Raw genomic sequence first — 121,896 nt, forward strand, 5'->3', positions numbered from 1 at the left:
CAGCAGAAGAACAGTACAAGACTTAACAACAGTAAATTAATTAGGAGTGAATTTTAAGCCTTTCTTTGCAAACATAAGAGCTAGACACTTGTTCTTCCTAATGAATGGGAGCTGATGATGCAGTCAGGTAAGTGCCAGAGCAGTGGCCTTGGGCAAAAGCCTGGAGTGGCTTTTTTCTATCCCAGCCCTGAGCAGAGCACTTTTTTAACAGTCTGTAGAAGGACACTGTTAATGCTGAGGAGAGAGGCCTGGCAAGAACTCAGCACAAAATCTCTGCAGCAAAAATATATAATTGTTATAAAGACTAGTAAGGAGTAATGTATAATCTGGTAGAAAATAGACACAACACTGGATAATTTCAAGCCATGTCTTAAAGGACCAAAAATATTTCTTTGGGTTAAATTCAGTTAGTGAAAGCAGCAGAATTTTTCAAGTCAAAGATGAATGAGGCCTTTACATAGCTTGAAATGCAAATGACTTGGTGATGATGGACATATAAATATGAATTCTTACCTAGACTTAAAAAAATATTCTCCTCAAGTTTTAAAAAAGTTTTAAAAAAAAGTCGGGGAAGAAATACTCCTCTGTAGAAATAATTTTGTGGAATCCTTTTCCTTAGAAAATGATCATTCCTAGCAAAAGAAGACATTTGTGGAAGCAGAAGAGCATCAAGAGAAATGTCTCCAAATTCAGGATTTTGAAGAGAAATCCTTTAAAGATGGCTCATTTTATGAACTCCTAGATGTGTGTTTGTCCCTATCTTCCTCACCTTCCTTCCCTGCCAGTAAATTCTTCCTATACTGGGAAAGTCTCTGAACTACTGTTGATAATTTCAGTGCTTTAGCAAAGAAGCAGAGAATTTATTACTAAGATAAAAGTCCCAAACATCCATTTCAGTATGTGCTAGATGTCCTGGTAGTAAGTCCTTTACACAACAAATATCTCCCTACAGAGCCAAGAAGACTGAAACTTCAGTGGAGTCACTCACATGATGACCAAGGAGGTGTGACAGAGGCTTGGACTGATTTCCCTGAGGATTACGGAGCCAATTAATGAGAATATCAAAAGTACAAGTCATTCACATCCCTTGCCCTTGCCATGCTTCTTTATTTATTAAACATTTTATAATAATTATAAATAGATATATTTAAGGAGTGTGCCTCTATTTGACATAGTTTTTCCTTGGAAGTAATGGCACCAGATTTTCCAAGGACTAAGAGTCCTATGAGTAGAATTCCATTTGCCTGGAGCATTCCCAATGCTGTCTGTCTGAGCTGTTCTGCCAAATTTGCAGTCATAGAGACTCTACTGTACTTTTTGTTAATCTTAATTTCATCTGAAATGTGAGAAAATAAGGGTAAGTGTCTTAAAGGCAGAACTGGATACAAAGGAGGTTTTCCAACTTGAAAAAATACTGTTTGATCTTCCCTTCATATTGTCAGGTATTCTTTACATTTCAGACCAACAGTGTCTAGTGTTTGGGTCCCAGTTTGAACCATCTCAGGCCAGTCTGTACTGGCTTTTGTAAAAGATGAGCAAACTCTATTATAGTTCCAGGTAGGAAAGGGTTTTTTACTGTGATCACACTATAATAAATTTCCTGGTGTCTGTTCTAGCAGAGTTTTTGTAACCTTAAAAAATTGGGAAAAAAAATCCCAAAAAAACCACCAAAAAAACTCCAAAAAAAACCACAAAAAAAACCCCACAAAAAAAATATAAAATCCCAACTCCAAGATCTAGAAACAATTTCTTTAAAAGAGAGGTCTGTCTCAGATTATAAGAAAGTCCCACTGTGGTTTTCCACAAACTGCTACAGAAAGGCTTAAAATAGTGGATTGGGCAGTAGACAACAGGGACACCCTGGATCAGACCTAATGCACATCCATGCAAGACATTTTTTAACATGTAAGCCAGCATCAGATGCTTCAGAGAAAATTCATGCAGCTGTGGGATAATCTGCCTGCCAGGACAATTTCATCCTAAATCTTTATACTGAAACACTTAAACCCTGAAGAATGAGGTCTGATAGTATTTCCAAGCCTCTAGTTTTGTTAGCTTTGGAGTTACAGTTCACGCTGCACTTGCTATCAATATAAAATGTCCAATTCCTACTTGAACCTTGCTAAATCCTTAGCTTCAAAGAGGCTCAGTTTCAACAGTCTACCTAGACTTAGTCAAAAAGGTAAGGAGAAAGGAAAAACTTTGCAAGTGCCTTAGGTATCAGAACCAGCTCCAAGAGAATATAACATTGAGGAAGATAAAGAAGTATAACTTCAAAAGGTCAGAGAGCAAACATCTGAAACAGCTGAATAAAAACCATCTCTCACTCCAGGTTTAAGATAACTGGCAGAAGAAGAAAATAATTTTGAAGGATACCTGCTTCCCCCATGCAAAACAAGGTTTTCACTGGTAAATATGCTAACCTGAAGCTGTTTAATATCACTTTTTCAACAGATGTTGGCTACATTTGCAAATAGTAACTCCAGGAAATGGTTGAGGTGGATGCAAAGGTACTTGGAAATACTTTATAAAGCACTGTAGCTTTCCTGCAGGCAGTGGAACTCTGCCAGTTGCACAAGATGAAGATCTGGCCTACTCATTAAAGGTTTCAGATCTTCAAGGAAAGAGGCAGGCATGTGTTCAGAGTTGAGCTCCCTGACCTAAAAACCCAAGGACAGAGTAGCAGAATGGAGCAGCACGTCTGAAAATCCCCTGGATAACTGTAGGTCATAGCTCAGAGAGACACTGACAATCACACCTGGTTCTTTCAAAGAAGAAATTGCTCATATTTCTAGAGGATGTACTCGAAAAGGGATCTTAATTTTGCATGTCTTTTTGGGAGGCAGAGAAGGGCACTGCTAATGAGATATGGGAGCCCTGCTTCTGCTGAAGTGGGTCCTGAATGTGTAAAGCAGAGGCTGATGTAAGGTAGTGAAAATCAGGGCATTAACTTTAGATTAATATAGATACAGAGATATATAATCATGTATTTCTCATTGTAAACAGATATTTCTGGGGAAAACTGCAGAATAACACTACAGGAGAGCACCTCAAGTGAGGGCAATGCCCCACCTAGTCCTGTCTGCCTGAGAAAAAGCATGAATACGTAGGTCAAGTATTCCATGATATACCCCCCCAAAAGTGCAGTCATCCAGGGATTTACTGAGCTGGAAGAACACTGTATTTAATAACTGTTGGACTCTTCCTCCTTGAAAATGCCTTTTTGAACTCATTTATAATTTTGGCCTCCACATCATCCCTAGCAATGATTTTCACAATTCCACTGGGTGAAAAATTAGACCTTTGGTAGAACTTATTTTTAAACCTGATAATTTGACTGGGTGCCCTTGACTTTTTGGGTTGTATTTACCTTTTCCACACTGCTGAGGATTTCACGTGTCTTCATTGCCTTCAGCCACCTCACTTCCAAGCTGAAGGCTCACAGCCTGTTGGAAAGTTGTTCCATTCTTCTCTGTCCTTTTTGCTTTTATTTGTCCAGTTCTGCTATGTCTTTCTGAACACGAGGATGACTAGGATTACACTTTATATCCAAAACAGAAAAGGACCCATTAGTGTGTATTTATTCTCTCTTTTCCCCAGAAAAGTGCATTTTAAAAAAGATAATACAAGATTTTCCAAGATCTCTGAAAACCTCATTGATTTTACTGTTTCTTCTCACAGTAAACCAGTTTTGCAGGAATATTTCCTTAGATCCTATAGACTTGGCTCTTTTTCCAATAAACTTCAAAGCTAAGTTCTCGCTTACTTTAGCAGGCCCTTTGCTTGAGCACTTGAGTTGCATAATTGTTAATCCAAAACATCCTGCCTCAGTGATGCCAAGCACTTTAAAATTAAAATACACCAAAACTTGGAAAGTTATACGAGTCACCCCAAAAATAGCCATGCTGCCATTTTCCAGCAGATACAATTTAGTGTTACAGTGACTGCTTGGTGTGTTCTGGATAATCCCTTGCTCTGGGAGGTGTGAACACTCTCATCTTGGGTTCTGCAGCAGGCGCCAGAGCTGAGTGCAACGCGAGCTCCAGCTCCCAGGAAGCCAGCTTTCCAGAGTCATTGCTGGGGCAGGGTTAGCCAGGAAAGTTACTGCACAGAGGCACAGATTTCACAACATTTCTTCACTCACCACAGCTGGAAATCACTTTTACTGATACAGTTTATTCACAGCCCACCCTGCTTCACCTTGTTTGGTTTCTTTTAGTTTCAGGGTGTGAAGTGTCTCTGTGATTGTGACCCATGACCTTGCTACCCTTGTGCTGATCTGCTTGCCCTTCCTCCCTACCTGCATCCTTCTGGGAGTCACATGGCTTGCTCTGGGCAGAATAATTTGTTGTTTTGGGAGGCACTGAGGAAGGACCAGCCTCCCCAGGAGATGTTCTAAAAATTGTGGGCACAGCAATGTCCTTTGCCAAAGACCTTACAGCAGGTGTAGGGTCGTGAAAATGATTCACACAACAAAAGGTTTGAGGTACCAACAGTTTTCACATGGCAGAAAGGATGGATTACATTTGTCCTGGTTCTTTTTATGTGCCCAGTCTGAGAGACCATGGGGTGAATCCTGGGAGATATTTAGAAGACCCTCACTATTCAGAATAATAATTAAGAATGAATGACTGGATCTTTACCACCAGCAAGCAGAGTTGCCATGTCCAACACACTTGGCAAAAGGCAACCTTCAATTCCTGCAGGATCAGACCTGTTTAATCCATTAATCTTCACAACATGTTGAAGCAGCTGGGTTTTATCGTCCTTATTTTGCAGAAGAGAAGAGCTCAGGCAACAAAGTAGGGTGACTTGTCTTTTGCCAGAGGGGTTTTCTCCTTTTGTTCCTCTTAGTGGTGCTAAAGATCCCACCTTTCTAGAATAAAGGACTTAACTGGAAGTCAGTTGAAAGAAGGGTTGCCTTTGGGTCAGTCCAGGTTCAGAAAAGAAGGATTTGAACTACAGGTTGCCCTGGAATGACTCTTGTTGCACCTCTCACATGACAGTCTGTTCTCACGCTCACACCCTTATTTCATGTCTTTCAGGCAGATTCAGCTCTCTCCAAATAATTCCTGGATTAAAAGTGCAGGCTCATGCTCATCCAGTGCTCAACACCTCCGGTTTCTTCTGCAGGAGGAATGAAGCTCAATAAACTGCATAACATGTTGAACTCAATAAGCTGAGTAACAACTCAGCATTACCCAAAAATAGGCCAGGTGTGAAGAGAACCAGAATTCCCTCAAGCTAAACTGCATCATGTTCATGCGATGGAACACCTTTCTTTATCATATCCAGTGCTGCAGGGGCTTTTTTTTTTTTTTTCCTTTTTTTTTAAAGAGAACTTTTGTTTTCAGAAAATGATAGATCAAATCAATAACAGCATTAAACATGGATCATGGTAACAAGGAACTGGTGGAAGTTTATGGCCACTCAATCCACTTAACTCTGCCAAAGCAATAAACCACCACCAGGGTTATAAATTGTTGAGCTGAGTCTGCAGTTTTAAAATGTTATCCAAAATCAATTGCCTCCCCCCCATTAGACCATTAGTTGTCAACAACTTCGTTAAAGAATAAGTCAGTGGTTCACATCTGCTTGGGAGCAGAGTCAGGCTTGAGCTGTTTCCCTGGCTACTCAAGCTGAATCCACGTCTGTTATCATTAGCGTGAATGTGGGTAGGAAAGCAAAGAACTATGCTGGAAATGAAATCGAGCTCTCCTCCCACTGCCCGGAGCACATAAATCTTCTAAGTTAATGGTGCCACAGAATAGGTCTGATTGACTGCAGCAGGGGTCAGGGATGCACCAGGAATGTGGGGTCAAGCCCCGTGTACCACTGACCTTTCAGAGGAGGTGTGTGTGTCGCTGCAGCCCCCCCAGATCTGCTGCTCAGCACCCATCCAAAGTCATTAGTATCTATCTCCACACAGTGCTGACGGCCCCTGCAGACCCTCTGCTTTGCTCCGTTGCTATGTGAGTAGCTGTGGGAGGGGCTGGGCTCTTCAGAAGGCCCAGAAGTATGGGAAACTCAGCTGGGGTCAGTGGTCACAGGTCACCAGTGTGGAGATGGCTCCTATCTGAGGTCAGCTCCACCTTTTCTCTCCATGGGACAGAGACACTGCAAGGAAGGGGGAAGATGAACCTGTGAAATATGGCCCGGGAGAAGAGGGAGAGAATAGCTGGGGTACAGCAGCCCTGGGCCAGGGGGTCACTACAAAGGGTGGCTCACACCAGACACTGCCTGGTGTCCTGGGCACGTCCCTGGTGTTCCAATGTGCTGCCTTGTCTGGCTACAGCTCGGGACTGCACTTGGCAGCGTAGTGGTGGTGGGGTGTTGTGTCCTGCAGTGAGGGGGGACATTGCAACAAGCAGCCTGATGTCAACCCACTTCACCTTGTTTCTTCCAGTGGGATCACCAGGAGTCAGGACCTTAGCACAGACCACACTTTAAACATCAAAACTAGCAAACAAATACAACCAGCAAGGCTGACAGAACTTGTTTCCTTCTCACAGCAGTTTTATGCTGCTGACTCTCCAGGGATAACAGAAACATTATCTCCTGGATCTGGAACAGCAACTGCAACTACATCAAGAATTTTGCACTCACTGTTTCATCATTTGACAGCACTGTTGCTCCAGACAAGAGGCTGCTGATTTGCACTCCTGTAGCTGAGCAAAAGGCGGTAGATGATGGAAACAGGTTGCTGTTTGCAGAAGCACCAAGAGCCCGAGTATGTGATTCACACAGCAGTGGTACTCCTGGGCAGCAAGAAATTAGGCTGGAAACAGAAAAAATAACTTATTTAAAGTTGTTCTCAACAATACTCTTCCTAAATTAGTTTCTTTTGGCTCTGGTAGCTTTTTCACAGGTGTCCAAGCAGATGACCCTGGCATTCTGGATTCACCTTTTCTGTCAAGGGTATAGTGAAAGCAGCTAATCCATAAAGAAACTTAGGAAGAGCTGAATTTGATGACTAGAACACAGCGTCACGCGAGTATTTTTACCTGGTTTTTAGCACTATTCTCTACATTTTCAAGACGGGACGAAGTACATTAGTGCCACATCAGAGCCACCTTACTCAGAGATGGGAAAGCAGGGACCAGCAGACCTCACACAGAGATGGGAAAGTACAGACCAGGAGATCTCCAGACAGTTTTTTTCCTTCCTCTCACCACCATGTTACTCATGTAAAATACAGGCATACAGGTGGGCATAAAACTTTCACATTAACACCATTCAAAGCCCAGCTCTACCATCACACTGCTCTTTCTTCTGGAGCACATCCCATCCTCCTGTGTGCAGTAATTTATATTTCTTCATGCTGTCCTTTCCAGCAGGCTGTTCTACTTAACACCCCCCCAGCAGAGCATTCCCAGCAGGACCTCTCTGCAGCAACACTGCTTTTAACCTGCCATCATAATGACCATAATTTACTGCCATTGTATTTCTACCCCCCTCAATGTTAAACATTAACCTTGGGTCCACTATTGACTGCAGATGGCATCTGCTGCAATCATATGGGAAATACTGGGCATTATTTGGCTTTTCAGGACATGGAGGCATACAGAGGTCCATGCTGTGTTGTTTAGGGGAAGAGCAAAAAATGTCTGTGCATAGCCAGTTTTAAAATCAGCCTTTAAATTGAACTTTCATAACTTCTGCTTCCAAAGGTTGGTTCAGTAAATCACTAAATCTTTTCCACAGCCGTAGGATTCAGAAAGCACAGAAATTTCCTTGATGATCAACCTTGTTAGCTTGAAGGACCTATTCTTTCAGAGTCCTCATTGTGTGGCAAGAAGAAAGCAAAAATGAGATCTTGGAAGTAAAAACCCTCCTTCTGTTCAGGTTTGAATAAAGAAAGGGTCACTGCCCCTGAAGGCTTGCCTCTCTCTTTTCCTTTTCTTAGACCACATAAATAGAAGAGTAACACCAGCCCATAAGCTGAATACATCAGGTTCTGATCATACACCAAAGCTTTTGCAACACATGAAACTCATATTTGCTGTCACACGCACCAGGTGTCATGTACACGTTAATGCTACAGGGGATTGAATGGGACAATTCTTGTTGTTCTGTGGTGTGTATCTCCTGTTGCATAATCCCTGAACAACACTATGCCTTTGGAAGGAAAATCTGAGAATGTTTTGAACTTCTTTTAACCTGCAAATTGAAGGCTGGTGGTAGAATTAGTAGGTACTGATGGAAGAAGTACTAGCAAGTGGGAATCCTGACAAATAGCTCCTTTTCCTTTGTCTTCAAAAACCAAGACAAGCCTGTCCCTGCTTTTATCTCACCCAAACTTAACAGCAAAATCCCTCCCACCAAGTCATCCATGATTTCCAGCCTTCTTTTATTTTTTTGGTGTTTAGAAACACCTACCATGCATAGAATCAAGGTAAATCTAATTGGCTCATCCTCCTCTCCTCCCCTGTACAGATCACAGTGGCAGACTGGAGGCATCCCACAACATTCTTCACATGGGTGCATCCAGCAACTTGTGTGTGGGGACTCCATTCCTCTTAATTGCACTTGGGGGCATTTAAATATCCCGTGATGGTCGTGTTTGCAAACCCAAACAGGTTATGGTCAGAGCAGAAAAATCTCATTGCTCTCCCATGTAATATGGGATTCCACTTTTTTTGGGATGGAAGGGACATTAAGCATTATCCAGTTCCAACCTCTCTGCCATGGGCAGGAACACCTTTCACTGCACCATGTTGTTCAAAGCCCCACCCAACCTGGCCCTGAACACCTCCACAGATAGAGCATCCAAAACATCTCTGGGCAGCCTGTCCCTGTTCCTCACCACATTCACAGTAAAGAATTCCTTCCCAACAGCTGAACTGTAAAGCTAAATCTGTACCTACCATCTTTCAATTTAAAGCCATTGTCCCTCATTCTATCAACACACACCCTTATAAAGTCCCTCTTCAGTTCTCTTGCAGCTCTTTAGGTACTGGCAGGCTGCCCTAAGGTCTCCCTGAAGCCTTCTCTTCTTTTCTTTTCTCCCTCTCCCTCATTCAGCCTATTCTCACTGGAGAGGTGTTACAGCCCTCTGAGCATTCTCGTGGCCTCTTCTGAAGTCACTTTCAGCAGGTCCATGTCCTTCTTATGCTGGGGATCCCAGAGCTGGATGCAGCTCTGCAGTTGGGGTTTCACCAGAGAAGAGGAGCAGAATCCCCACCCTCATCAGGACTTTCTTTTGTACCCTCTGGTAAATATATTCACTTTAATCACAATGTCCCTTGTCTGCTCTTTTTCTCTTTTGTCTCATGTCTTGCCAGCTTTATATCACTGTGAAGTGTTTGGGTTTTCTTTGTTGGAGAAAAGTGAAGCAAAAGGCATTAAATCTGTTTGCCTTCTCTAGGTCATCTGTACCACTCCTGTTCCTCATTAGGTAATGGGCTTGTGCCTGCTGCTGTCTTTCTCTTACTTTACTGTATTTATAGCACCTTTCTCCTTGTATCCTAACACTCCACACTGGTTGTAATTCATTTAGCATGGAAACCTTTGTGCCCTACATGCTTATTTTATTCCTTGATCTCATCCTCAGTAATGTGACCTCATTCTCCTTTTTAAAATTATTCTTCTGGGACTCTCCTATCCTTACCCTACCCTCTGGCTATCCACAGTGGGTAGAGGTGGATCTTCTATCTTGAGCAATGTCCTCTAGTTCAGATGCTTGCTGCCCATGAGGGCAGCCCCTTGCCCCTGGCCCTGAAGAGAAAATCTAGTTGAGATGTGGGATCTCACTCAAACAGCATGGCTTTATCCAGCACACAGCACTTAAGTTGTTCCAAATCCTTCCAGCACCCACAGGAAGGGGATGTGCCCCATACAGAGGATGAGGGCAATGATTGTCCCCTGCACTCAGTACTGGCGGGGTCACACCTTGAATCCTGAATTCAGTTTTGAGCCCCTAACAACAAAAAGGTTTTGAGGTGCTGGAGTAAGTCCAGAGAAGAGAAATGGAGCTGGGGAATGGTCTGGAGCACAAATTTTACAAGAAGGGGCTGAGGGAACTGGAGGTGTTCAGCCTGGAGAGAAGGAGGATTTTCACCCTCTACAGCTCCCTGAAAGGCGGTTGTAGTGAGGTGGGGCTCGGGCTCTTCTCCCATGCAACAAGTGACAGGACAAAAGCAAATGTCCTCAGGTTACACCAGGGGAAGTTTAGATTGAATATTAGGGAAAATTTCTTCACTGCGAGGGTGGTCAGGTACTGGAATAGGCTGCCTAGGGCAACAGTGAAATCACCCTCCCTGGAAGTGTTCAAATGTGTGTGGATGTGGCAGATGGGGACATGCTGAACATGGTGGTGTTGGGTTAACAGCTGGACTTGATGAACTTATGTTCTTTTCCAGCCTTAATGTTTCTATGATTCTATATACCAGGGATATGCCAGAGGAGGTCCTCTGTATGTTGCTGTTGCTGATATGTTGTGACAGCCAAGGATGGGAAATGGTGGGCCTCAATCCCACCAGCAAAGGACAAGGGAGCATCCAGAGAGAGGTGATCAGGGCATTACAGAGAAGTCTCTGCCCCCAGTCAGTGAGGAAAAGCCACATTTGCCCTCCAGTTTTCATGTCTGATGGATACCTTAATGTCAGCTAGATACTTGGTTTTCTTCTGCAGCAGAGATGAGCATTTGCCTGTGCAGATCCTCTGCAGCAAAGCTAAAAGGATGCAGGTCTGCCTTGCTCCACTCCTCCTCCCCACTCACACAGGAACCAACACTTCCCAAAGCCACATCTGTAATGTCTGCAGGGAGTTAACACAACACTGGCAGACGTGAGGATTTAAAAAATACGTTTAAAACTTTAAAATAGATATCTCCTCTGGCAAAATCATCTGACATAGAAAGCCCCATGGTATGGATAACTCGAACAGTACCAGGAGCTTTGTGTATGTTCAGCCAGTGCATGCTGCAGAAGGAGGCTGCTGGAGCAAGTTTCTCACCCATATTTGACTTGCTGAAGACATGAGAGGGTTGTAGCCCTACCTGTTCCCTCCTCAGGGCTCAGCAGCTCCCACGCTGAAGTCCCTGCAGTGTTATGTTGTACCCAGCAGCAGCTGAAATGCTTTAGGCCACTTTCATGTAACCTCAGAGGGGGTGGCCCTTGAAAACACTGGTAAAGGAGTAATTAAAAAATTAAAAAGAAGCAGGTAAAGAACTGATCAAAGCCCCAGTGCAAGCAGAACACAAAAAATTAGATTATTGCAGCCCTCTAGGTAGGACACCAAAGGCTTTCTCTGTCCAGTTTGGGTTTGGTGAAAACTACAGTGATTCTAAGACTTGACTTGGTCTCTCCAGGTAGCTTTCCTCTGCAATACAAGGTGTCAAATAATTTGCAAAATGCTTGTGATTGCGTTGATACATGGTGGCTTTACTGTGCATGCGTGTTCTTTGGGAAGTACCTCAATCCACATGCCTCCTCAAAACTTTTCCTCCCTGAGATTACAAGGACTCAAGACTCAGAAGCTGAGGGAAGAGAAAGCTGTTGTGATGAGGCAAGTAACTCCAGAGCCCTGTCTCTGTCATTAGAGACCACAGTTAATTCAGGGCTGAGAACAGAAATCAACAACACTCATGGACCTCTCTTCCAGCCTTCCTAGATGAAAACATATTCTAACATATTTTAAAGATGAGTTTTTATAACACTTACTTATCACATAAATGTCTGAGTACCGTGGTGTGTTGAAGCATCAGTTTTAATATCACAGCACCACTGCCCTGCTGACATGTCCCTAAATGATCTCAAACCTCTCCTTATCCAGAAAAGGTTGGGGTTTTATGCCTTAATTCCTTAAATTTAGATAAACTCCAAGGAGTTTCCCAAAGTCAGACTTGAGCCTGGGGGAGATCAACAGGGCTGGTTATTTTTCAGCCCACAGCTGATCCAGGCCCTGGTTGCTGCTTGTTTCACCCAGTGAGACCTTGGTTGAACCAGCTACCATATCAGGTTGTGTGAATGCAATCTAAATTCAGCAAGCAGCCCTAATTAATGTTCCTTATGTTTATTTGACTCACTGAAGATATGCATCAACCTAAGTAGTAAATCTCATCGTTGCATAGGAACTACAGGGATCGGTTCCTTTCCAAATGTGTCCTGGATAGAGCCCAAGATATCTAATACTGTGGGGAAAACACATATTGAGTGTCAAATAAAAGCAACAGCGGCTCTGCAACAAATGGCAACTTCCTCTTGGAAGAGTCAAAGATGGCTGTGACTGCTGATGGTTTTAAATGTACTTTCAGATTATTAATAGACAATTTAAAATAGTTCCTCTCACTCCAATTCCTGCTTTAACTCATACTCAGCTGCTAAACATACTGTGGCTGCTCCTGCTAATACACACTCTAACAAATCACAACCATGCATAGGTTTCCTTTCAGTATTTCCAATTTACTCTTTAATGGGAGACAAATGTGTCTTATTTGCTGACTGCTTAATGAGTCTGAAAGAATTTCCAGGCATACAGTGGGATGGTGCTTGTAATAGCTGCTTGCAAATTGTTTTACTTGCTTAAATCTGTGGCCATAGGATATTCACTGACACCTAGATGCTGCACTGGCTGGTGCAACAGTAACACATAAATCAGTACATTATGTAAAAGAAATAGAAATTTTGGTAGGACTGTCCCCATTTACACTTGACAAGAGTCAGAAACCAACATATTGGTCTGAGAAGATATACATGTAAATGGTTGCTTTCCTCATGTAGTTGTAGGATACTAATCATTGTCTGGCTTCCTATTGTAAAAATTCACTGAGTAGCTGATCCTGGCAACTTCAGGTCTGTTGAATTTCATGCTCCTGAAGTTTACTATTGATTATTTAGAGGGACTCTTTGTTTTGGTGGCCATGCAAAGGAAATATGCCTTTTTGTGGATTTGTACATGTATTTTGGGATTGTATTTTTTTTCCTAAAATAATTTTTTCTGAGTGTGACAACTCCACCAGGAAACATTTCTAAGCACGGACTGCCTGACATAAATATTTACATTATCACCTGCCTTTCCACCTGCTCCCTGCCACTGGGTCAGATGTAGGAAGCATGGATTAAGGGCTGGGGACAAGGGGAAATGCAGCAGGGAGAGAAGCTGAGCAGGCTGAGCCTGACGCAAGTGTTCTTGGGGTGTGAAAACAGCTGGAGGAGTTGAGAGAGGGCAATACATAGAGCCATGGGCAGGGGATTTGTAAAAATACAACATAAAAAATTTAATTTGGGGTAGGATGGAAGCAGGCTTTCATTGGCAAATCTCTCAGTATCCATCGCTCCTCCTTCACAAAGGAAGGGTTTGTGGGTGCTGGGTTTTGTGCGGGCTGTGGGTCCCTTGTGTGGCTGCAGACATTGCAAAGCGACAAAGAGCCAGATGCAGCGAGTTTGATCAGAGTCAGATGGGGTTGGGGGGAATAAAGCACCCCAAAATAGGTGGTCATTGGAATAGAAACAAAAAGAGAAATTGTACATTGACCCTGAATGCATGTGACCAAAAAAAAAGGAATAAATCCCTCATTTTTCCAGCATGAAAACCTACACAGTTTTTAGAGACTAAAAGGCCTTAGATCTTATTGCTTTGTCTTTCTTACTGCTAGTAGGGCATTCAGGCTTAAGAAAACCATTAAGGATATGCTTTCTCAGGGTATCCAAAGCTTTTTGGTGTTCAACAACAGGGGGAAAAATGAATTAATATTATTCTGTTGGTTTCACAAACTGAGAGAGGGGACTTTGAGGTTTTCCTCTCTTAGAAAAGTTTTACTTTTCAGCTCTCAACCATACAAAAATTACCTACATTTACTGCAGAATAGCCCTGTCAGTGTGTAGCATGTATTTGAAATACAGAGGCATGCCAGATGAAAACCAGCAGTGTGAAATCAGCGCACCAAGATAAAAAGGCAAGGATCTGATCAGACCCTCTGGGCTGGCTGCTGGCAAGGCTGCAGCGTGTGTGTGCTCTCCCCTCTACTCCCAGTGCCCTTGATTTCTCAGGCTGCTTTGAAAGACAAAAAGAAAGTTGGTAATCATACACCGACAGATGGTTCCTTGGTTAGTTACTCTTTATTTAGATGGAAACAACTGCGATTCATCAGCTTTTTCTTTTTATTTTTTTTTTTTTTTATAGCTACATCATGGTGAACTTTCAACTCCTAATCTATTTGTAAGAAGTATTGTGTGGCAAGCGCCTATTAATAACAAACCTTGGGCTGACTGGAAATTTCCTTTTCTGTATTCATATTCCAGTTTTTGAGATTATTTCACCCAATTTTGTTTCACTTTTCAGTGACAGAACTATCCAGAAAGTTTTCCAGTGAATGTCATATTAATATTAAAGATATTGCTTCCATGCCTACAAATAGAACTTCTATATTTCTTTCTTATTCTTGGACTTGCGTTCTTTATCTTAATTGTGAATTGATAGCTAATGAACTGCTTGTTTCTTATTTTGATCATGAACAATTTTTATTGATTATTTGGGGGAAATATGCTTGTATCACCTTCCCAAGCATATCAGAGCTAAGTTGTATCTGTGAATTGTCCTTTTGAATAGTATTTTAGAGAACTTTATATGCATTTAAAGGTGAGAATGTCCAAAAATAACATTTCTAGATGAAAGCCTGAAATAAAGATTTGGAATGATTGACTTGAATTTGAAGAGTGTCTGTCTGCAATAAATGGAAAAAACTTGTATTACATTCCTGCTTATGCCTAGAGGTTCATTTTCCTTTCGGCCCTTTTGGGTTGATATAGGATTTCACTGCACGTCTTACACCCAAGTGAATAGTGATTTCTCCAAGATTCACTAATTAAAGGAAAATCCTGTTTAAAAAAAATCCAAACAACAAGACATTCAGATTCTTTGGGGGCTTTTGTTTCACGTTTCCTACCATCCATCATTACAGGCCTGCACCAGAATTACTGAGTGCAAACAAAGCTGCAGATGAAGTAGTGTCCAAATTTTCTTTTAGAGACACAGGGGAGACTTTCACTGATACATTTTTTCCAGCAGCACAAACTCAAAATATCATCATTACTCGCTTTTTCAGGTATTAAAATGGGTTGAATAAAAAAAAAGATTGCTACCTTGATCTTTCAAAAATACATTAAAATATTTTAGATTTGGAAAACAGAAGGGGACCATCTCTGTGCTTAGGTACCATAAAGTACTTAATGCATCTGTGTCTATTAATTTTTTAAGGAATTCATTCTGAATTTTTTGAGGGGAAAATCTCAGGGAACTCAAATGGTCCATTTAATGTCTTTAATTCTAAAAGAATGTTATCCAAGTCTGCTCTAAATTATTTTATATTTGGGCCTGATCCACCCTGAAACCAGTCCATAGCTGACCATTTTTAGGTCGCTCAGTACTATGCAAGTTCAACTTTGAAATTCTTCTCTTTTTCACATGCTATTAACACAATCAAATTTTTCCTCAAGATTTGTTCTTTAACAGGCAAAGTGAAAGGAAGAGTCCCTTTTTCACAGGATATACCACACTGCTGGCCTTGTAGACAAAAGCTGTGTACACTGATATCCCATGAGGAATGGCATGCTGTTAGGAGATGGGATCATTGGCATGAACAGCTCCCTTCCTTGCAAACTGCTGTCTTCTTCATCTCCCTTTGGCAAAAAGCTCTCATTGATAAACCTCAGCAGGCAACTGGGCACTCCCTCTGTTGTTTTATCCTCAGTTCACCTGTCTTGGCTTGAGCTGGCCCAAGAGCTGCTGAAAGCCATTGGGATGATGCCATGTTTTTGCAAGGATAAAGAAGATGCCGTGAGAAGATTCAATGGGAGGTCCCTTAGATAAACCTGTCCAAAGGCCTGGACCACTATTTCAAGGATTCATTTTGTACACGTCCTCCTGCAGGAGGGCTCGAGGTAGCCAGGACTGTTGACCTTCTCCAACTCCTCGTGGTGAGAAAGGGTCACATCCCCAGCACTCAGCTTGGAGACTTGCCCTGCAGGGACCTCCCTTCCCCTGACTCCACAGATCCTCCAGCTGCCCTCCTTCTCCTCCTCTTCCCCTCTTTGGCACTGATATGAAACCCCCATGGGTCACACGGTGGGCAATGAGATTAAGACTGGGATTTGTAAAGATGATGCCTTTTTAGAGAGCTTAATAGACCAGATGCTCAGCTGAGGATCAGGCCATCTGTCATTCAGGCCCTACCTGTACAGCAGGTTATTACTAAGAGAGAGAGGGTGACAATTTGGGACAGCAACCCCAAAACCCAGGGTTTTGCATCCTCCTGGCAAAAAAACTTGGAAGTCAAAATGGCAGATGATGTTCCTGGCTGACACAGGCACTAGTAAGAGGGACACAAGCCCAACTGCATGCATGGCAAAGGACTTCTTTGCTCTTCCAGCAGATATTAAGGAGCCCAAGAGTCAGCAAAACCCATAATTATGCTCACTTTAAAATCCTTTGCTCTACCAGAGTAGAGTGAAGTGAGCCCCCCCAGAAATGAGAGTCAGGCCCAGTCTCCAAAGCCAGCTGCTGCTTTAGTGCAGTGATCTGTCTCCACACTCCCTGATAAGCAGTCTATGCCCCGTGACTTATAATAAAAGAGAACGATGGTCCCTGCACAAACCCAGAGAAGAGGTATTGATTTGCAAATAGTTTAAAAGAATATTCAAGGGTCATGAGCTGACCCTTTTTCAGCTCTGACATTTTATATCAGGGGGGATCCCATTGAGATGGGAATTCATATCCTAGACATTGTTTTGTCCTGTTTCATAAATAAGTTGAATAGCTTAATTGATTGACACCCACTGCACTTTCCCAGCTTCCTCAGGCTCAAAAGTACACTGCTGTTTTCTGCCATAAATAATATGAACTTTCAATCAGCCGCCAGGCACAAAAAGGAACTGAAAATTCTTCATACAATAGCTGCAATCTGGCATACGAGGCACTGCAGGTCTAAAGGGAGAGCAGTATTTGATGTCATCAGGTATTCATTTTTTTCCTGTGGCACCAATAGCGTTTTCCTGCCCAAACAACCTAAATCCTAAAGAAGAAGCACCCAGGGGCCCCTGAAAGGAGGAAGACTGGTTTATCCTGGAGTTTATGTGTGGGTTAAAAACCTGGTTTGCAATACTGTGAACACCACATGGAACCACATACTGACCCATCGAGTCCAGTCCTTGGAAATGCTGGTACAGTATCCTTTCGTCTCTCTTAAATTCTGATCCAACTTCATCTCAACCTGAGTGACATTATTCTCCCCCAGGCTCCCCATTTGTCCCCAGACCTCACTCCTCTGATTATTACAAATCTTCTTCTAATTTTCAATACATGCTTATTTGTGTTTAACTGAGATAAATCTGTTCTCATGGCAAATTTATTCTTTTACTTAAATAGGTCTTTCCCTCCCTGGATATTCAGTCCCAACTGCATTTTGTTTTCATTGCTTCTCCTCAGTCTTGGTTGCACTAAGGGAAATGAGCTACACACTTTACATCTCTTATTTTTAATACAATTTAACGGCCTTTCCAATTCTGGTGACTTTTGGAGAACTCTTGGCTGAGATATAGCCCACACTTTCAAAACACAGATGCAAAAAGAGTGTGAAAGTGTTGAGGACTTCCTCTTGAGGAAGGAAGGTGTGGATGTAAGTGCTTACCTTCAGCTGCCCAAGTTGGAAAATGTTAGCTTCTGACCTCCCTGTGCTTTAATTTCCTCATCTGTAAAACAGAAAGAACAACACAGACCTCAAAGGGGAGTAATTAAGTTTTCCAAAGTGCTCCAAGATCTTCAAGTGAAAAATTCAGTTCTAAATGTGAAGCCCTTTTGTCTGTTGTTCTTTACTTGTTACTTCTTAAGCGGTGCAAACCCTGGAGTGAGGGCACTGAGCCAGACTAAAGCCAAGGCAAGTTCCTCCATTGATGGAGGTTATGCAAAAGGTTTCATAAGGGGTGACAGGCATCTATTGCTAAAACAGAGCAATAAACACTGGGAGAGAAAGAATACTGGCTGAAACCATTGATAGGCTAAGTGAGAAGACCGGTAGTTTTTCTTTAGAAATAGTAGCAAACAGTTACATCTATTTTTCTTGTTTTGCTTCAGCAGAAATTTCTCCAAGGATGATCACCATACGCACCCTCATCTGTAATTAATAAATGTTTGGAAGGACACTTTCCCACTCAACATATGAAATTATAGATGATCCCTTAATTCCCCAGACATTTGCAAGCCTGGTCTTGTCAGAATTGAATTTACTACAGCTGATTACCCTGAGAATGCATTGACCTTCTTAGCTCCTGCTGTGGTCTTTATTTTTTCCATGGCGGATAATATGGGGACCAGAAACCGGGGACTTGGTGGTAGGGATTATGTGATACTAATGAGACAAAGCTTATTGTTGATGTTAACTGTTATTACCACTAAAAAAAGTGCACAACTCCAGACAGATGGACTTCACTTTGTTACACCAGGAGGGAGCGAATGCATTTTGACAGTAGCAGCATCTATTTAAAATCTGGACCACATCTGGTGCCTCTCTGAGGCAGACCATATCTGATCAATCAGAATTATGACTCTTCAGTCTCCAGACGAGTTAGAAGAAATTCATTATCTGTTTTGAAGCCTGCTTCTCTTTCATCTATTAAAAAAAAAAAAAAAGAATTGTCACCAGATCCATTTAGCTACTGAAAGAAAAAAAAAAAAAGGACAGTAATTAAACTAACTAGCAAGCTCCACATCTGAAGATATGATTAATTCTTTGAAACACAGTGCATGTAGGTACTTGGCTCACACTAGGCTTCAGTCAACAGTTTCTTAGCTGATGAAATAGATAGCCTAGGACTTATCTCCATTTCTGGTTAATTCATAAACTCTTGGAAATACATGAATTTCTCCAAACTCTGTCAGAAGTCAATATTTGCCTTTCAGTAACATTCAGCCCCTTGGCATGGGGCTTGGGAATCACCACCTTGAGGACAGCAGTGTCTCCATGGGGCCTCCTGCTCCCGAGGATGTCACCCTTCTCCTGTGTATCCCCTGCTGGACCAGCAGTTTCAAATGCTGAAAATTGACACTAAATGCTGTGAATACTTCCATGTGTGGTCTGCTGAACCCAAAAAGGTGGTGACAGCCTGGCCTCACAAGTAAGCAAAAGCAGAATGCAAAAGGATCCTGCTCTGGATCACTTTAATTTCTTCCATTTTTTCTGATTATAGAGCTTCTTCTTGCCTTTACTGATGAGCACAATCATCACACCAACTAGAACTCAGCCTCTGAAGTTCTTATCACTGCTTTTCCATCCTTACCATGTTTTAAGAGCACAGTTCAGAAAGAAGTCTTGTGAAAGCTTATCTCCTTATATCTCACTCATTCACAACTTTTCAAACAAAACTTTTATTAAAAGATAAAGCATTTTATAGGTGTTATAACGAAAGTTAGTGAGAGAGTGGGGAAACAGGTTTTATGTGCAAAAGTATAACCTTGGAAGAACAATTTAAAATGCTCATCAACATTTGTGAAATATTTCTTAAAATTCTTTGTCAAACTGTTATTTTTAACTCCTGCTAATAAAACCCAGTAAAATTATCTACTTTTTTGAGTGAGGTGGAAGCAGTGACTGTAACCTTCCAGAGGAGTATCAGGTGTGCAAAAGAGACCAAGGCTGGCATTAATTTCTTCTGTAGCAGTGATAGCTCAGGAGCAAATGATTTTGACTGCTTGTTGATCACGTCCAGATGGGTAAAGCACAAAATGAGGTTATAATAACTGCCTGCCTCAATGCTAAACCACCCTCAGAATTAGGTGGGGTGGCTCCAAAGCCATTTATCTACCATGGGTGCAGGACTGTCATGGGAAAATTGACTCAGGATGATATATATCAAAATCTCCTGCTGGCAGTAGTAACTCCTCTGGAATTTCTACAAATCATGGATGACAATTTTCTAACCAATAAATAAAAGTTAACGGTAACTAAGGTGGAAATGATTATGTTGGATCCCTGTCTGAGTCAGTTAAAAGCACATGGTATTTCAACACAACCAGGTTCACAAAGCTGAAACAAGTACAAGCCAGTTGGAAGGAAGGACCGAAGACTAAATGTGATGCATGCAATGAATAGATTAAAATTATTTAGCTAGATGTAAAAAGAACCAAATAACAACAACAAAATCAGACTAAAACTGTAAGTAAGGAAGAAAGCATGGTTCCAAAATCTAAAATAGAAAAGGGTGCAAAATAAGCAATAGTAATGGATGGATGTTTAGAAGACAGATGTTACAAACACTGAAAATACATCCTGGAGCTATACAAAATTAATAAGGAAGCAAAGGGATGCAAGGAAGTATATATGGACAAAAAAACCCCAAACATTAGGGAGCAGATGTTTGAGTCCATTGGGACCAAGAGTAACCCTTCTAATACTAAAAGCCCATGAACAGTAAGAGCACTGAAAATCAGAAGTGTTTAATACTGTCCCTACCCTTCCCAGGAGTAAACCAGGATATGTTCATATCATAAGGAAAGAATGAATATTTTTGACTCAGGCTATAATCAAAAATGGAAGGAAAACAGTCACTACTAAAGTAACTTTTAACAAGGAGATACGTGGCACCAGGACTACTAAAAGTGCAGGTTAGGAAGTTCCTCTGGATGCTGCTTTTAGTAACTCAGGCCCAGCAGTGGCAGAAACATGAGAGAAAGCAAATACTATTGCAATGTTTGGACAGGGTGAAGGAAATGATCAAATAAGTATAAATCTGTCATCCTGGCACTCACTAAGGGTTACAATAACAGAACATTTTTACAAGACTTAACTACTAAAGTTTTCAAGGAGGTACTCTAAATATTTTGCAATTTATGGAAAACAGAACTTCTAAAAGTTGCTGTTATAATCACTGCCAAAGACAGAGACAGATAAAACCTGTTGATTTCACTTGTTCTCATCTCCAGAAATGAAAGATGAGATGGGATATATTCCATTTATTCACCAAGTAAGAAAAACTTGAGGATCAGAAAAATGTGACACAAAATACATTTTCTTTCAAAAATATTTGTTATCAATCTTAGATGGATGAAGGAGGTCCCTAATTAGTGCTTGTACAATTTGACCTAATTTTTAATTTAAAATTACCAGCTGTAATCTGTAAAGTTTTTATTTAGTTGTGTTGATGAATATTTTTTTGTCAGTATTCTATTTTAAGAATGGTTTAAGGCTTTAAGGAAGTGCCATCCAAAACACCTGTAGACAGCCACAGCTGATAAAAAATACTCTTCTCTGGCTTCAGTAATTAACCTCTGATATAAAGAAATAAAGAATTTGTGAAGGAATGGAAGAGAAATAGTCAATTCCATCTAATTTCCACCCAAGTCAGAAACAGTCATGAAGCATGGTCTCCAAAAATAACTGAAATGCTTCCTCTTTTTTTTTTTTCTTTTAAATCTGTCATTTCTTTGCTGAAGTAAGGCATATCAATTCCTTGAGGTGAAGAGATAAATTCCCTTTTTGTCCTGAATTTTCTGAAATAATCCCCACTCCCAGATGGAGTGTGCAATGGCAGGTTACTGAGTTCAGGGAATGACTGTGGCTCGTGCTGCTGATCGCTTTGTGCCGTGGTTTCTACATTTCCCAACAGCCCTTTTACCATATGGAGATGAAACTCACTTTCAATCTCTGAACTATCACACCTGCTTTAAAACCATCAGTGACTTGAGGGGTGGGATTGAGATCCAAGATTAGGACATGGGAGCACAACAACGTGCCCAAATTTTGGGCATTTCACAAATTTCCATTGTGGTCAGTGGAAATGGAATCAACACAGTCTGAGAGGTCTGGAGAGTTATTTTCCTGTAGAAGGCACTCACTCTTATCAGCAGGTTAAATTCCACACAAGTCCCTTTAACATCTAATTTTTTCAGAGAAATTGATCCAATGCTTTTCAGCAGGAAAACAGAGCCCTCTTTACCAAGGCAATATTTCAACCTATGTTTCTCTCGAATAATGGGGCCATAGAGAAAGCATTGCTCACTACTTTAAAGGAAATGTTCTTTTAAATACCCCATAGCTCCTTGGCTTTTATAAACTCTTCTGCTTCACAGCTCTGTACCCTCAAATCTTGATGTCTCATGGGTGCAGCTACACCAAGAATTCTGCAAGCTCCATTCAATAATTAGTAAAACCAAAGCTTTGCATTGATATCAGTCTGCTTTTGGCTCTCTATGAGAATTTATTCCTCCTTACTTCTAGATGTGCCTGTTGACTCTCTTGAAGGAAGGAAAAGGACAGCCTTTGTGTGTGCCATTCCACCTCCAGCTGGGAAATAACAGCATTGGAGCCAGGCTTGCAGGGGTTGCAACTCCCTGGCACCAAGACTGTCCTCCTCAGACAGACAAAGCACAGCCACCCCTGTCCTGCAGCAGACAGCTTGGAAATGACAGCAGTTTTTGCTCAGGTCACCCTGAGCCATAACCTTTGGTGTGAACTCCCCCACTTTCAGGAACAGGGTGGGAGGTGCAGGGCATGAGAACGCCTGAGGGAAGGAGGCACATTTGCACCACATCTCTGATCATCAAGATATGCTGCCAGGAGACTGTTTATGGGCTCTCAGTTATCGCATTATGATTTGCAATATTCCAAAATACAGTATAAAAAAAGACCCCAAACTGAGACAATGCCCCGCAGCACCAACTCTGATGGTAGAAACAGATTTTCCACACCTGCTGACTTCACACCCAAACCCACATCTCTTTAATAAACAGTAGCAGGAATAAAAAATATCAGCTCTGGAGTTTCATCAACAATTAGAGTAAACTTGTTGTTGTGCCAACAATCAGCTATTTCTGCTTGATGACTGTCACGCACATTCACATGAGAATGTTTCCGAGTTGTTCTTATCTGGGACAAGGGAATGATACAGGTGTAATTTTAAAAACACTCAGATAACCTGACATGGATTGCTTTAGAGGGACTCCCATGGTGGAACTCAGACACAAAGTTATCTTGCTCATACATGTGGTATCAGCACATTTTCATCCCTGATTGAGTTTGAATTTTAAAGTTAATTACATTAAGTTAGACAAGATGAGGAGATTTTTAAGTGTGCTGACAGCCTTTTTGTTTTTCAAGCCATGCCAAATACCAGTGATTAGCACCTTAGGATCTCCTGATCTTCATCCCTAACATTTTTCTTCAAAGTCTTGTATTTCAGATTCTTTAGGTATTCTAGAGAGCCCTACCTAATCTTCCCTTTTTAATGTTGTTCACTCACCTTCCACACATGCCAAGCATTACAATGCTTGTTGACTTACTTAGCAATGCAGCCTTGCAAGACCCCAACACACTTGTCACAATGAGGTTTATAATGAGAAGAAAAAAGAAAACACTTCTTTTTCTTTTTTCTTTCATTTTGCTGAAATACTGCATTTTGATTTGTTTATTAAAAAAAACCATAAAACACAAAATGTTCACAGTTTTTTTGGCTCTCACAAGAACAACCATATTAAAACAAGGCACTGAGCAGGACCAAGAGTGCAACAAAGAATTGTAATCCCAATTCCTAAAACCAAGTAAAAATTCAAAATCGTGGCAGGAGTCAAGGTTCCTCCAGCTGATTATTACAGATTTAAGTAATCTGAGAACTTTAATGAACCTAGCCCAAACCCTTCAGCTGTTAAATCAGGCTACAAAAGAGAACCCCTTTGCTGGGGTCCCCACTGAAGCACCGTCTGCCATCAGCTGTGGACGTGTCCTGCTGGGTCCCAGCACTGCCAGGACGTGCTCCCCTTTCAAAGGCAGCCAAATCCATTTGTGTCACACACTCTGCCTGCCCAGGACCATCCCCTTTCTGCCCCTGTGCCCATTTGGCAGGGCCCCCAGCCCTTCCTCCAGCCCATGCTCCTGTCACACACAGATTGCAGCCTGAGCACTGTTTTGGCACCTCAAACTCACAACACCTGTTTTGAAGGTTAACAGATAGTGACAAGTATAATCACAGCTTCTGCTGAAGTTTTAGCCTGCCAGACAGCCAATTATGCTATTATTTTCAATAGTTTTTTCTCCCCACACACATAACCTATCACTTTTGCAAGGCAGTGCCACAGGCAGCTGCAACATGCTCTGTTTTGGAAAGGTGGCCACCTTTCCTTAGACTCCTTCCTGATGGCCAGCTGCTCTCATTGTCATTTCCCACCATGCCATGGCATTTTTTTGTGATGTTGCTCCTCAAAGGTCATGAGGTATGAGGATGCTCCAGCAGCTTTTCCCATTTTTATGTCCATCAGGTGAGGTCATGCCTAGAGCTCTGTCCTCACATTTCACCTTTTGGGGCCCTGGGGTCTGTGGCCAAGAGCAGTCACGAGCTGCCCCAGTTGTGGTCATGCTGCAGGACTGGGATTGGAGCCGGGGTCACTGCCAGGGCAAGGGGAGGCTCGTATATCCTTGTCTAAAGGTTCCCACAACCAGAAAGTTCCTCATAATCTCAGCACAGGGGGCTTTCATTTGTCAGTGAGGGTGCTTTGACAGAGGTCTTCTCTCTGGGCAGGCAGCTGGTCTTGTTTCTAGTGCAGGGAGGAAGAGAGGGAAAAGAGAGTTAAAAAATGGGAGTATAGTAACACCCTCAGCTCCCCTCAGCTCCTACAATGCACAGTTTACTGGCATTCAGTCCTGCAGTCTCAGTGAGGACACAATTCCTGGCCATTACAGTGTGAAAAACACTGTCCTAAACCTTCAGCATTAGGCTTCCAAAAACTTCAGACCAGAAGCAATTACTCATTTTCCAGTGCACCATTTTGATTTCATCTTGGCACAGAAAGGAGAGATCAAAAGTTCTCCTTCCTTTCCTGGAAGAAGGTCTAAAGATACCTGCAACACATCCAAGGTCCATTTCAAGGTTCATCTCTATTGCAAGCCCTGCTGACCTAAGCTGAGCAGCACAGACACCAGTGAAGGTTCTTTCTTCAGGGTGCTTAACACACTCTGTAATTGGATCCCTGGTGCAGAAAACAAACATTGGGCATAGTGGATATAACCTGGAAGGGCAGGGAATAAAAACCAGGTTGTTACTTCACAAAAGGGGCTCACAACTTTTTTAAAATGTCTTTATTTTTCCAATCAAACTGAAAAAGAAAGGAAGCTTTAAATATTCATTTCAGGGGTCATTAATTCTGTCACCAAAAATAAAACAAGTATAGCAGCATGGAAAACCATGCTGAGATGACTGTCTGCAGTGCTCCAGTGAAATCCATTGCTTGTTTCCACTGGAGCTGATGTGCTTTCTGTAGGACGACACAAAATAGATGGCCCTGTCCCCATCCCATGAGTGGGGACAACAGCCATGTTTAGCAGGTTTGCAGGTGGTGACAGGGACAGCACTGGCACTTCTGTTGTGGAAAATCAGAGGCTCAGGATATAGCTAGAAAAAAAATTACATTACTGGTGCTTATAATATGCCAGCATAGGAAAACTCAGAGAACTATATCTTTTGGTGTGGGAAGGATGGATAAGGAATAAGGTTTTTCTCTTTGCTTGCTTCCCTGCTACCTGGAATGCAGAGCATGGCGTTCCCCTAGTTTTGAGGAAGGTAATGTTTCCCTTGTAACTTTCTGGCAAAAATACTGGTTTGGGGGAATCCACAACTTCCCTGCAGACAGGAGGCTGATGGCAGCACAGCTTCCAGTGGCCTCCCTTACTTGCTCTGAGTTAAGAAAGTTCACAGGCCTGCACAGAGGGGGTAGTCGTGGGGGACCTGGAGTCATCAGATGCCAAAATCTTGTGCCAACTTTTCCTGACCTAAGGTTGCACTGGGGATACTTGGAGGCATCATATCCCAGAAGACAAACAGAGGGGCTTGGCATGGGAAGTGGAGCTGAGGAGATAAACAGCTGTCAACAGGCCCAGATCCCACCTACCCTGTGCAGTGAGAGGGCTGGGAGAGAGCAAGGAGAGCAGGAAGGTGGGATCAGCTCCTGTGCATTCCAGAGTGGCCTCATGGTGCAATTGGCTTCAAGAGATGGGAGATCGGCCAGTCTTACCTGGTGCATCTCCTACCTGGACCACAGGGTGGGAGGGGAGTCATGGAACATACCCAAAATTACAGATGGTGGCTGCCTGACAGGGAGGTTCACATCAGTTCATGATCCACCTGCTTCTGGTGTGGGACTTACACCCCTCCACATGCTAAAACGTTGGCCACTATTGTGGATGCTAAAAAATAGAACAGCTCAGCAAAACAGTCTTCAGAAGGGAAGAGGTTATTTAAAGGGTGTTTGCCCAGGCTCTGCACCAGCAATGCTGTGTTTGGAGGCTGTCAGCCCTACTGGGGGGAGCAGTACGAGGTGGGGAGTTAAGTGCCAAGTTCTCATCAGCCTTTTCCAACCACAACACTGCAGCTAAATTTAAACAAAATCTGTTCCCGTCCGTTCTGCCTGCCGTGCTCTTCCCTGTCACACACAAGGCGACCTGAATTTGATACACCCCCTCAAGGCATTTATTTATTTATTTTCAACCTGTTCACCTGGTGACCACCCATCCCTCCAGAACACCCTATGACCTCTAGAGCAGACAGTGTGCCAGGGGCACCCAACCACCATTTCATGGGAAAGGACAGAAAAAATGCAATAAATTTGCTGATTTGGTGCATTCACATTCTCCAGGAATTGTTAAGGACCTGCTCTCAGGTAGCTTGGGCAACCATGGGGTACCTTCACCACTAAAAGTAAGACTTATACTTAAACCAAAGCTGTTCCCAAAGAGAGGATAACTTCACAAACATTATTTTTTTCTGAGTGCAGATTTCCTTGGCTTTTCCCTTTTCTGAGTGAGACAGAGGAAATGTCTGCTCAGACCTCCTGTGTCCTCAGCTGCAGGACAGGTCAGTGAAGAGCAATGAAACACCCCATCAGCTGAGCCTGTGCTATTAAATTCAAACCAGCGATGCCACACGAGTTTTCCCCGTATCATATAATCAAATAAAATCAAACTTCCATTCCTTTTCCATCCTGTACTAATGCAGGAATGACGTGTAGAATAACACCAGGGAAGTTACTGCTGCAAAGAAGGTAAGGATTTAGTTTGCACACTGCATGGGCTGGGGGTTATCACCCATTTAATACATTTCTTTTGTCATGTATCAGAGACAGAGCTTTTGAGAAAAATTCTGTTTACATACTGCCTATAACCAACACTGCCAGTTAAAATATTGTATGGTATATTGTTAATAGGATACCAGAAAAGCCCAAAACAGGAAGAACACCATTAAAAAAAACACAAGGCATGTCCTCAGCAGAAGGAAGAGACAAAACAGACCTATATTCCACAATGGCATCCAAAATTTTCCCGTTTGGCAAAGACAAAATACTATCCTGACCACGGCACTTTTGCATGAAATCCAAGATGGATGGGTGGAAAAATGCCAGACCCTTTCTTTTATTTTTTCTTAAAAAAAAACTGAAAGGAAATAATAATTTATGAAACCTTTCTTACTGGTAAAAAAATATAAGAAAAGGAAAAAAGGGGGCAAAAAAAAGGAAGGCAAGGCAAGGCAAGGAAAGAGATCCTAGCTATTTATGATCCTGCCAAAACAGTTTTTGTAATTACTAACCAGGAGAGACCTAGGCTATGAGTTGGGTTTCCCAGTGTTTAATTAATTAAAGTAATATAGAACAACATTAAAGAACTTGTTTGCTTTGCCACAGTTGATTATGACCTGACTTGGAACCTGTGACCAAGCTACCAAGACTTTCTTGTGTCTGGTCCTGTCGTGCTGGGATTTGACTTCTTTTAAGTAATTCTGCACAGTCTGCACCTGCTCTCTGAACAAAACCAAGGCTGTGAGCACACAGTACCACTGAGCACAATCCCCCTGATGTGCCCAACAGCTCCCAAACACACACCTGGCCCAATCCCTTCCCCAAAGATGACATGAGGACTCATTTGTTTTAGTTGGTTACCTTTAAAAATAAAGAGGATATTTGCTTTTCCTTAACTTTCCTTTAGAGTATATGTAGTGTCATAAACAACAATGGTGGGTTCTGTGAGGATTTAAAAAAATCTCCTCCTGCTTTGAAAATCAGAAGAGAGACTCTTTGGCACTACACAGGCACTACTGTGACAGCTGGACCCAACCTCTTCTGCATTTCTGCTTAACTGAAACTCATCAACTAAATAATTACTGATTAATGCTGGTTAATGCTGAACCACTCTGTGTCAACCTACAAATGATCTACAGGAGCTGCACAGGACATGTGACCAAAGCCTTCACCCAGGATAATCTGGAAGAAGGCTCATCTTTCTCATTCAATATCTGTTCTTGCCACAGAGGATAAATGATTTCTGCAATGCAGACTTGGAGAGAGCTCTGCTGATGATAACTTGTCAACAGGGTAGCAGAAAGGCAAGGGCATCAGCCTTTCAGTCCCTGTGTATGGAAATATGGATGGATTTCTGGGCTGCTGCTCAAGCCCAGATACCAGTTCTGCACCGTGTTTGGAGCACCAGATAAATAAAGCCACCTACATCACTTATGAATAACCAAAAAGGTTGGACAACAGGGAGCACCTCCTCAGGCCTTCAGGCAAGGGCCATAGCTGAGCTCAGAGCAGAGACTGCTCCCTGACACATGGTTTAGAACACTCCCACACCACTGAGTGATTTCCTATCACCAGGGAGGTGGAATCCATCCCTGGTGGCTTCTCAGGACGAGGTGACTCCAGCATGGGAGGCGGTAGAGGGAGAGCATCCACTTTCCTGACTCATCCCTGCACAGCACTTTGCACCACAGAGCAACAGTGCGGAAGACACCAGCTTTGTTCTGAAGTGGAGCATCTTCCCAGTCCCCAGCCATGACTCTGCAGTGCCAGGCCTGCCTACAGCCACTCACCACAAGGACACCTCATATGCATTCATTTTAAATATAGAGAGGTGATCCACTCCCCCGCCACTCTGCAGCTCAGTGATGCTTAGCCAATTAGATTGATCCGAGTGTCCTAAGTGGGATATAGTCAGCATTTAAGTAGATCATTGACAAAAATAGAAAATCAGAAGGACCTAGGAGCTATTTTGGTCTAGCCTTTGACTGTAAATGGTGCGGTTGATAGCTGAGACGACTGGCTCCATTACAAGTAAAAGCCCCATCTAGAGTAAACAGATGAACTGACTCAAATAGACTAGCTTCTGTTTTTACATTTTTAAAAGCCTTTTCCTATGAGAAGTACTCTTAACAAGGTCTGCAATGCCTTATCCCAAGGTCCCTTACAAATGAAACAATTAACCCCTACTCTCACCAAATACCTTCTCTTTTTCAAGTGTATCCAGTTATTGATGTACACAACCATTTTTAGATGATGTCTTTTCATTCAGAACAGCAGTATCCATATATGAAAATACAGTTCATATTTTCTAGTGCTATCAGAGAATTTAGTTTCCAGTAGATAAGATTGCTGCACTAAACCATGTTTGTAAATGCAATATGCAGCCTCTGATCTTTGACTGCTTTAATATTGGCTTCCCACTGTAGCATTTGAGAAATGTTAATGATCTCTTTTTTTGAACAGCCAACACCTGTGAGAGGGAGGGAAGTGCTATTATCTCTGTTTTACAGAGGATTGCTGTTAGCAGAAACAAGCAAAGGTCAAGGTTATCTGCAGTATCTACAGCCCAGCCAGAAATAGTTATTCTGGGTTCTATGGAGGGTATTAAAAAGGTAAGAAAGTTGGTCAAAATATTTATGGGAAATCAAACTTACCCTGGCAGTAGAAGAATGCTTAATCCAGAAAAAAACAAAACAAAAATCAGCAGGCCAAAACCAACCACCAACACAAATGCCAGAGGGTGGAAGCTCAATTAAAACTGAAACACTGAGTATTTTTCCCAGCTGTGAGGATAACCTTACCATGATCTCCTAAAAATGGGGTCCTTCAGTCCTTCACTTAAGAGTTTTAATACAAGCTCATTTGGGAGATCTGAGCTTGATACAAAATGATGTTGTATGGTTGAATCATGGGGGAGGTCAGACTGAAAGAACATCACAGTCCCTTCCAGCCTGAAAGTCTGGGACAGATCAATGTCTTTCATATGGATAGTTCTTGCTCCAAGCAGATGTTGAATTATTTCAGCATTTAAGTATTTTGCTGCTGGCTCTGATAGGATTCTGTGCTCCTACTGTGCTGCTTTCCAGCTCTTTATCTTCAGGAGACTGCCCTGCTGGTAAGGGCTGACATGAGCTTTGTCTTCCAGACACCATGTTATTATAAAAAGTACCAGATCCAGAAATGGACTGACAATCCAAGATAAGAGAGTGGCAAAATATCAATTTATAGCCTCTTGCTCAAGACAGGCACATCCCAGGAACACTAACAGAACACATGGACGAACTGCTTGTTCACATTGCTCCAACATGCCAAGGATTCTCAAGTCTATTTGGAAAATTTCCGACAGTACCTGGGATGCCAGAATTGTGCTTAGTAGATGACACCTCCTAATATGTCACCTTGGACTGATGTCTCTCGTGGAGGAACCTATTAGAATTCAGTCTAATTGCAAAATCCTGGAATAATTCAGGATGGAAGCCACCTCTGGAGACCCCGATGCCAACCCTTGCTTGAAATAGGGTCACCTTCAGAGTTGTCTGTTCCACTTTTAATTATCTTCAAGGATGGAGAATCCCCAAACTGAAACTGCTGAAAGAAGAGCCATAAGTAATGGAAACAAACTCTTCTTGCCAGTGGTAGAGGGTAGAGCAAGAGGCAGCAATAAAGGGGAGCAGAGGAGGTTCCCAGTTTCAGCTCAGAGGGCTCAGATGGGCAGCTTTGGGACCTGTAACTGGAGATGGGGTATAAACTCCATCCTTGGAGGTTTTCCAGAGCAGGTGACACAAAGGCTGTGCTGGCCTCACCTCTTATGGCCTGTATTGAATAAAGGTTGGATTAGAGATCAGCAGAGGACCCTCCCAACCAGCATGTCTGTAATTCTGTCAATAGATTGTTCAATGGATCAATGAATCAGTGGAAGCAAACATAGGTTTTGCAAAGTTGTACCTCAAATTCTATCAGATATTTTGGAAGGATTGCCAGCCAGGAGGGACAGAGCAGCTGGGTTGATTCACTGCACCTGGATTTTGAAAAACACTGATAATTGATAAAATCTCCAAATAATTTATTGTCACGGAATATCATAAACTCATACCGGATTAAAACATAGGAAGTTAAAAGAAGAATAAAGGATTGAATGAAGACATACAGATATGGGTCCATATTTTGGCATGTATTTGTACATTCTGGCATATGTAACAGAATAAGAGGTTCTGGAAAGTCCCCCAACACCTTGTAACGTGCTGGAATTTCAGGTGTCTAGTGCAATCATAATCATCTGGAAAGAGAATGAGTGATGGGTGAAATGACCAATGATCAAGTATTAAATGTTATCCAAGATTTTCTGATCTAACACTGAATGTGAGTAATTGTGGAAAGATGACAATGAGTAGCCAGGCAATTAAGCCACAGTTAAAAGTCAGTATCAATAAACACAGATTAATTTATGTGGGAGAAATCATCCTAGCCATGCGCAGAAAAATAACTGACATAATTGTGAACAATTGTCTGAAAATTCCAGACCAGAGGCCTTGAAAGAGAGAGCGATAGGGTTTATGAGAAGAGGACAGAGAGCAAAATTAAAAGTCCATTGCACACCCTCAAATTTTGTGGAGAGAAATGCTGATCAGAGACCTGGAGTGGCATTTGCATGCATGAACTCTGCAGTTCATTGCATGACTGTGTGAACTCTGTAGCTTGCAAAGAGCTGACACTGGGGTGTGTCCCCACATGCAGTGACCCCAGCAATTGGCTGCTCCATCTGTAGGCTGACTTTCCCCTGACCCTGGTGTAGGTTCCTTGGAAAAAGCATAATTATGCACAATTCATACCTGTGCACCCAGGTGCCACCTGTAATGTTTGCAGAAGACAGAAAAATTAGCAGCCTGACACCATTTAAATATTTCATTTTGCATGGCCAAATTTCACATATGTGACAAGGTCCACCAGAAATCCCCCGTTTCAGCCTGCAGAGGGAGAGTGAGAGAAGGGAAGAAAGCAAGAGACAGACCTCTGACTCACAGGTGCTCAAGCGTGATAAGAATAAAAGAGAAATGGCTCAACATGAGATGCATCTTTCACACTCACAGGCTCCATGACTGGACTGTGACAACCATAGTCTTCAAGTGGAATCAGAAACATTAGGGATTCCAGTTAAGGTCCACTACTGTTAACTTATAAATAGTATTGGTGGGTGGAAACTCTTATTTCCAGTTTTGTAAGAGAACTAATTGCTCTAGAAATCTCTGCTTTCTGCAGAAAAATCAGTGCCAGGGGCTGTGGCAGGTTCAACAGCCTGGAGGACAAGGTCTGGGCACCAAGAGAAGTGGACAGGATACTATACTCCCTGAGAAGGAGATCTTCCACTGTAAGATTTACAACATAGGTTATTAAGAGCTAGGATGTAAAAATAGCCAGGCTTAGAGCTCCCACCCATCCTCAAACCCAGTTTTCCAGACACTACGTACAGAGCCTTGAGCTCTTGGTATGATAACCATCATCCAGACGGATTTGGGTCTCTTCTCCTACTATAACCAATGTGTAAGTCATGGATGCAGTAGTATTTTTGGCAGTAGTATTTTGACTTACTTCTTACAGAATGTTGTTCTGCTTCTTGGAGAATGTTGTTACGGAGCCCTGCAAAACCAAGCAATGCCACTTTTGCATTTTAGTTGTGCCTGACAGGTTTCAGAAACCAAAACTCAACCCCACAAAGTTTTGCAAGCAGAGAGTGTGACAGGAAAATTGGCCAGCACCCAAGCCCATCCTGACAGGGGAAACTGGCTCAGCTGTTTCTGAAAACACCTACTCAGTTCACCCATGCACCAAGCAGTTTTACAAGTAAGTCATTAACCACCTCACCCCCACTGAGCCACACACAGTATAACAACCTCATGATGTAGCTCTCTGCAACAAGTGCCTTGCAGATGTGTAATGGATCCAAATCCTCACACACTCCTTTGGAGTCTTGGGCAGGATGAAAAGAAGGGGTCTTGGAAGGAAACTCCCATCATGGTTTCAATGGGACTCCAGCTGACAAAGGGGAGTCAGGACTCTCTGTGGGTGCAGAGCCAAGTGCTGAAGGTGAGTTACAGAAAGTCAGCTGAAGTGTTACAGAACCTTGGAACAGCTGCTGGAAGCTGCATTGTGTGACACTGCTTGCTGGCAGGAGCTTACCTCGACCGTGGGAAAAGAGCTCTTCTTCCACCTGGAAAAGACTCAAAGAGCCATGGTGCTTGGAAGATGTCTCAAACACAGGGCATCAGGGCATGTACCCTCACAGGAAAGAGTCATGGGAATAGAGGGGGCCAGGTGGAGAGAAATGAGACCTGGTAATTCAGGCATGCAGCAGAGCCCTCACTCCCACTTCCTGTTCTATACCATCCTTATCACTATACCATGCTTCCAGCCTCCAGGACAAATTCTCAGAATTTTCTCATGCATTTGTGTTTTCAGAGGTCAATTAAGTCTGGGAGGGCTGGAATGGATCACACAGAAGAGGATCAGCCCTTTTTGGTCAATTTTGAAGAGATCTTCTTTGAAAGAGCTGCTTCCTGCCATGGTTCTTTGTCCCCTCAGAGCAGGACAAGCCTCATTAGCACAGGGGAAGATTTCCTGACCACCTTCGGGTACTCTGGGAGACTACAGTGAAAGGCCAGAGAGAACATTTCACAAACAAAAGGCTTCCCTCCCCTTCATATCAGCAACATTACAGAAGGAATCAAAACAAAAAATGACAGTGGGATGAGATAATGCCCTGTGCCCATGTACCCCAAAACCCCATTGCAAACAGTGGCTGTGGGGGTACTGACTGTCCTCTTCTAAGTGTGTCACTGCAGCCAGGGTGTGGGCTGGCAGGGGGCATGTCCCCAGCTGGAAATGGGGTCCAGCCACAGCCATGCAGTGAGCTGAGCCCCTCAGGCCTCTCTGCTCTCCTCAGGCCTCACTGAGCCCCACACGCTCCGATGGAAGGAGTTCCGCTTCCATCTGGCAGCTCACGGAGCAACAAATCAAGCGACGCCTTGTTAGTTTTAAGACAAAAGGGAGGGGAAGAACAAAAGGTCAGAGTGAGAATGATTTCCATCTTGTCGGCCTCCCTGCGATCTTTCCTGTTTATTGGAAAGTTTGCTGAGGGCGACGGATGAGCCTCCAGTGCAACCTCTGCTCCAGAGAGCCTCGAGCACTTGGGAGAAGGAAGTGACTCCGAATTTGGCAGCACGAGGACCCTCTTTGCTGGAGTGCCCTGCCACTCTCTGGGGAGCAGAAAGCCAAACGCCTCAGAGGAGCCTTTCAGAGCACAGCTTTTTGCCACAGGCCTCCAAGCAAAGGCAAACACCCACTGAAACTGTGGCTCTTAAAAGGATGCAGACAACCCCTGTGTCCAGCAGAGTCACGCCTGTCAAGGAGCTAATAGCACATCTAGAAATGAGACCCTTCTGCCATGGGATCACACAGGGCTTCTCATGAAAGTGACTCAAAGGGAATGAAGATCTCACCCCTCGAGGCTGCTGAGTTTGCTTGTCATGCTCATCTGTGAACATTTTTAGCCTACAAACCTCAGGCATGTGGCCAAGTAGTTATGGCAAGACCTTGCCCTGTCCAGATTGCATTGGCAAGGAGGCAGCACTTGCTGTGGCACTTGCAGAGCCCTTGTTCCTGCAGTAATGCCTGCAAGGCTCTGGTTTAAGGTGGTTTTTTTTAAATAGGAGCCAAACCTCAGTTTGCAAACACAAGAGCCACTTTTCCCTTGAAACAGGCAAATGTGGTGGTGAGGCCTAGCTTGCAAGCACAAAAATCCTATAGATCCTACACAGCTAAGAGAAAGAATCAGAGGAGATCCTGCAGGGTGCAAGTGCAGTGTGCCCAAAGCATCCTGTAAAGGTGGGAGCTCATCCTTGCTGGTCTCACTGGTACATAGAGCTGCCTCTCAAAATGGGACAGAGTTACAGTTGCACTGCATGAAAGATGTCCTTACCCTAATCAGCTTTTCAGGCTGATTAATTCCTACTGTAATTTAACCTCTTCCCCAGTCCTGGGCATTCAGGTGCTGTTGCCTAGCTCTTCCCTCCCACAGCCTCTCCATGGTCAAGTCCTTGTCTGGCCAGAGGAGCTGTGAGCTGGGGACCTCATGGGCAGCGAGGCTCCCCTGGCACAGCCCAGCTCGTGCCACCCAGCCTCAGGGAGGTGACACTCAGCCACAGAAGGGCACTTGTCCCCAAGGCAAACCTCAGAAGTGTCCCTGTGAGGGCAGGTCAGTGCCAAGGGACACTCTTGAGCTGGGGCATTACATCCCACATGGGCAGTGGCCTCCACCCCTGCCAATGTGCTACAGGTGGCCGCAGCAACTGCAAGCTGTCCTGAAACTGGAGCCTTTACAACTAGTTAAATAACAGATATGGTCCATTAGTTTGGCAGGCCGACAGGCCTCTGTGCCAAAAAGCCCATCTCTACTCAAAAGGGACACTGTTAACAGTAACTCAAGAGGATGCAACAGAAGAAAATAAACAACAGTTGAGGCAGTTGGTGTAATTGGCCAGCAGACGAAAATAAATTTATGCCAGCTTGTGAATACAGCTGCTGAGCATGATTCAGTGAGTAAATCGTGTGGCACAGAGCACAGGGCAGGCAGGAATAAAATTAAGTAAGAGACAAAAGCCAGGCTGCCTCTTGGAGAATATCACCCCTCCAACCACCCAGCTTTTCCCATTTCTGCCCATTTCAGTCTCATGTGTCCCCTCATGTTATCAATGTATGGGTTTCCCAGCCAGCCATAATGTTTTTCAGGAGGGACATATGCTTGAACCACTGCTAAAACAAATACCCAAACCCCACAAAACCCAAGCAGAATTTTAAAAAAAGAAAATGTTCAGCAGAAAATCCCAACCATTTCAAGTGCTCTTTGAGCACCATACATGAATAACAAAGAGTGAGCCTGCCATTTATTCCTTTGCGGATCACTTTTAAGATCAGCTTTTGTTCTGTGCTTTTTAGAGCAGCTCAAGTCCAATGGACAAAAATTCCATTCCCAGGAGCACACAAGAAAGAACTGTGAGCCCTGGGCTGCACATTTCACCTTTACTTTTTCACTCTATACTATAAATGTTCAGCACGGTCTTAACAAACTGAGCCAGCATCTTCCTTTATGCAGAGGGGCTGACAGCTTGGAAACTGGAATTCTGCAAGCAGGATAGGAGGATGGAGGCTGTAGATGATGTGAATCACCTGGAAAAAAAAGAGACCCTAGCCAGAGTGGATGGGACCCTACCAAACATTAACATAACTTCTACTTTTCAGATGTTGCTTCCTGGTTTTACAGCCAGCAGAGAAAAGAGCTCTCCTTTTCTCATCCTGGCCTGGATACTTAGAAGTCATTTTAAGACGCCTGTTTATCTCCTGGTTGAGCTGCAAACCACTTGCTCTTATCACCTTTCTCTGTGAAACACCAGTCTGCCTTTTTTTTTTGCAGAGAAGCTCCAGTTCTTGCTGGCACAAAGATGGCTTCAAAGGCAGCAGAACTCCAATGCACATGCTGTCTTCCACCTTCAAAGTGACACCCCAGCTTGTTGCCAGTTCAAGCCCATCCTTTGCAGAGAGCTGGGAGTTCTCCTTCCTACAGAAACAAGCTCCTAGCAAGAGATTGTTTTCTTACCTTTTTCCTCAAACTGATGGGATGCTTCTTTCCCCCTGGTTTATTCACTATCTTTTTCAAAACACTCAAACAAATCACCAGGCAAAGCAATGAGGTCACTATAAACTAACTCCACAGAAGATGTTATCACTGCTATCCTATGATTCCCTCAGTCTTTGCTTTGACTGCCTTGTTTTCCTGACCCACATGGGAGGACAGTGCCTCTCAGCAAAATATAGACGTGAGAAGTCTCAAGGGCTCTGCCTCAGATAACAAAGACACCAACATTTCCTTGACAATTATAATTCTAACAAATAGAATTTTTCCTCTTTTTAGTTATAGAAGAAATATTTGGGCCAGATTTTCAAAGTGTGTTTCAAGTCCCAGGTAGGCACGGCAAATAAACGGCCTGGATTTTTCCCTAGATCCGAGAGGCTCTTTGAAAAAACAGGTCATAAAATTGAGAGCGGGAGATGCTGAAGGCAGACACCCTCTACCAAACCTTGCCCTAAACATCTTCCTGTTCCAACAGTCACTTCACTTTTCAGCCTCCCATGGAGCTTGGGAAATAATCTCACACTGGCAGCAACAGACAGCTGTAGGAGGTAGGGACCACTGAAGTTAGTATTGTTAGGTACAGGTGACACTTTTAAGCAGATATATTTTCATGCTCTGATAGGATGAAACCAAGACCAGGAAGACCCACAGTGGGTGTCTAGCCTGGATTCATATGCCCAGTACAAAATCCATTTCCTTTGAATATGACAACATATCTGTAGGGTGGCCACTGAGTCTCCAGGCACAAGGCGCTGTAGGGTGATGTTAACTGATCAGCAATGGACCGTGTTTCATGCACGTTTGAAACCACAGAGCTCCTTTGGGAAAGCTGTTGGTGAGCACATGTGTGCACAGACACGTGGAGGCACTGGTTGCTGCTTCTCAGTGAGGAAGCTCTAAAGCCTGTCTTTGTACCTGCAAAGTCACTCATCCAAAGTTCTCCAACTGCCTTGCAAACATTGATTGTCGACTCCTGTGGTGGGGATGCAGGTAAATATCAACTGCCTTGTTTTACAGACAGGTTAACCATTGCATAATCTCAGCTGATGTCATTCAGAAACTAAAACCAAAAGGTCATTTTCTGTTTTAAGGATTATATCCCTTTCACTGCATTGTGCAATATTTCTTCATGTTATATAACTATTTTTTTCCTGGTATTTTACATGTGTGTCTATCCTAAATTCTGCTGCCTTCCATGATTGTCTGTTCTGCAGCCACAGATAAGTGTCCTGCTTATTTGTTGGAGATATCCCTTATCTGCAGGCTTTCACCACGTGTTGGAGTCCCCAGAGCAGCACCAAGCCCCATGTGCGGGTACTCAGGGGAACTGTTTGGACCCAGTTTGGACTCAAACTTTGAGCAGATACCATTTGCTTTGAGGCAGCCTGTGAACCAGACACTCAATTTATCTAATGACTGTCCAGACACATTTGGAAATCTGAAATCCTGCATCAAGCCTGGGTGGGAGTCACATCTGCCCAAGTAACAACTGGCAAATTTAAGCTGTCTCTGGAGGCTAATTTTCAAGGTTTGGCACACAAATTCCCCCTTTATTTGGAGAAATGCCAGTGTGATCAGAGGATTTTCAACTCCCCAGACCTCCATAGGGGGGTGGGTGTGTTAAACCACACCTCAAAAAGGGAAGAGTTGTGATCTCAGGACAGACAGCTACTGCAGAGTGACACAACCACAGGGACGTGTATCTCAGCTGTGGGGCAATTTCTGCAGGTATTAGTGGGACCTTACACTGCTGCTTCATTATTGAAGTGTGCAATGACAGCCAGCTTCAGAATAACCTTGTTTGCAGCAGGTGCAGCTCCAGATTTCGTATCTCCAAGTTCATCTTTTGTTTGCTTTTCTCTTGTTGGCCAAACTTCTGGTAGAGCTCTGCTCATGGTAACAGCACCAAGTTACAAAAGCTGGGTAGATAAGGAGCAGGAAATGAGTTTCTCTAATGGATATAAAATTCAGCATCCAGATATCAAGGTCAAGCAGAAAATGAGATTTTTTTTCCCCCTCCATTTTTTTTTTTTAAACAGGGTGAAACAAGAGTGATATTCTTGTCACAACTGCAATGTAGCTGGTGACAGGAGTCGTGAGAGGCTGCACTTGACTCTCCAGTGTCCTATGGAAGATGTCCACAGGGAAAGACCTACCTTAGGAAAGGCTGTGACAAAATATGCAACCCAGGATGATCACCATGGGAGCAGCAAGAAGACTGATTTCCCAAGGAAAGCCATGGTCTGACATAACTCACCCACCCACCTCTTTCATTATCTTGTTCCCCTTGGACCTGTGGCAAGCAGGCCTCACATTTCCTCTGCCCCCACACTGCACAAGGGGGCATCCTTCAAATTAACTAGGCAAGACACCATGCAGCCTTTGCACCTTCTAGTATTCATTGTGGAAGTTCCATTTTCATCCCACCACAGTGGCGGACCACACATTTGGACCCATATCTACCAATCCAATAGCTATGATGGTGCTTGAGGCTAAGCCATCATCTTCTGGGCAGGTTTAACTTCAGCTTTAAACTGATTCCTCTCCCTTAAGGACAACATGATGTTTTTGTTCCTGATGACAATGACCCAGAAATGACCACAGTTCAGCACAAGTTAGAAAGATGAAGAGTTGGTACCACTTAGGAAAGGTGTCCTCCCTGCCCAGCAGCAGTTAAAGTTATACAACACCTTCTAGGTTTCCCAAGGGACCATTTTACTCTTAGACAGGTCCTTAATTTTTTTTCTTTTTCTTTTATGCTGCACAGAAGGGAAAACACTAGCCTTGCTAATTGAAGACTGTGTTTCAAGCAGTAAAAGCTGGCAATACTGAGAAGAAACATAAGCTCGAGAAGGAACTCTGCTCCAAAGAGTGCCCTGTTGTGAGATAAGTTTTTCTTTTAGTGATGAATCAACATAATAATCCATCTGTAACACTAGATGCGTCTGCCTGTACTACAGCAAAGGGCCATCTGCCCATCTGCATAGATGTTCAAAATGCTGCTGGGACAACCATGATGGTCTCTTAATGAAAGGCACTTGGCAATTAGTACTTCAGTGAAATCGTGCCTGGGTGGCTCTGAACTCCCATTTGTCCTTCCCACTCCAATGCAACAAGTGTCTGTAACTTTTTCTTTTTGTTTTTATTCCAGCATTTTCTCTTTAAAGCCTGGTGGGGAGGGGTGGACATGTTCTGATGCCTGCAACAGCAGGAGCCGAGGCAAGTTGTAATCAACATATGTCCTGTGTGAGCTGTGCGGCCGCGAATTAGCGGGACAAACCGCTCCTCATTTCCAAAATACCCACCTGCTCGGGGGGCCAGGCTGCAGCAAAGCCATCCACTACGTGGCTCCATCTGTCTGACAAACAGGCTGCACATTTGCTGAAAGCTGAATCATTTTGCCTCTATTTACTTCCTTTCTTTTCCCCCCTCTTCTCCCCCGCTCTTCTAATTGGGGCTGGTTTGAAAGGTGCAGACACCCACAAAAACAATGCAGCACAATGAGGCCACGGCTGACGTTCGTTAAACTGCTCCAACTGAAATCCACTGAGGCTGAGCGGGCAGAAAGGAGACAGACCTTGTCAGCCTCCAGTCAGAGCGGGAAAATTAAAAAAAAGCAATAGTCAGGCTACAAAACGGTGCAGAAAATCCACTAGGGAAGCCTTGCGTAACAGTTAGAGGAAGTAGCTGCAACCAGGATGCCAAGCGTGCTGTAGCACATGGGTCCTGCTGGGAAAAGCAGGGGAGAGAAAATGTCAGATGTTAAAAGGCCTGAGGACCAGCTCTCCAGCACCACTCGGCAAAGGGGCAGCACAGGGGAGACCCAAGCACCCTTGAGTCTGCCCCCAGCTCTGCTGCAGGCTCTGTCAGCAGTTTTAAGGTATAGCCCCAACAATGAGATCAAGCACAGGCCTTGAGCACAGTCCCCAGAGTGCACAAAAAAATATTGAAAATCGTGTGCATTGGCATTGCAGTGTCTAAGCAGGCACAACCAAGAAAGCACAGCCTCTTGGAGAAAGCTTTCCCTTGGTGTCCACAGCCAAGAATCATCCTGACAGTCCTGTGGTCAGAAAAATAAGCATATTTCTTATGCTGAAAAAAAACAAATGATGGCCAGGAGGCTGGATTGCTCCCAGTGTGGAAAGCACAGACTGCTGCATGGAACTTTTAGGCCAGAACATACTGTGGTCATGAATTTCCTTCATCTAATCACTTAACCTCATTAGGGAAATGACAGATTTCTCCACAAATCATGCCTTCCATTTCACTTACAAAGGAGAGACTAAAAAAGGGAATTAATTGTGATTCTGAATGACATTTTACTAAAAACTTTCAACAATCTATCAGGCAGTAAAGAAACATTATTTTTCCAGTAGTCTGGACTATCTCCATAGTAATATGTTGTGTTTTCAGATGGACTACTCACAAAATGCACTAAAATTAGACTGTAAAAGCTATTTGCAAGGATCATCATTGGTAGAAGCACCAACTTTCTGGTGGGAAAGTGAGACATGGAGAATGAGTCAGGTTTCAAATGAGGTTTTGACAAGTCAAAAAGGGTGTTTCTGGGGAAAGCACCTACTCTTCACAGATGATGGTGAAATTCTTCTTCATTCTTTACCAACACTTCACTGGATTTCTCCCTAGCACAGCATAGCGAGGATCTGAAAGATGCATGGTGTTAATATTTAGGATAGGAAGACTGTGGGAGAGCAAGGTTCACCACATATCTGAAAGTGTTGATAACGCAGCCAATATTGCTTCCAAGTCCAGTAAATTTCTCTGTGGGTTGCACTGCTCAAACCTGGGTCAATGTCTAGAGATGGAACTCTTCCATTCTTTCTGTCTATGATTCACCCTTTTCCTTTGGCTTTGGAAACCCATATACTGACCTGCCCATCCAAGGCAACCTTCTTTCCTCACAGACATCTCACCATGATGAGCAGCTTTGCCCCAGCTCCCACTGCCTGTCTGTCCCTCCTGATTCCCCCTCTCCAAGCAATGCAATTTATCATTCAAGAGCCCAACAATTTACATGCCAAACTGCAGTTCAAACTTTGCAGAAGTGGATTTCAACACCTGAAATGGTGCTTGGCCTTCTGCCAGATGAATTGCTGATCCAAATTTCCGAGCCTTTCTCCCACCTCTGCCCAAAAGGAGGGTGCTGAATTCCCTGCACCCATGTGCCTGGTGCCCTTGCTGCACTGAGGGCAGAGCATCCCTACCCTTGCCATCCATTGGACTGTGATGGGGGTTTTGATGTCAGTGTGGACACATGGAGGGCTTTCCAGGAACAATTCTACAGGAGTGTGTGCTGTGCAACCACTCACATGTTGTGCACCCACTCCCAGGCACTGATGTGTGTTTGCCAAGGGACAAGAAACACAGTGACTGACAGGGAACCACAAGGTAGGAGGAGAGAAGGGGCCCAGCCCTTTGTAAAAGGTCTGTGAGGCATCCCAACCCCGTTCCAGCCCAGGCCAAGGCCACCAGCCCCTGTCCCAAAGATGCTGTAGGGTGCCAGACCACAGCTCCTCACCACGGACACTGCAAAGCCGGGACAATCATGCAGGCTGATGTCCTGTCCCATCCAGTCCTGTGCCTGGGCTGCCCCGCTCCCTGGCTGGGGTCACCCAGCCCTTGCTCCCCAGCATTGATCTGCAGGCCTGGGACCCCATTTCATAGCCTGGCAGAGGGATGCAGCTGCCCCATGCTGGAACTCCCTGTGGGAGCTGAGCTCAGATTGCCCAACCCACCCAGCTGTCTCCCAAACCTGGAGCTTTCCACCTCACTGCAGAACAAATCTGGCCCCAGGGCAATGAGGAGAGGTGAGCACACCACCCCAGGAACCCCAGCACATGGTCAGAGGGATTAAAACAGGGGTAACAACACGGGAAGAGCCAGCTTGCTGTGGCAGAGCCTGGATGTTTGCTGAAACATCACAATTTTCCACACTCCTGTGCCTAATTTCAGACAAAACTTTTCTCATTGCATGGTAGAGATGAGGGTGGGAGGGACGAGCAGGACCACAGGCAGGTGAATCACCCAGCCTGCTTTACTAAACCAGTGCACCAACCTTGGGAATCCAGATTTCCTCCCCTAAACAACTGGAATTTTGGGGCATGCCATGGGGCCGAAGGCAAACTCTCAGCAGGCAAATGGCAAAGCTGGTCCCAGGGCACGGCGGGCACACACAAGGGGCTGGCTAAGGAGCAGGCTCACCATACAAAGCCCAGCTTCCAGCCTCAGCCGTGGTCCAGCTGCCTTCCTGTGCCCCCTCCATTTGCATAACTATCCACGGGAGGAGCGGGGCAGCCCCGCAGCCGAACAGCTGGCCACTGGCAAAATGGATTATATCACCCTTTTGTCCCCATGTCTGGCTCGCTCCGTTTGCATATTCAAGCTTTTCCCCCCACCCGCGCATCTCCTGCGCCGGGAACTGGAGGTACTCCCTGCTCAGCCCCTTGCCAGCAATTCAGTTTGTTCATATACAAATATCCCGGTGAGGAGAAAGGAAACAGATCCACTGGGACAGAGCCCTCGCTGTGAGGGAAGTTGGGAGCATGGAAATGAGGTTGGATGTTACCACTTGAAAGTGGATTTAGGAACAGGTGTAACTCTGAATACTGGAATCTGTGAAAATGCAGCACTACACAAATTAGGAAAAAAAAGATACATTTTGAAGTTGCTCTTTTCCTGCCCGAGAGTCACTGATACCATTCTGAATAGCTCTTGCTGTGCAAGTTACATGTGTCTTCAGGAGTTCAAGGCCTAAACAGTTTTGTGTATGCACAAATAAGATGAACAGTCCCAGTGCTTTCCCGCCTATGGACTTTCCTCAAGGGCAATAGTTTTAGGAAACTTCTCTTGGCAAGAACTCAAAGAGATTGGTGCCTAAAGACTATCCCAGCCATTCCCACTAGCCCTGAGTAAGGCTGACTTAAAGAAATTCCTTCCTTAAGAATGAATGTGTGTTTCAGACCAAAAATATGCTGAGTAGAACAACTTTCATTTGCTACAGTTCAAACATTGCGCCACAACCCTTTTGGTTTAAATTATGATTGCCTATATTGGATTTTTGTCCTATTCAAATTTTGCTATTTCTGTTGAATTCTGTGTGTTTTCCCTCTTTGTTTCTGTCACCATTTTCTCATCAGCCTAGACAGACTCCAATATATTGACACTTGAAAGCAGAACATCCACATCAAACAGGCAAGTCAGGCACACTCACCCTGCCCTACATGATGGAGAGGAGGTCCCAAATCAACATTTTTATTACAAGATCTTGATTTTAGACTTGTTTCCAGTGACTTAAAGGTGTTCAGGCCAAAGCTCTTCCATTACAGGTATTTCCTTTGGATTAATTCCTTCCATTTGTTGAAAAAAAGCTTAAGTGGTTCAACACCAAAACAAACCACCAACCTTCTAGGTAAGAAGCCTTAGCACCTATAGGGACTCACATTCCTGTGATCCTCACAACACTCATGTCACAAATCAGCATTTGGGATTGCTATAAAGTTTCATCCAATTTTGACCTTTCCTTTAAGACAGAGAAGCACAGCAGTTTAACTCTTATTTGAGACCAGAAATTGCAGCATTTCAGCTCTCTAAACATTTCACACAGGATGGGCACACATCTGCTGTCCCAGCTCTCTCTCACTGCCCAGGTAGCCAACACACCACCCAAATCCATCCAACAAACCAGCTCTGGACATAATTTTCCAAACTGAGAGAGGATAATGGATGTAACTGAGCAGTAGGGAGGACAGAACAGAAAAATGGGGATGGGGAGACATTAGGGATGCTTATGAGTCAGAGGGGAAAACCAGAACTAGATCATCTTATAATAGCCAGACTAAATTCCAGAGTAAATCCTGTGCTCCCTAGGCATGGACATTGCTTTCTTGGCAAGTAAAAAGCTATGAAGACATCTGCAAAACATGTATCTAATTTCCTCTCCGGTGGATCCATTTGATCAGAAAACAAACACAGTAATCTTAGGCTGTATGTTTGCATAGAGACTGACTCTGATGTGGGCCACACATTTGGGTTGGAGAAAACCTCCAAGGTCATTGAGTCCTACCTTCTGACCAACCACCACCTTGTCAACTGGACCACAGCACTGACTGCCACGTTCAGTCATGGACACCTCCAGTGACTCCACAACATCCCTGGGCAGTCTGTTCCAAGGGTTAACAACTCTTTTAATGAAGAAATTTTTCCTGATGCCCAAATTGAACCTCCCCTGGTGCAGCTTGAGGCTCTGTCCTCTCATCCTCTCACTGGTTGTCTTGGAGAAGAGGGTGGTCCCCACCTGGCTCCGACCTCCTTACAGGGAGTTGTAAAGTGACAAGATCTTTCTTCAGCCTCTTTTTCTCCAAGCTTTTTCTCTCCAGCTCTCTCAGCTGCTCCTCATAGGACTTTTAAAGGTCATGACAATTCTGATGACCAAATCTGAAAAATCAACATATTTTCCTATCTTGTTTCAGCGAAGGATTTATACCACCTAAATGTTTTCAATACTGTGCTAGAGGCAGATGAACATTGAAAAGTCCCTCAGAATAAGCAAACAGCAGAGTCAAGGCTGCCTACAGACTCACAGTTTGCCCTCATGCAACTTTCTGCATTATGCAAGATTGTGCATTCATGTAACAACATGTTCCATTTTCCATGGGAACACATCTCAGTGCATGGAAAGAGCTTTGGGAGAATGAAGTAGAGTCATGCAGCACTGACCTTTCCCTTGCTGTACCCACCTAAAAAAAAAAAAAAAGGAAAAAAGGGACCTGGGGCAGCTGACCAATATCCCAGCCCCTACCTGAGTGCTCTGGGAGTACCTGCTCACTCCATCCTGCTGCAGGGAGGAGTTCAGCCAAGTCTGTTTGGGAAAGTGGGGCACAAGTTTTGAGTACTCCAGCCTTCACTTCCAATTCACATCACCATTCACATCACACAGGCTTACCTGAATGAGGAGGCCACAGCTCTTCGTCCAAACTGAGGCATCATGAAACATTTAAGCTTATGGTTTGGGTTTTAAAGAGTTCAAGAAATGAAATGCCGCTCTAAGGAAGCTTTAAACTTGTTTCCATGGAGGTCATGTCATACTTCCCTGCCTCAAAGCACTTACAGCATAGATCTCAAAGGCATTTTACCGCAGCAAAAATCCATAAAAGCAGTACTGCTGATGGGTCCTAGAAGCTGCAGATAGTGAAAGCAGCCTCATTTTCTTCTAGTAAATACCCAGCATTTCAGCATGCCTGTGACTATTGTGATGACCAGATGGTGGTGGGAGCCGTAAGTTGGATGATGTTAACTATACACAAACTCCAAAACAACTGATGTTCAAACTCACTTGGAAAACACACCAGAATGGGCTGCTCAGCATATGGCAGCAACACTCCACTGAAACTGCATTTTGTGTCTTTTAAACAACGAACAAGCTCCACCAAGGGGCCCAAGGACGAGCAGCCACAGCAAGCAGGGCCCCAGATCCCAACTATTTGATGCTTGTCCCTTTACAATGGTGATGAAAAGGTGCAGAGCTGTGGTGGAAGTGTCAGCCTGCAGCTCCTGGACCACGTCCAGGTAAGGTGTAACACATGCAAGCAGTGCAGCTGTGTCACCTCTTCTAATGACAGGACCTTGAAGGAAACATCCCAGGTGATCTGCTGAGCAGCACTGGATGATTCCTAATGAAAGGATAAGCCCCACTGTGAGAGCCCACTGTGCAAGCACACAGCTATAGACTCAGGTACTTTTAAAAACAAACAATGTGTTGTTTGCAAAATAAACACAGTGAGCAGATTGAGAAAAATTATTCTGGCATCTGCCAACCTCCACTGAGGGCTTTCCAACAAACCTGTGGGTTTTCAGAGGAGCTGCAGAGGCCATCTTTACACCAACAGGTAAGCAGCAACTTCACATGTGATTTGAAAGCAAAGGTAAATTCACTAGGCACCACCCCTCAGAATGGACCTGCATACAGAAAAATATATATATATGTTTTTCTGACAGATGATTTAGCCCAACATATAGAGGCCTATATTCTAACAAAGTCAGCTCCGAGCAGGATCCATAGATCTCAGTTGAACCATGCATGGGAGCTCCTTCCTTTCTGCTCCAGAGTGCTCTCTTTGCCCCCTTATTTTCAGCTTTTTCTCCAGTAATTATTTACCTTGAAACATCAAGGTTTGCTTAGAGATGCAAGCTGCACAGATCCAGAGGAAAATGGGACAGCATCCAGAGGAAAAGGACTGTGGAAAGTCAGCCAGCCATGTCCCCTGCCCCAAAGCAAGCTGTAACACAGCCATTGCTGCTGACAGATGCTTGCTCTTAACAGGTCTGCATTTGTGGAACAGCTACTACTGGCTCCCCACACATCTGTTCAGTGACTGCCTACCTTTTTTTTTGTTTTAATATTTGGCATTAGAAATAACTACCACTCATCCTAGCTACAATTTAAGCCCCATCTACCATATGATTTCAAGCTCAGTCCTTCCACTGCATCCTCATAAGTGTCTTTTCCCACATTTTCAAAGTATCATTCATGCCACTCTCCGCTGCACTTTCCTGTCTATGTACAGTGTCTCAAGTTGCACCTCTAAAGTACAGGATTATCTTGAATCTCACCAAATACACTACTATTTGTGAACTCCAGCCTGAAGCTTTTCTACCACCACCAGGACCAGCTTTATCTGAAACTGCTTACAACTCTGAATTTGTGCAGTTGTTTCACCCTACCTATATTTAGTGCCTTGCTAAAAAGGATCTTGTCTTTCCCCATCTCCTCCCTGCTGCAACCATTTCTACAAGTTGCCAAGATTATTTTGAATTCTAAAAGCTATCTTATCTTTCACATCTGTCCAGCTTCCTGTTGACTGTAGATTTAACGTGCGTACTATTTTGTTATCCAGGTTGCAATAAAAATGAAAGATAAGTGACCTAGAGCAACTCCCTCAGCCCCACGCAACACGGCCTTCCGTTCTGACACTGGGTGCAAGATGGAAGGAAACCACTCCCAGAGCAGAGCTGCTTACAGCCCACTCAGCTGCTTCCAAGCACAATTCAGTCTCTGAAACCACACTTTCCCTTTTTGCAAACCATCCTGTTTGCCACAACAGCCACTACACCATCCTATAAGCACGTGCAAAAGTGCCATGCTCATCATCTGTGATTTTGTTTTAGAGCAGGACTTCAGATCCCATGGGGCAGATGGAAAGTCCAAGCCCGCCCCATCTGAAGGAAGTTTCAACCAACAACTCCTTTTTGCTGTTGGTTCTCATGGGGGATTGCACTGGAATCTACAAAGTGCACAGATTCCTTCCAGCCAATTTCTTAATTTGCCAGTGTCACTGCACAGCTGTTCAACTGCTCATTTTCCTGTCACCGACTAACACGAGTCTAAACTAGATAATTACTACTTCCTACTGTCATGAAATTCATTCTTCAGTATCCAAACCCACTCCTTTCTGTTTGTTTCCATGAAAGGCCTATTTAGAGTTTTAACAGCTGGCTTAGCAGGAGACTGAGTCCTGTGTTACCATGAGCAAATGTATCTGTAACTTCCCTTGGGAAACCCCTTCCTACTCTAAGGATTGGGGTAGGAATGTGGCTTTGTGTGGACTGAAAACAGCACACCTACAAAAGCAATTCATAACACCACAGGCAGGCTGTATTTCCAAGCTAGAACAAATATTATCTAGTTGTCTATCCTTGCCTTTGCTTTATCAACATCTTATTGACAGCTTCAGCTCTTGTTATTTTTTCATTGACAATGCACACCTTAACCTCCTTCTATCTGTGTCCTCTGAGGCATTTTCTTCTTTTACTTCTTCCAAAAGCTTGTCTTCCTTGGGGAAGGAAGAGCTAAATGGATTGCCACATTAGCTTTCTCATTCCATGCCATTACACTTTTAACTAGTGCTTTCAAATAGGTAAATGAGCTTTTAAGTGATCCCAGTTGTACCATTGGCCTTTGCTATAATCCTGCCTTAAAGCTGCTTCACTTTTACTTACCTCTATTGCTCAATTAATACACAGGGAGGAAAAGCAGTTCTGCAGCCAGCAACTGCAGTCCAGGAGTGAGCTGGGTTGTTCCATTACCACAGAGTCTCGTCACCACACTGCAGCACTTTTCCCAAATACCCATGAGGGGAATGAGCTGTACCTCATTCACTGTTTCTGGAGGAAGCACCAGGAATAGTGATCCTTCATCACATCCAATGGTTCCAAAAGGCTGTGTGTGCCAGCACCTGTCTGCTCTGTGCTGCCCCACAGCAAGCATCTTCAGGGTGAGACATTCCCAACAGGAGCTTCTGAAGGAACTCAAATCTTTGCTCCAACAGCAACTCCTTAATTTAATCATCTAGGAAAAGGAGGATGAGCAGCTTCACTGCTCCCACACAATATGCAGTAACACACCAAGAACCTGGCAAGTCTCTGCAGTCTTCCTGCACCTTACTATGCACACATGCCAGTATGAATAGCACAGATCATTGCCAGTTGCAGTGGGAGCCATAAAAGAAAAAAGTTTAGAGCACCTCACTGAATACCCTTTTAAAAATTTGTTTAGGTTCTGAATTATGGGCACTTGTTCAGTGATTAAGGGCCAATCCCTGTATGATCAAAGGCTGGCCCTAAGCACATGGCTGGATCCTGTATCATACCTTGCCACAGCCATCAGCACATCCCTCAAGATATTTTTTCATATTTTAATCATATTCCATTAGCTGACTGGTTGCTGTATTTTGGTTTTATGGCACAAGTTCCAGCAGGAGTTGGATCATTTAAGCACACTAACTCAAATACCATGATGAGTGATGGACTCAAATGCCATTATCTAAGTTTCCTTTGCCTCTCCCTTTTAACACCATTTTGAGATCAATTTCCTCCTTGTTGAGGAAGTTCCTTATTGCAACTGAACTAAAAAAATAAGTATGTGTTGCAAGAGTCTGCAATAAGTGCAGGATGACATTTGAGATTACTCCAGTAAATGTAATATATTGAGACACCTTTGGGATCCAGCATGAGTTTTTCCACAGCTCTCCAGACAAACCTGATGTCACTTGTGTTTCAATTGACCAGGAATCTGCCCCTCCCCTCCACCAAATTCCACATGTAAGTACCACATTACAGAATCTATCACATTTTTCACAAGTAAAATCCATGAACAGACACAAGTGCAAAGCAAAATGTCATTTTATTTAATTCAAGGACTATTTTCCTTCTAGTATTGCTGAAGGGATCACCTCCTGGGGAATTGATCATTACAAAGTCCCTGTCTAAAAGTTCAAGTGCTCTTGTTGTACATTCTTTTGAAACACAGAAAACATAATGACCGAGTAGGTGGGCAGCTACTTGCAGTTTTAGCCCACCTAAATTAGCATTGCTTCAGGCTAGAAAACAATTCAAGTAGTAAAATAATGAAAAATGTTAACCTTTAAGGTCACTACCATATTTTGATCAAAAAGTCCTGAATGTATGAAAAGAACATTTGTACATGTTATGAAGTTGTTTTTTAACCAGACACTGTCAAAGATGGCAGTTAAGTATTTTGGACCAGTTGTCAACCAGATATTTAAGAGTTTTATCTGAAGGTTTATTACCAATTTCATTATGCAATTCACTTTTCACATTAAGCTCTTTAACAAAAGCAACATAGACCCGCACCAGAATCACTGTAGACAGATTTAGTTTTATAGAATGCCCTTCTGAAAATTCATTTCAAAATAGAGATGCTTTTTCTCCAGAACTGTAAAAGCCATAAAAATGCAAAATATTTGTTAGGAAATTTTTAATCAAAATTATTCCTTAATGTTCAAAATAACATTTAACCTCCTACTTTTTTGTTGTTGTTGTTGTCATCCACATATTGACCAATAGACTAAACAGGTAACAATGGTTCACGTTTTTCCCCCACCTGAAACATTTCTTCTAACACAGGCCCAAAGATAGGCAATACAGAGATTCAGGGACATGGATTATGCATGGCAAAGGTAATCCTCTATCACTTTAATTTAGAACAATTCTGATTCTAGCACACAACTTGGAGTCTCTCAGTTGTTTTCAATCTGCTCTAGGTCCAAGTCCCCACAGTCTAGAGGGAAGATTCCTTCTTCAGTGCTCTCACAATCACTCGTGTCCTCGTCGCTTTCGCACACTGCGTCGGCTTTCTTATAATCCCTTGTTTTGAAGCTACGTTGGCATGACCCGTGGTGCCTCCCTTCATCCAGCTGCTCTTTCATCGGGCTGGAGCCAGGGGTGATGATGTTCATAAGATCATTTGAGTCACATGGCGATGACACAATTGTCTTCATTTGTGTGTCATCATCATCATCTTCATAGTCAAGGGAGCAAAGACTTTTGGAATTTTTTAAAGTCTGCAATAAAAAAAAAAGAGAAACCATGACTATATTAACCATGACTGGGCAGGAGGAACAGAATAAATTCCTGAAATTCTTGAATGGTTTGAGTGTATGTACTCAAGAGTGCCACGTGTTTGAAGTAATCCTGGAAATGAGAGGCACGAAGATAGAGGAAGAATGGTATTTACTTACTACAGAGTCAGGCTTCGTACAGATATTTTGCCTAGATGCCCATTTGTGAGAAAAACAGTCCCCTTCTTTTGCAGGAAGGTCTAAAACCCTACTCTTGGTCAACTACATGAGGAAAGACAGACACTCACCCAAGTCTGCTGCATTGGGCTTCTGGCAAACCCAGAGCAGAGCATTTGGTGACAGCAGCATTTAGGTCAGACAGCTGCGCTGCAGCCCGGTCAACAATTAATTTCCCCTGCAGAGAATGAGCCCTCAGGCGTTGCCTCGGTGAGGCTGCCAGGACAACTGGCACATTTGGGTAATCTCAAACAGAAGAAACCCAAGGCTCTACTGGGAGCATCTTGCTCCAGAGTCAGGTTACTTAGTTTGTCTTTCAGTTGGGTACTGTCTGAACAAGAGCTCAGGAGCAATTCTGTTTTAAGTTCAAAGGATATTAAAACTAGAGGGGCACTGAACTTTATTTGTACAATGGCAAAAGAAAAGAAACACTCAGTAAATGTGCTGTACCAGAGACAAAGGAAAAATGCCTAAGCTCCTCATGGAGCTCTAAGGGATCCTTGTCTAGAATCCAGAGAGAGCATTTAAAAAAACCACAAATATATAGAGAACAAGACTTAAAATTTAACAAGAGAGAAACTTCCAAATTGTGCCTCATGCAAGCACCCAGTGAGAGGAAGGTGACATAACCAGGGCTCCTCTGAGAGGTGGTGCAAGACAGAATAATGTCACACTCATTTTCAGTCTCTCACTGGTTAAGCGACTCCAGTCTCATACATGGCAATCATTGTATTACAAGGAGATCCACAGGGAACAAGACCAACTTTCACACCCATTTCCAGCTTCCTCCCCCAGTTTGTCATTTCTTAAGTATTTTATATTTGTTTATTTGAAATGGGAACATTGCAACATTCCTAGTATGCTGTATTCCAGATGCTCTTCCAGAGAACAGTGTAATGATTCCTGCTTCACCAAGCCATATCAGCACCCACATATGGGTCTTTCCAGTATCTTTGGGTGTTTTTTAAACAAAACTTCACAAATTCAGAAGGAATTTGAATTAGACTTGTCTATAAAAGCTGGTTAAAAGAGGAAAGCTCAATAGGGGGAGGGGATTAGCCTGATCCCTTAGGTTATGATGTTACATATGGAACACCTTGCAGACAATCCCACTGCCACACTGCAAGGACATACAGTCCCTTGGACATTCCTACATCAAATCTACACGGCAAGTTCACAGGAGGGAAAGCTCAGGTAAAGGTAAAAAACAGAGCACTCAAGTGTGGAGCTCAGTCCCAGGCAGGCTAAGGGTGATCAGCAGCACTGGGATGGGATGGTGGCCCCATCACTGGTACCCCTCCACAGGGAGGGCACTGCAGCAGCATTCCCTGAGCCTGCAGCACATTTAACACACCCATACAACACATTACTGATCACAGGCTTGTTTTGCTCCTCCCCTGCTCAAACAGCTTTCATACCTCACAACACACATTCGGTGATTAGTTAAGTCACACATTTATACATTTCCAGCTAGGAAGATCTATAAGGGATAATCTGGTTTGTTTGAACAGACAAACAAGATCTCATCTAGGAGTTGATTTGTCTAACTCCAAGGCCTGCATCCAAAGATGAAAAAACATTACTGCTGGTCATAGTTCTGTTAGGAGAAACTCAAAGTCTTTGTCAGCTGTGGTTAAAGCCCATATCCAATTTTGCATGTGACTAACACTGCATGTGACTAACACAAACAAGATAAATAACCTTGCATGATCATAAAGATGTCTATTTTCAAATTTCACTCCCCTGTGAAAACAGCTTTGGTATAATATACGTCCCAGTTTTCAAAATGCTTCTGTATAGCTCACAGCTTATTCAAGTAGAAACATTTGAGAACATCTGAGTTTCTTTCTATGACTAACAGGTAAAAATTTCTCTCATATTTACTTAAAAGCAAACCAGTATATTTTTAAAATAAAAAATGTTAAAGTATATTTTAATCCTAAGTCTCTCTCATTGCTTTGAAAAACACAAGATGTGTTCTATCTCCATATATGGGACAATATTTTCAGTTCTTTAAACCTATAGTAAGTACTGGGAGGGAAAGGAACCAAATAAAGAAAAGCTTTGAAAGTTCTGCTTTCAGTGCTTTAGAAAGGAATTCCTGAGTCCCCCTTCAAAATATCTTTTATTCAATTTACTGCTAGAAATTAATCCAACCACACAGCTGTCTTTCTAGAAGGTTTGTGTACATAAATGGAAAATTGCCTGTTAGCTGTACTGTGCTGAAACCACTTGAATGGGAACTTTTAGTCGGTTTCAACACAACAGCAAGTGCATTCAACTGGTTCTTTGTTCACCCACTTGTCACAACCTCACCATACTAAAAATAGGTGGATTTATTATCTCGCAGCACAATCCAGCTCCTTTCACAAAGCAAAAGGTAGAAATTGCAATGCATTCAGGCCCCCTGAACTGCAGCTTTCCATGTTACACTGGTACAGTACCACACCTTTCAAGAACAATTGTGCTCAGTGGGGAGCCTGCGAGTACTTGCTCAATGGTCCTCATTTTATAAAGGATGCTGGACTAGCAAGACAAAAGAGTCCACAGTTGGCAATGGATAGAACTCAATCAGCTAGAAGTATTCTTTTGTGTGATGGAAAAAAAAGGAAAAAAAAAAAGAACCTCAGTTTTAAAAGAAGTGAGGCGATAAAATGTCTGAATATTAAGAAAAAAACCCCAACTTTGTACCAAAAACAATGGTCGGGGAAGGAAATAAAAGAAATCTCTCTAGACCCTTGCCATACAAAGCAAATAAGAAAGGCCCAGGGCAGCTTGAAAGGAAGCTAATGTCTGTACTCTTTATTAAACCTTCAGTTCAGAAACCTGTAATACATCACTTTCCAAATATAAGCAGCAATAAAAAGGTTGTTTTTGTTTTACTAACAAAACTAGAGCATTTGCTACAGTAGTCAAGGGAAAAAAATAAGACATTTATGTGCATGAAAACCTGGTGTATAATGGGAGCTGCACTTCTCATGCTTCTCCCCCCGAGCCCCCATCACCCTCCAAGTCCATCCCTCGGCTCTGAGTGGGGTGAAGATCCAGCTGCTCTGAAGAGGTGCAGCTGCAGCAGCTGGCACACACTGAGCAGCAGAGGAAGCCTCAAACCACCACGAGCCCTCAGCCCATCCTATTGCTTTGTCAGCACCAGTTATCACCACAGGATGGGCTGCTCCCTGAAGTCACAGACTTAGGAAGAGAGGGAATTCATCAGTGTAATCAGACTGGTTGTTTGGCTTGCTTCCTGTCCCATCCTGAGACTCGTCCCTATGATGGCACAAGAGATGCTGCTTTAAGGCTGGCCCATGGGATTTCTTGACTGTTAAGGTCTCCTTACCAGTAATAAGAAATACATGGATGGTGCAGTGGTCTCATAATGAGGAAAGTCTGGAATTTCCTGGAGTATCAGCATCTAACCCAAGAGCAAAACACTGAAGTAGCAGAACCCAAGCATGGAGCAATACGTGGCTTTTTTGTTCCTTCCGTGTTTCTAGCCAGTTGAGGGAGATGGGGCAAGTTAGAGAGGCTGCACTTCTCCCTTTGGGAGCTTCATGGGTCCTTACTTCACTTTCTTGATTTATGTTTCCTGTAGATTAGTGAGACTGGCTCAAAAAATGCCTCTACTGATGGTAACTCAAACTTCAGATCAGAAGCACCACAAACAGCACAATGCATTCACTGGTGTCTCAGACACCAACCTGTCCCCAAAGAGGTCACAGCTGAGTCTCAGTAACAACAAAACCCAACCATAGTACAAATTTGTTGTTTTAAGAGATTCCATTCAGTGAAGCTGAGAAGGAGGCTTAAGGACTTTATAAGAACTGACACAAAAGCCTGGTGCTGAGCAGCTCTCAATCATACTGAGAACAAACCATCACTTGGCTGACATCACATCCAACCACACACAGATGTGAAGGGTGCCCCTCCCTGTAAACTGAATTTTCACGTCATGCACCTAATTACTTACATTAACACCTTCACCTGTAATGATTCAGAGCTATGTTGGAGATACGTACACTGTCTACTGTAAACAATTAAAAATGTCAACTGGTTGTATAGACTAAAAAACATCCCACCACAGTCCGAATCCCTGCATCTTCTACTATGCGTGAAGTGAAAAATAGTACGAAAAAATGCTGTGTTTATGTAAGAAACTATTAATCTTTCTGTAGAGTAAATCTCTTGACATTTGACTCTTTTCTGTCTTGAATTGCACTGAGCATTTTGTGAACACTCCACTGTCTGCAGATAACCTTTGCTTTCAAGAAACTTGCAGCTGAGTAGAAATACTGCTTCACTGGTACAAAGTGGCACTGACAGGAGGAAAACAGTATAGTATTCTCCATGGTGTTATGTGCTTGAGGCTTGCTAATGCACTAGAAGTTAAAACCCAAAGTTAAGTGTGAAAGAATCTCTGTTCAAACAAGAAATTAAAAGTGTATTTCTACACATTAGATTTTATAATTCAAGTGTCTAGGTATACACTTCAGGTCCAAAACCACTGCAGAATTTTAAGTTATGCATTTGAAGTAAATCACAAGAGCCATAATTATTTTTCTTGCACCAGCTTAAAAAAAAAGTAGTGAACAAAAACATTTCCATTTATGTATTATGTGGAAGCCATCAAATCATAAGAAAATTCCTGATACCGTCAAGGGCAAAATCAAATCTCCCTTCAATTTGATTTGAGAACCAAAGATGCTGTTCTCTTTTTTAAGCTCTGTAGTTATCCCTTCGTTTTCCTGGAAATTTGGCATGCACTTTTATATATTAAAAAGGCAATGTTTATGTCATCATCTACAGCTAGTAATCAGAAAAGAACTGGAATACTGGATATGAATGAGAAAGAGCAAACAGCCTCTAACATTCTGCCATGTAATTAGACACTGAACTATAATAACCATTCCTTCCAGCAGAGAAATTACTGCTGTAATTCTTGTAGTCAAATAAGGTAAAACTCTATTTGCAACGCCAAAGATCCAGTTAAAAATCAATATAAGCTGACAGCAATACACAGCAGTATGGCTACAGCTTGAAATGACAATTGTTCAGTGCTTTGTCTCCACTGTATCTTCAAAGATTATTTTAATTTTTTAGATGTAGGTGTCCAGGAAGGGAAGGAAACTGCCATCAACTCATTTCACATCAGATGCTAAACAGCATCATGATGTAACAGGCTTTCATCTCCCTCTAGCCAGACTGTTCTAGATTTAAGTGTGCAGCTTTCTGGTGTAGTCTACCATGAAAGTTGATCTATTTATTGGCCTAGATATTTATGCTCATACTCTAAATTGTGCCACAGTGTCCTTTTAAGTTTTGTTTATAAGCTGCAAGAACCTATTATTTAATTTGGCTTTCTATTTAGTGCTATTAGTTGAAAAAAAAATAATGACTTTAAAAAATCACTGAAATACTGAATTTATCTAATTATGCTCAGATATGCCAGAATACAAGGCTGCTTATTGTGTGAAGTAACTGAGAGAAACCACTGGAATAGTTTAAGTATCCAAGTGAGAAAAATAAAATGCACAAATACTGGGGGACAGGAGGGGAAATCGGGGTCAGTTCCTGACTGAACATCACTGCACCCACACAGGGTCCCCTGCACTGGTGAGGGGATTTCAGGCACTGCAGCCTACTCACCTAGTTAGGAAACTTGTAGGACCCAATTAACATCACTGCTCTCACACCACAATCCAAACAGTCAAGCTGGAGGCATAGCAGATCCCAAATACATCAGGGATTACAAATACCATGGATTGAGTTCAACACAAATACCTACTACTCCCCCTTGCCCCAAACTCAGACTTAAAAATCATCCATCATGGGCACTGCATATATGATAAATTCCACACTCAAACTAAATATCCTCTCAAACAAATTTTTCCTTTTAGTGGTTTGCAAAGATGATCTGAACAACTGAGAGCATCCCCAGCCCCCCTGAGAGTTATCAGCTCACCCCTCTCATGCTTACAGAGTTCATGCACTCATTGAAGTTCCAACATTAAGTAATGTAAGAAACTAAAGAATTTAATTAGATTAAATGAAAGTTTGTCTGCCTAAAAGTGTTCAAACTGAATTTAAGCAGCCAAACCAATACTGTCATTTTGTAGTCGTTCCTTTAAAAATTAAATTTTGGTTGGATTGGGCAATTCAGCACAGGAAACTCAGTGCTGGGGTTTAGCAGCTTCTACAAGGTCAGGACTATTCGTCTCAGGAGTTAACTGCTGTTTGCTTTTAAAGATAAATTGAAACCTAAGCAAGTTTATGCAGTACTTAATGTAATACAGTCAAGAATATGATTCAACGCTAGTGCTAACATGGAGAGGGTGAATATACACAGGAATTTTCCCCTTTATAAAGCCCAGACCAACATTAAACCACATTTTTAAAAGTTTACAGTATGGAATTTTAATCAAGATGTTAGCCTCTTAGATTTTCTAATTCAGTGGATTTGTGAACTGCAACCTTTTACCTTCTCAGTCTAAGTATAAATCATGCAAGCGTTTATTGTAAGAATGTGGAATTACTCTCTACAAACATCAGGCCTACCTATTTCACCTGCATGTAATTAAGAAGAGAGTTTCAGCTATTCTTAGGACCAGGCACCTACAGATGCTATGAATTATGCCATTAGCTACAACAGAGGGGGCTCACACAGAGGATTTAACTCTTCTGAAGTGACTAATAATCAATACAGTGCCAAAGTGGAACACAGTGACATTGCTCTGTTTAGCTGAATAATACTGAATAAAAGGCTTGGGCCAGGGAGAAGGTTTAAGCCAAATAGGACAGTTCCCAGATACAGCAGCAGTGTTCATCTGAAATGCACCCATGCATTAAGACAGAGATTTCTTCAAAGACAAATAACCACCACAGAAAAAAAATTATTCCAAAGGGTGCTGAAAGAGCAAGGAAAGGGCCTGGATGATGGATTCTTGCTGTGGTCTTGCTTCAGCAACAGCTGCAGTCAGGGGTCTCTGCAGTGCCACAGAAATTCTTCTGCCTTAAGGTAAACCATTGTCTTTGCACACCTTCAACCAGATTTTCCTACTGGCTGCTTGACCCTAAGCACATCTCTATCATGGACAGTGAATTTATTCCTCTTTCAGATAGACTGAGGAGCTGGACAATATGGAACTGGGCCTCTACTGTGCTTGAGCTGCACAAAACTCGAGAGGCTTTGGTCTGGCAAATCCAATCAGCCAACAGCACTAATGAGCAATGGTGTGATGAACAAACAGCTGCATCACTTGTGTGCATACAGGGATGATAAACACATCTGGTTTTGTAGTAGAAGGACACAGAGGGAAACAATGTAAGCACATGCTCTCTCCCAGCAGAAGCGATTCATGCTTTGCCAGAGTCATTCCCTCTTTTCCTGTTCAAGAACTATTACCTTTCCTTTCAGAAAGAAAACAGGCTGTGGAAGCAAGAAACAGCTTAAACTGTGTATTACCATCTTCCTTAGTTATATGACAAAATAGTTGTATGAAGACTTAGTTTAAATCAAATCTAACTAATGCATATGAAAGATGCCTCTATTTTTCCACATTTTACACTGGGAAATAAAAAAGCGCACACACATCATTAACATGAGCTACACACACCCCTGAACAGAAACACAGGCACAAAAGGAGCAGCACAAGAAAACTGCTTAACAAGACTATGATTGCTTGCAGTACCATCTATCTCTCAGTGTTCAGCATTCAGGATCCAAAAGCAAAGACCACCCTGGGTAGTCAAAGCCTTCTGATGTATTATTCCTCTGACAGAGGAATTAACAGACTACAATCAGCTCTGAAACAACATAAACAAAAAAGTTACCTCCAACCCCAGGAGTTTTAATAACTTTTTCAGTCTCTAACTAGATACATTTAGATGAGAAAAAGCTGTACCTGTGCTTCCACAAAACTCTAAATAAAAAGTGACATTCCAAAGTTTGCTTTGCCATGCCAAACTCTGCTCTCAAGTAACAAGGTTTACGTTGACTGATTATGCACTGGAGTAACACAGGACAGGATTTGACCCTTGTAGCTTCAAAACATGACCATACTGGCTTCATTTCCTGCTATTTACATGTCATCTATTTTTACAGAGAAGTTCTATTCCTGAGAAGTTTAGCCAAGGTCTTATTCCTTCATGGCTTTGCTATGAGCTGCAAACAATTACTGTAACAACTGAAATCACATATGCACCAACTGCTGCAGTGTACATCCATGTACCAACTTCTCTTAAAAATTCCTTCATGTTCTCTTCCCATTTTATTTTTATCCTCAGGTCAACTGTTAAGTTGATATGATAGGTCAAACTTAGGAGAAATTAGAGAAGAAAACTCCAAATCCTGATTCCAATGCTGCCCTCATTAGCTACTGACAGATGTCAGACTCACCTATATTATTGGGTTATGCTGGAACTCCATCATAACTAGCATTTTAAGGGATTCTATAATTGGGCCATAAAGTTCACTTCTGCCAGAGGAGGGGGATGGGGAAAAAAAGGAAAACTACCCCATCAGCTTGAGAACAGTTCCCCCTTCTTCAAGTCAACTTTCAACTAGAGGAATATTTGTCCAAAACAAAGCCCTAAGATCTTGCTATGCAAGTGCACAGAGGGACACATGGGCACAGACACACACAAAGCACAAGTGTGTGTTAACAGTAAATTCTTCCAGGAGCATTAATTTAAACTGTAGGTGGACCTTTACCACTAATTACTTCCAGGGACAAGTTACACTGAAGACAATGTGTTTAAGAAGAACAGAATTAGTACCAGAGATTAAAGGTGAATAGTGCAAGGACTGCATTTTCCTAGCTCAGTATCCAATTTTGTACTATTTGAACATTTTTGAAATAATGTGGTTCAGGAAGTGTTCCTGACATTAATTGACAATACTGCTATATATTTTTAATACTAAGTCAATCTGTACTAAAATTTCTGTTTGAGAAACAGAATTCAGACACGTTTGTTTATTGGTTCAAATACCAAAGCTGACAACATGTCAGCAGTTGATGATCAGTATGTTTTTTTAAAAAGTCAGGAAACCATATATGTGGTCCTTTATCCTTCAGTGCAACACGTTTTAAAATACATCATACCAAGTCAGACAAGAAGCAAAGTATACACAACTTGTGTAAGGCAGAGACAATGCTCATATTCCTAAAACTTTGAGGTAACACTAAAACTGGGCTCAATCTCTCGCTATACAGCCTCAGTTTTCTTCTATTGTGCAGTAAATCCAGAATTTGCATGAAAAAGCAGCAACATTCAAAAAACCTGTTCATTTAATTATCATATGTGCTTGGTTTTAAAGATGAGGATCTGTTTATGCTACCCCAGCTTGCAAACTTCCTTGCATACCATGAAGGCCTTGAGTTTTAGTAACATGGTTATTAACATAATGAAAACTGAAATCAGGAAACTCCTCAGAAGACTCATTTACTTAAAATTCCTTTTCTGCTAATATTTAAGTTTTATTGCAAAGCACATATCATCAGAATAAAAATAAATGAGTACTTTCATATATAGAAACAGATGATCTATTTGATTATCTGCAGCTCACCTTAGCATTAAACCATCACCTCCCAGATCACCTGTGCAGAAAACATCTCCTTATCAACTCTATTCCATTAGAAGTTGTATGTAACAGCAACTTAAGAACAGAACAAACTTCTCTTCAATTCGTATGTACTTGAAAAAACACATAAGCAAGCTATTATTTCCCATCCTAATGGAAAAATTGACATCACTAAGTGATGTAGAGAAATTACAATCAGTTCATTTCCACAGGCTTGAGATATCTGTTCTGCTTTTATCACCCCTATGCACCAGCGCACACACGCAGCAGGAATTGATCAATGCAATGCAAGACTAACAAAAGATCAAGTGACAGTTAAATTTAAGACTTCTCCAAGTGATTTTAATAAACCTCTCTGCAGAGAAACGCCTCAGATGAATCAACTTGGTTTAACGTCTCTTTTAGATGATGATGCATCAAGTCAGAAAGTGACTGTCAAAAAGCAAGGGAAGTTCCACAACAGGTAATAGTATGGAAGAACAAAGTCTAGTTTCAGAGTTAAGTCCTTGCATTCAGGTACAACAAAAACCTACTAATCTATTAATTTGATTAACATGTTACAAAAAATACTGAATATTTAAAGAACCCTCTCCCTGAATTACCCAGAGTTAAATTCAAAGATGTACAACTTTTCCAATAAATTTCAGAAGATTACACTGGGATTTTATTTTTTGCCAAAAAATTCTGGAAAAAAGTTCCCGTATCAATGATAAGACACTACGCAACACTTCTGCTAGCCATCACCTCTTGCAATTGAGAGCAGAGGAAAAAAACAACTTAATCCCCTGCCACCTGCCAAAACCCAGATGGTAAAACCTGAGAAAAGAGCTCTCACCTCTCTTTAAACCCTTAGGCACATTAACTATAAGTTTAACACTGAACCATAGCTCTTAACTCAGTATCGTTTTCCAAACAACATCACCAATAATTTTAGCATTATCCAATTTTCTGGTGGGATAAGTAATAATTAAAAAAGAAATACCCACAGCTGGCTGAAACCTGGCATGTGAGTCAATAGATGGCTCCTTTCTTTTCTCATAATGTCAAATGCAGCTGGTCTGGTACTCATTAGCTCTTTCAGCAATGAATACTTATTGTACATACAGGAACTTGCAAGAAAGGAAAAGCAACTCTGCAGCAGATATTTCACTGCCTCCTCTTCTCCTCAGCACGTTGCTCACAGGAAAGTACCGTAAACACACAGGCAGTGCTGATTGCAGGTATGGCAAAGCAACACAGCGATGAGCAGCTCTGGCTATCTGCAAGACATTTGTTACAGAATCCATTCACAAAAGAGGGGGAAAACCTCCATCCTTAATGATATTTCCTTTTCTTCACTCTCCTCAGGGCTTATACTCCCTCACTGTCAGAGCACAGGGAACCTCCAGCACAAGGACTCACTTCATTAAATGCCATTTTGGGCCTAATTTCACATTGTGACCCACTCTGCTGAGGCAAAGAAAGCAAAACGCCAGATGCTCTCTGTGCCTGCTACCTCAGCAGCGTTTCATTCTCTGCTCCAAAAAACTTCCAGGCATCCATTCAAAACCAAGTACCCCCAGCATGGTCTGTCCTGTCACAGGACAAAGTGCTGGCTTGTCTTCAGCTCACTTTTGATGCTTGCCTATCATCTCCCAGCCCAGCCTACTCCTATCTCCTTTCCTTCTTCCCAAGCCTGCTGGAATTTGAACTTTAAATGGACGCCCTCCATGGCAACAATAGATAAAAAAGGAGCCTTTGATTGTTCATGCGTTGCAGAAAAGAAAGGAAGAGATTCATCCTGGCTGCAACCTAGCAGAAACTCATCAAGCACGGCTCCCCTTCCATTGCAATGGGATGCCTGAGCCTGTAGCTACTCATTCAAGCTCCCTGCGTCTGTTTCCATTCAAAGAGGATGAATTCTTCAGGTTTCCCCTGTTAAGGAATTAAATGTTGATCCTGTGAATGAAGGGCAACACCAAGCTTGGAAAACTGCCAAAAGGTTCTGTAACACTCAGCAGTTTGGAGTTAATTCAATACTTATTGATACCTAGCAGGATTTATAGCTGCATTATTTATAAGGGGTGGGGGGAATCACAGAGCCATATTTAGACCTCAGTAATAGACTATTTTTAGCACCATCTGTTTTTCTAGTTTGTTCCCTTGCTTAGGCAAGAACATACTTTTACCCAGCTCCCTCTTCCTTGCCCATTTAAAAGAATCCACAGAGTCTAAACCAAAGCACAAGTTAGGATCACTTGAAATGTTTATTGTGCAGCAATGCTCCTAATCATGTTCTGGAAATCAAACCTGCTGACTAAGGACAGTCTTGGGCTGATGTAACACTATATGTTGTCTTCACAGAACTGAGCAGATTTTTTTAATGTACAGGGCAATGTGTTTCACACAAAGGAGGTTACTATCTGGAAAGAAACAACTGATCATTAACTGCATTAAGCCATCTGAAAAGTGGTTCACAACTCCTGGCAGTGCTTTTCTGGGACATAGTTGCCAAGTTTCACCCTCATTAAACACATAGATTTTATTTTTTTTTTTTTGTCACAAGTACTTTCTGCCAGGGCAGGCTGCTGTTAGAGGGGAAACAAATCATAAGCAGCTGCTGCAAGCACCTTGTTTCAGAGATGAGTTTCAAGCTGCAGCTGTTACCCACTCAAAAGCTCCCCCAAACCTCAAATTACCTCTTTGAGTTTACACTGATATTCTGCTTTTAGTATGTGACACAACACCAGTGGCTGCAGCATGACAAGGGACAGAATGAAGGGATTGCTGGTTCCTTGAACTCAGAGAAGCAAGGCTTTGGGTACTTCATGCTAATTAAGTTCTGAGAAATGTACTTGATAGCAACAATATATTCATCTTACCCTCCTGGCTCACAAATGTTTTGTTTTTACCTGAACAGTAGCACAAATATTTAAAAGTTTTACTGTTAACTGTGTCAGATTAAGAAATTTTAGTGTAGAGCAAGGCAGAAAACTCACGTAAAATATGAGTTCACAGAATTCTTACTTGTTACAAAGGGCAGCAGCAATAAGGGTTGCAAACTGGTTTCCTAGCCTTGCAGCACACGTCAAGCATTCCTAGGAAACAGACTGCATGCAGCAGAAAACCAAAATAACTCCCAGCATGTAGTACATAGGTCAAAATTAAATTCTACAAACGCACAACAGACACATACAGAGACTATAATGGGCTCCAATAAAGTCTTGAGGGCTTTGAAACTTTCAAGCAATCAATATGATTAATAGAATATTCATTTGGCAATGGCATTACGCAACAATAATTTCAGTGTGAAGGAAATATAACAGTGCTGCCCACCCAGCAGCCCCTGGGATGTTTCCTTCCACTTCACTGGTTTTTGGTTTTTTTGGGGGGGTTTTTTTAAATGGAGGAAACAGGACGCAGCACTTACAACAACCTGCCAGGTACATGGAAAGGTTCCTTGGCAGCACAACACACAGACAGGCCATTCCCAGGATCACAGCCAGGATGGTGAAGTCTGTTCCTGGTGAGAAGCAGCTCCACAAGCCCCAGCAGCAACCACAGTGTCCCATCTGCCAAAGCTCCCCACTGATGTGACAAGTAGTCTGTCCCTCTCTAGGGGAAAAAGCTCCAAATCTATGCTGCTTGGAGAGGACGCCTCTCAAAGGACAGTCTGCCTCAACTGAGAGAGCTCAATAAAAGCTGTTCAAAGGACAGAATCTGTCTGCAGTACTTTGAGTGGCCACACAAAGCACATGGACAAAAGCCAGCACATACAGTAACTGTCGCAATAAATTTAAGATTTATTGCCAACTATGTTTAAGAGTAAGACTAAGATTACAACTTGTAGTTCAATTCCCTAAGGCTGTTGCATAACCTGCAAATATATTACAACATAAGAGCAAACTAATACTGGTGATTAACCAGGAATATAATCAGAGGATCTGGAACTCTTCAAAAATGCAGCTTGTTGCAAACCTTATAGCAAAGCATCCAACTTTTATGGGGGCAAGGATGCTCACTTGTTTGCACATAAACATACACTTTTGTGAAGATCTGGAAAGTGTAACCTACCTGATTCCTTTTACAAAGCTAACACCTTACTAGCTAGTACATATATATCTAGCATGATTCTGCATTCAGACAGGACTATAGGGATAGATGAATCACAGTCTCAGAAAGCAACTGCAGAAAATAATGGCAGAAAGATTCAGGATCAGGCTCACTAGGATCTGCCCATCCAGCCTTCTCTTACACACCAGATGGCTCTGGAAGGACAACAATCATCTGTCCTTCAGTGTCCATCAGTGATCACAAAGAAAGGGCTTTGTGATTAACTCTCCAGTCCATACCCATTTGAGGGGTGGCTGGGTGCCAGTGAAAGGAACTGTAGCAAGTCAGAAGAATCTGTACAAACTCCATTTATACCCTAGTCCATTCTAGGATCTCTCCCCTCTACCCCAATAACTAAGGGACCTGGGATCCACATGCCAACACTTTCACAAGCCTATGTGAAATTGATCTACAGCTGGTTCTAACTGTATCAAATTATATATTGGCAAAAAACCATGAACCATTAAGAGATTGGTATCTTATCCTACTTAAGTAGCTAATAATCTGTAAGTGAAGTCTGATCTTTACTATCTTGAACTTCCAAATTTAAAAATAATGCTCCAAAAGCACTGAGGTAGTTTGAACAAAATGTGACTTTTTAAAAAATTCATACAATAAATATATTTTTTAAACCTCAGTAAGTTTCTTACCACTTAGCATTTTGAACAGTATTACTTCAGTCCTCATGATAATCATTACTCAGCAACATGTTTCCATGTCAAGGTCTCCAATGGCAGAGCACAGTGAAAAAAGTACAGAAAGGCCTTTTAAGATATAAATGAGTTGTGTATGTGCTCTGTAAGCAGACACAAACAAATCTTTATCTCCTGACACTAGTCAGAATAAAAGTATCAATACTAGCCTACAAGGTCACTAACATTAACTAATTCAGTGATAATAATTCCTCATTTGGAGTGGTATCACCCTTGTTCCTCCTAGTAGAAACATTTTATCATGACATGTATACAAAATTCCCTGACAATATCCAACAGTTCACCATTTTCTACAATTGCTGTTTTTACACAAGCACATGCTGGCTTATGTCCACCACAAATGTCTGGAGGCCATCTGAATGAGCTTGTGTTACACTTGACTCAAGATAAAGGTGGGAATCTGACTCTTTAGTTGTTAAGATTTAAGAAGAGGATACATACTTCAGGCATTGCAAGTATGCTTTACAAAGGGTTCCTCCTACCCCCATCAAACAGAATAATGTATTTACCAGATTAACCACACCCTAAAGTTTAATCTAATTATTTTTGAATCAAACTGTATCACTACAAGATGCAACAAAAACACTACACTTGACATGCAGGGGGCTCCATTGACCTGAGGACCCGTTTCCCTTAAAACAGAATTCTTTCTGCTGCCCATTCTTGCAGGGAGAGGACACCTCCTGCAGAGCTCAACCACCACAGAAGAGAGGTAAAATAACCTGAGTTTAAACCAGGGTTTTGTCAAAAGGAGATTAAAACAACCAGACAGTTTAGATCTCAAAGATTTTATTGGTGCCTCAAAAGATGGCAATCAATTAAATTCTTTCCAGAACTGAAGCCATTCAAGATTATTAATTACTACCTAACTATTCAAGGTCCATGCTTTCTGCTGTTAAAGGACCTTAGGCTCAGTAACAGAAAAGAGAAAATTCTCATTTCTTCTTATGGTTATTCAAACTCTCCATGAGGTGTCCTCTCCCTAGGAGAGCAGAAAGAATTCAGTTCTTTTAGAATATGGATACCAGAGAACAGTATTTTTCAACACGGAGCATATATATACTTAATTGTAAGTCTGGAAGTGAAACACTCCACTGCAAAGTGCTTTTGTTCATATTAAATTCCATTATTACTTTCCTACTCACCTGACAAAGTACTTCTATTTAACAAGCTTAAGGGCCATTTACCAACCCAAATGCACACTTGCATGCCCTGAAAACACACCTTACTGTGCCAACTATGTCAGCTTTGCAAAATTGGAAAATGCAAGTTTATTGCTCTGGGACATGCAATTTTAACAAGCCTTGGAAATTCAACTTAAAAAAATTTTTGGTTCTATAGTAACACAGGCTCAAGTTACAAGAGTTACACAACCAAAATAATATTAAATGCTCAACAAAATGGCCTGTGCACTGAGCCCTTCAGGACAGTACATTCACTCTGAATCCGTGAAACCTTCAAGTACGTATTTTGATTCAGGAAAGTAGCCTCAAAACAAGTATGATGAATAACATTCTAAAACAAAAACAAAACCAAAAACCAAACCTGCTAGGCAAGCAGTTATGCAAAAGTAAACTAATTAAATGCTAAAAGGAGAGAAGCTAAAAAAAACCCCCACATTAAGTTTATATTTGAGGGGTTTGGAGCACATCAAGAGACTCAGCCTCTGGATCAATTTTGGTTTTGTGGACTAATGAAGAATTTCAGTGAGGCTCCATGTGGACTGTGCTTCAAGCACATCTGATTTCTGCCACTCTCAGCACACACTACAGCAGTTACAAGTAACCTTGAAGCCCTACAAAATAGGACATGACAGTTAAGCCACAAGCACCTGTCATATGTGTTTTACGATCTTTCATACTATTTTACATCATAACACTACTTCATATCACTTATTTTAACCAACCACTTCAAACTTAAATACCCTTCTGCAACACACATTTTAAAAGGGACAAACTTCAACATGGGCTGAAATGCAGTTACCCAGGATTAGCTGAAGTTCAGAAAACTTTCAGTCCTGCTAAGCAATTTATACCACAGTATTCTTGTTCCAATACTGCCAAGACCACAAAGTTCTCCTGCTCTTTACTGGTAATGTGAATTAGTCTAGAAGACTGGCAAAGCACATGCTGATCAACGTAAAACAGAACTGAAAGATGAAATAGTTAAAATATAACTAGGAAAGGAAAAAAGTATCAAAAGCCACACCTGAAGAACACTGGGAATATGCAAAACACTTCCCCAGAAGTACAGTATCTCTGCGGAGTTTAAATTACTCAACCTCTGGTCTTAAAGGCTCTTTTAAACTCCACATTTGTAAAACCTCTACAGGCCCAAGCAATCACAATTTTTGAGTTGTGCCAAACTAATCTACCTCTTGCACGAGAAAAAGGACCACATAGGCTACATGCCTTCTGGTTTTACTATTCAGGTTTGGCTGAGGGAAGGCAGTTTCTTCAGTAGGGAGCTAGAAATGTTAGTGTGGTATTGCAGCCTTCCTGGGTATGGTGGAAGGAAGGCAGATTCTCGACCCACAGCAGGCACCAGTGACCCCAAAAGTGACACTGAGCCAGGCCTTGGTTCTAATGCATCTACCCAAGAGTGAGATCTACCACTTCTCCTTCCCTTTCCACAAGATGTTGTTCTCCTATTGCACTAGCACATCTTGTGCTTTTCAAAATGAAATAGTTACATACAAAAAAATCTGCAAGTACAATTGCAACACTTAAATATTTCTAATCAAGGCAGACTATGCAATGCAATGATACCTGGAACACTGGGGTACTACAAATAGTGAATATTAAAAATTTTCAATAGGCCTTCAAAATATAATTAGATATTTTACCCAACTGAAACACATCATGAAAACATTTTTGAGCTGGAGATGCTTCATGTTCAAAATAAGTTTGTTGAAATTGTTTTAGGTGACATCAGTTTACCAGCTTCTATATCTGAGTATTTGAGTACTTAGTCACTTGGCTGAAGTTTACGAGGTTGCCACATCAATAACTGAGTTATCAGTACACTGTTGGCTGCTCAGCAGTACTGGAAGCAAGCAGAAACAGTTTCATTTAAGAACTGAGGATGCATTTGCTATTTTCTCAAAAGCATAGGAAGACAGTTAAAATGGAAATGCTGTTAAGCAAACATCCAGATCGATGGAACAGTCATTTCACAAAGCACTGAATGAACCAAGTTATTTTTTAACTACTGCAAGTTCAAGATTCTTAAAAAAGGCTGTTGGGCGGATGAAGTGTGTCACACCAGTACTGCAACAAGAACAACTAATGGAAAACTACCCAGGCTTCTGTTTCACACAGGGTGCTGCAGCTTGCACTCCAAAAGGTTTGGGCTAAGCAAGCTCTTCACATTCCTGCCATTTTAGTGTTGAAGTCAGAGCACTTTAGCCACTACAGGTTTATCAAAAACACCCTGTCAGCAAAATACTTTTTTGATGTAGCAAAATTAAGCCTAACACAAAGGGATCTATCTACTACTTATCCAGTTGATGACTTGCACTAGAAATTTTATTTAATTCCTGATTATCTCGTACTGCACTTCAGTTAAGAACTCCTATTCAGGAGCTGCATTTTGTTCTCTATCATTTCATTATTACAACAGACCTAATCTCCAAGGTGCCACTTTATTTCCCAGCTAATGCAAATATTTACTTGAACTATTTAACTGCATTTTTAAACCAGACAGGTGATGTCTGATGAAAGTATTTTCCTGAAAGTCAGATACACAACACAGCAGATGTGCTCACGTGGCAAAGCAACCTCAAAATCTCTGGTGGGATCTCCAACACTGGGAACAGTGCAGAGAAACTATAACCATGACAACAGCAAATCACCTACAAAAAAAGGCCGCAACACCTTTGATATTAAAACAACATGAGTCCTAACTCCATCCTGTGTTGCCCAAATACAAGCAGTTTTTCACTCCAAACTGCCACTTTCAATCTTAATAATGTCAAGAGCAAATGTGAAACCAGCTCCTTCTACTACACATAAATGAATAATTTATATAAAGTTAATAACTTTTTGAGAATTATTCAAAAACTAAGAAAACCAAAGCCCGCAGGACCTAAAGAAAAGCATGTTAAAATAATTCATTTTTCAATCTCTGCTTGCATAGAAAGTTGGACAATTCAAAACATCTGGATATGAAGAAACTAGAAAGATTTCAAAGATATTTAGTCTCATATAATCTTGATTTTCTTTAGACTCACCAGAAAGTTACTGTACTAACTTCTGCCATAAATAATTTTTTCATTTAACAAAAACTCTTTAATCCTTTTCTTCAAAATGCACAGTAAAAACCTCATACACCTGACCACTTGAATCCTGGTAAATCCCCACAGAGATTCCAGAAACACTCAAAATCCACACCAAAGAACTGCCTACCAGCACTGAGTGACCTTCCTGTTGCTCTCTCCCTTCAGCCATATGAAAAAAGTCCCCAGATTTTAGAGACTTCTTGACACTGTCTATTCCTGGGTAATTCTTCAAAAACAGACAAGATTCTTCTTGCTTTTTGCGAACTTAAACCATTCTCATTTCAAAATGGAAATTCTCCCTACGCAAGTGCTCACCCTTGTAATTTTTGCAACAAAAGCTCATTTCACATCAGGATTGCAGCTGCATTTGTTGTAAGCCAATTTTCTTCCTTCACTGAAAATCCCCAGCAGTCATTACACTCAAGGAGTCTTACAGATACAAGTTTGAAGCAAGTTATTTTCCCTAACATGTTTATACACCACAGTGAATTTAAGAAGTCTTTTTGAACATCAAAAACCCCACAGAAGATGAGTCTTCTCCACTAATCCAGTTTAAACCTAGTACTTTCTTATCTTCTTGTGTGCACTGATCTCACAGGAAGTTTCTTGGGTGGAGACTTGAGAAAGTTTTCAAAAGCCTCTGAACTGTAGCTGAGTTACTAGTTTGGTTTTATTGCACAAACCCACTTTCTACCATCCAAACAGACCTTAAACCAGAACACAGTTCCAGAGAAAAAACTCTGCCCTGGAATATCTTCATGCCCTCAGAGCTGAGGAGATCACACACCCTATTCAGCAATTAATGCCATATTCTACTTATCCTTACAAACATAATCAAAGCAGGTTAAAAAAGTTTTCCACAAGTAAGACAGGCAAGGGAGCTGAGTGACCAGACTTCAGTCCAAGGGAGCCCAGAACAGCAGCATGACACAACTAGCCTTGGAAGTTACACCTCGTCCCAAAAGGAAAAGGGTGCGTTATTCAAAACCATGCTATGACACAGCACTTGGAATAAAAAGTCAAGTTACAGTCTGTACTAAAGGCCCTAACAGCAACAAAGTTGCACTGCCTAAAAAAAAAAAAAAAATTAAGAATACACAGAAAGACAAGTCCAGAAGAGAATAATTAGAGAATAATTGTTTCTTCATCATGATCAGATAGTTTTCTAAGAACTTAAGAACTGCATCTCTTCTAGTTTCATGTACTTCAGAGCAGGGGTATGTTTTTCTCAGGTGTGGCACACAAACCTGCTCCCAACCCTAATGCTGTCCTCCATGACCAGCTAAATCATCACTGCTGAGTTCTGCAAGACACAGGGCAGCAATACTGATATAGAGCAGAAATCCAACCAACACACAAAACAACTGCTCAAAGAAGGAGGTGGCAATACATCTTTGTGACAATGCATCTGAAGACTGCTTAAAAATGGGAAAAATATGCCCCAAAGAGTTATATTAACATACTTCATGAGTTAAAGCCGAGTGACATCAGCCACATAAGAGAAGGCTGGAATATTCATGAACTTGATTGAAATGATATCATGGGCACATTTATAGAAAAGCACAAGGTCACACCATCCAACTGCATCACAAGGAATTAATCAGTTCGAAGGGTCAGAGCAGGACAAGAAAAACAAGTGACTGCAGTCACCAACACAAAACAGCCGTAAAAGGAGAGAGAATAAAAGCAAACAGAAAAAAAAAGCAGTCAGAGGTAGGCAATGCCCACAGTCTGCTTCAGCAGAGCCTGGTTTACTTAGCATGGCAAAAGAGACAATCAGCAGTAACTTTCTCTAAGCAGGCACTCTGAAGGGGAATCAGCTGGAAAGCAGAGCTGAAGTACCAGCTCCAGGGCACAAACACTTGATAAGGACACCTGATATGATCAGCCATGAAGAAAAGATTAAGAAATCACTCACAATCTTCTTCATGGCAGCTTTCTAACAGAAACCAACCATATTGGGAATGAACAATAAAATTCAGCTCCAATAAAAATCAGTGTTACATGCTGCTCATGTTCTAATCCTAAAAGTAAAACAAACCAAACCACAGCAACTTGTGCAATATTCACTTGATTTTTATAGGCTATTGAAGCACAGGAACCTGTGTAATCTCTTTCAACAGGAGGCTTCAGCTTGGCTATACATCTGACGGTTAGCACTTCTTGGAAATTGATGCCTCCAGAGTACGTAAGCCTAAAGAAGGTTAAGGAAGAGAAACTAGCAGGGTGGGGAGTGTTACACAAGAACGAATTTATCATAAATCTCAGGACACATTTAAATAGATCACAGAAAAATATTTTGACCACAAGCTAGCCAGTGAAGGGTGAAAGTAGCCTTACTCTGTGTACACAAAACCTTCTCAGATGGAGAGAAGAAAAAAACTCGAAGTAGGTATGAGTCACATTAAAGAATTTAAATATAACTGCTTTGGAATTGACGTGTAGAAGGGGAAGGAGGTTTAAAGCAAAGGGAGTGAACAGCAGCACTCACAGTTCACTAACAGCTCCACTGAGGTTTGTTCTTACAGATTAGAGGTTATTACAAATACGACTGTTCACTAAAAATGCATTTCAACATCCTGCCCCTCCTTCATTTCCTCTCTGTAATCCTTTAGTTTACAGTTTCCAAACATGAACTTCAAGGACCAAGTCATTTCTGCTGTAACCCAAAGGTAAAACCACTAATATGCATTACAAACCATATTACCATTACAAAACTGGACTTGACCCTCAGTCTGAATGCATACAGATCAAATGATCCCCCATGGAAGACATGATGAAGTCTGTTTCACAGCAGGGGAAAGACTTCACCACAAGAGAAGAAAAAACCACCCTGCAGTATGACAGCAGCTAAATCAGCCAAGCAGCACTGCTTGCAACATCTCCTGTAAGATATCAAAGCAAAAAAGGTTGTTTTGTTTTGTTTTTAGATAAACAGAGGAGAAACTCAAAGTGTCCCAAACCTGTCACTTGTTACACTGCAGACAATATGTTGTAGCACTAGTTTGAATCTCCTTCCTATTTAGGTCACAGTTCCTGCTACTCCCACAAGTTACTGTAGGACAGAGAAACACCTCATATTGCTGCTGTTACTTGTGGTGAACCTGGCAGTATATTGATTTTTGCTTTGTGCAACTGGCAGCTGGTTTCATCACTACTCAGGAGAACAGGAATCTTAACTGAAGTTATTTCACAGGTGCATAAGGAACTCCTAAAGCAGAAGATCCAGCATGTATCAGTAGACTCATACCTGAAGAAAAAAATAGTATTTATGCCTAAATAGACATTTGAAACCAAAGGCCATCTCAAGAACATAAGCTTTACAAATAGTGCTGCTCAGGGAATTAATAATTGGAAGAGACAGGCTTTGAGAGCTATTCATAGAGCATACACCAAAAAGGTTGCAGAGGACATTCCTTCCTTCCCCCTCAAACTCTGGCATCCCCTCCTGAAGTACACTAGCATGCTTTTTTTAACCAACAGCTTTAAGGCACTAACTTCCAGACTATCAAACTGCTGACAGTGGCAATGAAAAAAAAAAGAAAGAAATCCCCAAATTCTGCTTGGGAACAGACAGTTGGGAAGTTTTCACCCTTCTGCCACCATCCTCTAGCTGCTGACTGCCACACGTGCAATTTGTCTCATGGTTCCCCAGAGGTCTTCATATTTTTTCAGAATATGAATTAAAACATAAAAAGTCAGAATTATGCTAAGTGGGTTTCAATTTAATATGGTAACGTTAAAGATTGAAAACCACAGTCACTGATTGCAGAAGCAGATTCACTAAAAAAAAAAATACAAGTACAAGCCATAAAAAGAGTTGATCACATTAGCAGAAGAATGTCCTGTGTGTCTGGGAGCAAAGAGAGGATGGGGAGATGTTCACAGGGCTTCACAGATACTGCAGGATATTCACAGCCCCGGTTCTCAGATATGCCACGGCTACAAAATCCAGCTAACATCAGGGTCACTAGATCCCAAGCCTACCTAGTCAGGGAATGTTTTGTATAAGACAGCTTCTACAGTAGCCTAAGAATAGCCCAGTGTATTTATAGGACTAACTGTGGGTCATGCCACCACACAAGAGGATCAGAAATCTCAGTTCCACTGGATTTTTCTGCTACGAGTAATAGAAAATTCCTTACTGCCATAATGAAAGTGGAACAGGACTTAGTGATGCTCAGCACCAGAAAGGACAGCTGGTTTTCTAGAAAGTTATTCTCTACAAGGATCTAAACAGGATTTTGACACCAGACCAAAGAACTTGAAAAAAAGAAAGCAGCAGAGCTGCAGAAATAACTCAGAGCAAAGCCAAAGGAACTTGCAGAACAGCAATGTACATGAAGCAGAACCTGAGGAGTAGCTGTGTAAACTACTTAATTCTGCACATGTCCTGTTCTCACACAGTAATAGAGAAAGAACTACTCCTGCTTCCAACACTCAGTTCTGCTTCCTCCCTCCAAAAGAGAGAGCTTACAGCAGCAAGCAGTAGTCCATAACATCCTTATAAAACATAAGCACATGCAGGAACACACAGACACAGTAACAGGGAAAGAAGTTGGCAATATTTAGGGGAAAAAGGGTTTTTAGACCATGTGAAATTAGCCAACAGACATCATGCTGGGTTGCTAATTCCCAGTAAACACAGGCATGCAATTTGTAAAGATGCTTAAATGCCATGTAAAAAAAAAATATTGACTCCCAGTAGAACAGTTCCATACTTTAGGTTCGTACCATGCAAGATTCATCCTAGAGGAAAACGCCTTATGTGCAAAGGTTTCCTTTTTCAAGGCCTGTTACTGAAGGAGCTTTTCAAGTTCAAGAACCTTACTCTTTTTTTCCAAAGAGCACAGCTGTGCAGAATAGCATCCAAATTCAACAGTATCAGAGGCAGAGACTAGAGGTTCTCCAAACCCTGTGTCAAACCATCAGACTAACCCCTTCAGGCAACAATGTCCAAGGTAAGAAAAACAGTCATCTGTCTTTGAAAAATAACTACGTCAAGAAAATATTCTGCTGTGGTTAGAAAAACCCACAAGGCCACTTCTTGACAAACTTTATGACCTGTATAACTCCGGTTTGGAATGTAGTTATCAGTTATGTTTCAGCACAGGAAACTTAAATCTGTTCATGACAGCAAGATCATTTTAAGGAGCAGGACTGGAAAAAAATGCTCCCCCTCTAACACTGCTCAATCTAATAAGTTTTTTTCTAACAAATTAAGGACTCCATTAATTAGAAATTACAGCTATAAGTAAAGGATCTTTTTCATCATAATGAAGGGGGACTCACACAAGATCTGGATTATCCAAATTCAGATGCACCTGAAACAGAGCCCTAAATTGACAGCAATTCCCAACCCCCTTCCCTCCCCTTCTTTTAAACTACCTAGATACTCATCTTGTTCATGGCAGGAAGAGGTAAAAGCATCAAATTTAACTCTCTAATTTAAGCATTATCTCCAACAACTTGGCAAACTGCAGATTAATCCTCAGGTACTTACACTGGTACCAGAGTAAATCAAGTCTCAGTCAACTGGGCCTATTTACTAAAACAGGACTGGAAAAATTAAAAGCATGCTTGAATTCAGGACTGGTAGAAGCTGAAGGTATTGAGACAGGACCTGCTGGTCCTGCCTGAAGGATATGTCATCAATATGAACAGCTGCTCACCATAAGTCAGACTATACAAGAAGCCTCAAATGTGCCCTGGAGCTCTTAGGAAAATCTTTCTTGTTCTACAACACCTATTTTGAAAGGCCTTCCTTCTCAAAAATGGCTGTTCCTTGGACAAGGTACAAAGACTAACAGCTCTAGTGTCAAAAATCATCAATTATCAAAGGAATTTCATTAGTTTTGTAGCAGGCACACAGCTATATATGAACAACAGCAGATACACTAAAATAGCAGGGATTTGGAGACCACTCATGTTCAGCAGATACCAAATGCAATGGCAGGACTCTCCCACAAGTGTGAGCTCTCATGATTAAATGCCCCAGGCTACTCTCAGAAGAAGCCAAATACTGGTAACTGGAAACTTCTGGCTTACTGAAGTAATTATTTGTAGTACTTTGAACTAAGCTAAAAATACATAGTCTTTGATATATCAAGGATCCTTCTCATCTAAATCAGTATGGAGCTAGATGCTTCATACTACATGCACACCAATAATATAATACAAAATATATCACTTGTCCCCCTCACTATAACAATAATTGCTCTTTAATAGACTACAGTTTCATTTTTAATAGATTATAGCTTAATCTGTGATGCCCTAAAATATACTCACAAGAACTAAGCAAATAAAAAAGGTCTGGAAGGTAATCCTGTGAGATCAATTCTATTGTTTTTGTGATATCAATTCAATATAATTTTTGTACCATGACATAAAAAGTTGGCATTTAAAGGTTTCACATATTAGATCAAATTATAAACTGGGTAGAGAATGTTTCTGTAAACCACCCCACAAAAAGTAAAAATACCTGTCAGATGCTAAAGTTTAGCAGGACCAGGACACTAATTATCCATGATTCATTAGCCATCCCACAAATCTGTTATTGCTTCCTCATATGGAAAGTTCTTAAGGACTGTCATATTCTGAAGCCTGGTAGTCAGAAGATGACTCACTTGCTTTGAGACAAAACATTATTACCAAAATATAATGCCTGTTTCATACAGACATTGTAATCACCATTGTATTTGAAAGACGAAAACAAGGAAAAGGAATTCAGCTTCCCTTCCTCTGAGTCCTCCTCATACAAAACTCAAACCACAGGGGTGGCAAGGGGAGGGGAGCAAGGAAGGGAAAAACAAATGCTAAAGTGGTTTCTATAACCAAACCCTCCATAATTTCAAAGCATGCACGACATTAACATGCTGCAGAGTGACCACAGGAAAAGCACAGCTTCAGGGAAGACAATGCTTTATACCAGTGCCTTGCATACTGCCATTTGCTTAAGGACATCCTTAAACAACAAAAATTCAAGTAGTTGGAGAACCCAAACTTAAAATTACACAATAGAGGTCGTGAAGTGTTTCACAGCACATCTTCATATATGTAAAACACAAGGAAAGTAAAGCATCCAGTGATGAAGCAGGGCCTGAAATGCAGAACAAAAAAGGATACAGTTTAAGTTACTTTTTTTCCACCTACAGAACTTACCAGAAAAAAATTAATTCAAGTTCTCAATAAACACTTTATTGGATGGGGCAGGGGGAGTCTTAATTAGACTCCCAGAGTCAAAAATAACTGGGAAGAAGTTGAGAAGCAGTAGTTTCAACATCTCATTTCATATTTAACTACACATACCTTTTTCTCTAGCTTCATTGAATTGCAGAATTATCTGAACTGTTAAGTTCAAGAAATTGATAGAGCAAACATTAATTGCTATCAGAGATGCTTCTACTTGAGCAAAACAATTTTTTTTTTATTAAGGAAAATAGAAAATACTGAAAATCTTGGAAATTCAAGCATCCCTCTCAGTTTAATTGATGCTATACAATCAAGCACAGAGGACCCAAACTCATCACCCCAGTCTGCTGCTAGTCTCCCACATCTCTCTCTTGCAATAACTACAGTAACTCTTAAGCTGGCACTGCTCTGCCAGGCAGCCCTTAGAGCTTACATCATCTATACATATACTGCAGCCATAAAGGTTCACATAGACTCCTCAAAAGGAAAGTGAATTCCACAGGGCAGTGTCTCTGGCAATTAAATCCACTTTGAGCTGAGCTACATGTTACTTGGATATAGAGCCCACAAGTTTTACATGAAAAGCTCAGACAAGTCAGGTCAGTAGCTCTACACCATTGACACCATCTGGGATCTTAAGCCCTACAAGATCCATTGTCAAATTAAGTTATGACCTGTCCTGCCTTTTTTACAGGCCGATGTTGACAGGTTTATATACAGTGTTTGCCTCCTTCTGAAAAAATGTATTTGATGCCATTCTTCATTTTAAGAGACTGTTCTTTTCACTTCTACAAAAATTCATCACAACACATTAAAGAACTAAAAACCACACTTGAGTCTCTGCACCTCCCCAGTGCAGAGAAGGCTCCTAATGTTTGCTCCCCAAAGGCCCTGTAAAGTCAGTCGTGGCACAAGTGTCATCCTCAGGCACTGCTGCTACACACATTTTGGTGAAAATTCTCAGCTCTTTGTTTTCAACACTTCTGTTTTCACCTGGTACAGTGCCTGAACTTATTTTTAAAATTAAAGCTTAATTTTGCTACTTTCCTTTGCTAGTTATTAAGCATAATACCCAGTTTTAAAAATAAAGATTTTCGCATGCTTCACATTAAAAACCATCTGGGAAGGGATGGAAAATGAACATCAGTTTTGCAACACCACAGTGTTAATAGGAACTGTGTAATTATAGATAAGCCTTTTAACTGATGTTAACAAAGTCACTCTTGAAATAGAAAAATTTAGAGACCTCCTACGTTACTTTCACACAACAGATGTGCAGTTCATCTATTTAGGATTGGAAGGATGAAAGAGCCATACAACTATGCCTGAAATGACAAAATTCAACTCAAAACTGATTGTCAGATAGTAACATAACGCCCAGTGGAAAATACAGATTTTTGACAAGGTTAAAAAGCTGTCTTTAAGCTTAAGCCAACTACTTATGCTACAAATGCATATTCCAAAAATAGTTCCATATGCCCCTGAAGATACTACTGTTATTTAAACAAGTTCCTGCTCAAACAATGGACACAGCAAGAGACAAACACTAGCTGCTACATATGATTAAGAAGTTTACAAGAAAGCTATACTGATTTGTAACGGCATAAAACAAAGTTGTGATGGGGAGGTTGTTTTGGGTTTCTTTTAAATATCTAGAGCTTAAGCCCACTTAGAGGCTTTTTATTCTGATGCAATACATGTTAAAGAATTTTTTTTAGTTTTGAAACCAGGAGTTGAGTATTTCTAACATAAGTACTTCAACATAGGAAGTAGCATCTGTATAACAGCTTACAAAGTAGGGTAAATAAAGCTTAAGATTACTGAAAAAGGTTCACTTTCAACAAAATATTAATTTCATTAACCTGTTCTACTGGAGTATTTTGAAGAGGTTTAAATTAAGAGACCTAACTATTAGGGAAAGGAATAGTCTAAATATTTGACTGGAAATGGAGATTTAGCTGAACACCTCAGCTGGAGCTACTGAAGTCCTTGAAGGTCTACAAGAAGCTCTCATCCCTGGCTATTACTTCTCAGAGCTCCCTCAAATATCCTGCTCATGTGTTATTCTCCAACTCATGAAGAAAAATATTTCCTGACCAAGAAAGCAGTCATTTATAAATTTTTCACAAAGCAGAAAAGTATAGCTGGATACAGGCTCCCAGGCACTAGGTACCACATTTAATATCTGCTATTCCTCCTCTTGCTCCTGTAGAAGTTGCTTTCAGATGGAGACTAAGACATACGACATGTTTTTATTAACTAGAGGACCAGGAAGACTATTTCCATGAAATACTACCATGACAGTAGGAAAGAGATCCAAAACTACATGACACTATCTTAAGTGAGTCTGAATAATTTTTATAGCTCAGGCAAAACTGCCTCTGCTTCCCACAAAAGATTCTTTTTATCTGCTAAGGAAACCACATCCCTGGAGGCATTTAAAAGGCTACAGTGGACAAAATACTAGAAAAATATATTGTGGGAAGTAATCATGCATCAACAGAGAATGAGACAGGATGATTTAAGACATCTTTCCTCAGCCATGATTTCCACAAATGCTTTTTACAGATTGATAGCCAAACATAAATAGTTACAGCAAAATGTGATTCAACTGTACATTATTTTTATTTAATTTGAGAATATGGGAGGTTTAATCACACTACATAGCAGATGCATATTGCTTAACTTCAGAGAGGCAAATTTAACATACAGTCCAAGTCAAAATATCTGTAAATTTATTAGACATCTGTTGCACAGAGGTGCAGAATAGGAACACCTGTGCTCTTCCAGCAGTGACAGTAGTGCTGGGATTGCCACTGGCCATCACTGAAGTTTGCTCAACAAGTCAATGCCACAGGAGGAGGCATCTCAAGAAACTGCTTCTATCTTCCACATAACCTGTTCCTCTCCAAAGATAACTTCTTCCTGATCTTAGCAATTCTCTGGTCTCTTAATTGATCTGCATCGAACAAATACAGCTTTACCAGCCTCTAGCAGATTGATGCTGACTTATATTTCATTGTTCAAAATCCTGCAGGTATAGCAGGAGTTTATCTTAACTCTACAGAAGCTTAGACAACCTGCAAATATCTTACTGTACTCATTTTCATTCAGACAATTGTCCTCCAGGACAAGATTAGTCTTAAATATTGAAGAAATATTGAAGTCTTTAGCCTCTTGCACATAGGGTGATGCTGCATGGGCAGAGTACAAAAATTTTCCTTGAGGTCCACTGCTCACAATTTATTTCCAGCTATAAGTTATGTTTATGCCTAGAATTACACAAAATGGATTTAAACCACTGGTTTACTTAGCTGGGCAATTTTGATACAGTGTTGATATTTGAAATACAAATCATGTTATCTTTTGCTTTCTTGTTTTATGATCACTTACAGAAATTACCACCACAGGGAGAAAAAAAAAAAAAGCTAAAAAAGTCCCTGAAGTGTTTTTCAAAGTAAAGATAGGCTAGGATTAGTCCTATTTTTCAAATGTTTAGTTAAAGGCTTCCGTGGTAATAGGTATTAAATTTTAAAAAAAACTAAAATTCTGTTCCTGGCTCAATTGTCTCATTCATAGCTGTTCTTTTTGGTCTTAAAGGGAAACTACTAACTAGTATTATACATCTACATTTGCTACCATTTAATTGATCCCAATCCTTCTGTACACATTACTCATCTGTATTGTATTTTCCACAAACCATATTCCAAAACCCAAGGGCATTGAGGGTGCCCTGCAGCACAAGATACCTACATACAGGGCAAGGACCTCTACTCACCTATTTTATCTGAGCATTGCTGCACCATCAATGCACCACTGAATTGCAACATGTCATGCACAGGTAGAAAAACCAGACCTACATTGTGACCCAGAGATGCTGCAGTACATCTTGCAAGCGAATCACAAGAGTGTGAGTGATTACGTGCTGCAATCGTATTAAAGACCTCCCCCAAATCACACTGCACTCGTGGGCAGGGCACAGAACAGCCTTTGCTGACTCCACAAGCAGAAATTACATCTACCCTAAATAACCTGTTTGTTCCCATTTAGACAAGAGGCTACGAGACACAAACTTTACATAAGCATCTCAAGCTATTTAAAGCAACATGCTTACTATTTATAGAGCACAATTTGAATGAACTTCATGAGCCAGCACTTAACCTACTTTAGCCAGTGCAGCCCTGACTCACAGGGCAGGCAGCCTGTGAGCTTAGTGAGGGACTTGATATGACTTCTTTTATCTTGCACATGCTAAAACAGCAACCTGGGAGAGAGATTGACAAAAGGGAGCAGCTCCTGCACTACACTAATCACAACAAAAATTCAAAGAATCAGGAAGAAAGCTTCAACATTTACTTTGCTCAAGGCTTAAGCTTAGTAAGGTCACAGTATGGCTAATTCATAAACCTGTCCCCATACTAACCATTACAGTTAACCTCAAAAGGGCAAAAAGCAGCCATTGCCTGGTAGTTTTCAGACTGCAACCACACATTTTGTTGCCCTGACTTATGTACCTAAATAAAATAATTGGTATTATAGCTCACCCTTGTATCTATTCACACTGGCTTCTACAAACTGGCCCACACAAAGTGAAACAAGTAAGTGGATGCAGAGATTGCACAATAGAGACCAGGAGTTACCAGGAAAGTCTCTGTAATAAAAGCAGCAGCCACCTGACCCAAGTTCAGTTGCAACACTGCTGATGTGCTCTGCCCTTTATTAAGTAGTGCCTCCTCTTCCCAACCTTCAGGGACACATATCCACCCCCAACATTCACCTCAGCTTTGTATGTTTTTAAACTGCTGTGGGAATCACTACCATCTAGCCCTTCTGCTTATTCTCACATCTAAGTGATACTAGTTTTGCTGTTTTGGCCAAAGTTGACATATTTGACTTATTTATTCACACTCGCCCTGTGAGAAACCCTCATTACTATATAAAGCCATTACATCACTGTTATCTGCAGCATAAAGGCAATAATCATAAAACAATTTTAGCTCAATTTACTTTAAGGATCAAAGTTATCCAAGTGTTCTGCTTATTGAAGAGCTGAAACTTCAAGAAAGACTAAATCAAGCATTCAGGTGTTGCAGGTGATGAAGAAGTGTTTACAAAAATTGAACTCTTGTGTAACACGGTGGAGGTCCAAGACATGGGGTTAAAAAAGCTGACTGTCAACAGAAAATAGCTCTACCAATAGTGGCCAGAGTTTGAACCACTGAAGCACACTCTGAAGCCCCCAAGATGCACACTGGCTGGAGCCAGGCCATGCTGGAGGAAGTATCACATTGCACATTCATTGTTCCTGCATCCCTCAAAGCAGCTGTTCTGGCTGGGCAGGGTGCCAGCTGCAGCTTTGGCCTGACCTGGTGTGGCACTTAGGCTCTCTCTCAGTACCAAGAAAATCCAGTAGTATAAAATCCAGATGACTTTAAAGCATTTCTAAGAAAAGAAGTACCTGGTGCTAGGAAATTACAACTTCAGTCCCTGAGTTATTTGACTACTTAGAGGCCCTTAAAACTCTTCATTGTGTTGTCTTATTGGTCTTATGTTAATTAATGCATGATATGCCCCAGGATTCAACAGTTGAAACTATTACTTAGGTGAATAAAGCCAGGTATTTGGTATTAACTATTTAAACAGACCAAGCACCACTTCACAGAAAACACAAGTAGCTTGGGATTTTTAAGTATGATACCAGGATTGTTACTTTCTGGAACCTCATGCCACCACAGTGGGGGAGGAGTAAGACAAGAATGTTGAACACCAGAAATACTTCAAACTACAGTGTTTTGTTTGATCTAAAACAGAATTAAATCTCACTGTCACAGCAAAACTTGCTTACACACCAAAAAACATGTGCAACCTCTTGGCTGCTCTTTCCTTGTCGCACCTCAGGATCAACTGACATAACTCACGAAGCAGAACACTGGAAAAAACTCAGCAGTTTCCACTTCAGTAAAGAAACATTTCTCTCCTCATACTGCAGCTAGCAGTCTAAACACCACCTTGACTCATTCTGTGTCAGGCTCTGAGACAGAGCGGGTTTGCTGCAGGAGAGCACAAGCCCAGGGAGGCTCTCTGCCATCTCCAAACACCAGGGTGCCGGGATGTCTGGGCCATGGGGGGAGGCTGACACCGCTCACTGCAGCCGGCTCCGGATCGGGGTGATGGTCAACAAACGCTCACAGACACCCCGTTCTGCTGTGCTACAGCTCCTACAGCTCTTCTTGCACACAGAACTGAATGGAGAAAGTCATTCTGAGCCTTCAGGGGCTGAAAATTGCTATCGTATTTTGTTATCTTTTCCTACAGTCTCTTCCACTTGTTTTTACAGCTGTCTTCATGTCCTAGAAGGTCTGATGTTTCACAAGTTGGTATTTTCAGCTTCTAGTCCAAAAAAAGATCCTTCCAGAATTTAGCACTCTATGAGAGCTAAGCAGGGGTGTACAGCAATCTGCTTGAACACTTGAATCTCTTTCTACATACATGAATCACTCACTTTACTGGATATTAATGTGGCATTTTCCATAAGAATTGAAGATATGGCATATTCCTTCCCAAGAAGGTATGAAAACCTAAACCAGAGGGGGAGTGCAGTGAAGTGTGAAGGTCTGTGGAAGAATAAAACAAAGTCAAAGTACATAGAAATAAACAGTTTACAATATTCAGAGCAGCCCAACTTCTTTACCTCTTCTAAATAAAGGCATAAATCAGAATATTAAAGATGCAACAGTGGAAGGAGCAAGCCATGAACAAGGACAAGTTAAGAACAGCCACACAAATTAATAATCTGAATTTTCTCATCAATGAATTCTGAACTTAAAAAGCAAAGACAATAGGAACTTTGTTTTCAGAATCAGACTTTTGATTTTTCTAACACTAGTATTTATCAAATTATTAGGGACTACAGCAGCAACCAACAAGTATGCTTTCAGAACTCAACTAGCAAAAAAAACCAGTTCACTAATGAAAAAAAAGCCCAAAACAAACAACCAACATCAAAACAAAAACAACAAAATAAAACACATCAAGCCAAAAAAGACTTTTCATCCCCTTCTGCCTCCTAAGTTTCACCTGACCACAGTTATTCAAGATCTTCATTCAGATACAACAGCCCTCGCTTCAAGCTAACGTAAATATATCATTTAGTGCTGATAAACACTGATTTGAGAGAATTCCATGCTGAGAAGCTTTCTGCAACTTCAGCATGTCTTTGTGTCAACCTCTCAGGACACCAGAGCATTGGCAGAAATGTCTGCAGCCCCAAAACTTTCACCTTCAAGCAGCTGTGGTTCTAATATATCACCTTCAGATCTATCATAAATCATTTGACCCATGTTAAGTTCTCCACAAGAACTATTATCTAACTGCTGACCTGCTTTTGAGCAACTACTTAGTAAATTGAGCTTTTTAGGAAGATTTGAGAACATCAAAATATTTGCAGTAAAGCTTAAAACAAAAATCCTTAAAAGTGCTTGCTTTCAACAGAGGTCTTTCATAAACTGACTTGGAAGTGAATTTGAAATCACAGAAAAAGTATTTTTGGAAACAATAAGGAGCCATCAAGATACATGAAAGGAAGGTCTTACTGAACTCTCCCTAATGGTAGCCCTGATCTTCACTGAGCTCTAAGCAGATATAGGACACCTTGTATAACACTTCAAAACAAGCCTTCTCTAGTATTAGCTCATGATATTTTGCACAGCAGTAATTTTGCTTAAGACCACAATATAAGTTCCAAAGCATATACATCTGCCAGGACTTGGGGCATGCAGAGAAGGTAAGATAGGAAGCCTTCTAATGATAACTTGGGTAAGCAAGCTGACATCTAAAATAACCTGATATTTCTTAGACTTAATTCAATTTTTACTTCAAATGTTTCTAGTACTTGCCTAGTTTTTAAATAAATGTTTTCATTAAAGTTTAGCATGGTTGGAAATTGATGCATTTCCAAGCTATAGTTTGTGCCTTTGACTAAATACACAGTAGTATCTTAAGAGGAAGATTCTACTGAAATACATGGAAAGAAAACATTATGCCTTGACATTGCAGAATAAACTACTCCTCATGAAATCATCTCTTCAGAATAGTCTTACGGGGAAAAAATATTTAAGACTGGCTAAATATTAGTGTCATATACAATTCTGCAGCAAATCTAAACAGCCAAAAAACTTCCTGTAGACATGGGTTGTAACAGGTTTTCTCCATATACACTGCTGTATAGATTATTTAAAAGGCATTAAGACCTGAGCAACTGAAGCCATTCAGTAGTCTGAAATATTGCACCTCACCTCCAGAGCCTGAAGAATGCAAACATCGAGACCAGCCAAAAAAGGGGCAGGTTTTAAATTTTACATTAAGAAACCGTCATGAGACCACACAGGCAGTTGAAAGGCAAATCCAATAATACTTCTGGTCTAGATTAGAAAACTAATCCCAGCAGTGATTAACACAGAAACAGGTAAGAGCTGATTAGCTAACCAGTAAACTTGCATCTTAGCCAAAACTTAGAACACTGTCTAGTCATACCTAGAACAGAACCATTACCAACCTTGTCAGTAATAAACTGATTGTTCTATCCCCACAGCTTCACTAAAAATGCTGTATTTTTAAAGAGGAAAATACTTTAAGATATAGGGAAGTTGTTTCACAAAAGTACAAGGGAAAGGTAAGTTGTCATAGTAGAGACTTTCAGTCAAGTGGATATAAATTAGTTAGCATCAGACAGTTCCAGTACCTATTTTACTGGTATTTTTCCCCATGTATTTTGATGTAAAGCCTACTAATAACTGGGGTACCACAAACTGCATGTTTTAGCCAACACTGTTGCCTATTCAGCTTTTCTTCTGCACGGTGCATCACATACAGGGACACTGGTCCACAACTATGTCCCTTCCTCACAATTTCACTGCAGTTTTTGCAAACTGCCTCACTACCACTAGTCATGATAGATCCACCACACAAGCCTTCCAAGTCTGATATCTACTGAAAGCAGTAGAGTTATATTCACAAGCACAAAGTGTTCTCTGACTATAATTTTAGATTCAGTTTTACATTTTTAACTGTAGCACTCAACTCTGTGGACAAAGAAGCTCAAAAAAAAAAAATTAGCTGTATTGTATGCACTTGTATTACGTGCAAAGTATAGGCACAAACTGAAGTTTTCTAGTTCTTAAATCAGCACCTCTACTCTCATGAGAGGGAAAGTAGAATTCTGAATAAAATTCTGGAGTAAAACACCCCTCCATTGAGCTGGAGCACCTGGAGTTGCCATATTAGAATGCTATCACTTTCCAACTGCTTATTAGCAGCTTCTTTAGTTAATCCATTTATACAGGGGTTTGCTTGCTCTTATTTAGCATTATAAAATTACTCAAACTATTGGGAGGCTTAATCAAACAGATTTGCACCAAGATTACTCAAATCATCGCATTTGGGTACGCAGTGGGTATAAATTTCTTGCTACCATGTCCACTCCATTCCCCATGGCTTTCTTGCTTTTCAAAAAGCAAGCCCATTTTCTGTGGCCTCTGCTTTATGCATTTTTTCAGCTCTCTCAGCATTCTGTATCAAGTAGAATGGACTTCAAGAACTGGGTTTTACAGGTAGAATATAAGCTGCATTAAGGTTCAGCACAAGCAACCTGTTCTCCTGCCAAAGGTGATAGATACAGGGCACAAGCAAATCTGCAACAACTACAAATTAGTGCCGCTGATCTAGGAACAGCCTTTCTGCAAGAGCTGCCTTCCCACACTGAGGAAAGTAAAATCTCACCCGTGTCATTTTAAAAAAGTCTAACGATGGCCTGTTCCATCGTACATCCTCCTCCCGTCTGCGCTTCAGCCGGCTTTTCTTTTCGTTCAGGACGCAGGGCTGCGAGCGGCACCTCAGCAGGCCCTGCCGCCGGCTGAGCTCGGGTGTGGAGGTGGGAGTGCTGTTGGCTGAAGGCAAGAGATTTCCTGTCTCGGTGATGTGCTCCTGGGAGAGGGAGAGGCGGCGCCTTGGGTTAAAGTCACAAGGGCCTCCGGAATTCCAGCGGGTGCTGGAGCTCGTGCTGCCCTCGCTGCTGTCCACAAACCCGCTGCTGGCAGAGGAAGGTCTGGGTACTGGAGAGGTGTTGAAGCTGGTGATGGTGAAGACGTTGTTTAGGGACAGGATGTTTTGTGGCAGGCTGATGCTTGTGCTTCTCTGCAAGGTGGCACTTCCATGGCTGTTGCAGCGCTGCAAGGTAGCGCTGCCGCCGCTGTTACAGCGTCTCTTTGACACAGGAGTCCAAACCTTGGAGCTGCCGGGCTTCCAGGGTGACCGGCAGCGAGCCAGCTCGTCCGGCTCCGACAGGGACCTGCAGTGGCGCTTGGTGGGTGGTGCCAGGGGCTGACCCGAGTTTTCATTCAGGTTTAGCTCGCTTATCCATCCTGACACCATGGACGTGTTGGAGGATTCCTGCTGCCACGGCAGACTGCCATTGCTGGCAGCGCTGGTGCTGAACGGGCACACTGGGAAAGGGTAAGCTGAATTCCTGGTTGTGTCAGGCTGGATTGGGTAACTCCCATTTAAAGCTTTCCAGGGACTGTCTTCTGAAAGCAGAAAAAGATACAGGTAAAAGATGAAAAGGGAAAGAACAATTTGTTTTAAACCTAGTTTAATGTAAAGCCATCAAAATCATCTTTAGAAGGATGAGCCATAAATACCCAGCTCTTAAGCAAAATTCCATGCTAAAGAAAAAAGCAGAAAATTCAAAAAACACAAAGACCAAAGTATTTGATCAGGAACCAGTCCAGGCATTCCAGTATATATGTACCTTGTTAATACTTTTTCCTTTATTCTGAATAATTACAATTTTTTTTTTAGTGAGCAACAGGGACAGTTTCCTAGTGCACAGCACATACCACAAATAAATCGTGTAACAGTGAACCTCAGGTACAACCAAAACAGATTAACAATGTGAGAAGCCATCAGGGAACTTTTTTATTTTTTTATGCAAGAGCAGGATAACCACTTCAGACTACTGTTTCTTCATTTAACTCTTATGCTTTTCTATTAAGAACACCTTATTAAAGAAAACTTGCAAAGGGTGTTCATATTCTCTGCTCTGAAAAGCTTTAAATTAGAATAAAGTTAAATCAGACTGAAGACTGCTGCCTTCCCCCCTTACACTCTGAATATAAGAAAGAAATGCAAATCTTAATTTAATGCATAAAGTATCCCTTAAGAACCTCCTGCAAGTTTTACTGTGAATGCAGACATAGTGCACAACTTCTCATCTGAAGTGGCAACGCTGGGTTAAAAGCAGTCTGCCAGCGCAGCCTCTCACTCTTTTGTGAAGCATTTCTTTGAGAACATTCTGCACATTTTACAGCTGTTCCTCTGCATTATACAATGAAGTGTAAGAAGAACTACAGCAGACTTTGGATTTGCAAATTGAAAAGCAGAAAAACTGTTGGCCAGCTAACAGTGCTTCATGCTTGGTTAGAAAATTTGCTAATTTAAACCAATTAGCCAAATAAGTTTCACTTATCCTGGCTTTAAAGAAAGAACATTTAAAATACCCATTTTTTTCCCATATACCTATTTTAAGAGCCTAGAGAGAGCCTAAACACTGAATACTAGTATATTCTTATGGTATACTATCTAAACTAAAGTTTTAGAGTAATCAACAGCTAAAAGATTTGCTGAGTAGCTTTAAAAGTTGCAAACCCAAATAGTTGTACATGTTCCATGCCCAAAGTATGTCATGGATTATCCTGTTTATTTGGATCTTATTTAAAGAACACCCTATTGTCTCAAAATCATTTAGCTGTGCAGACAGCTGGCCTATTCAAACATGTTTTATTAGAATTCCTCTGTCCTTCCTCCTCCATTCTTTCAGATGGGTACAACCACATACTGTGCTTTGCCTTAAGCATGCAAGCTCTTCAAGGCAGGGACCATCCATAATTCAATGCAAGTGAAAGAGCCAACACAATGGGATCCAGCTAATGTTTGAAACTCCTAGCATCTACTGTAGGACAATTTCCTAACTGGGACTCACCTGATTTTTTAAAATTCTTAGGAAGCTTTCTCCCAGGCTAGGAGGCTTATTTAAAAGCTTAATATAGAAAAAAAAAAAAAAGCTGTATTTTAATTGTTTACATGGCAGAAGTACCAAATTATCTAGTCTGAAAACAGCTCTAAGACCAGAGTCCGACCATTAACTTAGCTCTGCCAAGTCTACCACTAAACCGTGTCTCAAGTGCCACATCTACATGCCTTGTTAATACCTACAGGGATGGTGACTCCACCAATGCCCTGGGCAGCCAGTTTCAATACTTGACAACCCTTCCAGTGAAGAAATTTTTCCTAACATCCAATCTAGGCCTCTGCTGGTACAAAATTTGAGGCCGTTTCCTCTTGCCCTGTCACCTGTTATTTGGAAAAAATCCTTCCTTCATGCACAAGACAGGTCACCTTGTTAGAAAAGGGGATCAGGTTGGTCAAGCAGGACCTGCCTTTCATAAAGCCCAGACTTACAGGCCTGTAAACTCCCAGATCCTCCTTCAGGCCCTTCTGGTGGATGGGTGTCACATTTGGTAGCCTCCAGTCCCCTGGGACCTCCCCAGGGGCCAGGACTACTGGTAAATGATGGAGAGTGTCTCAGTGAGCCCATCCATGAACTCCCTCAGTCCTCTAGGGTGGATCCCACCCAGCCCCACAGACCTGTGTGTGTCTAAGTGATGCACCAGATCTCTGACCATTTTTCCTTGGATTATGGGGGCTTCATTCTGCTCCCCATTCCCATCTTCTACCTCAAGGGGCTGAGTACCCAGAGAACTGGTCTTACTGTTAAAGACTGGCAAAGAAGGCATTAAGCACCTCAGCTTTTCATCATCCTAGGTCCCTATATTCCTCCTTGCACCCAGTAAAGGATGGAGATTCGCCTTAGCGCTCCTTTTGTTGCCGATGTATTTATACAAACATTTTTTATTGTGTTTTATGGCAGTAGTCAGATTACGTTCTTGTTGGACTCTGGCCCTTCTAATTTTCTCCCTGCATAGCCTGACAACATCCTTGTAGTCCTCCTGAGTTGCCTTCCTCTCCCTCCAAAGGTCAGCTCTCCTGGTTTGGTTTTTTTTTTTTTTTTAGCCTTGAGCTCCAGCCAAAGCTCTCTGTTCAATCAGGCCAATGTTCTTCCCCATTGGCTCATCTTTCAGCACATAGCATAGATAGCCTGCTTCTGCACCTTTAACATTTCCTTCTTAAAGCTCATCCAGCCTTCCTGGACTCCTTTGTCCTTTAGGACTGCCTCCCAGCTGCCAACCAGCCTCCTGCACAGGCTGAAGTCTGCCCTCCAGAAGTTCAAGGTGGCAGTTCTCCTAATCCCTGCCTCCTTCCTTCTCCAAGGATCCAACCCCCAGTCGCTGTACCCAAGGCAGCCTCTGACCACCACATCACCACCAGTCCTTCCCTGTTCAAAACCAGCTGCTCCAGCAGAGTATCTCCCCTCACTGAGTTCACACATCAGGGAGTTTTCTTCCACACAGTCCAGGAACCAACTAGACCGCGCTCTCTCTGCTGTACTGTATTTCCAGCAGACATCTGGTAAGTTCAAGTCCCCCACAACAACACGGACTAGCAATTGTGAGGCTTCTCCCAGCTGCTAAAAGAATATTTTGTCTGCCTCTCTTCATCCTGGTTGGGTGGTCTGTAACAGACACCCACCAGGATACCTGCCTAGTTGCTAATGCTATTTAAGACAAAGCACCATTTGCCTTTTGAAACCTCTCACAAACTAAGATTCACATTTTATGAGGAATCCCACCGAGCAAATAAGAGTCCTCTATGCTCAGAGAAAACATAACATGCAAAATTTCAAGTCCACCCTTTAATAAGGCAGTACAAAGTTTACATATCAGTAACTGGAACTTTTGTTTTTGCAAGACAAAACTTATTCTAATAGGACCAAGGGGGAATAAAAGCAAATAACACTTCTGTGCAGGCACTGGCAAGGTTTGCATCATACTGGATGGTCCATGTGGCAAGAATATAATAAGATGTACAAAGATTTCTACCAGTTGAGGAATCTGAAGATGTTTAACATGAAAAACAGCATTAGTGTGCCTCTGTACACACCAAGGCAGAAATCGAACAGAAAAAAAGTTTTACAGGGGCTTTTTACTATGCAAAGCAGATCACAAGTACAAAACTAACAACCAGCTCTTCCCAGTATTGTTCAAAGACCAGCTTAAACCAGCAGGCTCTACAGCAGCATGCTCCATCCCCCTCACCTTATTTACAAAAGAAAGGCTGCTTGCTATACCAATTACCTCAGTAAAACACAGCTAAGGTTTCTGAAGAACTTACCATTGATTTCGAAAGGGAACAAGCTGCCACTTTTGTTCAGCTTCTCAGATGAGTACTGAAATCAATCAGAAAAAAAAGAAGTTTTAACTGTAGAAAGAGTCAGCATTCACTTCAAGGAAACTGCATGCAGGTTTTAGTTTTTCTATATGTGCACTTAACAACACCTTTAAAAGATGGGGTTTTCCAATGTAACTTGAAGAAATTCCTGAACAGCTGATCTGGCACCTAATTATTTGTTATGTTTTCTAATATATTGCTAAGTATCAAACTGTTTCAAGAGTTACAACATCAGCCCATGTGAATGAACTAGAAAATTAAGAGTGATAATTCATCCTTAATGAAAAAGCTTTGATCCAATTCTCATTTCAGCAGAGAGGAAATTACAATCTGGCAGTTGGGTTTCCATTTTCAATCTTAAGGCTAGAAGGCAAAACACTTCATCTTCAACTAAGGAACAGGAATAGCTTTATCTAAATTAAATATACAAGATCTTGAAGTTCACCACCATGAATACTGTTCCAATCAGGCTTTATTAGCATTTACATTTTCTTATTATCAATGCAGTGAATTTTTTTTGTTTCTTCAAAGTAGAAAAGCCATTGGAAAAAATCCTTCCTATCATCAAAACATCTTTAGCAGACTGACTGCTTTTTAAATCTCAGCTTATTGGTGGGAAACAACATAATAGCCATGCTTAAAAGCAAGGTTTGTGTGTAAAGGCCTTCAATTAAGCCTCATCAGTAGGATCTACAAAGTAAGACAAGTTTGTAACTAATTTACCTAAAAAATATTACTACAAAGGCATTCTTAATGGTCTAGATTTCTCAGACAAAGCACAGAGCTTGCAATCCAGCCTCCTATAAAGGAGCTATAAATAAGTGGCTCATAGCTCCATCAGCCCAAGGGTCATTATTCACTCCCCCACCACCACCTCAGGATGGAGAGGAAGATTGCTTTTAAAAACAGCAACACACTTTATGTGAACATTGTTCTTTGTGTATAGCCAAAGAAGATAGCATTGTACATACACTTCCTTTCCAGATACAAAGTCAATTTTTAAACAAACATCCTTGGGCTACAAAGCCTTTTCTTTTTTTCTTTGTATAGCAGCACAGAGTACTAGTGACAACTTTATATCCTTGAGCCCCAAAGAGACAAACACTGCGCTGTGGTAATATTCCCTTGGTGTTATTGTTCCACAGGTAAGAAATAACAGAACAGATGAAAGGATATGACAGTAATGAAATTTTTAATCTTATTTTTTTATCAGCATCTGCATATGAGCCAAACCATTCAATTTTTACTTTGCAAATCCATCTAGATGCATTTATAACCTCCTTTTAAAGAGGCTCAAAGTAAACAGCAGAACCACAATTTTATATCTCCATTGGATCTGCTGTTAATTTGTACAATTCAAACTATTTGAAGTCTGCAACTTGCCAGTTCTACAGAATTCACATTTGAAAAGCCAGTTTCCACCGTTTACTTTAATCAGGTACCAGCTGCATGTGAAACACAGGAACACATTTAGGTAACAGTAGTTACATTTCAGCTGTCCCTGAAGGAGAAATGGACAAATTAGAGACTTAAAGATAAGTTCTTCCAACAAATTCTTCCTTTCCAGTGTTCCCCAAATGAAAGGCAATGACAACCTATTCAACTATCAGACAGTAGCTACAGAAAATGTGTTTTTGTAACAAAATTCTGTGTCAAAAAACAGCTGATTTAGCCTGAGCCAAATGGAAAGGGCAGCAAGATGAGTTAATATGAACATAATAGCTAGGGATGTTTCAAAGACTATTCACACAGGCCAAGATATTTAATGCTTATAAGGAAAATAGTATCAAGGGCAATCCTTTGTGGCAGTTGATACTTAATTTTTACAGTTTTCAACCAAATGGCATCTTTAACAAGGTTCTCTTCATGAATGTTCAAGTTCTTTGATTACCTGTACTTTTACCACCTTCAAAAGCCTTGTCCATCAGGTAAAGACTAAACTACTTTACCTTTGACAGCTGCAAAGCACTGAAACTGATTTTCAGGGGGTCTGTGGAAAAAGCAGGATCACATTCACACACACTATCTGTCCTCCAGAGAACTGCAATGTTCTCTAACTCAGTAACCTTGTCCTTACAGCTACTTCTGACCAGGTTCTGGAGAAGTCAGTGCTCACTTCCATGACAAAGCAGACGTATTTCCTCTGCAACTTGGGATTGTTTATACAGAATCCTGCTAAGTCACAAAAAAATTAATTTCTAATTCTTTGGAGATTCAGACCAAAAACCATAAGAGCATGACATGTGACATCACATGCTGACAGGGAGAGTGAGCGCCACTACTTCCAGCAAAAGCTCAAGGCACTGAAATAAGGGCTAAGGGATTAAGAGGACAGTAAGTAACACATCTCCTTCACAATATAGGCTTGGCTTTCCATAGCTGAAACTAAAACACTTGGAAACAGTGTCTGTTGGTGTATTTTAACCACCTCTGGAAGCCCAAACTTGAGAAGACCCTGTCAGGCTGTAAATTCCTTATAGAAGATTTTTTTAATCTATACAGCACATGGCACAAGTCCCACTAGATATTAGTGTAACAGGGCACTGAACCAGTTTATCAGCTCTCCTGGGCTGGCCACACTCCACTCTCCCCCACTCATTCCCTTTGTGCTGCGATCTACCTGAAGCTTCCTCAATGAGTATTTTGTGATTATGCTTAAAAAGAGCTTGTAATCGCTAGGAACCTTGACAGGGAAGTCTGCTACCCTCTGTGTGAAGGAAACCTTCCTTAGAATAAGGCCAAATTATTCAACAGAGTCATTTTCCTGAAGAGGAAACATCCATCTTGCAACTACTGCTTTTTGAATAGATGTTAAAACATCCACCAAGATCTCATGCCTCTGGAGAATTTATCAGGGAAATAATGGCATATTTTAAGATAGACATGCAAAACAATGGAACTACAAGTTTCACCTGAGGTTAGAAATGTTAATTTCATGCCAAGAAGTGGCTCTACTTTGAAATACTTGTTCACAAATAGAATCTCTTTTGTGCAGCTGGAGATACTATGTTCAAAAGGAAAGGAAGCATGTGGTACAACGTTTAGGACAGTGCTGCAAGTTTCAGTTGGTTTTCTGAATCTTAACAGCTGTTCTTTCATTAAAATACTCCCTCAAAGACATCTAGTCTGAACTGAGAAAGTGGAAGAGCCATGCAAGTGAGGCTGACAACGAATTATAATTTACATCACTAATTTTAAGTGTTCTTTGCTAGCAGAAGCCAACTGTAACAAAAATAATTCTGGCTATTCTTCTGCACTCCAATGTACTGCATTAAATACTTCACAGCCTGTGCTATCCCTCCTCATTATTCTCAGAATGACAACTTCATCTTCATACATTTAATATTAATGGCTTTAATTTCAAGGCATTTTTTTCTAGTTTCCAAGTATATTTGAGTTCCTCCAATTTATCAGCATCCTTTCCAAACCACAGGGAAGCCATTGTTTATAATTCAAATACTAATTAATACAGATGTGACTCAGTTTGAACAGGCCATGCCAGACCTCTGTTTCTCTACCAAATATCCTCCAAATATGACTGGATATGAAATAGTGAGGAGGAACACTTTGACCTTTTCTCAGGATGTAAAGAAGGGATTAAGTTAAGTAGTCTGACCAGTGGCTTTTCCTCTGAGGAAGTCAGTCTAATTCTACATCTTTCAACACAAATAAGTCTCAGAAATTAAAAATAACGAAACCCCACATGCCTGGAAGGGCTTTTAAAATTATACTTGTTCCTTTCACTAGCCCTTGACCGGCAGTGCTTGTTTCCTTCTTAGTATCACACCTTGAAGTCTTACAGCTCACATGCTGTAACTACACAAACCAACATGAGATTCTATGCAGGAATATGAAAAGGGTACAAGTTTAGTCAGAATATACAGAAAAATCCAAGACTTCTGAGCTCTATGAAAGTTCTGAGAGTTCAAAGAAATAGAGACCAACTATTTGATTTAGTGCTACCATCAACCCATGAAAGCCACAATGTGCTCAAGGAACTTCTCTTCTGTGAGGTAGAGTTGAGCAACCAGAGACACGACCCAAATTGAGGACAAAAGCTTGGGACAACCTCCCTGCTTCTACAGCAGGTCACTCAGTCATTTTCCTTAAGGCAGGTGCAGGACAAGGCTGTACAATACAAATGAGCTGCGCACTGGCTGAATTACACCAGCTTGGAAAATTAGCATGTCATTTAACAGAGCACTAAAAAGCTGCAGCCAGTATTTTACAACATAAAAGAGAGGTACTTGGTCACCACGCAGCTCACACAAATGGAAGTGTACTACGTCCTTTACATGTTGTCTTTATGCACAGTTTGGCTGCACAGTAAATAGCTTTGAAAGAGCTAATCTTTTTTCTTTTATAACCCTCATTCATGAGCTGTATTACAGAATAGCTTTTGCCCAGCTATTTTATCTACTTGTGCCAAGACGCTTGTGCAGATGCACTGCAAAGGTATCACAAAACTGATAAGGTTTAACTACATTAACTCAGGCAAGAGAAGTTGGTCTTAATCCTCAACCAGCTCACAATGAGGTACACCACACGGTGTCACAGAACCTTGTGCCAGCACAAGTGCACAAAAGGTGCAGGCAAGATCACTTCAGAATTGCTCCAAACTGCTGCTGCTATTAGAAGAAACTACAGCATTAATTTAAACTTCTTGTCAAAAAGCCTGAATGTGCTAGCAGTGATACCAGACCATCACCAGCAGTCTTTTTCTCTTAGCGAGATTTAGCAATTGCCTTCACCAGTGGAAAAAGCACACTTTTTATTATCTCAAATTCACATTTTAGTCAGGAAGTCATTATCTGCTTGCATGAATCTTTTTTAGTAGGGAGCAACCTACTTGCACACTTTTATTCACACTTGCTGCTCTATTTCCACACACTCACTACGCAATTTCCACATTTTTTCAGGGTGCCATTGTGTACAAACAGAACCTGTTCCTGTCCTCAGAACCTATTTTCTGCAAGAACTAAAGCACTTACAAAACCAATTACTTGACAGATAAAAGGAGGAGAGGAACAGGAGAAGGGCAAGGACGAAACAACTGATGAGACATCATGTGCCATTTTCCGCTCCACTTATTCTTTTTCATGCTTTATTGTAAGTCCAGATAAGGACAGGAATAAAAAACAACCAATCTGCAACACATTACAGCATGCCAACACACTCCTGTACAGACTCCACACAGTGTAAAAGCACTGATATGTCCTTCTCTGCTATCAGAGGTCTATGGTCCAAAACCTACAGTGACTATTGGTAAAAAGACTAGAAATTACAAGGTGCTGCTACATGTTCCTAACTAACCACTGCTACTGGTTGTAAGTCATCATTGGCTCACAATTGGGCCCCAGAGTTTAGTTACAAATGATTACTTTGCCAGTTCACAGATACAGCAGATTCTCCTACAAACTGCATGCCCCAAGTGCTTCATCAAACCAGACAAAATAAATGCAAGCCAAGTATGCACTTATCCTGAGGGTTAACATCATTTCAACACCTTAAATCTGCCTTTCAACAACAGCATATATTTAAGGGGAAGGTGAAATAAAAGTAAAATCAGTTATTGGAAGAACTCTAAAAGGACCTGCTACAGTTTTGAAAATAAAATTGCTTGATTAATGTCTACTGTAAGATATCCTTACTGGACAAGGAATTGTATACATAAGAATTGCAGGTGCTTGTACAAAAACTCCACCACAATTCAAGGGATGCTTCACCTGCTTTGGGCTTGTGAAATAAATAAGGAAGCAGTTCAGTTGTTTAAATAATATACAACACAGAATTTTAAAATTACTGACATAGTTCAGGTCCAACATTTCATTATTTTAAAAAGTAAAAGCACTAGAATTGAACAACACCTTGACATTTAGTCAAATTAAGTTTTTTGTGTCTCACTGGAACATTAAAGCTTGACCTACAGAAGGGTGCCACTGTAATTTAAGTCAGTAAAATAAAATTAGTGCATTCCGTACAGAACATAGTTTTGGGGTTCTCAGGTAGGCACCTAAAACTAACAAGAGACTGTTCCGCATTACTCACTCTGGAGTAGATATTTCATTCACAAGACACACGTGAAGAGAATAGATTCCTTCATGCCTGAATTGCATGCTTGAACCACACACTGTACCCAGAGATTAAACCAGCAAGAGTAACACTATAAACTACAAAGTTTTTCAGAGCACCAAGCATCTGAGACATTGAAAAAGCAAAGATCCACCTTACTAGCATCAATAAGTTTGGTAGTAACCTGAATTTTAGTTTAACTGTATTTACTTGATGAACTGTTCTCCTTCTGCCCAGTGCTGACAGTTACCTACATGGTAGTCAGAGATTTTTATAAGTAAATACTCTAGCCAGATATAAAGATATCAATCCATACAAATACATGCACATTTTCCTAGCAAAAAAGGAATCCTGAGAAGCTTGGATAATCCTTTTCAGTTATTAGAACACTATTTAATGAAGAGAACTGGCTTTTTGCTGTTTAAAATGATGTAGCAAGGTTAACAAGATCATTAAAGTAAAAAAGCATCACTTCAAACAGACTAAACACTGAAGACACTTTCTTCCCCTTACAACTCTCACCCAACCTTGCAAAACAGTTCTAACTTAAACAGCTGAATTCTGGCTGATAGGCATTCTTAAATTTGTTATGCAGTTGTGAGTTAACTTGGCATTTCACATTTAATTCATGTTGTTTTGATAGATCCTTACCAGATTAATATTGTATGTTTTACAGGTCAGATCATCCAAGCTCTGGTTCTGCAGCTTTTCAGTTATTAGTGTTACCATGGTAGTTGTTCCTTTTCCACTGCTCACACAAGTATTGGAGGCTCTTCAGTCTCTTCTTTTAATACTCATGAGCCATTTCGGTGTCAGTTTAGAATCTTGAGATTTATGCTTCCATCTTACTGCCAAAGTTGATTTCCAAATACTGTCAATGTATCATGTCTGGTTTCCTGTAAAATTGGATTCGAAAAAAGGAAAAAAGTCAGAAAAACTCTTGCATATATTGTAATTAGTACTGTAATAACTCTAATTTGGACTATTCCTTCACACAAATATATCACTTTGTGACCAATGCTGATGGCCTGGCATTTCAGATCACACATCTCTATTCATGAAAGAATACTCCTATTTGAGGTTTCACTGACTAAAATTTTAGAAAGGAGATGAGATTTATTAATGGTGAAGATCAGAGTATTATTTTACCTAGGAATTTAATCCAAGGCAGAAGGAAAGCTTTCCCTCATTTAAACTACTGAAGCCTAAGCCAAGAATATGAAAACAGCATATGACACAGGCACTTACCCACCATACTGTTCTGTATGTTTAACACTATTTGGCATATTAAAGCATTCAGTAAAGCTATTATATTTTTTTAATCACTAATCCCGTCTTAAAAAGAAAAGTGAAGCAGTAATAGGGTAATAAATACTACACCTACTTCCCAAACCCACAGCTACTTTTAATATTTGCCCTGTGTTTTTTTCAGCTTTTTCTTTAAAGGTTACATAATTGTTACCTGTCAACAAACACCAGATCTGGTAACCAGGACAGATTCCTATATACATAAAAGTATCACAGACAGCAGCTTTGATATCTTTATTCTGTAAGTAGTCATCTAAATCAAAAGTACTAGGTTCATCAGCTACCTCTTTTTATCCTAAACATCCTCCACATATTTTCTTTCTCTCTAGTGACCTGCATTAACCACTCGTGATGATTTAAGTTGGACAAGCATATTCATTTATGGAATATAAAGTGGGAAGAGATCTTCATAGATGCGTTTCCAAATTACTTACATTCTCTAGTTTTAACATATACAGTTTCAAAAAAAAAAGCAGGAAATTATTTTCAAGTAGTGTTCCTTAAAAATATTGCTTCTTCCGCACTACTAATTAGCTGTTTAAATAACCAGTAGTAGCAAGGGAAATAAAGCAACTTGAGGCTATGAGTCAAGTTAAACCCACTTAAAACTAAGGTATTAATAGTAATTATAATAATGGTGATGTTAGACTATCTTTTAAACCTGTTGCCTTTAAGTACATCCTCAAATATGATTTTCATATGCTAACCATGCAGTATTTCACCTTCAGAGTCTGCTACACACCAGCCTCCCTCAGCCTGAGAGCTGTCCCATAAAAGCAGTATTTCTGCCCAACTTTTGGCCTTGTTCTTATATATATTTATTTTTTTTTTTTCTGCAAGATAGAATACTTAGAAATACTCTTCCACCACAAATAATGCTACCCAGATAGCTGGAAATTCAACTGGTCTGCTTTTTCTTCATGTGTCCTATCTTTCAGGAAAGCACACAACTTTAAATGTTTACATCTTGTTCTGAAATTACACCAGGTCAAATATTAAAACCCCTCAAGTTTATGCACTCACTGGTAAAGGTGAGACATACACTATTCAGTGTGAGCAGTCAAAACAAAGTGTGGTTCATGAAATACTGAAGCCAAGTTTGATGGCAAGAATGTGTGAACACAGCAGCACCTAGAGCAGCACAATCAAACATTGCTGCATCCCTTTTAAACCTGGTGGAGTTTAAAGTAAATCTGGAAATCCAGAATAGAAGTCACAAGAAAGGCTGAGTGGAGGTCAGGTGTTGTTGCTTTACAGATTGAAAACATACTGAACGGGCTTCATAACTGGTGCAAAGACTTTCAGGTCTTTGTTAAGGATGAATGTTTCCAGTAGTAAGGGGCTACTACTAAGATCCAGCTGAAAAGTTCAGCACATGAACTCACTTCTATTTGGAAGAGCCATAGAAGAATTTGTGGGCTTTTATGTCCCTCAAGGAAAAAAAAATCAAAATCCAATAAAACTATCAAAGATGGGAGAAAAGCTGATCGTTAATCAGTTAATTATAGTTATATTTTGCTTAGTACTTCAAATCTTCAAATGTTTCACTTCAATTTTAAGACAGCTTAATACAAGCTAAAACAAGGAGAGAGTAGACAGAATGACATTAGACTTTAGTTAATGAACCAATTGAATCAAAGGATAAAGGGAAAGCAAATGAAATCGCAGAAGCATAGCACTTTCAGAATCATGCTGAATTGTTCTTATCCACATTCATAAACCCTGCCAGCAAGTGAAAGGAATTTTCGGGCACTGCATCCATTCAGGCCCTTTCTGACAGCATGGAGCCCAATCAGTTCTGAAACACAAAGCAGTGTGGAAAACCTCCCCAAAAAGTTTCATTTTAGCAGCTCACACTTACAATAATTTCTCAAATGGGGACATGCTCCATTGACAAATATTTTATTTTTAAGTATGGGGCAGGGATGAAAAGGTGCTGTTAGCCCAAAAAGCCTTCATCTATCTGCTCCCCATCACGATTCCACTTCTCAATATGAAGCACAACCCTGATACCACAAGCTGTAGCTCAGACCAGAAGCACACTTTACAAGTGAACTCCCTTCTCACCTTTTTTTAATGTTCTTGATCAGTACATTGCTATTAACTGTTTTACACTAGAAATCTGTTCTTACTGGGCAGTCCTTGTTAAGGATGACACAATGAACATTTAAGTGGTCAAAATGTCACCATCACACTCCTACCACTGAAAGCCATTTCTAGGCTGCAGTTTGATGTACCTCAGCTGCCATCACAACTGCCAACACATTCTCTTCTCTGGCTATTTGTGGCCCACAGCAGTGTGCCAGCACAAGTGTTTCTGCTCATCACAGAGAATTAGATCAAGGAATTTTTATAGCTGGATGAAACCAAAACACTTCCTTTTGTTTCTGGGAAATGTTGTTTTCCAGCTGGATCAGCTCCCCAGCCTGGTTTGCCATGAACTGGACACAAATGCTTGTGTGGGCACATTGTGGGATGCTGACACTGCTTGTCCAAGTACCTGCCCAACTACAGCATCAGAAAAAAAAAAAAAATTCACCACACAAGAAAGCCAGTTGACATCAGCATTTCCTACACTGAGCCACGCAGCTTCTTTAATTAGAAATTAGGCATCTCCTCCTGAAGCACGGTTTGAACGTGTTTTGCTCTCATCTTCCTTTCCCAATTTGTACGCCTTTGACTGGTCAAACTTACCAGCTCAAAGGGATCTGAAATCCTCCCTGCAGCCTCAGCACATTAACTCAGTGACCAAACTCCTGGTTCACTCTGGCTGAGCTATGGATACTCTATAAGGAATTGTTTCCCTCATCTTTGCTAATTAACATTGGCTGCCAGAAGATGAGAGATTCTTCAGAATGACTTCACTCGGCTGTGGTCATTTTAAATCTTTGTTACTATGTATTTACAATATATAATGTATCAGTACCTCCTAGAGGAAGGGCTCCTCACTTAATTTTCCTATTTTTGAGCATTTAGTTTATTTCAAGACTCTCTGCTATGCTATGTATTTAATGGATCCACATTCACAGTAGAGTAAGCTGTTTACTTTATGTACTTTCTCCATCATGCTGTTTTTCTAGAGCTGGTTAGAAGCAGCCAACTTTATTTTTCAGTCTCTCCTTATCGTACTCTTTATGCTTATCAGGCTGAATTCCTCTCAAACGGCTCAGCACTTCATACTCAGGATTTTCAGTAATATGAAACATTTGACCATCCTTGTTAGGGCAATGAGGATGCTGCTGAATTTGCACGTTTTCAGCTGCCTCATGGCAGAGATCTTGGCACAATGCAGTCCTGCCCCAGTCTCCACAGAGCCCACAGGTAACACACCTCTGCTGTCACCAAGCCTCTGCAGGGAGCAGCAGAGCCAGGCGCTGCCAGTTCAAACAGGAATATCCTCCAAGCCTTGACTAATAACAATAGGCCCTGGAGCTCCAAGCTGGATGGAGTCCTACAAGATCATGGCCATCTTTCCCTTAACACACCATCCTTTGTGGAGCCTGATTAGGTGGGATAGTAAGCAAGCTGAGACCTCCAAGATAAACACATACAACAAAAGATGTTACTCAGTCTCTTTCCTGGGAGAGATAATCTTCCTACGATCTCCTTGAGCTGGGGGGCAGAGGTGAGAGCTGAGGAGGAAGAGAAGCTATTTTTTTGTTGCTGAAAGGTAGACAACTCAAAAGGAATAAATGGAATATAAAAATCAAACTTAAAATGCAAGCCAAAGCTAACATTCCCCAAAGCTGGAGAACGAGCTATGATGGAATCAGTATCACCACTATCTCTGATTTAAAGTTCTTTTCTATTCATTCTGAAGGCTGGGAAAAGTAAAGATTCATTATTATATCTCTATAGTACTACTAAAGGAGAGAGGGTTTTATTTCTTCAAAAGTTTAGCTGCAAGTAGTAATGACTTGTAAAATCTGTACCAAAATTAACAGTGGAGACAGAACAGAAGTGCTCATGTCACGAATTCTGTATCTTCTCAGTGACATCACTAGTGTCTTTTTTTGGGAAGACTACTAAAAATACAGATTATCCAACCTCCCAGTCAATTAAAGGATGTCAGAGGCTCATTCAGCTTGACAAGCTACTTTCAAAGAGATGAAGAGTCCTGATGAAGAACACAAAACCAACACAAAAAAAAAATCTCTCCTTGGCTCTAAGAAAGTAATGCAGCCAGACTCATTTCCAACCCACTCCCTCCTCCTCCTCTGCATCCTGCAGGACAAAATGTTCCAGCAACAGCTCATCTCAATGGGAAAATTTACATTTGTTTGAAACACTTCTAACAATTTCTTCTGTTTCTGGGAGTTCTATCTTGGATAAAGAAGAGATCACAAGATTTTTAGATTATTTCCCCATAACACAAATGTTTCTTAGTGATCACTATTCCATTATTTTTCTGCCTATAGCATTAAAATGACCTGTGAGAACACAAAGGTTTGTTTCCTCTGTTACTTCACATTGTTTCCTACCCTTTGCTCCGAGTGCTACATGGAACTTTTATTAGCAACAATCCCATACAAGCACTTAGCTTGCTCCCAGCAGAAGAAAAGGATTAGCTGGAGTCAAAATTCCAATTTGGATAAGTAGGTCCTTTAAAATATTATCTCTGCTTCAGCAAGCCAAAGGAGCTAATCACTCCAGCAGTACTAACTCCAGATGTAGATGATTTTGCTACTAGACTCTAGATGAAAGGTGATGTGATTTTTTGCCTCCTGGCACTTTCTGCAGCATCCAAGAAGCACTTCAAAATTGAAACATCACACAAAACTGATTAAGTTTTAACAGAGCATTGTCTGTCCCATCCCACTTATCCTTGAAGCAACACTAAGTTGGAAGATCACCTACTGCTAAACTAATACTTTATGCCATCTGACAAAAAGCTATAAAATGTCTAGTTTCCTGCAATGCAGAATTCCAACTTCCAAAAGGGAAGAGAACATTCTTTTCCTAAAAATATGTATTATTTACTACAGTGCTAAGAAGTTCACAGAGAGGCTAAGCATTCCTTACAACATAATTCTATTATTAATAACTTTCAGCCCAGAAAAGTTGTTGATAGCAAGCACTTAAAAGATAATTATTTGGACTCTATCCTTTCCAGCACTAATCTGCAGTGTGGCTATTCTGCAAACCTTCCAAAATGCCACATTAAGGGGGAAAAAAAAAACCAAACAGTTTTAATTAGAAAGTTTCCTACAGCTACAAAGTCATCAATCAGCATTTTGGGGGACTGGTACTATAAGGGGACACCTCTATTTCAAACATATTATACTTCAGGACTCCTCTCAATGCCATTAACTAGCACCCCTTTATTTTCTGAGGTTCTTTACAAAGAAATTTTTAACAGTGCATTAGAAAAACAGTTTCTGACCAAAAGGGACAAAGAGAAGAGTGTTTATAATCCTAGTTTGTATTCTGTAGAAACCAGTTCACAACCATCTACAAAATTCTGTTTAAATTGTAGTTGTTCTCCCTGAAGAGTTCAGATGAGACAAAATAAAGCCTTAACACCACACTCAACACATTCCAGAACTCTGAACAAACCAAAGAACACAATTTCAACATTTGCAATTTAGATTTTTCTCTACAAGGACTGAAGACCAATTTCATGAGTTACAGAACCTCCCACTTTCTCCATGCAGCACTTTCATAAGCCAGTTTTTATTAGAAGGAAACTTCAATATTACGAGATATTGAAGCATGATTCAGGTTGACAACTCCAGCACAAAGCTCAAAAAAAGGACAAGAAAAACAGGCTAGAAGACATCCTCCACATCAGCTAATGGCCAGTGGAGACAAATTTCAGATATTCCACAGGTTCTGAAAGCGCCAGGAACATCAAGAGCTCAAAACTCTGCTGAAGAACATGCATCACTTAATGTGCAAGGCAGGACTACAGATCACCACTCTAAGGGTAAAAATTAGGGTTTGGGTTGCTAATGCCTCCAGAGATAGATGAGAATAAATATTAGGTCCACTCACCCCAAATGCAGAAAATCACTCCTGAGCCCAGAATTTCACTGTTTTGATACTAAAGCATCATCACTAAGACCAACTGGTCACTGAGGCAGCTGAGACAAAACAAACTGCTACTAAAAGCTGCATCCTGCACACTTCACTTCTACTCCATCTCCCACACTTCAGATCCAGGATCTCTTCCTGCATGAGAAGGAAGTGAAGCCTCAACCATCACACACAGCCTTTCAATTCCACTTTACTTATAAAAGACAGGTGATATGCTGGGAAGAGGTTAAAGGATATACCTTTATACCTAAAGGATATACATCATACTCTCATGGTATGGTTTTCCATCCTTGGATGTACAATTTACCCAGTTTGGCAGAGGAACACATATGAAACAAAGACCTACATTAATTTAATACATTTTGAATTTGAACCAAAATATTTTACAGTATGAACTGTTGTCTGTAATAAAGATACTCTCTTCTACTTCCCAAGTTACTATCAGTGGTTTTGGTTTAGTTTTAAAAAAAAGATGACTCTCCTTCCAGAAAAGAAAAAGAAGGGTGGAGATAGGCAATGTTAAACCTTTGTCACAGTTTATAAAGTGCACTTCTCAAAGCAACAGAAGCAGTGAAGTAAGCTCAAGAGACTTTTTCCAGGTCATACCTAATTAAAGCAGGGAATATATCATTACAGAAAACTAGGGCTAAGAATTCAATTCAGCCAGAGGTTAAAGCATTTTTTATTGCCTACTCATATCAGTAAGAAATCAGTCTCCCGGGTTTAAACCTGTCTTTCAGACCTGACAAAGACCAAATACTCATATCACAGACAAGTCATCCTGCATCTTTTGAAGTATCTTTGTCAGACAGGACAACGGAGGAGCTGTGTCTTGTGTCTGATGGTGTACAGAGATGCTGTTCCAAGATGCTTAAGTTACTTACACTCTTTCCTAAAATAATTCACCACAATGACAGCAAGGATTTCATTAATTTTGCTGAAGAATATTTACATCTACTCTGTTTGGAGTTCCATGTGAATGAGCCATCAGTGCTAGCCTATGAGCAGTCATCTCCCTGCAATGTGAGATTTGGACTCTTTCTCCTCATCCTGTCTGCAGAAAGCCCCAGGCTATGATGTGATGGTGAGGAACAGAAGCCTGATCTACAGAGGCTTGAACACACGAACACCAAGCCCTTGGCTTTTGCTCTAATTATGAACTAAATGAGCTAACAGTCATTATTTCAAGACTACACTACTCAAACCAAGAGCTATTGCCTGTTTAAGCAATTCAGAACAGAACCTAGTGGGCAATCACCACTTTTTTACTGTAGCTTTCAGTGTATATTGCTAAAAGCTCAGGTCCTACACAAATTACTTTCACCTCCACATACTGCTTTTATAAATATGCTATTTAAAACCAATGAAAGTATTTACTTCCTAGAATAAGCCTCCAGTAAGATACAAAATTCAGACTTGAATACTAATCTATACTGATATTAGTGTCTGGAGAAATCCACCAGACTTTCACTAAAGCAAGTGATCCAGACTATACAAGACCCATGAGGTTGTTGGTTTTTTTTATTCCAAGGCTTGAAGAATGGAAAAAATAGATCAACTGGCCCTACTACCAAGATATTTGCTTCTCTCTACCACTTAGAAAAGCCAGGGGAAAAAAAAGAGAATTAATGAGTAGTGTCACCTGCTTTCTCTTAGTGCTTGCCCTTAAAACTGAGAAGTAAAACAGGCACATATGCATACTTTAAAAATACCAAGGGCTGAAAAAAAAATAGTACTGACCCTTAATTTGTACAGCAGTGACAACAATGATTACCCCACGCACATCCTGCTTCCCTATGATAGAATGGAATAATACCAGCACTGAAGTACTGTTCTATTACCAAAGCCTATGGGCTTGGAGCTGAGGGATTATACAAATCTCTTCCATACATCCTGCTCCCAAAACACACACAGCTAATAAACCTCCTCCTGTTTGCCTTCAGGTTCATTCTGAGGAGTTTCAGACATCTGGTTGGCTTGTTGAAAATAAAAAGCCCATCTAGTAGGTTTGTTTTCATGATCCCAAGTGTGAAATGTTCTTGCTAGAGGCCTCAGGCCAGGTGAAAAACACTTATGTTAAGATGCTACTTCATGGCATTTCAGGGATCTAATGAGCTATATAATCTGCACACAGCCAAGTCTCCCTTCATTAGTTTGCATACAACTATGGAAATTAAAAATGAGGAACCTATGGTAGTCCAAATATTTTTCAGTAAATAGTACAGCTGGTGAACTGCAGATAGTACTAAATTTAGAACTCAAGTTCTGAGCAGTATTCTGTAAATATCCATACATCTCAATGCTTACAGCAACATGAAGCACATTTCATCAAGCCTCACTGTACTTATTTTTCATACTATGAGTAATATTTCTCTCATGACGAAGTATTACACCCAATTTCACAGTTTAAGAAAAGTGTCTATCTCAAAATTGGAACTCTGCAGAAGATCACTGTGCAACTATACTGAATGAGCATATGGGTGTGTGTACCCTTTACTTTAGCAGCTCACAAGTACACTGTTTACATATTCTCATGTAAAACTTTAAAGTATAAAGAAGGCAAATTACAGAAAGTTTACACAACAGTAAAATTCTATGCAGGCTTGCATAAAGTAGTTAAAGCTTGCTGCTACATTTATCTTTGTGGAAAGAGCATGGAAATGCATTGAACAGATATGAAATATGGTGTATAGCTGACAACCAAGTTCCACCTCATAGCCAAAACTTATTCTCTATCGTGGCTCACCATCTGCAATTTGCCACTGAAGAAACCTTAATTCACGTGGCAGGAGATGCCACCTCAAGAGGTGGCAGATGAAGATCACAAGCTCTACAACACCCATCTAGTTACCAGATCCATTAGAATCCAGAAAATAAAACCCAAGTACCAAACAGCTTTCAAATAGCAAAAACTTTCTTTTAAATAAAGAGGTCTTGGTATCACACTGGAAATAGCAAAACTGAGTGGTTGTTTGAAGAGTTCGTTGTTGTTGCTCTTTACTTTGCTAAACTATGGTTCCTATCAACTTAATAGCTGGTTTCCAACTTCTGTTTTGCACATACCACAAGCTTTTGAATGGTGAAGTCTCTGAAGGGATCGGCACTGCATATAGTCTGCTCTACATGCAAGCTCTCAGTCCACAAATGACCCAAGTATGAGCAGACCACAAATTAAAGCCCATTAAAATAATGGAATGAAATACAAAGACAAAGGCAGTACACATCAATACTGTGTGTGCTTTCAGCATTCAATTCAGACATTACTTCAAGTGTCACTGGGGACATCCCTCTTGCCAGACCTATTAAAGGTACTTCAATAAAAATCAGGTGAGCTATGCAGCTCTTACTAGTTCACTGGACTATTTGAAAAGCCAGATAACTACTTTGTTTCTATGCAGTCAGCCTTGAGCAGCACACTGAACACCTGGATTCAGGAAATGCTGCGTTAGAGGTCAAGACACAAACCAGGGGGCACACATTGCAGTAGGCTTCAGAAAAAACATTTGTAACAATTACATCAAGTAATGAAATTTCATGAGACAAAGTTACACTATGGCAAAGAAGCAAAAAAAAGTGAACTATTTTAGCTACATTAGTTTGATTGTTTTTTCTTAAAATACTGGAAGATCACCTTTGCTTGATGGAAAAGCTCAGTATTTTCTGTGTACTGCGTGAACACTACCTGAATTTTATTTGATCACAAAAATGCCAGGAGAAAAAAAAAATGAGTGTTGACAAAGGCCTTCACTTTTAATCCTTCCTGACTGGGACAGAAATTTATCAGCTTTGAACAGCAGCAGGTAAGTCACTTGGCAAGTCTAGCACATAATATTCACAGACAGCAGCTGTGCAAAGGAGGACAGGACCAAGAGTATTTGGAAGGGAAATGGGACCTCCCACTTGGGCAGTTACCTTTACAGATAAGAGTATTCTGACAAGATCAACTTTGGTAACCAAGCTGAAGCACAAAACAGTGAAGATTTATCTGATGAAGTCAACAGTAAGAGAGATGTGGTCTTTCCAATGATCTTTCAATGCTGACAAAAAGTGTACTCCATCAAAGCTTCCCCTACAGTAAGCCTCTGAAATTACATCTGGGTTCCTGGCATCTTCACACATGCAAAGGTTAAGCACATTATAATCTGCATAAAGCAGTAGCATCTTTTCTGCTGAAGATCTGAAACAAATGACTGTGTTAGGGGAAGTCACTGGCTGAGCACCTGGACTCAAGAAGTACTGAAGTGATAAACAAGCTTCTGACAGCTGCAGCCTTTTCTGCAGGTGCAACAGGCATTTACTTCATTGCAGTTTGGCTCAGCTCAACACAGCTAGCTTAGAGCTCAGAAATAGGTTTGGTATTATTTGATCAGCTTGTGCTCCAGCAAGAAAAGGACAAAGGGAAGGTTCCTCCAAACTAGTTCTAAAGTTTAAGACCGTATTTTTAACAGGACTGTAAAATTTAATCTCGAGGATACATCGCATTTTGCAGTCAACTATGTTACTAAAATTGGAGTATCACACTTTATACAGAAAAACCTGCCACAAGCACGAACACACCTTGAAAGAGCTTTTCTGAACGTAGCTCCCCCATAATCCTTTTTAAGGTCTGTAATACATACAAACAACTATTAACCTAAAGTACACTCAGCACAAATTTCACCATCCACATTGCCTTTAAATTCCCAACACCAGGTGATGCCACCTTACTGTTCTGGTAATATTTTCTGGGTTCAGAGTGGTCACTGAGGTAATCCCATCTAACAAACATTCAATATCTTTAGCAAAGGACCATCAGACTTTGTAAACCTCTGCTCAATACTGCAGCATGGTTTCAAAGCATATCTGTCCATCTCCTTAGGAATGGAAAGAATGGTTGGAAGATTAATTATTCCAGCTTGCAGCCAGGCACAATAAAACTTTTAACTACGCTCAAATACATCTGTGTGATGAGAAACTGCTACACATGCAGGGACTGTAAGGCAATGATAAGAGTAAGTCTAAGGGAATTACTGAATGGCAGAGAGGTATAGAAAATTTAGAGGAAGAGGTGCTGGAGAAAAAAAAAAAAACAAATAGCACTTACAGAACTGTGTCAAACCCCAACAGAGACAGGGCTCACAGAAATCCATTTCTATGCAGCACAGGATTCATTATGTGCATTGAGTTCAACAGGGGGAGATAATATGAGAACTAAGATTTCAAACAGAGAAAATTGCACCTATAGAGATGTCAAAAAATACTTACAAAAACAAATCCAAGAAAAATACTCTAAAGAAAAGCTGTTCCAAGTAGAGCTTATCCTTTGACACACAGCTTGCAATGAAAGAGCAATTTCATCTCAAGAATGGACAGCTTCAAAGATCTCTAACTACAGATGACTTCAGTCACTCTGTAGCACCTGGAATTATTTGCAAGGTACTAGATTTAGGCTGTTATGTGATATATTTAAATACAGACAGAAACAGAAGATGGCTGGGGCTTTCTTAAAACAAAACAACCAAACAAAAACAGGTCTGGACATCAGTTTGAAGTTAGGCCTGTCTTCATTCTATGACAGCATTAAGAGAAAGATCAAAATTAATGCAAGCAGTCTCCAATTCCCCCATATTTCAGTAGAACCTCTGGGAAGAGTGGGAACCTTTTGTGAGCACTAGAGGTGTGCAGCACCCAGCTGGTTCACTGGGACATCAGTGTAACATGGTTTAGGGACAGGAAGGAGCCTGTGAGCTCACACACCTAAATTTTACAGACTTGTGCTGCTGGGAGGTAAGCAAAGGCAGTCCTTGGGGAGCAATCACAGCCGAAGAGCAGTTGCCAGTGGTGCGTGGGAGAACACACGGAGCAGGAACCCAGCTCAGTTCCATTTCTGTGCTTCCCGTGATCTGCTGCTGGCAGAGGAGGCTTGTTATATGTAGGAGAACAGCAGGAAGGACTGCAAGACAGCCTTAAAATCCTGCATAACTTTGACAAGTTGGAAAACTGTTCTGCAAGTAATAGGATACAAGTGAGTTCTGAAAGGCACACTCAGGCAGGATTAAATGAACAAACAGGAAGGCAAGTTCTTCAGAAGAAAGCTGTGAGCTAGATGGGATCAACAGGCTGACCCTGAAATGAGTGCTAAGCTGGTGTAAAAAAGTCCAGTGCATGGGGAAGCATAAACAGGAATATCAGCTCCAGGGTACATGAAGCCATTTTTTCACTCCACTCAGCACAAAGTCTCAGTTGCAGTTCAAACTTGGGTTCTGAGCACCACACTTGAAGACCAACGTGAACTAACTTGAGATAAAAACAGGAACAATCAGAACTGAAGAAAACATGACCTCTCAGGAAGACCTGAATACACCAGTTTTATTTAGGACAAAAGTATCACAAGGGTGGAGGGCAAGACACAAGGAAACGAGAACATTGCAAAAAACAGTTCAAATATTTTTGAAAGATTACTTACTAAAGGGGAAGGAATAGCTGTCCCTTATGTCCAGGGAATTAGGCAATAAGCTTGACCCATAGTAAGAAAGATGTCTGATTTCATATTCAGAACAAGTTTTAGTACTGAGGAAAGCAAAGCACTGGACTAAGTAGAAAGAAGAGCTACTCAGGCTTCTGTTATGAATCACATTAGATGTGTAATACCAGTATGGGGCAGGAGACTCACAACCAGCCTACACCTTTCACAGCCCTACTTTTTTTTTTAATGATAAATTTAGTTTCAAACCCCTGTTTTTGCTTATCCTCCTACAATGTTTTTTGAGTTTCAATGAACTAGAAGTTATTTTTCAGATTTTTTAAATTAAAACTTCAGGATTTGCATAATCAGGTTATTTTATTATTACCAAAAAAAGTCACACCTGCCCTACACTTTTTTCACACAGAAATAAAACCCCTCCAATCCCCTCCTGTGGCAGCATGAAAGTTTCAGCAATATTGCAGTATCTTGCTGCATCTTTCTTCTGACCAAGAGAAGCCAGAAGCCTATTACCTCAGAAAGACAGGCGTGCTTTGCCTTCCAACAACCCAGCAGGGTGATGTAATGGCTTTCACTGATGTGGTGTCAAGGCACTGTCACACAAACATGTGCCTGCACCTTTTACACCCACCGCCTCAGGCTGGGTTAGGACTTCCTGAGGATGGAAAAAGCTGCAAGCAGCAGCCAAATACTCCAAAACAAAAATTAAGATACGCAGCATTTTACAGATGGGGAGTTGAAGCAAAGAGCGTTAGTTACAGCCAGAGCTCACATTTAAACTGCAAAATCACAAGTTATTAAAGAGGAATTAACTCTTAAGAGCTCAAGCATAAAATAGGCCACCTAAAAAGCATAAAACAAGACAAAGTACTATCCTTTTTCATCCTCTGTAATAGTTTAGTACTACAAGTATTTATCCAGGTACTTTCCCGCTTTATTAAATGACATTCCGCTGATTTGTGAAGCATGAAAACAGAAGAGCAGCAGCAGAGTCCACCTTACCCTCCTGCAGTTCAGCAATCTCTTATCCAAATACTAAACCAGAAAGGTCTGGTCAGGATGGGGTGCTAATGGAAGAAAAGGATGAAGTCAGTAGGCACATATGTGATATGAGCCAAGCTCAAGGGGAAGCTCATGCATCCTGAGAAGGGAACAGGCCAAGTACCAGGATGGCACTGGAACATGCTGGCTCATGTTCCAATACCAGCACAACCTCCAAACCAGCGACACCCCTGCTATCTCTTAACCTTTGGTAGCCTCTTACAACAGGCAGCAGCACTTCAGTTTAGCCTCCAAGTTACTCACACTTCTCAAATTCATAAAGGTTCAACTCTGTTGTTTCATTTCATCACTTTTAAGAAATGAAAAGATGAAGTGCTGGGTACTTATTCCTTTCCTCCTTCCCCCTACAAGAAATACATGCTGTACTTTAGTCAATTCATGTAAGTAGTTCTTGAATGCTGTTTTCATTACCCCTCTCTCCTCTCATTTACTAAATACTGCATCAAATTACACTCTGAAGCACAGCAGTAGTCTTGAGGCATGCTCACACACCACTACTCTCCAGTCCAACAGATAGCAATGAATTATTTGCCACTACTATCACACTGGGATAATTGGACAAAGAGGTTCCTTTTTTAAAAAAACTAGGATTTCAATTTTAACTGTCAGTTCATCAAAAACACAGTACAAACATACAAATAGGTCTCAGGAATCTAAACAGAGACCAGCACTTAAAAAAAATCAATAAAACACACCCTCAAACAGTCCTTAGATCAGAAGTTTCTGACATTATGAAAAGATAATGTGATACAAAAAAAACCTGTGACCTCAATGGCCATTTACATCTTGACTAAGAAATGCTGAGCTGCAGAAGGCAGAACCCCATATCCAGACCCATCATCCTGCCTCAACTATGTTCTCAGAATTCTGTTTCATAACCTACATCACACCTAAGGCTCCAAACTTTAACCTCTTCCATATTCTGCATATTACTTTTGGACAGTGGAAGCTGATAAGGCCACAGGGTTTGACAGAGCCAAATGACACGCAGCTTTTGTCACTTGCCCCCTTCCTTAAACACGATAAGCTTTCATCCCTCTAAAACCAAAGGAGGTCAGATCAACAGAAACCTTGAAGGAAGGCAGAGAAGCGCATTTTTCTTTGGGATAGCAGGGAGAGTTAAAGGGATAGGAACCCTTAAAAGAAGAATTTTCATTCTAAAGAAACTTTTGAGGGTAGAATAAAGAACAAAAATATCATACAGCGTCTAGTAGTAACTGTATGAGGTGAACACCAAAATCTAAAGCCACAATTAAGAAGGTGAAACGTAACACATGTGCACAGCACTGAAGGAATGATTTAAATCCACTGACATCAACACAAGCTGTGCAGAACAAAAATTAAACATGCTGCAATAATATTCTGAACTGCCCAATTAGGTTAAAAAATACATTTACCCTACAAATTAAAAAACCTCCCAAACCCCTGGAAGGCATTAATGCTGTTCACAATGTTATTTGTGATGCAAATTAGGGACTTAAAGTTAATATAACACCAACAGAAGTTTCTATTATTCCTATTAATGGCTCAAGGGGAGGTGACAGTAGAAGAAAAGCCACAGCCTTGTTATATGAGGTCTTATTAGGACAGTACACGTTTTCCTTGATTTTTAATACCTTCACTTTAATGTAGAACTGGGCAAGTTAAAAATGTGATCTTGCATAACCCAAGAAAACTGAATTAACAAATAAACAGTAAGTTGGTTGCCTAGGTTGGCTGGATGAGGGGAGTCTTAAGGAGAAACAGGTAATCCTTTAAAAAAATGGAATTCAGATCCTGTCTTCCAGTATCATATACCTCAGGCTAAAGCACAAAAGTAAAGGTATAGACAGTTGTGCTGCAGTTATTTCTTCAACTATTTCCTGTACCAGCTGGGTGCTCTAATTTTGAAGCTCAGCAAATGCAGAAACAGCTTTCTTGCAGCTCAAATGCCCTCCCCACAATGATGTGTAGGCCTTGGTACACAGCGTCAGTTTTGCAAATGACACTTCTAATGAAAGCTCCAGGCAAAATACAGTTTGATTTCACACCCTTGGCTCTATCTGCACAGACAGACCCAGACACACTGAAGAGCAGTTGCCATCACTGACACTGGATGTCCCAAGCTCTGGGCCTGATCACTGACAATTCCCCCCAATGCTTTCCTACAGTTTAATTCTCACAGGAACTTAAAGCAATGTTGTCATTTCATGTTCAGGGCAATGATGTGACCATCAGGTGATCAGAACCCTTGATCTCACTGTCAACACCCAAAACGCAAAACTGCATTCTACCAGAATATACTCAAGTTCAAACAGAAGAAAGCCAATTATATTAGTTTTGTTTTCATAACTCATTAAATATCCTAATTGAAACATTTCCTATTACCTTAAAGCATAATATTCGACACTTGCTTAAAAAACAGTGCTGTCAGTAAACTGAGAGCCATAACCCAGATAATGTATTTAGTAACAACCCTGCCTACTTCCTCCCCTCAACCTAAAAATTAGCAGAAACATGGCCTTCAGAAGTTACTTACACCCACTGCAAAGCATTAGCAGTTAGCTGAGCAGCTTCTTGCCAGCTTGCTAATGATATTATTCCCCGTAACAACCAAAAAAGCCAAAACAGCACCAAATGTAGAAAGGGCTATGTTAATAGTTGACAGTTACCTTGATTTCAGGTTTCTCTATACCTAACAGTGCCAAAATATCCAACTGGATCATAAAAAAATTGTTGAGCAGCCTAGAAAAGAGTTAAAAATACGACACACCTTTTTTTTTTTGAAAGGCCTCCTCTTGAGTGAGAAGAAAATCCTTAAAGAAAACCATTTTCTGAAAATATGACTGTCTCAATTGCCCTAACAGTGTGTTTACAGTTAAGAGAAACCAACAAAGTGGAGGCTGTTGTGTTTTTTTTTTTTTTAAAGACCACTGGATTGCAGCACTTCAGTGCTAAGATCTTGTTAAGGACACAAACTTCATGGAAACCAAAAAGCACATTGTCCATGTAAAGAGCTCCCTCACAGGTGTATAGAGTCAAGAGATTAAAATTTTCCTACCAAGAAAGTATCAGACACTGCACTGACTTCAAGTACCTGTATTTCTAGCCATGAACTTCTTCCCCAGAATTGAACAGGGCTTCCTTGTGCTGATTAACCCTTCCTTCAGGAGGGCTCATAAAGCCCTCCACAGGGATTTGTGAGTAGTTTCAGTCCCCCCAGTAAGGTTGTTACTTACAACATCTAAAGTAAATGTTGCAAATAATTCCACAGTGGACAGGAGTCTATTGCTTTTTGAAACAGAGTACCTGCAAGATTGTTCTTACGTGACTACCAGATCTCAAGAATGCAGTAATCAAAGTCCAAGAAGTTTATTTCACAACAATAAAAATTACAGTTGAAAGCAAACAAAGTTTTGTCTAAAAAGCAAGCACAGAACTTGCGAGCTTGCAGGGGAGACAGAAGCTCCCTGTTGCCAAAATACAAAATTTCTGTTTATATTATGACCATCAACATACACAAAAAAAAATGTAAATCATAACATAAATACTAATATTTTCCACTAAAGGCTTAAGGATACTTCTTAGCTTTTAAGACAACTCAAAGCAGAACCACAGATGACAAATTTTTAGAACAAAACTCAAAGCCAGCATCAAAAAAGTGGAGGAGCAAGGAAAGAATTGTGTTTGGAAAGTTTTAAGTACACCATGATTCTAAAGGGAATAATCTATCAAACCACAGGAGGTGACTAGAACTGCCATCATCACTGCTAACACAAAGGAATGTAGATTGGGGGGAGGCAACAGAGGAAGGGGGAGAAAGCACAGAGAAGGGAAAAGAAGGAACTAAAAAAAGGGAGCCACAGTAATGGCTACCAGACTCTCAAGGAATTCCTAAAGGAAAGAATAAATCTTTCAAGGTTTTGTTTTAAATAAAGCAATCCATGCAATAAATTGCAGTCTTCTCAGTACAGTCAGGCTTTCAGTCTATCTGCCCACCATATTTTCATAAATATAGTTTTACACCTCTACTAAACTTCCAAAGTTTAACACAATGGTTGCAAATATAAATATTTCTTCTTTCAGCCTCCTCATTCTTCTGAATCATACTACCCTGTAGAAAAACAGCTTTTTTGAAAGGAAGTAGGGAAGTTTAACCATCCTGAACTTAAAATATCCCTTTACAATTATTTAACCAACTTTAATTCTCCAGTTAAAGAGACAATAACTGCGGGTTATGCACTGGCAGGTAAAGGCCGCTAGAGGACTGCCAGATTACCACAGGAACATCCCAAAAGGGTACCATATCATCTTGGGGCTGATCTTGTAGATCACTATTTTGAGATTGTGTCTAACAGGCAGCGTTTACTTCCTTATGATGAAGAGTAGCATCTTGCTACTGATGCAAAAAAATAGGTCTTATTAAACATAGCAGACATGTTAACATGAAAAGTATTTCGCGGAAGTCCAAAATGAGTGAAGAGTGAGCCCATTTTCTAATTCAGAGTTCCACCAGCTTATGCAGAGCTACTTAAAATGTATGCTTTAGTCTCCTGCCTCTAAGCACAATTCCTCCAGGCATTTTTGAAAGCTCAATAACTGTAAGGATACAAGCTCTTCGGGCTTGAACAAGTACACTGCACCTCCAATAAAACCAGATCAAGTAACATGCTTCATCAGGAAAGTTTCTGCTATTCAGCAAACCTTGTGCTCCACATTTCATAAACCCGACTAGAAGCAAGCAGACCATTCACAATTAAAACACACCCAGAAACATTTGAGCTTGCCACAAGAGATACAAACTTACTGGTTCTTGCCAAAAACGGCAATTTTTTTCTGACAAAAATATTTGCTATCAGTCAGGCAAAGGAACGGGAGGCAATGCAACAGTAAAGGCTCTAAGAGCTGTTCCAGGACCTAATTTTAATGTAGGCACAGCGAACCAGAAAATGGGTTCGACCAACATCCCCAGGCAGAGGGCCTGGCACTCACAGAATCACCCAGTCCCTCTCAACCCTGCAACCCCAAAGCTGAGGTGCTGCTCTAAAGCTTTTGGATACTGGGATGGGGATATCCTTCCCTAAAGAGGAAAACGCCTGAACTTTTCCATCCCAACCCCAGGAGTTCAGATCCCTGAACATCAATCTTGAGAAGCCTCCACAGCGGGTGACTGCTCTATCTCATAGGACCTAAAACGACCTCCTGAAATAGCACCCAGAACTTCAACCACACATTTCTATCCAGCCTTCCTGCAGGCCAGAAGACATTTAATAAGCCAAATAACAAGAACAAAGCCATGTTATTGCCCTTAGAAAAGCTGGGATAACACAAAGAACCCATTCACTCGCCCACTGAGCCCAACTGGTCCTTACACTTCGGGGCCATAAACTAGAAATCAACTTTCTATTGCTGAGGGGAGGGGAAAAGAAGAAAATAGCCACCGTTTCCACCCAGGAATCATTATGGAAGGCAGCTATTGTGGAAAAACGGGGACCTCCACCGAGGTAACTCTATCCTTGTGCCAGACAGGGGGGAATCGCCTCAAAATCGCCGGGTACGTGCCTGCAGACATGTGTTTGCAGGGCAGCGGCACAAAGGAATGTCCGAGCCCCGCCGCGGCCGGGCACCTTCCCTTCCCCGCACGGCCGGGCCAGGCCAGGCCCCTGGGAGACACGGCAGCGCCGCGCAGCCGGCCCGGATCCCGCCCCAGCAGCGCCTATTAACGCTAATAACTTCATTTTTGGGGGTTACGGATTTTCTGCCTCCCGGCGGGGCGGCCGCCTCCAGGTCCCAGCGGGCGCATGGCTGCAGCCCCGGCGGTGCGGGGGGAGCGCGGCCCGGGCCGAGCACGGACAATAACAACAAAACGCACAAGATCCACACCGCTTTACCTATCTGCCGAGGTAACCGGAGGGATGAGCAGCCTGCAGCCCTGCGGCAACAGGAGGTGCCACTGCGGGGAAGCGCAGCCTCGGGGTGACACCGCCGCCCCGCAGGGTCCCCCGGGCCGCGCTCGCTGCCCCGCCCGCCCGGAGCTGCGCCGTGCGCACGGCCCCTCCCGGGCTCCGCGAAGGGGTCCGAGGATGGCCGGGCCGCCTCCCCTCTGCCCTGCACTGCCTGCGGGCCGACAGCGGGGCTGTTGCCTGTCGGCTGCTGCTTGCAGGGCTGTTATTACCTGTCCGGCTGTTGCCTACACGGCTGTTACCTGTTAGCCGCACGACTGTTGTTACCTGCCGGCCACGCTCATTGCCCCCCCCCACCCCGTGCCCTCCCCACAGCAGCCGCTGGTACCTGAGCGGCCGTGCCGCCTCCCCCGCGCGTATGGACCGGGCTGCTCAATGGCAACCGAACAAAACACCGCCGGCCACGCCCCCTCCACCGCCCGCCCGCGCCCATTGGCCGCGCCGCCCGCCGGCCGAACCTTGACCCGCTCTGCCATTGGCCGGCGGCGCGGTCCGGCCCCGCCCACAAAGGGGCGGGGGGCGGGCGCTACCCCGGTCGCGGCAGGGACGCGCAGCTGTGGTGCCGGGTGGGGTGGGGAGCGCGCGTTGGACTACAACCCCCAGGAGGCCTTGCGGCGTCGCGCCGCTGTCATTGGCTGGGCAGCGCGCGTGCGGAGGGGCGAGGGGCGCGCGGAGGGGAATACGCGCTGCGCGCGCGAGGGTGATGACGTCATCGCATGCCCGGATGGAGCCGCAAGGGGGATGCGCACTCTCCTCCTCCTCATCCTTTTCCTCATCTTCCTTCTCATCTTCTTCCTCTTCTTCCTTCTCTTCCTCTTCCTCTACTTACGATTTCTCTTACTCCTTTTCGCTCTTGGCACCCTTTCTGCCTGTGCTCATTTTGCTCCTGGCCCAGTTGTGGATTCTGGCGCATGGGAAATTGTACTTTATCTGCTTCCACGATCCTTGTCCATATCCTTGGCAGGGATTTGGCTCCATCCTTGTAATCGGTTTTTGTTCGCAGAATTCCCCATTGAAAACAAGTTATCCCCTGGAGCAATGAAATGCTAAATCCTATCCAAATTTTGAACTATTAATTTTATTTATTTATTTATTTATTTTAAATAATAATGAAGTCATGATGTTTGCCTTTCACAAGCAGGCCGAGGCGCGGCGGGACACCCGAGGCTGCTCGCAGAGCCCCCGGCCCGAGCCGCTCGCGTTCCCTCCCTGGAGCCGGCGCTCCCGGCGCTGTGTCCGTGTGCTTACACTGCCCTCTGCTTGCCCGATCCCTGCTCCCAGGCACACCCGCCGGCAGCTCCTCATCGCCCCCGAAATGCAGGGCAGAAAGCCGCCCAACATCTGCTGCTCGCCCCACAGGAACCGTTCCGATGGGAGTTTCTCAGAGGCGGCCGTGAGTCAGCCGGAGCGAGGAAGTGGGATGTGTTTGGACAACAATTACACCGTGCACTTGTCAGGGCAGAGGCTTCTTTATGTGGGTGCATAATCCTTAACGTCATGAGAAACCAAACCCTGATTTACTGCTGCCCACAGGCCTAACATTACTGCCGTGCAGGTATTTCTTATTCATGGTAACTGTTATCAAGCTCTTCTCGTCCCTGTGACAACCATCTGTTGTTTCAGCCTTCTGCAACCTTGCACATGGAGTTGTATTTCACTCACATGTCCTTCGACCTATGAGTTTTTCAGCTGAATTTACCTTATTTCCCTGTGGGATTTTTTTGAATTACAGGACAATGCTGCAAGAGATACCAGAGTTAATGTTACAATGCAGACTCCAAACCAAAATTATGTTCCTGGGAAATGCTTACTTTGGCTAGCTTACTTTCAAATTTGAACTTTAAGAGACCAATAAATTAAACCAAATTTTATTTTAAAGAACATTACCAGGTGTTACTGCTGGTCTTCATCACTGTCCTCCCATCTTTTGCACTCTGTACAACCCCACAGTACTTTTTTCACATAGTTTTCGAAGATTCCTTCCTTGATTATACAATGAATATTTAAATCAGTGTTCTAGTTCTCTGTAAGATCAACACATACCTCTCTTCAGAAAGATCTTGCAAGAGATTACAGGTATACAGAAGAAAGTACACAGCTTTCTCCCATTGCTCAGTCCTGGCTCTTGAAATGCATTGTGATTGTGCTCATTTTGCTCCTGGCCTTATTGTGGATTGTAGTGCATGGGAAATTTTAGTTCATCTGATTCCATGATCCTGTCCGTATCCTTGCCAGGGATTTGGCTGTAATCAGTTTTTGTTCGCAGAATTCCCCATTGAAAACAAGTTATCCCTGAAGCATTTCATTGCTAAATCCTTATCCAAATTTAGAACTAACTATTTTTTCTGTTTGTTTTTTTAAATGAAGTCATGATATAATTTGTCTTTCGCAGCCATTTTAAATATTCCACTGGAGCAGAGCAGCTCAGGTGTGAGATTTTGACGTAAAACTGGTTTTCCTTTACCTATGACTTTAACCACTTTCATAGTTTGCAAACATTTGTGTTTCCATGATTCTTTCCTCCAGACTCCTATACTATTTCTGTTTCAAGCAGGGTAAAACCAGAGTGAACTTCCTGTATCTGAAATTGAAGTTTCTTGATTGCAACTGTTCAGTCACAGCTGTGGCTGCAGCGTTGGGGGAGGCACGTGAAAGGGGCACAGCTGCACTTCCCCAGCAGCCAGTGCTGCTGCTCTCAGCTTCCACAGCCTGGGTATTTCCACGGCAAAACTTTGCAGGAATTGAACTATCTTCTGCATTAGATAAATCCCTGAACTACTTTCTCTTCTTTTGTAATACTCCCCTAAAATTTCTCCCTTGATTTATCACTTTCCATTCTCCTCTCCAACTTTACCTGCTTTTTTCCCAATGTGACAATGGCTCTACACTGACTTCTTTTGGGATGGAACTGCTTTTACCTCTCTGTAGTCCAAAACCACTTTGGAAGATGAGCCTTTAACTAGAGATGTTACAGAGGTGGTACCTCCTATGGTCCCAAAACTTATCAGATAGGGAAACCACAAACAATGGTCAACAAAAACTACAGGACAGGGTGGGAGAGAGGAGTGTGTGATCATGTCTGAGACGGGGCAGGTGGTAGCTTTAATCAATGTCACTCAGTATTCAACCAGAGTCTTCCTTCATCTTATACCCACGAGTAAAGCCCTGGCAGGGATCCAGTTTATAATTCAGAATTCAGATCTTGGTAAACACAGACCTAAATTTCCCTCATGACAAGGTTCGATAGTAATTGTCTAGCACTTTAAATATCTAATTACAAACATGCTACCACATGGTAAAGTGGTCCGTGTCTGTTCACTCAACTGTGTGTCTTCAGGAAGGGCCATCTGTTTCCAACAAAACAGTGAGACACAAATGTAGGCAGGTTTCTAAATTAAAAAGAAAGGGAAAAAACAGAG

At 41.5% G+C, this 121,896-nt stretch overlaps 1 protein-coding gene across 3 annotated transcripts; it reads right to left on the bottom strand.

Annotated features, from left to right (window-relative positions):
- Positions 1 to 49,906: 49,906 nt before the first annotated feature.
- FAM53A (family with sequence similarity 53 member A) lies at positions 49,907 to 118,865 on the bottom strand. Of its 3 annotated transcripts, none has more exons than XM_088056936.1 (5): positions 118,806 to 118,865; positions 98,318 to 98,562; positions 91,538 to 91,592; positions 86,972 to 87,771; positions 49,907 to 51,105 (listed from the first exon to the last, which is right to left on the bottom strand). In XM_088056936.1, exons 2-5 carry the CDS (start codon positions 98,393 to 98,395, stop codon positions 50,782 to 50,784), a joined length of 1,257 nt encoding a protein of 418 aa, XP_087913062.1. In that variant the 5' UTR covers positions 98,396 to 98,562; positions 118,806 to 118,865; the 3' UTR covers positions 49,907 to 50,781. The 3 variants fall into 3 exon arrangements, with proteins under 3 accessions (XP_087913062.1, XP_087913061.1, XP_005517962.1); XM_088056935.1 differs by having other exon boundaries at positions 86,972 to 87,774; XM_005517905.3 differs by lacking the exon at positions 118,806 to 118,865 and adding an exon at positions 112,476 to 112,516 and having other exon boundaries at positions 86,972 to 87,774.
- Between the last annotated feature and the right edge of the window lie 3,031 nt (positions 118,866 to 121,896).

The sequence above is a fragment of the Pseudopodoces humilis genome, chromosome 6 (assembly GCF_049639895.1).
Source record: "Pseudopodoces humilis isolate 2021_Gansu_Grassland_sample_001 chromosome 6, ASM4963989v1, whole genome shotgun sequence".
Classification (NCBI taxonomy): domain Eukaryota; kingdom Metazoa; phylum Chordata; class Aves; order Passeriformes; family Paridae; genus Pseudopodoces; species Pseudopodoces humilis.

Coding starts and splice junctions, on each gene's coding strand:
- FAM53A (XM_088056935.1), bottom strand. CDS start 98,395: ATGGTAACACTAATAACTGAAAAGCTGCAGAACCAGAGCTTGGATGAT. Junction 91,593..98,317: donor AAACATACAATATTAATCTG/GTAAGGATCTAT, acceptor GATTGATTTCAG/TACTCATCTGAGAAGCTGAA. Junction 51,106..86,971: donor ACTTTTTTAAAATGACACGG/GTGAGATTTTAC, acceptor TTTTTATTGCAG/ACTTTAAAAAATTCCAAAAG.